At 40.4% G+C, this 104,401-nt stretch overlaps 4 protein-coding genes across 6 annotated transcripts; 2 read left to right on the plus strand and 2 right to left on the minus strand.

Moving 5' to 3' along the window:
* Positions 1–17,219: 17,219 nt before the first annotated feature.
* LOC125489899 lies at positions 17,220–17,960 on the plus strand. Its single transcript, XM_048627470.1, has one exon. It carries the CDS (start codon positions 17,220–17,222, stop codon positions 17,958–17,960), a length of 741 nt encoding a protein of 246 aa, XP_048483427.1.
* Positions 17,961–34,870: 16,910 nt separating this feature from the next.
* LOC119692781 (neuroglobin-1) lies at positions 34,871–41,414 on the minus strand. Its single transcript, XM_048627374.1, has 4 exons — positions 40,879–41,414; positions 36,670–36,778; positions 35,962–36,084; positions 34,871–35,132 (listed from the first exon to the last, which is right to left on the minus strand). The coding sequence occupies exons 1-4, from the start codon at positions 41,040–41,042 to the stop codon at positions 34,875–34,877; spliced, it is 654 nt and encodes a 217-aa protein (XP_048483331.1). The 5' UTR covers positions 41,043–41,414; the 3' UTR covers positions 34,871–34,874.
* Positions 37,928–40,208, plus strand: LOC119692796 (UPF0692 protein CG33108). Of its 2 annotated transcripts, none has more exons than XM_038114367.2 (2): positions 37,928–38,673; positions 39,440–40,208. In XM_038114367.2, the coding sequence occupies exons 1-2, from the start codon at positions 38,150–38,152 to the stop codon at positions 39,741–39,743; spliced, it is 828 nt and encodes a 275-aa protein (XP_037970295.2). In that variant the 5' UTR covers positions 37,928–38,149; the 3' UTR covers positions 39,744–40,208. The 2 variants fall into 2 exon arrangements, with proteins under 2 accessions (XP_037970295.2, XP_048483330.1); XM_048627373.1 differs by lacking the exon at positions 39,440–40,208 and adding an exon at positions 38,828–39,428.
* A 1,868-nt stretch (positions 41,415–43,282) lies between the features above and the next one.
* LOC105385168 (neuroglobin) lies at positions 43,283–91,577 on the minus strand. Of its 2 annotated transcripts, none has more exons than XM_048627234.1 (4): positions 91,434–91,577; positions 65,097–65,484; positions 48,084–48,315; positions 43,283–46,547 (listed from the first exon to the last, which is right to left on the minus strand). In XM_048627234.1, exons 2-4 carry the CDS (start codon positions 65,270–65,272, stop codon positions 46,392–46,394), a joined length of 564 nt encoding a protein of 187 aa, XP_048483191.1. In that variant the 5' UTR covers positions 65,273–65,484; positions 91,434–91,577; the 3' UTR covers positions 43,283–46,391. The 2 variants fall into 2 exon arrangements, with proteins under 2 accessions (XP_048483191.1, XP_048483190.1); XM_048627233.1 differs by having other exon boundaries at positions 91,363–91,570.
* Between the last annotated feature and the right edge of the window lie 12,824 nt (positions 91,578–104,401).

Below are 104,401 nucleotides of genomic sequence, written 5' to 3' on the forward strand. Positions count from 1 at the left end.
CAGCTGGTGGATCTTGCCAATCACTCTGGCCACAGCATCTTCCGCCCTTGGTATAGCCTCCTCGAAGGAGGCCCCGTTAGCAACTACCAGTGTGTCGTCAGCGTAACACACTGTGCTAACACCATCTGGAAGCTCAACTCGCAGGACCGCATCGTATGCCAAGTTCCACAGAAGAGGGCCCAACACCGACCCCTGTGGAACTCCGCAACTGACATCCCTCCGCGAAAACATACCCTCTCTGCCCGGGTACTTGATATACCTGTTCGACAGGTATGACCCGACTATTCGCTGCAGGTAGAAAGGCAATTGGTGGTACACAAGAGCCTCCCTAATGGTTCCCCAAGGGATGGAGTTGAACGCATTAACTATGTCTAGGCTAATAGCCAGCGCAACTGCCCCTTGGTTCACAGCCTGCTCCGACAGTGAGCGAACGCGAAGTATCGCATCCACTGTCGATCGCGCAATCCGGAAGCCGTACTGACTATCCGAAAGGTCGGGACCATCCCGTCTCAGGTGTGCCTGGATGCGATCGGCATTTTTAATATTTTCCGATAATTAACATATACATTATCAGTGAATAATTGTTTTCTGGCAATTATATGCAGTAATAGTACAACTGCACCTACCTGCTGGCATAGTACCTACCTATCAGATTATTTACATTGACAACTGTCACTATGGTCACCACACAAGAACTTTTGGAGCAGCAAAGAGACATGGAGAGAATGATTGGTACCAGGATGGATGAGTTTGAGAGGAAGCTGCAGTCCTCCAACACACCTTTGAAGCCAGAGCTGGAAGACCTATCCAGGGACTTCATCATTTTCAAGGACTCGGTAATGCCCATTCTTCGGCTGATGCATGAGCAGATAGCTGGCCTGGCAAGACACGTCGATGAAATGGATAGCCAGAGTCGTCACAATGCTCTCCTGTTCACCGGCATCAAGGAGGAGAAAGAGGAGGACCCTGCAGCACTGGTATCACACACCATAGTCTCCAAGCTAGGCCTGACTGAATTTAACCGTTCTGCGATCTCCCAGTGTGTCAGAATTGGTGGTGTTCTGGATCCTCTGAAGCCTAGGCCGATACTGGTGAGGTTTTCCAATCCATCGCTCAGGTCGCAAGTTTGGGATACCAAGAAGCATCTGAAGGCCAGTCCCATCGTCATTCGCGAATTTCTGACGCGGACGCGGCAGTACATATTCATTCGGGCCCGTAAGCATTTCGGGATCAGAGCCTGCTGGACGAGAAACGGAGCAATATTTGTGCAACTTCCAGACAGTAGTCGAGTGAAGATTGTGTCTGAGCTGGAGTTAAACGAGCTGTGCAGCAAGCACCCGGCAGTGGCGCCCGCCGCCCCGGCCAACAAGCCGCCCGGCTCCAAGCCCGCCCCAAAGCCCGCTTCATCCAGAGTTGTGACTCCAACACAGTCATCGGCCCCCAAATCATCGGCAGCGCAGCCCGCGCCCACTACCAGGAGTAAGGCCGCCGCCGCTCAGAAGGATAAGCGTTGATTCCAATAGCGTGCGCCTCCTTTTCATTTTCTGCACCATAATTCTTCGTATTGAAGGTATTTTAATATATTGTGTAGATTGTGCGGACCGTTCTCGAATGTTTTAACTTTTTTTATTAGAGTTTTTATGTTTTTCAACTTGTCAAGCTTTTTTTTTCCGTATGTCAAATGTCAAACCAACCACAGTGAATTGAAACGTCAAACCAAATGTACTTTTTAATCTGTGAATACTTTTTGCGTTCAGAAACTTTTATATAATATGTTTATCGTAATTCAATGTTACAAATTATCGTTATTCTGAGCGTCTAGTCTGTATTTAATTTCCTTTTTTGTTTGTTTTTTTTTTGCCTTTTTGCCAGCAGGATCGTGCAGGTAGTTTTTATCTGTGCTTTTTGATAAGTTTTTTTTGTTTGTTAGTGTATCGTTATATAAACTTTTATTGTATTATTTTATTTATATAATATTGTTATAGATATTTTATTTATTTATAAATTGCAATCATATTATTTTATACATGCCTAACGATGGGTCTGATGACGATTCATTCGTTTCAGCTAATTCATCTGTTTCTTTTCTAAGCGCTGATAGTGATGGGCTATGTCTTAGTGACATCATAAACAATGAATTTTCCCCTATTGCCAAAAATTTTAATGTCTGCCATATTAATGCTCAAAGCATTCCCAAACACTACAATGAGCTCCTTAGCACTTTTGAATCAGGTATGGTGGACGCAATTTTAGTATCAGAGAGCTGGTTAGTACCCACTCTGTCTTCTCATGCGTATTGCCTCCCTGGTTATGTCCTGGTTCGCAACGACCGCGTGGGTAGATCGGGTGGTGGGGTGGCCATATACTTGAAGAGCGATATTCCTTTCTCCGTAATTGCCCAGTCCCCGACTTCCAGTAACGCTCCTGCGGAATATCTTTTCCTTGAGCTTAATCTTGGTGTCAAGGTTCTACTTGGAGTATGTTATTGCCCTCCAGGTAATGATTACTTCCTTTCGATTGAAACCGTCCTTGAAAATGTTATCTCTAACTATTCTCATCATATAATCATGGGTGATTTTAATACTGATTTACTTGTGCCTGATTCTCGAACCCGCAAATTACTTTCAGTTGTCGAATCAGTTAACCTCAGATTTCTGCCGTTGTCGGCCACTCATCACTCTTCCACGACCGACACTCTAATCGACCTTATTCTTACTTCAGATGACTCTTTAGTAGCTCGCCACGGACAACATCTTGCTCCAGGTTTTTCCAAACATGATTTAATTTTCTGTTCGTATCGTTTACGAATTCCTAAGGCAAAGCCCGTGGTGCTACTTCAACGAAACTTCTCGAAGTTGGATGCTGAGAGGCTTAGATCCGACGCCACGCAAATCCAATGGAGTGACATGCAGGACTTGCCCGATATCAATGACAAGGTTGCGTTTCTCTGCAGTAATGTCATAAAACTATTTGATACGCATGCTCCTGTACGTCCTGTTAAGCTGAAACATCGACCTACCCCTTGGATCAATGAAACCATCCGGAAGTTCATGGTTAGGAGAGATAGAGCTTTTCGCAGGTACAAGATATCGCGCACTGAGGAAAACTGGTCAGCTTGCAAGGTTGCCAGGAATCGGTGTAATCAGATGTGTAGGAACGCCAAACGCCGATATATCGCAGAGCAACTCGAATTATCTTCACCTGCAGGTACCTGGAAATTCCTCAGGTCTCTGGGCGTGGGCAAGCCTCCTAAACTAGATAACCAAATTCCTTTCGATATTAACACTCTCAATAATCACTTTGCATCTTCGCTAACTCTTGACTCTCACACCAAAAATTTAACTTTAAATCTTATTCATAATATGCCCACACCAGACATAGATTCCTTTATTTTCGCACCGGCATCACCTGAAGAGATCAGAAAAATTATATTGTCTATTAAATCTAAGGCGGTTGGTCATGACAACATAGGGCGCATTATGGTGACCAATCTTCTTGACATCCTTCTCCCTGCTATCACCCACATCATAAACCATTCTCTTGACTCCGGCAATTTTCCCGATTTATGGCGTAAAGCCTACGTTATCCCTCTCCCCAAAATTTCCAATCCTTCATCTCTCAACCATTACCGTCCCATCTCAATTTTACCCTTCCTTTCCAAAGTCCTCGAGTCGATTGTTCACCGACAACTCACTGCGTTTCTCTGCAATGGTGGTTTACTTAATCCGTACCAGTCTGGTTTTCGTGCGGGGCATAGCACCACTACTGCATTGCTAAAAGTCACAGAAGACATAAGGTCTGGTATGGAGAATCGGATGATTACCGTGCTGGTCCTTATTGACTTCAGCAATGCCTTCAACGCCGTGGATCATGACCTTCTGCTAGCCGTCCTAGTAAAATCTCAGATCTCTCCCGCCGCTGTTAGCTGGTTCTCCTCTTATCTTCGGGGTCGCCAGCAAGCGATTCGTAGCTGCTCGGTATTATCCGACTGGTCCGATTTGTCTGCTGGCGTTCCTCAAGGCGGTATTCTCTCTCCATTACTTTTTTCTATCTTTATTGATTTAGTATCTTCAAGTCTTCTTTGTTCCTACCATCTATATGCCGACGATTTGCAACTCTACTGTCAAGTGAAACCTGAAGACCTTGTGTCTGCCATTAATCAACTAAATGGGGACCTTAACAGTATCCTTGACTGGTCCAACCGTTTCGGTATTTTGGTAAACCCTGTGAAATGCCAGGCAATCATTGTCGGCAGCTCTCAACTTATCTCTAACCATGACCTTAATTCAGCCCCTCTGGTGTTCGACGGATGCAACATACCTTTTTCATCAACAGTCAAAGACCTCGGAGTGACCATTGACGAAAATTTAAGTTGGGTGCCACAGGTCAACAGCGTGTCTCGTCGGATTTTTGCTTCTCTGCATTCTCTTCTTCCACTTAAAAACTTTCTTCCTTTCCAGACCAAACGTTCATTGGCAATGTCTCTGCTCTTGCCCATTTTAGATTACGCTGACGTGTGTTACTTGGACCTGACTGAAGCACTTCTTAATAAGCTGGAACGTTTGCAGAACACCTGCATACGTTTCATTTTCGGTCTCCGTAAATACGATCATGTGTCAGGTTACCGCGCCAAACTAAAATGGCTCCCTATTCGGGATAGACGGAATTTACGAATTCTTTGTCTTCTCTTTTCGATCCTTCATGAACCACATTCTCCTTCTTACTTAAAATCAATGTTTAACTTTCTTTCCGATACCCATAACAGGCACCTCCGCTCTTCTCATAACCTTTTACTATCTTTACCCTTACATCGGTCTGGTTTCATGCTTAATTCTTTCTCCGTCACGGCAGTCCGTCTGTGGAATGATCTCCCTGAGTCAATCAGGAAAGCCCCTTCTCGACCGCTCTTCAAGTCTATGGTTCGTGCTCACTACCTCAGAAAGTTGGGACAGATTAATTAGGCAGTTTTTCTTGTACCCCCTGTTTTTATATATTTAATATATATATGTATATTTATATGTATATATTTATATTTATATATATATTTTGTATAGGTAGTATTTTAGTATTACTAGGTATAGGGTCATATATATTTATTTACTTAGTTTTAGGGTTAGGTATTATTTTTATTTAGGCACTTCACAATCATACTGATCTTTTTTTTTCCGTTTTTGCACACCCGTACTTTTTATCTCTGTACCTCCTGCGGGTTGACTGGCAGAAAATGCTCTTAGCATTAAGTCCACCCTTTGTACTTTTATTAGTAATATTTGTGCAATAAAGAGTTAAATAATAATAATAATAATCGGCGATGACTCGCTCAAAGAGCTTGCCAGCCTCGTCCAGCAGACAGATGGGTCGGTACGCAGAGGGAGAGTCTGCGGGCCTGCCTTCCTTCTTCAGGAGCACCAGCGTGGCCTCCTTCCAGTCGGTGGGGAACTCGCCGTCACTCAGGCAGCGGTTCAGCAGACTGATGAACTGTCTGAATAAACCAGCCCTGAGCGCCAGCACCCACACACGTCCTGGTATGCCATCGGGGCCGGGAGCGGTGTTCCGCGCTCCGAGACGCCTGACTGCTCGTTCCAGCTCCGGATCCTTCACTCCTAACTCGTCAGACCACGTGGTCGGGTCTAACGGGAGAGGGTCTTGTTGACCTTCCTGGGCCCTGGGAAACAGTGTGCTGACCACTGTCTCTACCAGAGAGGGTTCCAGGGTTTCGGTCAACGGAGGGACCCACGGACGCAGCCTGCCCAGTACTGATTTGTACGGTCGGCCCCATGGATCCCTGTTGAGACCCTCCAGGAGCTCCTTCCAGGACCGAGCCTTCGCGTCTGCAATCGCGAAACGAAGCGCGTTTTTGGCCTCCCGATAGGCGTCATAGGCGGCACTCTTTTCGGCCTCCGTTGCCTGGCGTCTTCTCCGTGCTCGGGTGTACTGGCGTCGACTGCGGAGACAAACCGCGTGCAGCTGCGCAATTTCCTCTGACCACCAGTACGCCCCTCTGCGTGTGGGTGGCTTGGCCCGGGGCATCGACGCGTCACAGATGGACGTCATCGTTTCCCGGAACCAATTGGCCTCCTCTTCTACGCTGACGCCTTCGGCCGGTCTTCCCGCCCATGACGCTACCGTTGCAGCAGCAACTAGGCTATCCCGGTCCAGCAATTTTAATGCCCAGCGGCGTTGTGCAGTGTCCGTGCGGATGGTATGGCCAGCTGGCCGGAGGTTCACCTCAAACACGACGTGTCGATGATCCGACAGGGTTACCATCTCCTCAGCCACCCTCCATCCAGACACAAGACGTGCAGCAGGAGGAGTTGCCCATGAAAGATCCACGATCGACTCCCCCTGCCACCGCACGCACGTGGGCACGGACCCCCGGTTTAAGAGCCGTAGGTCAAGCCCAGCAGCCCATTCCAGCACTGAGTCTCCCTTAGCGTCGTCTGCCTCCCCGCCCCAGGCCCTCGAGTGGGCGTTGAAATCGCCCAGGACAAACACGGGGCGAGGCAGGCATCTGCGGACGCACAGCGCGACCGCATCCAGGTGAGACTCATACTCTGCACGGGGACTGTTGGGGGACAGGTAGCAGCCCACTACCGCCATAGGGCCCAGCTGAACCGCCACGAAGCGCAAGCCCCGCTCGAGGAGAGTGCACGGGGGGTCACCCGATCCACCGCACCAATAAACGGCGACGAATCCCCCGGTATCGCCGAACCAACGGGGATGGTTTGGCACTCGGTAGGGATCCGACGCGACTGCCATGGTAACCGAACGCTCCGCCAGAGTATGTAGGAACAAGTCCTGTGACTCTCGGCAGTGGTTCAGGTTGCCCTGCAACAGGTTTATGGCTGCGAATGGGAAACCTTCATTGCCTCCCTCGGGCCCGTGTTGCCCGTTGGAACCGGCAAGCTGGCTGGGACCGGTTCATCGGCTCGGGGATTGGCAGGCAAGGCCTGCGGCTTCTTCTTTCGGCCCTTAGGTGGAGTACACCTCTTACTGCCCAGTCGGTGATCTGATGGCCTTCCGAGATCGGCACAAAGGGGGCATTTCGGCCTTTCCGCCCTGCACTGGTTTGCGCGGTGACCAGGCTCCCCACAGGTGTAGCACCTGTCGCTTCTATCAACAGAGTTGGGGCACTGGCGGCGGACGTGGCCAGTCTCGAGGCAGCGGTAGCACTGCATTGGTCTGGCCGCCAGGACCTCAACTCTCGCCGATGCCCACCCCACGCGGATGCGCTTCGCTGCTGCCAGCTTGCGCACCGCAGAGAGCGGACACCGGACCCACGCCGAATTCAAACCCGACCGTGCTTGTCGGATCTCGCCCACCTTGATGTCGGCAGCCTGGCACTCTCCCGCAATCGCAATCGCCGCGGCCAACTGAACAGGTGAGATTGCCTCATCCAGATCCATGACGCGCACCTCACCCGTCTTAAAAGGGCGCGCGATATGAACCGGCATGTCGGCTAGGGCCTCCCTCATTTTCGCGGCAAGATCGTCCGCATGCTTCGAGCATTCTGCGCCAGAAACCTCTAGGACGAGGCCCCCAGTCACGGCTCGCTTCATGCGGACGGTGCTAATGCCGCAGTCACTCAGGCGCACACGCTCCTTCGCTGCTGCCATGACAGCAGCGTATGTGACGTCTGCGCCCTCCCGAATTGTGACGGCAATAGCTGCCGATGAGGGAGGCTTCGCCGGAACCACCTTCTTCGTCTGTGCCGGCCGCTGCGATGCAGTGACCGCTGCTTTCGGCTTCTGGGCTTTCCTGTTCACTACGGTGGCCCAGGTGCTTCCTCCCGCTGCCGGAGTAGCAGAGGAGGGCACTGGTTGTGTACGAGCCACCGGAGCTGGGGTCTCCACAACCCCCTTCTTCCTCTTCTTCTTCCTTTTTTTGGCCTTGGGCCTGGGCTGTGTCCCTGGGACTGCCCCCACTGCTGGCCTATTGTGCCCGGCTGACGGTGTCGAGCCGACACGAGGTGAAGCCTTAGGAGCGGGAGCGATGGACGCAACTGCCGCCAGTTTCTTGTCCATCAAGCCCCCAATGCGCTCCATCAGGCGCCGCTCCCATTCTCCCGAAGGTTCGGGGGAAGGCCTGGTAGGCGATACCGGCGCCGCGACATGGTCCGGAGTCTGCCGGAGTATTGCCACCTCCTTGGCCAGGTCTTCCAGCCTCGAACTGAGGGAGGCTACCTGAGAGCGCAGCTCTGCGTTCTCCCGCTCCAGCCTCTCCTCGTTCCGGCCCGACACCGTGCGTTGCACCAGCTCTGTGGTGGCGGCCTGCACCTGTCTCGCGGCAAGGCGAAGACTGTGGACGAAGGTGCCCTTCAAATTTCTCGACCTGTCGGCAACCCCTTCGACAGTGGACAGCTGAGCTGTAATAAAAGCATTCAGATCAGCTGTCGGTCGTCCCTGCATTTCTGCCAACAGGTCATCCACCTTTGGTAGTGAGGCCTTCGCCCTGGTGTTGGAGGGGGTGAGAGATTGTCCAAGAATCTCATCGTCCTCCCCACTTCCATCCCTAACCGAGCGCCTTAGCACTCGGCGTTTTGAACCCGGCGGGCTGTTATTGGCTCCCGGGTTCCCCCTTTTCCTGGGCCGTTTAGACACGACGTCCGATGATGTCATTGAGATAAATGACACCACCGACGACGTGTCCGACCCGACACTGTCTCTGCGCTGAGACGTGCGCTCAAATGGGCGCGCAAATTCATTGTCACAAATTGACACACTATTACAAATTGACACATTATCACAACTTTTTTTTCCTAAATCACAAAGGTGCAAATTGCCCCCCCCAGAATACGAGGGGCAGCCCGAGCCAATTGGCTCGGGGAGGGATTCTCCAGTTACGGGACCCTCCTGGGGTACAATATCATCTATTTTTTGTACCTCCATGATTTAGGACTCCTCCACCTTGGTGTTTGGTCCGCGAGAGTTAAACTCAACCTCGGCTCACTGCGACTAGTACGAGCGTAGTAGTAGCAGAGAGCCGAGGCTCCCTATCCGCCACCTGGGACGCGCCACGTAGGGGTTCACCTCCCCTCCCACTTAGACAACTAAGCAGGTCCGTGGAACCTAACCTAACCTAACCTAACCTAACCTAACCTAACCTAACCTAACCTAACCTAACCTAACCTAACCTAACCTAACCTAACAAGAAACAAGATCTTGTACCCCAGCGTCCAAATCTGCCCCGCCCAGCTGCTGTCACTGCAAAGGGAATGCCGGAGGGGACGCCGCGCATCCAGCGTACTGGGACATTTGTCCAGAACGTCAACACTGGGACAGAATAGCCCGTCAATCAGTCCAATACTGCTGAAACAGTTTCTGTTGTGATCTCCCAGACACCTCAGTACACCGACTACCCAACTGGGACTCACGACCACCTCACCAGGAAAGCGGAAACCCGACTAAAGATCATTCAGATCAATACAGGCCGTTGTCGGGCCGCTCTCCATGAGGTGCTCCAAGTAGCCATAGAAGGTGGCTAACCTTACGTTGGATCCACAGGCCGAGTAGACACAAAATACCGCTGTGTACAGAAAATGGCCCCCTCTTTTTCCTTAGTAGAAGATCACACCATGGTGACGGAAAACATTGTCACCATGGTGTTAGAGCAAGGTCCAGTTAAGCTAGGCTTAGTGTCGGTGTACCTCGAAGGAGATAAGAGCCTCAACCCGTATCTCTCAACTGTCCAGAGTTGTATGAGTCGCATTAACACTAAGACTGTCATCTTAGGAGGGGACATCAACGCTAAGAGCCGGTGGTGGGGGTGTGAGCATGAGGAACCCAGAGTGACCACATTTTCAGAGTTTGCGGCACAGCAGGATCTCCACGTGCTTAACGAGGAAACAGAGCCGACATTTTACATCTGGCGAGGGGATAACTTGTACACCAGTAGAGTGGATGTTACCCTCGCAACCTCGGCTCTGTGTGAGCACGACCCGACACGAGCTGACAGAGGTACTTCAAGGCATTAGTCCTAAAAAAGCACCTGGAGAGGACGGCCTCACAGCGGACATAGGGCGGCTATCACTGTAGGGCGGCTATCGGAGCTAATGACAACATCTTCTTGGCTCTGATAAATACCTGCCTCAGACTAGGATACTTTCCCAAATACTGGAAGGCTGCGGTAGTAAAAATCCTGCGGAAACCATGTAAGGAAGACTATTCGCAGCCTAAATCACACAGGCCAATATTATTGGCCGTATTGGGAAAGATCTTAGAAAAAATGTTCGCCAAGAGGCTTCTCTGGCAGCTCGGTTCGGAAGGTAAGCTAAGTCCACGGCAGTATGGCTTCATGCCGCAGACTAGCACAGAGGACGCCCTGTATGACGCCGTTAACCTCATAAGGGCGCATGTCGAGAACAAGCAAATTGTCGCGGTAGTGTCTTTAGACATCGAGGGCGCTTTTGACAATGCTTGGTGGCCAGGGATAAAAGATCAGCTCCTGGCCAAAGGATGCGACTCGTCTCTCTACACACTGCTTTGCAGCTACCTAAATGATAGGGTGGTTAAGGTCAAATATGCTGGTGCAGCGGTGGAGAGACCTACCAATAAGGGTTGCATCCAAGGCTCGACATGCGGTCCTCTGTTGTGGAATATCCAGCTTCCAGATTGTTCCAGCGCTCCGACTCACTTTCAGCTCACGTACAGGCATTTGCCGATGACATTTTGATCATCGCTGCGGCAAATGGTACTGGTGAGCTGGAACGAATTACAAACGAGGCGCTGGAAGCCGTGTCTGAGTGGGGAAAGAGGGCCAAGATGAAGTTCGCTGCTCATAAGACCCAGGCTATGGTCGTCACTAGGCGACTGAAGTACGACCTCCCACAACTGAGACTAAACGGAGTCGAAATCAGTCTGTCGGGGGAAGTAACTGTCCTGGGTCTCACAATAGACAGGAATAAGGTTCCTGTCTATTGTGTGGTTATTTCTTGAGCCATCTTAATAAAGTTTGCGGCAAGGCCATGGCTCGGTTCCAGGTGGTATCTAGAGCGGCGAGAGCAACGTGGGGCTTAAATGCCAATATCCTCCGGCTGCTCTACATTGCCATCATTGAACCAACTGTTCTGTATGCGGCATGTGTCTGGGCTCCTATTGCGCGGTGTCGATACGAACTCACGGACTGTACTCGACAGAGTCACCAGGGCCTTTGCCATTAGAATTTCAAAGGCCCACCGCACCACGTGACTTACATCTGCCGTCCTGTTGGCCAGGGTTTTTCCTCTGGACTTGAGAGCAGAAGAAGTGTATAAGCTCTACGAAGTCAAAAGAGGAAAACCCTTCATCGGCCTTCCAGGCCGACAACCTAGGAGTGGGTCGTCTCTGTATTTTTCGATAACGAGTGTCGTCTCGTGTTTCTGTGTCGAAAACCTGTTTCCAAAGCAGTGTCGTGTAGCACTGGTTTGATGACTGGCTAGCTTTGTTCGTCTATTTTTTCTTTATATGGCTGGCGCCAAGCGGGCGCAGAGCGCGGGTAAACACAAAACCAAAGTGGTCACTGTGGTGTGAATTTTATTTTTAATAACTGACATAAAAGAGGTGTTGTAATTTTACCTACTATACTATTAGATAATAAATATTTACACCCTGTATACATAAATATAGGTAACTCAATACAATGATAAGTGTTGAGCAAATTAAAGTAGGCGAGTCCAAGTCCAATAAAAACACAGTCCAGATAGTTCTACATTGCTCAAATAACTCGACAATGCTTTGACAATGATAACACGTTGATCAAAACCAATGTTAATAACACTTTTCCCCGCAGTATCTAATTTTGTTTGCTGCCGCAGAAAAAAAGCAAAACCGCCATTACAGAGAGTGGCTTCGTTCACCCATCTTGTCGCTGCGTTCAGTTGCGTGACGTCACTTCCGTCTCCGCTCGCCGTAGATTGCGTTCCGAAATCGATAAATGCTGCCAGCCGAAATCTCGGAACAATGACAGCCGTGCTTTTTGGTAGGAATAAAATATTTTTGCCAACATAAGACAGTAGGTGATATTCCCTCTTAGCGTAGATAACACTAACTAATTAATCATAATGTTCAATTCTGAATTATAATAATATGCAGATTTATGCATTCGCGCAATACGCACCAAACATTTTTTATGTAATGACGCTTGACAACAAACAATCATAAGTAAAAAACCTCAAAATTCATTCACCCACATAAACACAAAACATATAAATTATTATTATTCCAAAACGCAGCTCAAGTGCAACTAATCCTTAACTATTTAACAATAAATATCATTTCCGGCTTCCGCATCCTCACGCGCATCACGAAATAATATGCAATTTTTTCTCTAGCAAAAGCCTTATTTTGTCATTGCATTACCGTCTTTATTGCATTAACATAAAGTTCAAGAGAATTTGAAATATATAAGTTTGTTTGTGTGCGTTCAAGCACAACGCGACTAGGATAACCATTTAGAAATTTGGAAAGTCCTGGCAAAAAGCCGGACATTTGAATGAACCATTATTAGTTAGGTACGGTAACGCTAAGTTTGATTATTTTGAAACTAATTTTGTTTCGAAGATACAATTTTAGGTTTGTAGTTTGTTTGCTATATAATATTTATTTTATTGTTTGACCGTATACGATGATTTCTAAAGAAGATTTTGAATCTGTCTAAGTTTTTAGATGAATGAGAAGACGATAAAATTTTTAGACTTATAATAATATATAATATGTGGGGACATCTCACACACGGCCATCCGACCCCAAGCTAGGCAGAACCTGTGTTATGGGTGTCGGACAGCTGATATATCTACACAAATACATAGATAGATAAATACTAAATATAAATATCAACACCCAAGACCCGAGTACAAATATCTGTCTTTAAACAAATATCTGCCCCAGCCGGGAATCGAACCCGGGACCTTCGGCATAGCAGTCAGGGCCACTAACCACTACGCCATTCGACCGTCTTGTTTGATATTTAAGCCAAAAAATCCATAGTAAAAAAATCTAGGAATCCGAATAAATCTGGACGAATGGTAACCCTACACGCGACGCGAGATGAGACACGAGGCGGGTTGTTTAATAACATGGCATTAACATCTTTATTGTGATTAAGGTAAAGGTCAAATTCATATGATGATATGAATATTTTCGAAAGGCCGAAAGGTACTTCGTCTTGAAAATGAAGTTTGATTTTAATGTTATGAGCATAAAGTTCATATTAGGATACGAAATGTAGGGCATTATCTCGTGAACGTGACCAGGTGCCAGTGTCGTCGTCGTGCCAGATTTTTGCAATTCAATATCCGTCTTTATCTTTATAGAGATAAAGTTTATATTTGAATGATGCGTTACACCGGTGTTCCGGCACTGGTTATTGTTTCATGCAATTTCCATCTTTATTGATACGCGATAAAGTTCATATTTATTTTCTATGATTGCGAACAAGTTCCAGTGTCGTCGTCTGAACCATATTGTAGTGTTAGACTGTTTAGTGCTTTAAACCGTCTCTTTAAACCGCTTGTTACCGTCGCGCGTCGCGTCGCCAGTACCAGCCGTCTCGCGTCGCGCCGTCTCATGGCGCACCGTCTCTTACTTGGCACGGGTTTAATGACGAGACTTCTTTTACCGGAATCCGAAAACGGTGCATCCGTTCCAGGCAGTGAAACGGTATTTTGAAACGGTGCGTCTTTGGAACGCTCACTCCTACGACAACCCGAACTAAGAGAGAGCACCTTCTCACTGCCACACCCAGCCCGAAGGGCTATTTTACCCTTCGAAACAATCGCCAGTGAGGAGGAGCTCTCAAAAATCGAGAACAATTGGCCGATGGTTTATACAGACGGCAGTAAGATCGAGGGTAAAGTGGGAGGTGCGGTGACTCTGTGGAGAAATGGCAACGAGTGTAAAACAAACGCCTTCAGACAGGAAAATTACAACTCGGTGTTCCAGGCCGAACTGGTGGCAATTTCAAGGGCACTGAATCTTATCGCCAGGGAGCCCCATGTGAAAAGAGGCAATATACTCAACGACTCTAGATCTGCACTGGAGTTGCTGAGGGACCCATCATCGACCCATCCCCTGGCCTACGAAATTAGAAAAAAGATAGAAGACCTAAAAGGGGGTGGGGGTGATGTTGCATTTTATTGGGTCAAAGCTCACATTGGGATCCCTGGCAATGAAAGGGCTGATGAGCTGGCCAAGAGAGCAGCATTAACTCGAAAAGACTCGGCGGCGTACAGTTCGTTTCCCCTCTCTCATGCAAAATATGCAATTAGATGGGAGACGACGAAGCAATGGCAGGAGAGGTACGCAACCTCCTCCACTGGCCGAGTCACCTTCTTGTTCTTCCCAAATGTCACGTCAGCCTACAAAATCCTTGGTTCCTTCACAATGTGCAACACCAAGGCGCAGCTCTGGACTGGACACGGTGGCTTTCGAGCGTACCTCCACAGGTTCAAACTCTCCGAGAGCCCATCCTGCTCTTGTGACGATGAGACTCCGGAGACCATAGAACACCTGTTGGAGGAATGCCCTAGGTTTGGAGCTGCTAGGTTTGACTGAAAAAGATTCTGAGTTACATAATCTGCCTCCGACCCTAATGAGGTAAGGGAGGAATGCCTGGAAATGATTGTTGTTGAGACAATAGAGCTAAACACCTAGTGGAGTTATCTAACTCGTCTACCGTTAGTTCACCGACTATGTGATTTGATTTTATTTTCGACCGACAGTTGTGTGCAAAACGCAAAATGTATGCAGTTATGCGTTGCATTCGAACGAAAGATGAGTAAAGGTGAAAAGGAAATTCCTCAGGCTGAGTGTGACTCACCAATACTGTTTTTTCTAACTTTAATTCCGGTAATTCGTTGTTATCAATATTTATTGTGACGTTCTCCTGTGACGGGTTAAAGTTGTTATCACGTAAGTACTCTGGGCCGCTCCACCACATGTCCGCCGCCTGCAGCTCGTCCAGCGCGAGCCCGCGGGACAGCATGTCAGCTGGGTTCTGTTTACCGGCCATGTGAAACCATTGCGAATCGCCCGTTAATTCATTGATTTCCACTACTCTGTTCTGCACAAATGTCTTATGTAAACTTGGTGACATTCGAAGCCACCCAAGCACTATAGTCGAATCAGTCCAGAAATGCACTTTATTAAAACTTAATCTGAGTGACTCAGTGATTTTTGCGTATAATCGTGCACCTAGTAACACCCCGCATAGTTCTAAACGAGGAATGCTAACCGGTTTTACGGGTGCTACTTTGCTTTTCGCACACAACAATCGCACTGTTACAGGTAAGATATCTGTGTAGGTACGCACATAAGCACACGCCGCATAAGCAGCCTGTGACGCGTCAGAGAAAATATGTAAATCTGTGTGTAAACAATTATCGCCTTTAATGTGACGAGGTATACGATTGTTTCTAAATATTTTAGTTTATCAACAAATTATGCCATTTTATTAAAATGTTCGTAGGTAACGGATCGTCCCAGCCGACCTTCAAAAGCCATAAAGATTGCATTAAAATTTTAGCTATTATGACAGTAGGGCCCAGCAAACCTAGCGGGTCAAAAATTTGTGAAATTGTAGACAAAATTGTGCGTTTAGTAACGGGAGTTATGTCCTTAACTTGTCTTGTCGAGTAATTTAATTCATCGGAATTGTTAAACCACCCCATACCTAAAGTTTTCGTTTGACAATTATCACGGACAATTCCACGGAAGCCTTTTGGCAGAGAACTGGAGTTGTTTTGTGCCGAATATGACTATAAATACACCGATAGACTGCTATTACCGCCGGACTCGTACACATACGTTAGCGACGCTCACAACACTACATCGTGGCTCGATCATTGTCTGGCTACTGAGCGCACGCACGGAGCGATACGGAGAATTGACATAGACTATAGTGTCTCATGGACAGATCACCGCTCATTACATCTTGAACTAGATATTGATACATTAACATCTCACAACGAAAACCAGCCGAAATGCAACCAATATGCGTGGAAGCCTCGGTCAATGCTCCAAATTAATCATTACTCAGAAATTGTCGAAACCAATTTACATCACTATCTCACACAAATAATTGACGTTTCAAATATGAATGAAAACTCAATCGACAATCTTTGTAGCAACATAATAACAACAATGCAACAGGCTTCTATTCAAGCATTTACAAAAAATACATCTGCAAGCTCGAGGAGGCGAAGAATACCAGGCTGGAATAAACACGTCGCCGATTGTTATGCCGCCTCTAAGCGAGCGTTAAGTCTATGGCACGAATCTGGCCGGCCGGTTAGTGGGGATATCGCGGAGAATCGCAAACAAAAACGCAAAATGTTTAAAAACTCGCTTAAGGACTGTCAAAAAAGAAAAGATCAAATACTCATGGATAAATTAGCGAATGACATGGCATGTAAAAACTGTTCGAGCTTTTGGAATCGCACCAATAGCTTAATCAAGGCCAAGAACGTACTTCCTTCTCACATTAACGGGATTACGGACGATAAAAACATTGCAGAAGATTTTAGTGCCATGTTTACACAGCCCCCACCACCTACCTCACAAAACATGTCAACACATCCACAATCGAACCACTCGATACCTAATGATAAAGACCGTACAGCTATAACCAGTAACACCTTGTGTAAAATAATAAAAGAGATGGCCAGAGGAAAATCACCGGGGCTTGACGGTCTTTCTATTGAGCACATACAAAACAGCGGCATCTATACAATGCAAGCACTTACACTATTATATAGCTCCATATTAACCACCTCTCACATTCCTAAGATACTTGCACAAACAGTGGTTACACCAATCCTCAAAAGTGCAAAGAAGGATAAATCGAGCTCCGGCAATTATCGACCTATAGCACTGGCCTCCATCATCGCTCGACTACTAGAAAAGGTATTGCACTCTATGGCTGAGGTATACTTAACTTCCGAGCCAAATCAAATGGGGTTCAAACACAGTCACTCTACTGTAACGTGTGTGTATACGCTAAAACAGATAGCCAGCTACTACAAAAAACGAAAAACCTCAATCTACGCCTGCTTTTTAGATCTTAGCAAGGCTTTCGATCGTGTAGCACATGAACAGCTATGGAATAAAATTGAAAATCGAGGCGCTCCTACCGCCATTGTAAAGGTGCTAAGCGCCTGGTATAAAGCACAGAGAAACGTTGTGCGATGGAATGGTGTACTGTCGGAGCCAGTGGGATTGAGCTGCGGCGTGAGACAGGGTGGTAGCATGTCCCCGGTCCTGTTCAACCTGTACATGGACGATCTGAACAAGCAGCTCACACAGACCCAAGTCGGATGCTCCATGCACGGGACCATGGTAAACAATATCTGTTACGCGGACGACATGGTCCTGCTGGCCCCCTCCATCTCCGCGATGCGCGAGCTTCTGTCGGTGTGTGAGAAGTATGCAGACGATCACAATATGCAGTACAACGCGGACAAATCGGAGTATATGATCTTCCAGTCAGAGAACACACCTACAACTGATCTCCCATTAATACTGAAAGGAGAAACATTACGGCGGGCTGAAGAAGTGAAATATCTAGGCCACATTATTAATTCTAGACTTTCAGATGATGCCGACATTGAACGCCAACGAAGAGCCGTGACGGTGCGTGCTAACATGCTGGCGCGGCGCTTCCAGCGCTGCAGCGGGGAGGTGAAGCGCCAGCTGTTCCTCACGTACTGCACCAGCGTGTACACGGTGGAGCTGTGGAGCTCGCACACGGTGGAGGCGATGCGGCGCATGCGCATGCAGTACAACCACGCGTGGCGCGCGCTGTTCCGCCTGCCGTACCACTGCAGCGCCAGCGGCATGTTCTCTGCGGGGCGCGCGCCGGGCTGGGCCGCGCTGCTGCGCCGGCGCTCTGCGTCCACGCGCGCCGTCATCTTCGCGTCCGACAACCCCATACTGTGCGCGGTCCGCCAGTGGCCGGAGAGCCCACTACACGATACATGGAGGAAATAATCATGTGTCATTCCTTTGATAGTTTGTGTCCGAGTGCTTGTTTTTATTTAAATTTTATTTTTATTGTATTATTATTATTAATCTTTAGTGTGTGAATTATTTGTAATATTATTTTTTGTGATGTGCATTTTTATTGGACCTACGGTCTGGAAATAAAGATAATTTATTATTTATTTATTTATTATCACCGAGCAATACATCTTTAGACGAAAATATAAAAAGATAAAGATAAAAATTCTTTATTCGGTGTCTAGCACCACTCACCAAAAAAAATAATAATAACATAAGTACACAAAAAATAAAAAACAAAAAACGAAATTAAAAGTAAAACAAACAAACAAAAGAACATTAAGAATAATTAAAAATATATATATATATATAATGGTGTGAGTTGTCCAGCACCGAAAAGGCCCGCGCCTCAGCTTACACCGCTACAGATGAGATGGCATCCACCCACCTGACGCGGCACTGATTTTCAGTCGCGTCCTAGAGTGACTGTAATTTGACCTACTGTTATAAAAATATACTGTATATAGGTATACGGTTATACATAAATTTTATACTTAAATACCAATACTGGATAATATAATAACAATCATAAAAACATACACATAATATATAATGCAAGCATGTATACAATAATTTGGTTCTAATGCAGAATAAACAAATAAAAATACTAAGTGAGGGTAAATGTGCCTTCGGCGTTTCAGCGGGCGAGCAACACCGGTCACACCGGTCGCCTCGCTTGTTTCAGCGCTCAGAACAGCCCGTGCCGTCGGCTGAACACTACGGTGAAACAGTTTTACAAACACAATAGATACAGTGTGAGTGAAAAAGGAACACAATTAGCACCACACAAGATCCATTTTTCAATAGCGGATAATATTGAGAAATAAAAAAAGGTAAGACAAAGGTTACACAACACATTTAACAAATAACTAATTTACTTTTAATAATATAAACGAAATAACTATTTAATTGTATTAGAGCATCATTCATTAGGCCTAAGTACATATACGTAAAAAATAATATTTGTTTCAGGTTAACGTTTCGTCAGAACAAAAGTGTATTCCTGATGATATTATGTAAAGGAAGATAAACGCATAGACTTGCGGGCTGATCCCGTGGGATTGAGTGGGAAACTAGCACCCTCCACGTGTCGTGACGAGAATGCCAGTAAGTAAATCACACATACTTATATTGTAAATAAATGTATATAAATATTATGTAACGCACTAACGTAAGCAAATAATAAATAGGTACATTTTTTTTTTAAGTACGCTACTGCTAAATGGCCAGGCTCACCAACACGATCTCTGTTTTAAAAGGAGCATTCGCTTTAACTTTGACCTAAATGATGCAACTGATATATTTTGAGAATTTTGAATGTCTGAATTGAAAATTCATTTTCTTAAATGAAAGCAGCCGATTTTAATACATTTGAAACCCCGTTACATATTTGTAACAGCTGTTCCTTATCATCATGTCCTGTTTCTAAGTCGTCGACAAAAAAAATCGTCATTGATGACTCGTGAGATGACGTCATCCGTGCATTCCGCCGCGAGCTGTTTAAGACAACGCATACTAAGCCATGGGGCTGAGCCCGTGCCATACGAAACTGATACGAAATTTGACCAGGGGAGTGGAATTCTGGGTTTACTAGTGGAATGTCTTCTGGAATTTGCAAGTTATGATTGATGCCTATCGATGGCGACTGCGCGGTAATACGGGATAAAACTAGGCAATTAAAGCGTGGGAGATATGAACTAGTTTTAGATCGTACTTGAACCTCGCATGATTGTCTGGACTGGGTGACGGAATTACCTACATCTGTGACGTGAACAGTGGACTGTACCAATGGAATGCCGAGTTGTTTACATACAGCTTCTGAGATAAAGCATTGTTGACTGCCGTTATCTAAAAGAGCTCTGATTGTGTGATATTTATTATTACAATCTGCGATTTCTATTAATGCCGTCGACAATAACACTTGATCTGTGTTATTATTGACGTTATAATTATAACGTGTGCGTTGTGTGAGATGCGGATTGCAATGGCTGTGAGCCTGCCGTAGCCGCCTCGGGCTGCGGTTGCACTTGCGAAGTGAGAACTGCTAAAGATATTAATGCACCAGAGTCTACACATTCGTTATGAATTAATGAGTTGTGTTTTTTATTACATTGTTTGCACGGCCCGAACCAGCAGTCGACTACCGCGTGACCGGCGCGCAGACAATTGTGACAAATGTTTTTATCTTCTATGTATTTTACCCTATCTGCTATCGATAAATTAAGAAACGATTCGCAAGAGTAAAGCGGGTGATTTGCGTTGCACATAATGCATGAATAACGTTTAGAGCGAGATGAATTTAATGGCTGTTTAGAGTTATTCTTTTGAGTGACAACATAACTGTGTGATTTTTGTACATTGGGCGTAACTTTTTTAGGGTTATTGTCATTTTGTGTGCTTTTATTTTGAGACAAGTTAAATGTTAATCGTTTCCAGTACATCGGCCCGGTCTTTAAGAAATTTCATTAAATCAGCAAGCGACCATTAAATATCAGAATCACCTTCAGAGTTAATTATAGTGCCTTTATAAAGTTCCCACTCCTGTTCAGTTGCAGAATCTAGTTTTGAGACAAATATATATATTATGAGGGTACTCCAAGAGTCCGTAGGTTCGCCTAAAGTTTTTAGAGCGCGCATATTTCTCAAAACGTTATCTATTAATTTGCGTATATGGGGTGCGGATTCTTTATGCAATGATTGCGTTGAAAACAGAGCCTTTACGTGATTGTGGACTAGCAAACGATTATTATTGTATCTATTTTGCAGTAACTCCCAAGCTGTTACGTAATTATCAGAAGAGAATTCGAGCGATTTTATTACTTGAAGCGCGTTACCTGTTTAAGATGAACGTAGGTAATGAAATTTTTGCACGTTATCAATATCAATACTATTGTGAATTAACGACAATAATAGATGTCACGGAACTCAAGCCATTGATCATACGATCCGTCAAAGGAAGGCAATGAGATAGTAGGTAATTTTATCATGCTTCTAGAAGTATTGTTCTGACCATTTGGTTTCAATGATTCTTTTAAAATACACTTGCACTTAGCTACTATAGCATAGTATTGGTTCTCAAAGGTTCCCCGTTCAATTAATTTATGATAATGAATTTCTGACACTAACAATTCTAATTCATCTTGAATAGCATTAAATTGATCAAGCAACGGATGTGACTTATTTAACCGCTCTTGTAATTCTGCTTTTTGTAACTCTGATAATATTTCCTCATCTACAGATTGCACGTGTCTTGAAAATAATGTGAATTTTATTTACCCTTAACAACCCCTCTTTTTTTTATTAAATCCCTAATAATATCTTCCGCATTATCACTCCCTACTGAATCATCACTATTTTTAGGCATTTTGGTGGATTGCGAAAGAAACAAGGCAAGTACTCACAGTTGTTCTAGAAGGTTCGACACGTGGCGCGCGGTCGGCGCTCGGACAGCCGTAGCGGTCGCGCGTATGTACATAGGTAATCACTGGAATTTGCACATAAACACTGTATTAGCACAAATCGTAGAATGGTTGAGGAGGGAAGGAAGGGTTTACTGGCCTTACCGTGATGCTGAGCTGGTTCTGCGATGAATCCGGTTCGAAGGACCAATATGTTGCGGCTACTGATTTGGATCCTAGGCTAGCTATCAGCGGGCAGGGAACTCTACAAAGAATTTTGGTATTTGTTTAATTTTGAATTTTAGTTTATTATAATTTTCAAAAATACAGAGGTACAATAATTGGCAATGTGTGAAGTCGAGGTAGATGAGAGAGTGACGGTGCTGGTAGGAGGGTGGCGGCCGCCGGCCCTCGCGCATCCCTTCCATGGTGTTTGGTGCGTCGACAATTCTGAATAATAAATAAAGCTTCTATCTATAGCATGCCAATTCCAATTTGTTCACTCTTTTTCTTAAAATTTTATAACTTTCATAATCTAATGGATTCCCGTATTTTTTCCAACGCTTGTGATACTTTTAATACTTTCCTTAGTGATTTACTATGCCACACTGGAAAGCACGCATCACGCGGCCGGGGATAAATTGCACATTCAGATTATTAAGTATTTTATAAAACTCAGTTATACATTCCTCCAAGTTAAGTGAAGCAAATGTTGAATGCCAATTAATTATACTAACTTCATTGTTAATTTCTATATATTTGCCTGATTTGAAACTACGCACATAGGAACTTACACATATAGGCTTGTTGAAGGGGTGGGATATATTTTAATTTTAGATCGATAGAAAGGGCTTTATCATGAGTAATATGGGTCATCAATGTCATCATTCCATGAGACGTTACAATCCACACTGCATAATGTTAGATCAAGTATATTGTTATTTTTGTTATGGATAGTGTTGCACTGTTTCAAGTTATTCAAAGAAATAAATTCTGACAGAAGATTAACACTGGCCACGTCTTTGTAGGCTTCTTCAATGTCTGTAGTAGTTTCCAATACGTCAAATCAATTGTTTAGCTCCAGCTGAAGCCATTCGGACCCCGCTGTGGTCTGGCGCAGAGTTGGTCAGAGCGTGGACTTTATCAGTCGCTGTCTCGCTGTTCTTCAGCTTTAGGTCGATATTCAGAGGTCCTGTGAGTATATGGTGACTACTGCGGGTCCACCTTCTTTGGGGCTTATTTTAGAAGAAAGACTTCATCAAGGCAAGCCCCTGTATTTCTACTAAGTTCCAGCCTCAACCCTCTGTCATTTCTTGTATTTATGTTCACTTAAAGTAGAGTAAATTTTGTTTTAAGAGTTATTCTTGTTTTATTTTGGACTCTTATTGTATCTAATAAAGTAGTATGTATGTACAGCTTTACCATGTATTTATTAGTTCCTTAAGTACCTAATTAGTTGCTTTTTTATAGTATCATCTCTCTTAAATTTAGAACATCCGTTAAAATATGCCATAGCAAAATGACGTACTTATGAAATTTGAAAAAAATAGAAGCAGTTATTATATTTTTGGTTATATTTTGCTATCAGTAGGTATATTAAATTATTTAAGTGTAAACCATATAAAATATTTTAATATAATTGTATAACAAATAAAAAAGTTTATTTATACGCCCATTATTTCTATAAATAATATTATGATAAAAACCGGCCAAGAGAGTGTCGGACACGCACATGAAAGGGTTCCGTAACCATAAGTGGAGACGACCGCTTGACGCAAAAAAAATCTATATGTTACTGTAAAAGCCCGAACAACGGTAAATCCTAGGATTTACCAGTAAATCTTAGGATTTACCAACATGAGTTGGTAAATGTAAGGATTTGTGAAAATGGGTAATTTTTTTCGGGCTTTTACCATTAGAATTTGGTAAATGCTAGGTTTTACCACTGACACCTAGTAAAAGTTGGTTTTGGGAATAAAACAAAGATTAAGTATTACCTATTCATTTATTTCAATCAAAAACTTAAATTATTTTCTTTCAGAATTTATATTATTTTTTATGAATAGTCATTTTAAAACCTTTAAATCAACATAATTATTTTAACAATGTGTACTTAATAATCATTTTTTCACGTATTATTATTGTTGACGTCGAGTAAAGTAGATTGCAATAATAAATATTTCATCAGTTCGGTTAGTTATAAGTTATCATCATCATCACGACTCATTACGTCCCCACTGCTGGGTCACGGGTCTCCTTCCAATGAAGGAAGGGTTTCGATCTAGTCCACCACGCTGGCCTAGTGCGGGCTGGTGGACCCCAACACCAGCAAGCTTGTGCTGAGCGAGTTGTCGGGTAAGTGGGCAACCCGACTGTCAGACGTTTTCAAGCCGCCCGAAGGCCTCTGACTAGGCTTAACGACTGCTGCCGAAGCAGCAACCGGGACCCACGGCTTAACGTTCCGTCCGAAGCACGAAAGCTACCAGAAAAGAACCATTTGAAATCGGTCACCCATCCAATGGCTGACCATGCTGGTTGTTACTAAACCTCAGTGATCAGTTACGATCACTGAAGCCCGCTCGACTACGGACGCTTTGTTCGACTACTGAGGTTATAAGTTATAACCTGGCTTTTTCAACATTTACCGTGCCTTAATGTAAATCCTAAGATTTACCAAGTGAATAGTGGTAAAAGTGCGAATCGCAAAATCTTTCGGGCTTTTACCATTAAGAGTTGGTAAATCTTAGGTTTTACGCGTAAATCTTAGGATTTACCGTTGTTCGGGCTTTTACAGTAACATATACATTACCATTTAGTTAGGGCAACTGCACGTCATAAGTTGGTCGCATTGTATAAAAATAACTATGTACCTATGTTACAGAGTCCGCTATAGTTTTAGTTGAATGTACTTACTTGGAGGTATACAGCACATTTTTTCAGAATTATTGTTATAGTATTTAACCCGCCAGTGGTGACGTGAATTTGACTTAGGTACATCGTTGGTGACGCCGGTCTCACGCACCGGGATTTTCAAACTTATTTTTTTTACTTAATTAACTACACATGCTACTTAAAATTAGTTTAATTTTAAAGATAAGTATTTGTTTGACAATAAAACAAAGCATTATCATAAATCACGGCTCGTTTATTAGTCCTTTTACCATGGTACTTAGAACACTTAATATTTACATAATTTTTCACCTATCATCTTAAAAATTAAAAAAATACAACAATGATGTAATTTTTTATAACTAAGTCTACCTTTTATTGTTTTATAACACTACGAGCTTCATAAGAAAAAACAAAAATTTATATACTTCTACCAAAAAAATAATAATAATAATACACTACAAGTCATTGTTTCTCCACAGCCAAACAGTCTCTGCAAGACGGCACTTACATGGTCGTAACACATATTGTATATTTCTTACATTTTGTGACAAATATATTATTTTTTTCTGTTATTTTCGCTATCCACATTCATAACATTGACAATTTTTTGAAGGTCCAGCTATCTCCGTCGTCATTTTCAAGGACATGCTGAAACTAGCTGATATTACTGTAAAAACTTATTGAAATCTATTAAGTACTTATATTTGTATAAATACCTACAACTATCTATTAAAAATAGTTCAATCATGAAATTTACAATCACAAAACAAAAATACAGTCAAGAAAAATAATTTTTTTTTAGAAAAATTTCAAAAAACATCTTTAAATTTGACTTACATAGTCGGTGACCCCGGTCTCACGCACCGGGTTGGCGCCAAAACTCCGAAACCTGCGCAGGAGTCACCGTCGCGGGGTGGACTGACGATGGGGGATGGGAAATGAGGCAGCTACCCGAAATCACAACAAAAATCGATGGCTAGTGAGAAAGTTATTCGACTTTTTCGAACCACCCGGTCTCACAGACATATACGTCACCACTGGCGGGTTAAAAAGTTAAGGGGGTGGACGCTCTAATTTCAACTTTGTATTAATATATCTCGAGGCTGGGGGATTTGATTCACATGGTTTCAAGGCAATTTTTGTTGTATTTAAAAATACCTTTTTAATGATACCCCACACGATGGGGTAAATCGAATTTTAATTTTTCGTATCAACTTTTCGCTGTATGGGAGTGGAGGTAAAAAACTTATGCTCCTGCGACCGTAACGGTTACGGTTACGATTTTAAACTAGTTGACTTACGGAACCCTAAAAATGGGATAGCAATACAATAATTTCCGTCAAGTCAGATATTATGTATACAATGTGTTGTTTTTCGAACCCGACAAACTTTAAGGGTGTATTCTACGAGTGATTTTATCGAGAAAACACCCCCATATGTGGGGTCAAATCTCAATATTCTAGAAATGCCGGCCATTTTAAGGTTTTAGATACTTAGTTTTCATAAAAAACATATCTCGAGATTAAAAAGCCTTACGGGCATGAAATAAAATGATTTTATCCGCAAAATGTCATCTCTATCCAATAAAATTATGCACATTTGCTAAAAAGTTACATAAAATAAGTTACAAGCACCTAGTCTAAATAGCCCCCTTTTGATGGTATTTTTATATATTCATAAAAAAGTATTTGAAATAAGCTAAACAATGATACCAAAACCGTATCACTACGTCGAGGCAGTCGAAAATTATTGAAAGTTCAAAACACACACGGAGCGCCGCAGCTCAGGTATGCAATCCATTGAGGGAAAGAGTTCATGAGCTCCGTTAGCTGTGTTTTGAACTTCAATAATTCTTGACTGCCTCGACGTACGTACGAATACGGTTATGGTATCATTGTTTAGCTTATTTCAAATACTTTTAAATAAATACATAAAAATACCATCAAAGGGGGCTATTTTCAAAGTTATTCAAGTAAATGTAAATTTATGCTGTTAATGTTTTTGTCAAAAAAACTAGATTAACATGTTGTATAACAGCATAATGTTTTTTTGCTCTCCTGAAAAGTAGGGTCTGATACGCTCCTATGGCATGAAGCCTGTCATTCTTGCATTCATTTCGTTCATTTCATTAATTTAATTCTTTCATTCATTTAGTTTTTTGTAACTCCTTGGTAAAGGTTAATATAACGTAAAGCTGAAAAACATAGCAGATGATTTGCTCGCAACGAATGGGCTTAATGAACACGCAAATGCTGCTATAGTTACAACGCGACGCGCTCTCGCGATCTTAGATCGCAAAATTGGACAGCGTCTGGCCGCGGCCGTTGCCACAACGCTACTGGCAAAACGAAATCGATAGGCTATTTTTAGCACTCGCGCTTTGGCCCTCGCCTCGTGGCTAGCCTGGTGGGGCGCGGCGTGGCTGACGTGGCGCGATAATCGCGCAGGCGAGATTCGTGCTTTGTAGCGTCTCGCTGTCTCAACGGTGCAACGTCGTGTGACTCGCGTGAGAGCGAGATGGAGCGAGACGCTGCGAAGTTGTAACTAGCGCTCCGCTGTCTAACCGGAATGTCATTCAGCAGTAGCGATTTGGCAACGGCCACGGTTGAACGCTATGCTACTTGATATAGTGCTCATTTAGGTTTAGTTTAAAATTTAAAATAAGTGGAAAGTGGAAAAACAGTTTTTATTTACGTAACTACGTATTTCGTGATTTAACTTTGAAAGGATAATACCTAGAGGACAATTTGTGTTTACTGTGTGTTTGCGTTAGTGGATGGACATATTTATTTGCGTATTTCATGGTTAAACTTTAAAAGGATATTACTTTGTGTTTTGTGTAAAGAAAGTTAGACAATAATTCATAAAAATGGCGAAAAACAGTGAGTTATGGAACTTTTTTGAAAAGTCTAATGCTGGTAATAAAGTAGCGACTTGTAATTATTGTCGCCGGGAGCTGTCATATAAAACAACAACCACGAATCTCAAGTGTCATTTAAAACAAAAACACATATCAGCATACCATAACTTACTAAAGTCTGGTAAAAGTCTGGAATCGACTGCTGCGCTTCCAACGGTGAGTCAACCTGTACCTGGTTCGCGTGATGTTGAAATTGTTACTGGTGGGGGACAAGCACGTGGTGATACTGCTGCTGTGGGTTCTGTTGGAGGTGGGTCTGGGACACTAAAACAGTTAGGACGGAATAACAATGTCAATCTTATTGAGCCGCCTACCAAAGTCCAAAGAATTATGCATGCACCAATAAAAATTGAGCCTGACGAGAAAAAAAAGATTGATTTATGTCTTTTAAAAATGATTGTTTACGATTTTCAACCATTCTCAATTGTTGAAGACGAGGGTTTTCGTACTTACACTCATGCGTTGAATCCCAATTATGAAATTCCTGATCGAAAAACTTTGTCAACCAATCTTCTTACAAAGGAATATCAAAAAAGACTTGAACAATTAAAGTCCTGCGTTGAATCTTACGCAACATCGGTGTGCATCACGGTAGATTGTTGGACATCTCGCACCATGGACAGTTACATGGGAATAACCGCGCATTTTATTGTAGATGACAAAATAAAGTCGATATTAATTCAGTGTGCCGAATTCGAAGGAGACGATAGACTAAACACCGAAATAAAATCTACGCTACTGGGGTGGAATATCTACAATAAAGTAAATTTTTTCGTCTCTGATAACGCCTCCAACATGGAGAGTGCTGCCAGATACTTTGAAGCAGAAGGATGGACTCATTTTGGGTGCTTAGCTCATAAGTTGAACCTAGTCGTTCAAGACGCCCTTAATGAAATAAAAGACGTATTGCTGAAAGTTCAAAAAATTGTAAACCACTTCAGAGAAAGCACAATTGCAAAAGAAAAGTTGATAGAATATCAACTGAAACAGCAAAATATTGAGCAGCCTAAAACTGTAATAAAATCTGTGCCAACAAGGTGGAACTCGGTTTATTTAATGCTGCAGAGATTTATATACTTAAAGGAAGCCATAAGAGGAACAGTACCAAAATTAGATGCGGTTCTTCCAATTTTACCAAACGAGGAATGGCAATGCATTCAACAGATTTGTGTGGTTTTAAAACCGTTTTATGAAGCAACAGTAGAAATGAGCGCGGAGAATTATTTGGGGGCAAGTAAAGCTATTATTTTGACCTCTAGCCTCACGAGCATTTGCCACAACTATTGCCAAATTCCAGACTTATTACCTCCTGTAATGGCACTGGCCAAAAAGCTCGAAAGCGGAATGACCAAAAGACTTGGTAATATAGAGAAAAACGAAAAAATTGCTTTGAGCGCACTACTTGATCCGCGATTCAAATTAAAAGCGTTCAAACAAGAAGAGAACAAAAATAACATTAAAAAATGTCTATTAGAGAAAATGGTTGACTTAATTAGCATCGAACCAGAGTCTCATCCGTCGCAAAACTCCGAACCGATACCATCCACGCCCGCGGCGTCAAATGCTCCAGCTCCTCTAGAAGTCAATACCGAAGTAATGCCCAGCTTTAGTCTATGGAATGACTTCGATTTGGAAGTGAACGTTGACGATACTCCAAAAACCAATGACGAAAAAGCTTCGGAAGAGTTCGAGAGATATTTATCAGAATGCTTAATAAAAAGAACACAATGCCCTTTTAAGTGGTGGCGGGAGCACAAATATATATACCCGACATTATTTAAATTATTCCGCCAGCATTGTAACATAATGGTAACATCCGCTCCCTGTGAACGTATGTTTTCGAAATCGGGGTATGTGATTAGTGACCGAAGAACCCGATTGTCCACAACAAAAGTGGCACAGATGATGTTTTTAAATGTAAATAAAATATAAAAATATGTCTAAATGTAGAAAGAGAGAGATTATAGTGTAAATAGCTGTAAATAATATAAAAATGTACCTATACAAACAATGAATTTTTAAATTCGCCTATACTTAAACCTTAAACCGTTCATAAATTATAATAGCTATTTCTTAGGCATAAAAGTAATCAATGTTTGTTTTTTACACTAATGACAAGCCAGTAACATGAATATAATATTATAAATTCTACTTAGGTATTTATCTCTTAGTTTTACATTTGCAATGTAGGTACCTATTAAAATTATTTATTTAGGTTACCCATACAATTTCATTTCTAAGGTAGATTAAGTAGGTAGGTAGTGTTGGCAGACTATCAGTCATATCCACCAGTTGTATAGTGTGATGGTTTATTTAGAAACAAAGGTAATTCACTTACAAATAGTTACAGATATTAAACAGTTTACCTTTTGTATTCATAACCATAACTTTATATCTATTATACTATAAGCATAACTCTTGTGCATTTCATGTTAACGTGTGTATAGTGTATACCTAAGTTTAAGTTAAGTTTTGTTAAAAAAGGTATGTTACATTACAAGCCATAATTTGTAGATATTTATGTGTTATATTGTTACTTTAATTTTTCGCTTCTAAACTTCAGTTTTTTTTAACATTTTCTTCAGTGTGTTATTGTAAGTCGTACTACCTATATTAATTACAATACTGTACGTGCTACTATTGTATAATAATGACTACTTAAATCTTTTCAATGTATCAGTTAAGTACATAATATTCATGATTTTTGTCACTGCCTGTACAATGTATTTTTTGATATTTTGTATTTTTTAACCGACTTCAAAAAAAGGAGGAGGTTCTCAATTTGTCGGGATATTTGTTGTTGTTTTTTTATGTATGTTCACCAATTCTCTCGCCGCCGTTTATGAACCGATTTTGAAAAATTCTTTTTTTGTTGTATTGGGTTGAGATCCCAGGTGGTCCCATTTTTTTTTCAGAATTTTTGTCATACCTTATAGAGTACCGTATCAATTACGAACCTTATCGTAGGCATATAGGTACATAGTAATAATATTAATTTTAGTTTAAATACTCCAATAACCAATGTAATTGTAGTTTCTTTCTCGCTGGCGAAGCGCTAATTTCTTATTACTTGAGCGTACTTGTTTTTAACATGTTAGACATAATAATAAAATTAATTTCAGTCTAATCTTCATTGCATAAGTTGCAAATAAGTTAATACTTTTTAGATTCGTCATTTGTAGGTACATTATAATAATATTCATTTTTGTTTAATTTCCATTGTAAAAGTTGCAAACAAGTTTATTATTTCTTGTCAATGTAAAATAAATATGTGTTCGTGTATAGATATTCATATAAAATTTCATTATAATCATTATAAATTCAACTTAATTATTGTTATACATATGGTTCGCTTTTTCTTTTGGCCCGCAACATGTTGGCAACACCAACATTAATTGTATTTCAGTTTCCTGTTGCTCTCTCTTCTTCCTTCATCTTGGTGTAAATATGTGTGTGTTCAGTAAATTAAACAGTTTTTATTAATATTAAAAATCGTGTTTGAAGTCATCCTCTACTACTCAGGACCGAACTCAATCCAGCTATCAGTCTACATCTATCGTTTCCAACAGGTAGTAGCACTAACATAAGTTAACATTATTACATTATTTGTGGACAGAGCTGTTTACTAAAATTCACCGCTACCTAGGTACATACCTACTGTAGGTGCGAAACCGGTTCGCTCCCTAAGTCCCTACTCTCCGCAAAAAATGTGCCACGCACTATACAGGGTGTTTGTTCTACTTACTACTAATGAGTAGGTACGGTGATATACATTAAATTTTATTACAACCTAATGCCTTTTATACCGTAGAAAATAAATTATTTATTTATTTATTTAAACTGGAACACCAGCAGCTTATACAATAATGGTTTTGTGGTTGTCATTGTCAGTAAATAAAATGTGTATATAAATAAGTATAGGTACTCATATTGGAAACACTCACGTTGGAATAAGAACAATGCACTTAGGTTCCACATCTAGAATCTAGATGTGCAGGTTTCCTCACGATGTTTTCCATCACCGTAAGAGCACGTGGTACTATTGTACTTAAACTCCTTAAGAGGAGAGTATACCTTCGCGATTCTTGCGAAATAGGTATTTAGGAAAACATTTGCTATCGCTTGTGCTCTCATTCCCTGGGCACGGGTGCGATAGAGATGCACTGCAGCACGTGCCTGACATTAGGTATTTTTCTTGATGAAAATCTGGTTTCGGGAGAAAACGTTTTACACTAACTAAATACCTATCAACCAATCTCTTTGATTTTGATGTCAATCGCTTCAGCATAATATATTCTAGGTCTATAGGATTCGCTTTAAAAAAAATACATTGTTATTGTTCAAAAAAACGGCTAAGTTTTGATCACAAAAGTTGCAAATTCCTCATTAGGCAATACAGCAATACTTTATCTATTTATCAAATAGGTACCCAATCAAATACGAAGAAACAAAATGCTGATGTTTCTTATAGTTAAGTAAATAATAGTTGTAGGTAATTAGTGAACAGGTTTTTTTATTATCACATTGTTAAATAGCTATAAGGAAATTTTGATGAATCACATTATTATTTAAATTTAAACTATGAAAAATATTATAAATTATACGAATACAAGATAAATAAAATTTATACAAAGTAGTTCTGCTTAATAATTATATATAATGAATGTCACAGTACATTAAGTAATAAGTAACATAGACTTTCCTACGGAGTGTTCTGATTGTTGTAAATGTACTTGTAAGAATGTTGATCATATGGTTATCATTGATAAGTTGTATAGCGACATAACACTTTGTATGAGCAGGGCGGCTAGTAAGTGTTACACATTTAAATCTGTGAGAAAGAAAAAGCCGGTGGCTGGATGGAATAAGCATGTTAGCTCGGCTCATCGCGAGGCCCGGTGTAAGTTTCAGCTGTGGGCATGGTGTGGGAAACCTAAAGCCGGCCAAGTAGGGTAACGTAACGTACCTAGGGACATTTTCGACTACCCCAACTTTGAATGAAGCTATCGCAGCGTACAACGAAGATATTAATGTGAAATTTTCTTTATTCGGTAGGATATATAATCTATTATCACTAGTATTTGTGCTAAAGCTTTAGTGTGGCCAGATTTTATTAAATTAAGATAAAAGTAAAAATGCTTGTTTTGACCCAAGGTACGTTACACGTTTGTACCTTGGGACACTGTTTCCTATAGCTTTGTACTATGGAAAATGCAAACTTCTAAATAACGCCTTATATCTCTGTTCTTATTGATTTACTGCATCTCTCTTCTGTCTAGTTTCACTCTGGCACTAATAAGAACAGAGATATAAGGCGTTATTTAGATGTTTGCATTTTCCATAGTACAAAGCCATAGGAAACAGTGTCCCAAGGTACAAATTTAATCGTGTCCCAAGGTACAAAAAAGCAATATTTAACCAAAATTTAAATATATTTATTTTTAATTAATAGGAATCTTTCAGATAATTGCCATGTCATAAAATTAAATAACTGAAAAGTTATACGTGACATCCATGTCTTTATTTTGAGCATGCCTCAATGAGATAAAGCAACACAAAAAACTATACAAAAGCTACTTTTGACTCCAAAAAACTTCATATTGTCTTCACCACACACTCGATGCTGGTATGATCACGAGACTCACTAGTTTTGCCAAGCGAGTAAAATACTATGCCTAGGGTAGAATTTTAATGTGTTTATTTAGCCGGTTTTTAAAATACAATCAATGTCCCGAGGTACAAGCGTCCCAAGGTACGTTACGTTACCCTATATAAAGAAATGTATGACAGTCGTAAAGTTTTTAAATCGCGTCTTAAATGGTGTCAAGATAACGAACAGAAAATAAAAATGGATATTCTAGCGAAACACCATTTTAACCATGATTTTCGTAACTTTTGGAAGTCCACCAACAGGTTAAATTGTAAGCCGGGTCTCCCGGTGAGTGTCGAGGGTATAAATGATCATAAATGTATAGCTGACATGTTCAAAGATCATTTTGCAGTAAAATCACCATTGGGACCATCGCAGGATAGCGACACTGGACCTGGTGGTCGGGGGATTACAACTAGATTTACAGCTAAAGAGGTTTGCATGGCAATAAAGTCTATGTCTAGGGGTAAATCCCCCGGCCACGACGGTCTTAGCATCGAGCACCTTCAACACGCCGGCCCACATCTACCTAGAACCTTGGCTATGCTATATAATTTATGTATAGCACATTCATACTTGCCCGCCGAAATGTTGAAGACCGTGGTGGTCCCAACTCCCAATTGTGAAAAATAAAACGGGTGATAAGTGCGACAAAAATAACTACAGGCCGATCTCACTGGCCACTATTGTAGCTAAAGTGCTTGACAGTTTGCTCAATTCAGAACTAGATAAGTACCTAAACATCCATGACAACCAGTTTGGTTTTAAACAGGGGCTTTCTACCGAATCAGCGATTCTATGTTTAAAGCAAACTGTCAAGTACTATACAAGCAGACGAACACCCATTTACGCGTGTTTCCTCGATTTATCGAAGGCGTTTGACCTCGTTAGCTACGATATATTGTGGCAAAAGTTGTCGGAGGCTGAGATGCCACCAGAATTAAATAATATCTTTAAATGCTGGTATCATAGTCAGATAAACGTAGTACGATGGTCGAACGCCTTATCCGAGCCGTACAGGTTGGAGTGCGGGGTGAGGCAGGGGGGGTTGACCTCTCCGAAGCTCTTCAACCTGTACGTTAATGCGCTGATAAAGGAGCTCAGTGAAACCAGAGTAGGCTGCCATATTGATAATGTTTGTATCAATAATATAAGTTACGCAGACGATATGGTCCTGCTGAGTGCATCGGTCTGTGGTATAACCAAACTATTAGGCATTTGTGAGCGATACGCATCCAGCCACGGCTTAAAATATAATGTGTCTAAAAGTGAATGCATGGTGTTTCGGGTTGGTAGTAAGGCTCCATCGTGTGTACCACCCATAAAACTAAATGGCTCACCACTTAAAATTGTGGAGCAATTTAAATACCTGGGTCATGTGATAACCGCCGACCTGAAAGACAATGCAGACATTGAACGGGAGCGCAGGGCGTTGTCAGTACGAGCTAACATGATAGCCCGCAGATTCGCTCGTTGCTCAGCAGAAGTGAAGATCACTCTTTTTAGAGCTTACTGTTCTTCCTTCTATACGAGCAGTCTGTGGGTGAATCACACACAAAGAGCCTACAACGCCCTGCGCGTCAAATACAATAATGCGTTCAGGGTGCTGATGGGGCTGCCCCGGTTCTGCAGCGCCTCGGGCATGTTCGCCGCCGCGAGGGTGGACTGCTTCCACGCGACCATGCGCAAGCGCTGCACGTCGCTGGTGCGCAGGGTGCGGGCCAGCGCCAACACCATCCTCGCATTATTTGCAAACCGGTTTGATCTCCAGTACATGAACCATTGTTGCATGATTCATGTTTTGGAGGTTAAGCCGGGAATGTAAATTTTACATACTTAGTTAAGTACTTTATGTTGCGTGTTTTGTTTATTAGTTCCTATTTTTATACTAACAATAGATGTCTAAGTCGTGTGATTGTTCTTGTACATGTATTACTAACACTTTGATCCATGTTGGTTGAAAAATAAATAAATTATTATTATGTTTAGGGTAGGGTGTTGGTCGCAGGGTCGGTAGTGACGGCGGCCGGGTCACTACTGGCGGCCGGGTCACCACCGGCGGCCGGGTCACTACTGGCGGCCGGGTCACCACCGGCGGCCGGGTCACCAGCGGCGTCGGTAAACCCGCGCACGAGCGTGGCCACCACGTGGCGGATGGCGGCGGTGTAGATGTCGCGCACATTGTCGCTGTAGCGGTCACCGAGCGTGGCGCGCGCCGCCGCCAGGAACGGCGCTTCCACGCGCTGCCAACAAACATTAACTACTGTTACTACCTATAAGATCTGATATAGTTGCGCCACCAAAACTGAACATTCTCATCAGAAGTAACTTGTATGGACCTGACAGGTGTTTAAAAATCGTCGAGTGCAGTTATCTTTAGGTAATATAAGATAGATGGCATTACAGTTATTATTAGGCTGATGAGACTTTGCTTGACTTTATAGTAGGAGAGCCCACGACCAAAACCATGTCTCATAGCAATACGGCAAAAACCCTATAAAATCGTTAGATTTTATGATTCTGAACCCGACTAGGTGTGTATACTTAGTGCGTTTCATCGGTTATTATATATGCCGTTATGTTGGCAGCAATGGTTTTTAATGTTGCCACAAAATAGAAAGAAATTGTAATTTTATGTTTATTTATGTATAGAAATAATATATTTCTATAGCCTTTTTACTTTTTACCCACTGTCTCAATATTATGAGCAGGGTAATTGGATATTGGATAATATTCCTTTAAAAAATAAATTGAAGCTGCCTGACATTGAAAAATTGTTAGATTTAAGTATAAAGTAGCTAAGTTGGCAACATTATAGGCTTGACAGACAGGTCTGCCAACACTGCCAACATTACGGCATATCTAATATTCTATGAAACGCACTCTAGTAACGTATTAGACAAAGATGCACCAGCAGAAAATATATTTACAAATCTGACCAGTCAGTTACTTTCAGCTCTCATTCACGAATTAAATGTAGTTAATAGGCCAAGATCCACTTCGGTCGCTGAGCCAGCAAAATAAAAGTAAATTTATGATTGAGGATAGAGTGTGGTAGCGACGAGACGGTACCCAGAAGTAGTGTGCCTTGAACCCGGGGATGCGCGTGTGCGAGGCGCCGACGGCGCGCACGCTCGCGTCGAACACCTCCGCGTCGCCGAGTGAGCGCAGGCCCGCGTCCAGCGTGTGCATCACCTGCGGAACCACAACAACAGAGTTACTGGAGTTATAAGTAGGTATACTGTATACCGGAGCCTGACGGACAGCATCGCTGATCCCACCACGTAATACGTACCAGTACCACGAAACGCAGGATTTACGGTGAACGTCGTGGAAAGCGATATAGTTAATAATACCGTTTTCATCGGTGGATCCGGTATAGACCACCGAGAAACGAGAAGCTAAATGCTATACAAAGTAACCTTATGTCCAATTTACTTAGTATGTAACTTATGCGTGTAGGGTGGCAGTGGTTAGGCCGGATGCAGGCAGAGATGACCCACTAACAGACTGCGGCGGCGCGGCGGTGCGATGTATGGTCAGCTGCATTAGCAGCTAACCCCCTTATTCATAAAAAAGTTACTGAACGGATTAACTATTGAACTGTTCTGTCCCTCTCTGACAGAGAACAATTTGTGTATACTTACTCTTTTGTACATACTTTGTCAAACTAGCTACATAGTTAACAAACCGTCACTGTTTGGATGAATGAATGGGCAGTTCGTGAATTTGACAAGGTACAAAAGTGTATAGCTACTTATGCGCTAACGCTGATTGTACCTTGGTGGCGTGCTCGGCGAGCTCGGCGGAGTGCTGGCGCAGCTCGTGGGTCTTCAGCGTCTCGAAGCGCTCGAACAAGCCGATCAGCTCCTCGTTCTCCTCGAACAATCTGCAAGCAAATTTAAATTTAGCATAACTAGTACTAACGTGCACGATGGGTTCCGTACCATTTATCGATTATATTATTAGGTATCTTTAACAATATTCCAGCACACAATCATCATAACTTTGTTTTTCGATTCATTGAATCTTGATTGCAATAAATATTTTGATTTTGATTTTGATTTCATAGTAGGTACTTACCTACCTAGTTAGGTATTTGCTTCGACCATTTACGGTATTTGTATGAAAAACAAAGTTTGGTAATAGTAGGTCCTGTATAGGTCCATTACGACCCATTACGTCCCCACTGCTGGGGCACGGGTCTCGGGCCTAGTCCACCACGCTGGCCAAGTGCGGGTTGGTGGACCCCAACACAAGCAAGCTTGTGCTGAGAGAGTTGTCGGGTGAGTGGGCAACCCGACTGTCAGATGTTTTCAAGCCGCCCGAAGGCCTCTGACTAGGCTTAACGACTGCTGCTGCCGAAGCAGCAACCGGGACCCACGGCTTAACGTGCCGTCCGAAGCACGGAAGCGTCCAGAAAAGCACCACTTGAAAATTGGTCACCCATCCAATGGCTGACCGTGTCAGTTGTTGCTTAACCTCAGCGATCAGTTACGATCACTGAGGCCCGCTCCACTACGGACGCTTGCCGTGTGTACTTAATAAATATTATTTCCCTCAATCTGTAAGTACGTAGTATTTTGATTGTACTAGTTACTTTCCATCGAACTCAAACCCATGTAACTAGGTAAATAAAGGAATATCCTATATACCTACCTAAATCATTTTTTAAATAAGTAGGTATATTATTTATCTACGTATACCTACCACTTATTTTACCTACTTTACTTCTACTACCAATGCAATGTAGATAAATACCTACTATTCATGGTATTTCTAAGGTTTCCATATTGGTCGCAATGTTGTAATTTTAGGCAAAGACAAAACTAATGTTGTCCTTTTTTACGTACGATAACACCAATAAGTTAAAAGAGACGACGATATATTTTTAAGTACCGATTTTTATGCCGGGTCCTCTTTTATCCTTCGTCATTGGTTTCCATACTGTCTCCGCTGACAGATGCTTTTGCTCTGGATGTTCTGTCAACTGTCAGTGTCAGTGTCAAATGTCATCGTTCATTCTGTCAGTGTCATCTGTCACTTCACCTGTTGATTTTTCGGGCTTACAGAACTTGCGAAATAAAGATAAATTCTTCTTTATTTACAATAAAACTTACTTATTGTGACAAACCTGAACCAAAATCTATTTATTATGATCCACTGTAAACATTGAAAATAGGATATCATAGTGCTAGTTTAGTTTAAGTGCGTTATAATGATTTATTGTTAGGTAAGTGGTTGGGTTCATTCGTTTACAATGTGTACGGTGCCACCGCCGCCGCCGCCGCCGCCCCCGCCGCCGCTGGTGCGCGAGCGGGCGTCCCCCGGGCACGGCAGCCCCGGGCGGGCGGCGTCCCCCGGGCAGGGCAGCCACGGGCGGGCGGCGGACGCGGTCCCGGACGGCGTGTGCGAGTGGGCGCGCGGCGAGCCGGAGCTGCGGCTGGCGTGCGCGCGGGCGCAGCTGTGCCCGCAGGCGGCGCCGCGCCGGGTGCGCTACTCGCGCGCGCCGGGCGTGCTGCAGCGCGGGCCCACGTGCGGGCTGGCGGCGCTGGCGATGCTTGCGCGCCTGCAGCTGTCGCCCGACGCGGCGCTGGCGGCAGCGCAGGCGCGGGGGTACTCGCGGCGCGGGGAGATGTTCAGCTGCCGCGACATGGCGGCGCTGGCGGCCGAGCTGCTCCCGGCGGCCGGCCTGCCGCACGCGCGCGTCCAGCTCGAGACCGCGCCGCTGTACAGCGAGGAGACCGTGGATAGGCTGCTCGCCGGAGCCATGATGTTGGTGCCGTATCCTTTTCAACACATAATTTGCACCTTATTGCAAAAGGTGCTATAACTTCTACAGCAAATAGTCGTAACTAAGAGAGATTTAATTGAACCATGTTATAGAATAATTATTTATGGAAGGAAATGAAATATTTTCCTTAATATAATTATTTAGGTATAATGCATCACTGCAACACACCCCATGTCCATCCAGCGGGCACCGCGCGCACTGGGCGCTGGTGTGCGGGGTGCTGGAGGTGGCTGCCCCGCGCCCGCACCGCCTGCACCCCACCAACGTGTACGCGGTGTGCCGGCAGGGCAAGGACCCCGGCCTCATGCTGTGCAGTCTGCGCGACCTGCACAAGAGCAACACTAATCTAACAGACTTTGTCCAGCGCACGGATGAGAACGGCCCACGCTATGTGCTGCCAGAAGGAGGAGTCACCGGACCAAATGGACTTACTGGGCAATATGTTGTTGTTGAACGACTTTAGTCATCTATATACATTGAAAAGAAAACTAAAACATGGTATAAATCCTGCCTGCCTAACTTAGATACAAAAACTTTTGTTGTCGATTGGTTTTACTGCTGTGAATTTAAATACATTGAGTTACAACAATGTTTACTTGAACATCAAATCAAGAAACAATGTTAATGCACTTACATTGTATATGTTATAAATATTATGTGCATCAATATCAAGTACCAAATTTTTTATTAAATCCATATTGTCAAACAGTGCACTTATGCTGGCCCAAGTCTGTAATATTCTTGAGCGGCGCGCAGATACGACTCGGACCACGACCACCGGCCGGCGCTGCTGGGCGGGCGGCGCGCGCACTGGGCGCTGCTGGTGGGCGTGGTGGCGCCGGCGGGGGGCGCGGGGGCGGGGGCGGGGGCGCACGTGCTGGCGCGGCACGGCAAGTCGCGCCACGTGGCGGCGTGGCGGCTGCGCGCGCTGGCCGACAGCAACGCCAACCTGGCGGCCGCGGGGCCGGCGCGGGGCGCGGAGGGCTGGGTGCTGCCGCCGGGCGGGCTGGCCGGGCCCGCCGGGCTCGCCGGACGGTACATCGTCGTCGAGGGAATCTAGTGCTGCTGCCACAACATTATGTGTGTACCAACTGTTCCCGAGAGCTGTTCACATTGAACAGTGGGATATGATCTCCAGACTCCTCGGAGGAACAACCAGGGTGTCAGTTCATAGGTACGCGAAAGAGTAAATAAAACCATACTCATATCAGAAATGAGTAGAGGGTAGGTTACCTAGACCCGAGTCCGCGTGGTTCTTTGTAATTACATCTGTGTATTATTATTATTATTACTTACTAGTAGGAATGTTGCTTTTTGTTAAGTTTAAGTGTTGTTATTTATAAAATTGGGATGTTGTCTATGATATTTATATTGGAATGTTATCGTTAGGTAAATCATATTATAAATAAAATGTATCTATAGAACGTTATTTATTTAGGTTTAATGACAAGATATTTTTTTTACTGGGATTGATATTATTATATTTGAATTTATAAATAAAATACTAATCATACCTAGCTACCTACTGGCTTGTCTTTATTATATACCTAGTATCTCCCTACAGATCTGTTCTCCTGGCTATGTGAACTCAAAAAAACACAAACGCACACGTCAGTCTGTGGCTATGAACAAAGACTGAATGGGTAGGAAGGTAGGTAGTCAATAGAACCTCATCAACCACACTGCTGGACATAAAATGCCTTCCTATAGAAAGCATAGATACTCTGTATATTTGTATAGATACTCCTACGAGCGCCGTAATACAGTGTTTTCGGCTTCCCACATCCAACAGGACTGTAGTCGGCTCTGAAGGGCCAGCTGAAGGGCTGCAGCATTTACATTGGCACTAAATATGTACCTAGTAGAAAATTATAAAATAACTTACCCTCTATGTATGATGAATCCCTAATTAATTAGTTTTTTTTTCAGATACCAGCTACCTAAATAGAAACTATTTTTTTGGATCAATGTAGCTGGCTCACGATGATTACTTAACAAATTTGTTGACGCATAAAATTGGCCGAGCGCAATCAGGGAAACATTACTTGCTGCGCCAATGCAAGACCGGCGATCTTCGACAAGTTTGTTGCAGGCGTTTTCATGCAACTCTGCGACAGGGTAGTGAGTTCCCAGTAGATAGTGCCTGGGCGACTGAATTGGAGGGTATCGGATTGAAGAAGCAGTGCGGTACAAACTTGATGAAGAGGTGCACTCCGGTGGGCTCCATGGCTCGCGCGATGCCCTTCCAGCTGGCCAGCATGAGGTACACCTGGCGCGGGGTGAGCGGCACCCCGGGGGCGGTGGGGGGCGCGGGGGGCGGGGGCGGCGGGCGCGCCAGGCGGGACAGCTCGCACCCCATGCTGCTCCTGCTGCTCTACACACTGCACATGCCACGACCAGCCGACCACACTGGCAGACAGGTACGTGAGCGAAAATATGATTTCTCTAAACTTAGTTGTATCGGAAATTCAGTGAGAAACTTTGGCATTGAAAATGTATTTTAAAGTATCGTTTTCTTTAGTCCGCGTCACAATTCCGTGTGGTATATTTTAGATTAATATTATTTATGATAGAAATAGCGAACTAATAGCCGTAATTTATTAATAACGTCTGGTATTTTTCCTCTCGCGCTGGATCGATATTGGTAAATCTATTTCGAACGAGGCGGTTCGTTGCGCGCGATCTCTTCTATAAAGTTTCGATAACTAAAATAAAAGTGCTATGATAATGCAGTGGCTAGTGATGGGCCGTGGCTGGACTATGTAAGTTCGCGCCAAAAATCAACACTATGTAAAAATTACTTACCACCTAATGTAGTTAGGGCTCCTGCACACGATGCCGCCGCCGCGCCGACGCTGCGCATTCACACTGTAGATACGAGTCGCGCGAAGCCCGCCACCGCGCCGCCGCCGCGCTGCCACCGCGCGCGTTCCCCTATCTCCCTGTCGTTGCATTCATTCCATTACCGGCCGCATAAGAACGTGCTTGCCGCGGCCGGTAATGGAATGAATGCAACGACAGGATGAGAGGGCAACGCGCGCGGTGGCGGCGCGGCGGCGGCGCGGCGGCGGCGCGGTGGCGGGCTTCGCGCGACTCGTATCTACAGTGTGAATGCGCGGCGTCGGCGCGGCGACGGCGCGGCGGCGGCATCGTGTGCAGGAGCCCTTATAGCATCGATTCATCGATCAATCTGCATACGTCCGAGGTCCGCACCTAGGTCCTAATCCATAAATAGAAACTAATAATATGAATGCGAGGAAACACGGCGGCGGTGGAGGCAAGTGTGGTGTCATTTCACCGTCGACTACTACCTCCGTAGTGTATTATTTGTGTCGATATGGTTAGGCTGCTAAAAGTTAAATATAAGCTAGATACACTGCCGGGCAATGAAAAAGTTCCACTCACAAAATGCCGACAGCAAACGAACCCAATTTTTTCAAAGATTTAATTTCAAATTTAAACAAAATATTACCGATTTTAGTTGTTAATATCCTGATGCTCTGTTAATTGTACTCCAATGTTGCAGAAGACGGCATTAAGCTAGCCTTTTCCGCTTAGAGGTAATTTGGTGCTTTTCTCAGTGGAACCTTTTCATTGCCCGTGAGTGTATACTTAGTATATAATTAATCCCGGATCCGAAAGCCGTCTGAGACTAAGCTATTCAAGAAGCAATAGATAAAACTACATAATACTTATAGCGAAACAGGATGCATCTTGTTATTATGTCTCTAGATATTGTTTTAATAATTTGAAATAGGATAATTATTATGCTTAAGTAGGTACAAATTCTCTTTCCACCACATATTGTGTTTCTTTATTGCATATACTTACTTAATTATTTCTTCTTACCTTCGTCTGCGAAATATCCGTGCCCCTTTAGCATCTTATTAAAATTATAAATTTTGTCCGACATTTTCTTTGAAATATTTTGGGCAAACATAAACAGGAAGTTTATAAATTAGTTTGGTAACTCAATTTCAACTTTCAGTTCTATTGACCTTCTAAATTATTCACCTGAAACGAAATTCTCATAGCCTTAATTTATTAAATATTTTATTACCGTTAACCTACCTCTGAAGTTATCTAATACATTTATTATAAATGTGCTATCTTAAGTGAAAAGATGACAACTAGAATATTTTTTTCATTTTGTATAAAGTTATAGATAGGAATAACTTATACTTAATACAGAAGTATAATAAACAGTAAAAGATAAAAAGATGAAAATAATATTGGAATATCGCGTTGTATCCCCTCACTAGCCGCGCTAGAGGCGTTATGTAGTTATTATGACGAAGTTCGATTGTATGATAATTTATGTGTCCTTTTACGAATTATGGCACTCGCACGTCAGCCTTCCCCGCGACGTCGCTAATATATATTTATTTATTCTATTTTGGTTCATAAATGTATGTGCCATAAGGAGCTCTGCGGCTTGAGGAACAGTCATTCAAGATGTTATCGTGGTGAAAATATGTGATCTGAGTTCGATAGCGACCTGCTTCCGGAACACAATTAGCCTCACATTGCTGAAGTGAGGGAATGTTCTGCTGGGGCGCTATTACAGCCTAGCCTATGCTATGGTACAAAAACAATCTATTTACAATTTTAAATAATCTTTATTCGAAACAAAAATAACACTTTACACCAATCTTATCAAGTATATTAGCTAATTAATTATTTATTATGCTATTTTACACACATCCATCAGCTTCTATTTAATTAATTTTAAGTACACGTATGAATTAAAAATAGGTTTCAGGTAGGTACATGATACATACTTATATTTTGAAATCGCCTTTAAAAGAGTGCTCCCATATTTTTTTCATACAAAATAAAAGTTTTAATTGAAGGTTTTCTAATTCCATTTTAGTTTACATCAAACTTCTTTCGTCTACCTTATAAACAGTAGTAAGATAAATCAATCAGATGTTAGTACTTATAGGCAAATATCTCACTTTCTACTCAATTCATGGTGTGGACTGTGGAGTGAGTACGTATCTCGGTGTGTAAATTTAAAAAGAGGTTACTTCTAGCGTTAATGTATTTGGGAGTAGTCTGTAAATAACCGCGAATGTGAATCATCGGCACTTCGATGAGGAATGTTTTTGAAATACGAAGTAAAAAAATATACGCTTGAAACTTTTAAATTTTATTGTATAAAAACCACAGATGGCATAATACAAATAAGTACTTGAACTAACTATATTTGATTGATTCGGAAATCCCAAACCCCCGTGTGGTTCGGAAGCACTCTCTAGTAGTCTAGTGTCAGCACAGTTTTTTTTTTCGAAAATTATAAGATTGAGAACACTGGGTTATTATAACATGGTATAAGGTACAACTAAGTAGGGTACGTAGGATTCTACATACTATCAAAGTATCTCGTACACTCCACAATCATCTACCGACAACAATCAATTCAACTTGTGGCTGATGATAATGATGAAAAATTGTTAAAAAAAAGTTTCAGTAAAAGACCTATATAAATAGTAGGTACCTATAATATTGCACGGATATAAAAGTACTTACTTACTAATAAGTTTTGGTTCAGCTTAGTCAGTGATAGTCGACTACGTTGTACGAACACCTTCGAAATACATTCCACAAAAATATGTCTAGTAATATATATTATCTGTTTACAGTAACACTAGTGACTGGTATGAAAACACAATAAAATCTTTATTAGTTTTATAAACACTCTAGAAACTCAACAAAAACGGTTTTAGAACTTGCATAGGTACAAATGAAAATTTAGGAAGACGCAAGAAACTTCTTAACTAAACCTTATGACTTAAATTTAAATAAATAAAACAATCAGTAGTGAATACTATAATAAACAACGACATTAATAATGGGACCAGCCCGAGATAAACTTCACAATCAAAATTACCAACACTCAATACAAAAAAATACGAATTTGCGCTTTATTAACGTACCTATGAATATTTTAAAATTATGATTGAGAAGTACTACTATATTTTTCATCACGTATAAACACCTAGTTTGCATAATTATATTGGATACTCAGACAGTCAGGAGATGTGACAATGTGAGTTAGGCTGAGTGAGACACCCGCCCGACATACACACACTGAGACTTGCACACCGGCACGCGAGCAAGCTGCACGCCTGCACACTGACCTACACACCTGCACGCCTGCACACTCGCACGTGTAAGCCTACACGGGTCACGTCTGCCATCATAATCAATACAAAAACAATATGCAGCAAAATAAAATATGTTAAAAATCTGCTAATACTTTACATAGAGTAAGCGTCCCCGAGGGCCCATCGGGGACGCCCCCATAAAGTTAGAAATGTGTGAGAGCCTGCCGCTGTACCCATTGACATTGTGCATGTTATACAAATTTGTGCGAGATTGTGTAAATTTGTGCGAGATAGTAGGTATAACTTTTTGTAACATTGTGCCATTTGAAACACTGTTTTTTGGTTTCATGTTTTTTTCCGTACTAAATTATAACGAATTATCTGCCTCAGCGACATACTATTTTCGGTATTAGATTACCCTGTTCCAACAGTGAGGAGAAGTCATGGTCTGTCGGTGAGTCGGCAGCCCTGCACCTACTCAGGGTGGACGGGAGTCGCTCGGAATGCGAGTTCTGTGTCGGCGGGGATTATCCGCGCGAGGGTCGTCGCTTCAACTTCAGTTCAGTATACTGTAGTAGGTAGGCATTTGTGCCGGAGTATAAAAGGGTTTTCTAATTTACTTGCGATAGCTCCATGAATATAAATTATAGGTTGCGCTTTACGCTACAGACTCCGCGATGAAATATGACTAAATACTCGTAACGTTACCCCATAAAGTAGGTTACAACAGCACGGTTAAAAAACTAATGTTGTATTGTTAAATGCGATTATACAATGTGAATTAGATAATATTGCACGTTTACCGGCGTTGTTTCATTTCTAGACTTGGAAAAATATTCTGAATCACCTGAGATGTAAAATCAAGCTCACGCAACCGGCAAACAATTTACAGAATGATTGAATTGTTGACTTGGAGCCGCTGCAGGCGACAGGCGGCGCTTGAGCGAGCCCGTGCCGGAGCAGCGGGGGCGCGGGGGACGCGGGGGTCGGGGGGTCGAGGGGGCCTCACAGGTAGGGACAGCTCTACGAGTAGCAAGAGTGAGGGAGGTGCGCTGACGGCCGCACCCCGGACAACAACGTAGGTACCACAATATTACACAATGACTAACTAAGTTATCCCTTAAAACTAAAATACCACGTATAGGTACCTATCAAGCGACAATTAAGTATAATTTTATAGTACACCTCAAAACTTTAAATCTCAGAATTTTGATAATTTAACTAACGTCGCGTAATAAATTATTGACATACTCAAACAGAACATCAAGTTTCGAACACGGAACATTTGTGTCGGCACGAAATACAGTTTTACAAAATAAGTAAGTCGTACTCGCTAAACATTCATAATAATTCTTACTCAAGTACTTATTTTACATAATACGTAATATGTAAATACATTATAAAAGTCTATTCTTTCACTTTTCAAATTAATTGGTTGTTGAATTGACACGAGCTTCACAGCGCGAGAGCTTGCGCGAAGCTCTCAGTGGAGCCGTGTGACGTCATCACACGCCAGCACGCGTCATACGGTGGACGTGCTGGCGGCTCCTGCCTGGATCCCGCGAGACGCCACGGCTCGCCCGCGTGACGTCACGGCTCTACGTGGCGGCGGCGGCGGGCGGCGCCTGCTCGTAGCCCTCCACCAGCGTCTGCAGGATGAACTTGATGGTGATCTTGTAGATGCTCTCCACGTTGGGCGTGTAGCGGTCGCCGAGCGTCGCCTCCACCGCCGCCAGGAACGGAGCCTCGATTTTCTGAAACCACAACAATGACCCGTTAATACACTACAATAACTACACTTTGATTGCACCAAAAACTAAAATATACAAAAACCTATACCTAAATAAAACAGTACAAAGGGCAGGCATAGCAATCTCTACCAGACAACCTTGTTAAGGTAGGTCGCTACATCTCGACAATATGGATATTATCCGTGTATATTGTACCATAAGCTTCTACAACAAAATGTAGAGAGTAAGATAATCCGACTCCGACAAGTAGGTGCCTGGTATTAGAGAGCGAGCAACGACGCAGCGGCGGGATTCTCTTTATGCTCCACAGAACGCATGTACTCAGGCGCTCGCAGGCAAATATATTCACGGAACAAAACAAAGGCTTCTCTTTACAGTCGCTACGTTAAAAATACAAGTAGTAGTGCAACAATGTTTTAGAGTGGAACAGAAATAACGTGCAACTCGCTACGGGCAGCTGTAGCCTGTAAAGTATCATGTGGGTCAGAGTGAGAAGTCAGTCAGTTAGTTTCGCGTGTGGCCGTAGTAACTACCAAGTTGTAACTTCGAGATGTCAGCAAAATGTATTTGATCTTTGTCAAAAATTTATATTACTGGTACTACAATAATAGTGATCTTTTTTTTGAGTCGCGCAGCATTTGGTATACAGATTTCATAAAACCCTGCCTCAGAACTATCTAGTCTTGTAGTACCTACTTATAACTACCATGACCTGCATTATTATTAAATAAGAAATATAATATAATATAGGTACATTCACTGATTAATTTCCTTCATCAAGATCAACCACTGGCAAACTGATGACATATTGTAGCTACATTTACACCTACATTGGGTAGATGAGACACGTTTGTAGCAATAGATAACTCAGGGCGGCTACAGTGCGGCTCGGGCAATGCTCGCTGGAGCGGCGACGAGCTGTCATTAGCATTCAGTCGCCGGCGGAGAGCCATTCACGCCGAATGAGGAATCGGAAACGAGGCGCAAAAGCGAATGGGATTCAAGTACCGAGGTGCCATCAGTCTGTCTGTCGAGTGGGGTCTACGAGTATTCATATAGGTGCTTACTAGATATATATATCTGCTAACTACTTATGGATTTTTATGGATACTAAGGTTGGTTTTAGCTGCAGTATCTCGCTAAGTAGCTTTTAATGTTTATGTAGAGGCTTTTAAAAGCTTTCGTGCTTTTAAAATATTATGAGGTCTTCATTTATTTTTAGTTCTACAGACTACAGATGATGCCTAGATTACCTAGTGCTATCTGAATTTTACGTAAACAGGCAGTTTTACATCAATTACAGTGGGATCTTTGTAAAGCTGTTACATTTTAGTTTACATACCTTCCACCTTATAGCGGTTGGATAAGAAATTAGTATAATAATAATGTAGATAGCGTGTTGTATGTACCTAGCACTCCTTGGGATGTCTACCAATTAACAAGTGCGTTATAGATATTATGATCACACACTGTAGGTTTTATTCACTGAGCAGAACTCCAGGTAAAATAATGATTCTAACAAAGTGTTTCGGCACTCACCCAGAAGTATTCGACCTTGAAGCCGGGGATGCGGCGGTGGCTGGCGCCGACCTGGTGGATGAAGTGGAAGAAGGAGTCGAGGTCGTCCAGCGTCTTGATGCCCTCGTCCAGCGTGCTCATGACACTGTGGGCGTGCTCCGCCAGCTCGGCACTGGCGGCCTGCGCCTCCCGCGTGCGGCACTGGCGGAACTTCGCGAACATGTCCAGCAGCTCCCCGTTCTCCTCGAACAGTCTGCGAAGGAGACACGGGCCAGGTCAATTCGTTATATTATTAAGCCTTACCTTAAGGTGGGTACTGACCAACGTTACGAACTGTAATGTAACATTCCCAGCGAGCATGTTACGCAACGCTGCTGTGTTCTAAAATTGGCTCGTTGTTCGCTGGTTTCCCCGTAACACTACGTACCTACTGACTGCACGAATTACTGGCTGTGTAACATGTTAAATGGGTTCCCTACGCAATTTCGAAACCCTATGTCTAGACAGTCGTCACCTTTAAAGATGGGTAAAGTACCTACTTTAATGTTATGAGCGCGAAAGTTTATATGTTTAAACTTTTTCAAATAAAAACTTCTGAACGGGGATTCTTAGAGAATTATTTTAAACCAAAGTTTGCAGGAAATTTCTAGTAGGTATTACAAATCAACAGGGAAATCGATTGTTCTTAGCTACAAAGGTATCTAAAGAGGCTGTAAAGTTATATTTACCGCTGTAAATTACACGATAAATAAATGTAACTGGGGCGGGTGTTGCAAATAAACTGAATGTGCGAAGGTAGCAATCGATGGGAATAATAACACGGTCCGCATTCTCCGTCGTATAAACATGGCGTCGCTCTGCAGGCTCGTGATAAAAATGCCTTTCGGCCCGATTCAGAATTTTTCGACGAAATCATATTTTCATTGTATTTAAGTTTATCCTTTGACAAAATTATATTTAGTCCGTATTTTAGAAAATAGATTAGAAATAGCAGACACGACCGTATTTTTCCATTTTTAAATTAAATAACTCACTTAGATAAACTGCTTTAATGTTTAGGGCCAGCGACCGTCAGTCCTTCTATTAGGTACTGTTCATTATAATTATTATGTTCAAAACATGCCTACTGGGTAAATTGTCTACTAATAAATGTGATTTTCCGGATTTTCCTCATAAACACGCAGGTGTCGCCCCGCAGGCCCCACAAGCCTGAATCCGGGCGGAGGGCATAATTTTCTTAATATAAGTAGATACTTTATCACAAGCTGAATATTTTCAATTTGGAGCTTTTTAGGGAACTTTTTGTCGTAAAATAAATTGAATGTCTAAATTTTTATGCTGTTCTTTCTTCAAAGATTTTTTTATTTAGTAACATTGAATTGTAGGTAAGTACTCGTACATTACATTGAAACTCAATGGAATAAATCGTAGCTTTTGTATAGATATACTGTGATAGTTTGCTTAATCGGTTGGTCGGATAATGGCCGTAAACGATAATCCTCAGTTATGGGCAAAATTACCACATGCTTTTTTATTACAATTATTAACTTAAATTTTATTAATGTTTTTGCAAATAGGTATAATAGATTATTTTAAAACTTTTTGTAGGTACGTTAAACTAGGTAGGTATTTTAGTTAAAAAAATGCGATGACGTATGGAAAACAAAATTGAATGATTCTGGAAGTTAATAAACAGAAAAAGTTAACAATGTTACGTTAGTAGGTGAGGATCTGAGGATATAGCAGTAGTGAGTAGTACAGTATCTGAGCCACCTCGAGCCACGGCAAGGGTATTGCAGCAATCTAGATAAGTACAGTTTCAATTTATTTACCACCCCCCCTGTACCCCCACCCCGCGGGCGCAGGGGGGAGGTATAAACACTAGTTCTTGCCGCGGAGCAATTACGCCTTCAAGTGTTCAGTGAGATGGAAACTTAGGTTCGCTCCAAGTTTAAGGAAACTTTCCTAGTTACGGTTATTATTAGTTCGGGCGTGTCTGCTTTCTGCTATCTTTTAACATGGTACGCATAATGTAATGTTAAGCTTATATTTTTAGTTCTCATCATCACCATAATACCTATGCTGTATAGTGCTGTTGAGCCCGTCAGTGAGGGCAACTAACTGGAAGCGCAGCTGTCAAGAGGATCTAATGCATGGCTATTGGTGTCGCCAGGGGAAGGACCCAGCCCAGACTCTGTCTCCGCTATCACACTCAATGAAAGTCACTAATTGGAACGGATACACGAATTTGTGTATCTTACACACATTCTATCACATTGAAGCACTTGTCTTTGTATTGACGAACCATTCATGGAAAAATCCACTGTTGGTTAACCGTTTCAGATTCATTCAGATATGTCTGATGCCATGTACTTTGATATATCCTTGTCCCCCGTTGAAGCTGCAACTAGGTACAGATATGTATCGGGTTCGTTTCATGAGTACTTATTTGTATTTGCTCGGTGGATATTGCTCGGCCCGGAGCTCGTTGAGAACTAATATGTGTCGGGAAGTTATAGAAATTGAATCGTATGATATTGACATTCATATCGAGTAAACAAGGCAAGGACCTGGAACAATACCGGGCACCAGGGATCCTAAACCCACAGGCAACATACGTAGTTTCCAACTATGATATATTGTTATGTAGTTTGTCAACGATGAAGCAGAGATGCTGATGGTTGAATTTATACATAATACTTAGATTCACCTAAACAACTACCTGCATACTTAGTAACTATCATTGATTTATATTTAAATATAATTGATTTGTTTATGGTTGAATTCAAAGAGATTAAATTAGTAGTATCTATTTCTGTTCGGCAGTCCGCATCGATCGCCGCTGGTTCCTCTGAAGCCACTCGCCTATTCTGGTGCAACACCTACTGTTATACTTAGAAAAGAACGGGTTAAGTACGGGCTAATATATTTAGGGCGGATTCGGCCAACGTCGAGTAACTTTTTACTCACGAGTAAAGTACCAGTTACTCGCGAGTAAGCAGATTTTGCATTCTACCAAACCTAAAACCAAGATAACTAGCTTATCCCAAGAATAAAATGTTATACCGCCAAAATTGACCGTGTAACGAGCTTATCCGAGAGTAATTTTGTAATGGCGGCAGCACATCAGCTGATTAGAAAACCGTCATAATATAAACAAAACATAAACAAAAGTACGTTAAAAGGCAAAGTCTCAGAATAACAACAGCGAATAAAATATTAAAACATAAACAATTTCATACTTTTATAATCCATTCAAACTAAGTTGGCATGTCATTTCTATTGCATGCTTTGAAACGCAGCTATTTTTATTTTAGTTGCATTACAGTTTCGTTCCTCGTTCATTCAATTTAATCATGGTATAACTTGGTAGAATGCAAATGTACTTATCCTAGATATTTACTCGCGTATAATTTTAATTCCGGTATAGTTATTCTCGTGTAACGTGATGTTTGGACGAATTCACCCTTAGGAATATTATTTTGTGTTGAGTGCTGTTGCGTACTAGTGGCCAATAGATGGCGTAACCAGTATTTAAAATTGACATTAATTTTATATCATGTACCTACACTCTGGTCCGTCGGTGGAAATAGAAAGGTAGAAACATACACCACCTGGCGGCGTTAAAGTTCAAATACATTATGAACCCAGCACTTTGTCCAATACATTTTCAATTGTAGTACCTACTTATGTACAATACTTACTTACTTACTCCGCTGGCTCAGCGACCCGAAGTGGATCTTGGCCTCCGACATTAAAGTGCGCCAATCTTCTCTATTCTGTGCCAATTCTGACCAGTCGGACACTTGAAGCTCTATCAGGTCTTTGGCGACTTCGTCCTTCCAGCGGTATCTCGGCCGCCCCACCGGGCGACGCCCAGAAGGTTGACCAAGATATGCTTTTCTTACGGCTCGATCCTCTCCCATCCTCTCCACAGTCCACATGTCCTTGCCAGCGGAGTCGGGAAGATTTTATTTCTCCGATGATGTTGGGCTCGGACACTATATTTTCAATCTCCCGATTGTACCTCTGCCTCCATTCCCCATCTTATCCTATTGTCGGCCCCAGAATCTTCCGCAATATCTTCCGTTCCGCCACTAGAAGCTTATTTTCCTCCTTTAAAGTTAGCGTCCAAGTTTCGCACCCATACATTAAAATCGGCCTGATGACAGTTTTGTAGATCCGGATTTTAGTGCTTCTGCTTAACAACTTGGACACTAACACCTTGTGAAGGGCTGCGGTACATCTTAGGGCGTTAACTATACGGATGTCGATTTCATCCTCCCTCCGGTTTGTGTCTGTAATTGTGCACCCGAGATATTTGAACTTGTCGACACCCCTGTAAGTTATACCATTCACGTGAAGGTCTTTTCGCTTTGTTGAGCGGTGTTTATATCGTTTCATGTGAAGGTATTCGGTTTTCTCGTGGCTCATTCTGAGACCCACACCTTTCCCCTCTTCCTCCAGTTTCTCCGTCATTTTGACCACTTCTCGTTCACTTTGCCCAAGGATCGCAAGGTCATCGGCATACCCTACAATTTTGTGCTTTCCGTTCAACTCTACTCCCCCATAAATCAGTAGCACTTTTCGGATGATGTGTTCGAGAGCTAGATTGAACAGAACAGGCGAAAGGGCGTCACCCTGCTTGAGTCCGGTCACGACTTCAAACTCGTCCGTTAGCCCCCCTCCAGCTCTAACCCGCATTCTACATGTTCCCGTAGCTATCTTAATCATTCTTACTAGCTTCTTCGGTACTTGGTAAGATGTTAGTATGTGGTAGAGGGTCTCTCGGTCGATACTATCATAGGCTTTGGCGAAGTCAACAAAGAGACAGTGGACACTTTGGGCGTATTCCCATCGTTTTTCCATAATTTGTTTCAGGAGAAACATTTGGTCCACTGTGCTGCGGTTTCTGCGGAAGCCACATTGATAGTCACCGAGTATTTGCTCTGCATATGGTTCTAGGCGGGCGAGGATAATATACGAGAGCACTTTATATGCCGTATGTACAATATGTATAGTAATCGGTCTAAGGAATATGTAGTGCCTAAAAGATTCGACTTTAACTAAAGTTGTTATGCGAAATAAAACCAGGGCTACACATAATTTTAGATCTTAACTTGAGTACCTAAATATTGTTAGTACCTATCATGGTCAGATACAGATCTGTTGTGTTAACATGAGATAAGTACCTACCTAAAAAAATTGACGATAACTTGGGAGATTAAAATAAAAATTTATTAAAAATGTACCTTAATGACTAAATTATGACGCCGGTAAACTAAGAGGCGCCGTGTTCCAGGTTCTGTTTGAATAGGCCGGTCAATATTAGCAGCAGAGGCGCGTAAAGTAAACTTTGTGTATTTACAAAGGTTTCAGCCACTGGTTATTATAACTATAACTGAATTATAATCAATTCTCACCTAACTAAATAACACGATTTTACTACTAGAATAGGAAAATAGGAATGAACATAAGTACCTAATATAAAACTTGCAAGTGCAGACACAAATACTCGTACCCCGGCAGACAAGAACATAGTAAATAGTACTTCTTCTTCTTCTTTGGGTACCATCTCCTATCGGAGGTCGGCAATCATCTGGCTTATTCTTTCCTTCGAGACTGCTGCTCGGAACAAGGATGTGGTGTCGGTGTTGTACCAGTCTTTCAGATTTTGGACCCATGATGTTCTTTTTCGACCGGGTCTTCGACGGCCTTGAATTTTCCTTTGTAGGAGAAGTTGCAATAAACCGTATTTACTGTTGCGCATAATATGTCCCAGGTACTGCAACTTTCTCCTTTTTACGGTTTTAAGCACTTCGGTCCCTTTTTTCATTCTCTGCAATACCGTTTCGTTTTTTATTTTGTCCCTCCATGATATCTTCAATATTCTTCTATAAACCCACATTTCGAATGCTTCTAACCGTTTACACACGTTTAATTAGGTAAGTAAAGGCTTGAAGTTGCGGGACGGAGGCGGTGTCTGTCGCTCCACACACACCCTGTGAACACAGCCGGGACGGTGGGGAATCAACACCCCAAGTGTAGTGTCATGTATATTGTGTACATTGAATACAATGTTGTACTTTGTCATGATTTATTTATTTATTAACATTTAATGAATTAATTGGGAGTTTCTGAATGTCTACAAACAACGTACAAAGGTATACGTGGTGTAAACGTGTTGATAGCGACGCAATCAGCTGCCTCGTAGCGTAGAGACCCGCCTCATACAGCCAAGCCGCGGTCAGGGGCGCGTCCTAAACAGACAAAACCTCGCTGCGATGTATGCACACAAAGGGGGGCAAACACTATAGTTGACAGCCCTTGATCTTTACTTTCAGGAACTTATAGTGTCCTGTAGCGGACCCGCTCTCTACCAGTCCTGTCTCTCCAAGAGAGGAACTTTAGTTAAAATAAATATTACCCTATTTGCCTTATTCTAAAAGAGGCTGTCTATGTTTCATAGTATAACATGTTTGATAAAATAAAATATACAAGTATGTGCCCGGTGTCGTCATCTGCCCGCGCCGGGACCGTCGCCAATTTGTCTCATCCGCTTTTTAACTTTTTCAATTTGGTTGGTAATGATGTCGATAATAAATTGAAGACTTTCTTTTATATCCCTTGTAGGTAGGTGCCCTTGAACTTCTAAAGTGAGCTAAAGTGATAGAATAATAAATGTAACTTACCTAAATATTTTACTCTCCTATTTTAACGTTGTGGGCATGTTTAACAAATCAGCTCCACCAAGTTTCTTTTGTAAAGGTCCCGCAAGAACTCCCCCCCCCGCTTCCCGCTCCCCTCGCCCCCTCCCCCGCCCTCCTCCGGGAGGTAATCCGATCAAGATCAAAGCACTCAATAAATTTTATTTCATTTTACAAAAGAATTTTTATGATCAAGTAAGCGTGCGGCGGCGGCGGCCGGGCCGGGGTCGGCCGGGCTCTCTGTTTATTCTGTTGTCGGATTTTCTCGCTAATTCCAGCTGAACTTTATGAAGCCAATTAGTAATTATGCTCTTTGATGGAGATAAAAAGTTGTTTAATGATTCATGTTGGGTAAGAACTTCTCGGTAGGTGAGTGATTGGGTCATTACAACCCAGAGATAACAGGGTAAACCTATAAGCTACAGTATAAAGTGAATATTTGAATAATGGCTCTTTACTGAAAACCAATATTATGGTAATGTATACCGTTCACTGAGAAAGAAGCCCATTTCGTGGCCCATTGTGAAAGTATTTTTATTTAAATTCTGTGTAGGTGTAGGCCTCCTTCTTTCAAAATGAATGTTTATGGCAATTGCCTAACGGATATACTATTGCTGAAGTTTAATAATAGGTTTTAGTAAAGTGTGCTACGTCCGTTCGGCCTCACGGGATTACTCCAATTATGTCGGGATTACAATACACACGAAACCGCGTCCCACCGCGCCGAGCCTCAGATTACCGTCTTCATGTTTATACTTTATAATTTATAGTAGTGCGGGCAGGGGTTAAAGGTAAAGCTTTAACAACTTTCATAATTGCGTTTCCACTGTGAATGTAATAAATATATAGTGCTGATAATTACCACGATAATGGACGCAGGTGAGACATACTCATAGAAAGATTTCGCATAAATTATGCAATCGTCATTATTTTACGTCCACCATTACATAATATTCCAATAACCTTTGTGAACTATCAGCCATTGAAATGGAACTTCAATTTTGTAACAGGAAATGCAATTAAAAGTTAGCGTGAAATGTGCCGTTGGTCTCGGTGTTAAGGTTTAAATTAGTGACGGCTCGGTGACGCGTCGCGCTGGTGGTTTGACTGACACGGCTCGGTACATGACTGACGGCCGCGTGCGGTGTGAGTGGGCGAGTCCATTGTGAGTGGGCGAGTCCATTGTGAGTGGGCGAGTCCATTATGGAATGAAAGCTTTCAGGCCGCTGGCGTTGGCGGGCGGTGCAAGCCTACTCGTATTCACATTTTTGCGTTTCTACACTAGTTTGTAATGGATCTGTCAACGGATATTGGAATAAAAGAATGATGCACTTCGTGATTGTTTTGTATTTAAAAAAAACATTGATCATACCTATTTAATAGCCATAGGCTACAATATTTTGAAAACGGAGAATGTATTATCTGATTTGTATTACCAATGAATAAAAATAACATAGTTTAATCTCAAAACAAAGATCACTGGCGAAAGCTTGAATGTAAATAAAACAGGAAGCTACAAATGACTGCTACGTCGCGTCGTAGCGGCGTGATCGTAGCGTGCTACGCGCTACGCCGTAGCTTCGTAGCATTGTAATTTATTATTGCAGAAACTAAATAAATAACAGTTTATGCTGCGATATTTACATAGTACCTACATTTTGTCATAGATATTTTACGAATGTTGTGTACACCTTTAATAGGCTTCTACAACGAAATTATAATTTTATAAACTGATTAATTATTGTTAGTTGTCGGTGCTGGTGTTCCAGTTTAAATAAATAAATAAATAAAGTACGTGTAAAGTACAGTAGAATGATGGCTGACAGAAGCAACTGTCCGTGACGTCACTAGGCTGGACAAAAGATATCATTGAGATTATTTTTGCATTTTTTTATTACAAGTTTTGTCTGTTCGTTATTCTATCGTACTTTACAGTTATTGTGATATTAATTTGCAATCTACAGAGAGGGTGCATGCTCATGGTAAATAACGTATCAATCCTAATCTTTCCCTCAGAATTTAAATATGCTAATTATGTAAACGGCAGTTCACAGTGTACTTTTTAAATTAAAAAACTAAAACATAAAATAGAGGTTCATATACTTACCTATTTTTAAAGTTCACGAGACACACACGAAGAGGTCGTTACCAAGACATACATGTTATTAATCTACATTCATAGAACTATTATATTCCGTAACGTCCCACTCTATACAATGCAAGGGTCGGAGTAATGGCCGGATGAACTAACAGATTAGTACATACATGGGTATGCAAACCGAGCGAGCTGCGGGGGCGGGGGCGGGGGGCTGCTTTCAGTTGTACTCGTGTACTCACCGATCATTACCATAGAACCAGAGGAAATTGTATACAGGATATTGTTATTCATTAGGGTATCAAACTTTTATTATTCCACAGCCTTTCAACGTGCATTTATGGTAAATAATTCGAATTATTATTTTTATCATCAAGAAACCTGAAGTCCTAGTTAGTTACCTCTACAGTGTCGAAAATATTGAAGTACCTGTACAGCGCAAAATGTTATGAGAAACACAAATATTAATGTTATTTACTATTTACTCCAATAACGACAAAAGAAATCAACTCGACATTCTAATTTGATAAAACCGCGCAGACCGTAGCATAATGTCGCGGAAACGTCCGTTTTGGAGGCAATTTCCGTTTCCGTTACGCCATCTTGAATGATGTAAGGCTGAGTACGTCGTGTGTAGGCTGTGTGTAGCCGCACACATCGACTCTAGTTAACATTGACACGGACCGGGTGATCACATTGAATCAATTTGCTTTGTGACTCTGACTCCGATGGGATTATAGCGGCTTAGCCTGTTACTCACATGTTTCATCAGCCACGTGCTATATGTTATTAAGATTGTAATATAATTATAATCATCATCAATGTTGATTCTGCTGTATGCACCTATGATAATATGACTAAAATGAAATTACTTAACGAAGTCCACTTATCCGCTGTATAAAAGTACCTATACATAATAATATTTATAGATTTTATAGTATAGGGGGAAGTGTTGTATTAGAGAGGCAACTTACTAGTACCAATCATTATAATTTCTTTGTTTTTCATTACGATCACTGATTCTAACGGTTATTGCCTTTGCGTGTAAAACGCAGGCTCTACTCTATTGTAATGGGCTATTGTTTGCTTCCCTTGTTACACACGTGACTAGTGGTACAGCTGTTATATTTGAATTTCCATGTAATGTAGACAGCAAACAAAGCTACCTAGATAACTTCCATATTTTCCAAAATTATAAACTTAACATATTTAATACCAACTTCATTCACAAATTGAATATTGTAGTTTTCTTGAATATTATATCTGTATCTGTGCTATCTAACAGTAAGAACCACTTGGCAAATGCAAAAACACGAAACGAAATAAAAGTAGAAAAGTAACGAAACACAAAATGTCATGGCAAAAGTTTTATTCTCAATTTGTACAATATTCAGCTTTTATAGTTTACGAAATGTTGAATTTAATGGCCCACTAATTTTATAGAGGTTGGTGTTTTAGTAGCCATTCTAGTTTGAAATAGTTTAGGGCGAGTCGGTCGGGCGGTAGAATGGTTCCTTTCTGTTAATAATATAGTAATGTATAGCTTTAGACTAGTCTAGACTCTAGAGTCATGCGTCTTGATGTAGACTGATGGAGTCATTTTTATACCTAATAATGTAAGAAAGAAAGAAAGATAAAACTTTATTTGACACTGACAGCAATCATACTTAATTATACATTATAATAATATGTACGTAATGTACTTTAATTGTTTTTGGTCTGGAAAGTCTGTTGTGATTGAAATTATGGGTAAAATAAACTTCAATTTATAAAAGTCATTGATTAGTAGAATTTGACTCAGGTTAACGTCTCCTAGCCTTGGGTCAGAGGTGCTATAAATTTTAACCTTTGGTTATAAATAGTTAAAATTAACCGTCGCTGCTCGTTTTAGTAATAAACCTAAAGAAATGAACGAGATTACTTACATAATTATGATTATAAATCCCTTTTAAAGAAATCTGGTTTGTATTAAATTTTGCAGTCAAAAATATCAGTATTTTAGGAACGATGACATGTGACGATGACTATAGACTACTGAAAGATACTACTTCGTGTATCAAGTAGATAACATACACACGTTTAACATAGTACATAACATAACTTTAGTATTAATTGTGCTGACTAGCATTGGAACTAACATCATTATAACATCGACCTACAGACTGATCCACACACGCTATAGATCCAAACTACTGGATGTGTTGAGCTAAAGGGCACAGAATAAGGCTTTCATAACTGAAACTTTCGGAAAAAGCTGGTATTTACAGGTATAGACCAAGTATGTATGTAAGTATGAAAATAGGTATTTGTATAAGTTTATTGTTTATTTCCACGAGCATTTACAAACACAGCTTTTGGGCTTTCCTTATCTGCCGGCCTTCAAAGCTCACTACGTGCTAGTACTGTGTGGTCTACGTGTGTGTGTGTGTGTGTGTGTGTTGTGTAGTCGCCGGAGCCGGAAGTGGGTCAAAATCTGTCGCGCGCCGCTTCCGGCACGCTCCGGGCGAGCAAATGTTGTGTTATTTTCACCAAAACAGGATTACTCGTAGCTCGTATACGTACGACCGGCAACGGCAATCCGCTTACAGTAAATATCAAATTTATCGACACTCGCCGTAGCTACACAAACTTGATTGAAATGAACACTCAATTTTGTTGCTTGTTGTTTGTAGCTTGTGTGGTTTTGCCTATATACTATATCTCATGTAACAGGTAGTAAGTGGAAGTGTGTTCACTGGAGCGTGCCGCTCGCTCTTTTGATGGTTCCCGCAACTTCTGAGGGAAGGTTCTGTTTTCATTATCTTTGAATAACTAATAATATACCTACAGGTAGCGTTGATATACATAAGAATCTCGGCCCAACGGCAATTTCAAATATTTATACTCATATGAGGAGTCCAGAAATGTGGAATTCTCGCATGCAGAATATTCACCGTCGAGATTAACTTCCGCCGCCGCCGCCGCCGCCGCCGCCCCGACTAGTCCCCGTATATCTAGCCGGGCTCCGCCAATTTTATGTTCCTACGATTCCGTATGGAACTACCTATAAAAGCTCCTGCTGTAGAAGATCTTAGTGTGTGCTGCAATATTATATGCTCTACTTATCTCACATAGTGGCATTACTAATTTATATCAGCTTTCGCTGCCTTGTTTGGTCTTCACTCACACTTAAGTATCATACAACTATCAATAACCTAGCTACCCCACTCAAATTTACTAAGTAACTAATCTTACATACATAGATAGAGTAGATAGATAAGACATATAAACCTACATATTCTACGTATGTGCCTGCATCATAATAAATCACGGCTAAATAGTGTCGACGGGTCTGCGAGTGTCGACCCTCCCCCGGGCATCAATCATATCAGATGTGCTGATCCGGATCCGACACGGCCGGGTTGCCTCACTGCCACGCACCCACTACGTCGCGCTACGGCCTGCTACGACCCGCTACGACGCTGCTACGACGCGGATCCGTGTAGTATGCGAGCGTAGCCACTAGCCACCAGCTATAACACAAACAATAACGAAAATATGTCAATAAAATACTCTTTTTTTTGGAAAATATAGAATATAGCGTAAAGATAAAATCAGAAATATCTGCGACGGTAATAAATAACCGGCCGGAGGTGGCGAGGTGTAGTGCCGGTGCCGGTCAAGTGGGACGCCCTCCGCGCGGACTAAGATCGCAGATAACGTCGCTCGATGGTACGGGGGGTATTCGGCGTAGTTTTTTCAGGATAGCTTGCAATCTTTTTGTAACAAGATTAAGATCTTCATTTTTAGATTTGGTTGGTGAGATTTACTTTTATATCATTAAGTAGATTATGTGATCTTTTCATATATTGTAAACATAAGTATGTAGGTATATAAATTTGTGCTATGATGGCACATGAATTAGCTTTAACGTGAATGTATAGCATATGAAGTGATAAAGCCTGCAGTGAGCGTCGGCCCCGACGACGTCGGCGTCGTGGACAGACTGCGGCCGTGCAGCGCGGGTCACTGGCCACCGGGCGCGGCGGCGGGGCTGGGCACTTCTGTCACTGGAGACATCCGACAACAGTACAAATAGAGATGTAGGTAGTCATTAAAATACCGTCACAAGTTGTACCAATGTTAACTTATATGTATTTCCTTCATAGAAAGATAACAGATACAGGTTTTTTCATATTGCTATCCGATCCGGCGTGGTAATCTAGATTAAAAGATTACCGCTGAGAAGATTATATCCCAAAGATTGTGTGTTTAAAACCATGTATTCGAATGATGAAATCGGATGCTACCGATGTTTCCAAGCACCTAATTATTTGCTCTAGGATTACAAACATTTTTGCTTACATCACTGTATTGGCACAGATTTTATGTATGGAGCATCTTCTTTTAACTCCTTAATATCAATGAGAGCTATTGTCAGCAACTAAAGTAAACTAGTAGTAAGTACCAGCACAAGTAGTGCAGGCAGCTGGAGCTGAGTCCGTAATGTCTGAAGTACACAGATCCAGTTCTGTTTACTGTTCAAGTGAATGTATCGACGTGGCATCGGGACTCGCCATTGTGGCAACTCTCAGCAGTTGAAGGTACGAGTGGGGCCTGGAGGGCGCTCTAGCTTAAGAAAAACTAAGGTTCGATGCACTGCTGTACAGCCCACAACTCTATATACTGTGTTGTAATAAATGAATCAATTGCAAAACAGCTCTCGTACGTTCGTAGTTGTAAAGCTGGAGCGCCCGGCTCCGGTGAGCGCTTTGTTTGCTCGTTATCTGCTCCCGAATCTCGTCTCCTGATAACAATAACCTCTGCTTCTGTTAAACTTCGATCAGCAAACAGTTGAGTTTAAATTAAAAGCAACTTTAATACCGCCTGTTGAAGTTGTTTTTAGCTCGTTCTGAGGCGAGCCGTTCGCTGTATAAATAGAAGGAAATGAACAGATTGTAATTAGCTGCGTACACAATGGCGGACAGTTTAATTCGTCTGCAGCAAATAGTGGCGTAAGTTTTTTTTCTCTTTTTCAATGAGGCACAGTATTACTCAATCTTTATGTGCCGCCATAGGTTCCCTGTAGTTGTACCTATAGTTAGTGACGTTCTAAGAACAAGCGTAGATATTTTAATATATGCATTGGAATACCGGCGCGGCGCTCGGCCCCGTGGCTCGTATCGCCATCACATCGCAGTGGGCCGCCTGCGTCAAGGCCTTCTATTGTTTCGTTTCGCTTTTCCCGCCGACATTCTCAACCTAGGTCAAGAGCACAAGTTACTTTTCTTTTTTAAATTCCAAATTCAGAATATATTTTTGCATATATCATAAAAATATGTATTTTACCTTCCCCAATGCTGCTGCCATGTGACCAGTCAAAGTACTTGTAAGATTCCATCTGAATAGAATGTACCGAACGTGCTGAAACACCAAAGTTGCATAAATTACGAGAACTTTTTATGATGAATATACTCGCAGTAATAATGAGGGCATTCGCCTCTATCATACTACGGAAACTTTGAAGGTTTAAAATAAATATACCTATATTTTTTTCTATTGGCAACATACTGAATTTAAGTACTTATTCACATTGATTTGTCTATTATTTTCTACAGGCAGGAGTGGATTGTGTCAGTGGGCCCTCACACACAGTAGACCGTCGTGCACGGGAGGTTTAGTCACCGGGAGGTACCAGGGCTGCAGGCGAGGGTGGAGGTATTCAGCTTCAAACAGCCGGAATCCTTTTGTGCATTTTGTCTGACGGCGCAGAAAATGTCTGCATTTCCCTCAACATTTTCCAGAGTGTTTTATTCAAATGGCAGATTTTCTGCTATTACAGTCTGAGAGGCTGTCAGGATGGCCGCTCGGGGCAAGGAACTTCGCTTGGATTTACAAAGTTGTGAAGATGGCTCGTAGATTTACATCAGATGCAGATTATAATCTCAGAACCCGTGACCAAACCATTAGTGTGTCCGTTGTTCAGCCGCTGGTTTCGGATTTTATTCGATTCTTTTTACACCAAAACATTACTCGTGCAGAAAACTGTATGGAGTAGTTCATGTTCCGCTCATTGAGCCACGACCCGGCACTTGACCCACACTTAGCACCAGCAGCGGGATCACGCCTCTATTGTGTACGAGATAAAGGCCGGTATGGCGTGCAGCGCGAACAAGGGCGCTATCGCACATAAACAGGAGTTCAACTCCTGTATCGTTAAAGGAAATATTTGAACGATGTTGAGGTTAAATTGCTCAAATGAAAACGAATAACTCGGTACGCTTTCAATGTTATTATAGCTTTCACGGGGAAACCGTTTATTATTTTTGTGTCATGAAAAGCTTTTGATTTCAGTAAGTTCGTGCGTAACATAAATTATTACACACAAAATTCGAAAACAAAACTTTCTTGTTTAAATAAATAACGTACCTACTCTCAACTCAACCTGTTAGAAGTATTTAGATCGGTATAATGGAGGTCGCTGACGCTTACTTGATTATGATGAGACTATCCGCCCTCATCCTGTATCACTCTGAGTAGTCAGCGACTGACGCTAATTTGACTGGACAATCCTTTCACTACGTCGGCAGACCCTAGCCTTACTTTTGTATTTCTCACCGACACGGCGCTATAAGGAGAAGAGGTTGTTTGGTTTATTGAATGCTTATTGCAGAAACTAAAAGTAACAGTTATAGTTTATTTATACATTTTGGTTTGTGTTTAGTTACTGTTACGTATATAATATTCCGTTGATAATAAGTGAAAACTTGTAACTGGCTTTAAGCTATATAAGTAATTATGTATACTTTTAGTGTTGTTCTATTCACTTTTGCTGTAAGTTTTCCTTGATACATAATATGTAATTAATTATAACTATGTATAATAAGCAATATCAGCGTTGAGCTACAGTCTGTTGGTTTCACAACTGAGAACGCCAAGTTAAGAACCCTTTATAATTATTGTTTCACATGCAGCGCTCTTACGAATAGAATTTAAGTTCATGCTTAGCTTGATTTCCCAAAATGAGAATCTTGGCAATAGTGGGAGTGAGTAGTGCAGTGCAAGTATCTCGCGACAACAAGTCGACAACTGTAGCAGTTGAATATTGTTGCCGCCAACTTCAAACAGACAGCAGTCGCCGAGTGGAAACAGGTTTACCATACTATTACAGAACTATAGAGTTGCTGAATTCTGCTTCACGTATATTACATTCACATACATTATTGAAACTGAAAACTACTAAAAAATAAAACTTGTTGATTAATGATTTAAGTATTCCTGGAAATATTAGTATATATATAATTAATAACAACACACATTGATTGAATTGGCGGTGGTAACCTTATGCTTTATGCTAAGTCCGACTAGAATCTAATCATATACACCTGAGTTTGCGTTGTTCTATGAGTCTAAAATATAATTTTATAGAGTGTCAGACTCTTATTTCATCCCACAGGATAACTTTGATGCCGTGCAGCCTTTGTTGAACAGGCTCAACACTTACATACATTGGAATGTTTGAAATAATTGGAAACAATGATAACGTAACAGTTGGGTACATCGCGTGAGAGAAAAATACGATAACAATGTAAGTAGGTAGGTACTTGAGTTTAAGTAAGAGATTGTGTGTTAGATATAAAAAAAGTATAGTGCTTCCTACGAATTAATTATTTCAACAATTCAAGTTTTAGTTACCAATTCATTGTGTTAATAGTTTTGGCTGGTGGAAATTGCTTCTTGGCAATAAGTCGGCCATTGTGCGCAAATTGAAAACCTTTTGTTAAAAATCGATTATTGTGTGCTACCTATATTTGTTTTTGTTAATAATGTTTTACTTTTATTAATGTTCACATTTTGGACCAAAGTTCTATTCCTATCCCCTCCGTGTCTGTTATATTGTATTTCATACAAACTACAGGCTAAGTTAAAATACTTCGATGTTTCTGAATAACCAGAAATTAGTGTAAGGAGATAACAAAGATTCCGTTCTATGGGGAGCTCTTCGCGGGATGGGAGAGGTGATGGAGCAAGAGAACTTAGTAAAGGGGAAGATTGTGAGAGATAAAGAAATGACAATAAGACACATAGGTACAGAGCAGGAGATTGGAGATGGAGAGAGAGGGGAATTCCATCACATCCCGGAGATGACTGGGGAGGGAGAAGGTAATATAGTGGTAGAGCGAAGAAGAGTGAGTGAGAAGAAAGATACAGACATGTAGAGTCGCCGTGCCGTCGGGACCGTCGGGTACTCACTTGATGAACATGCAGATGCCGGTGTTCTCCATGGCGCGCGCGATGCCCTTCCAGCTGGCCAGCATGGAGTACTTCTGCCGCGCCGTGAGGGGCAGGCGCGGGTCGCAGGGGGGCGGGGCCGCCGCCTCCACGGGCGCCGCCGCCGACGCCGCCAGCTTGCCCAGCTGACAACCCATTGTGCACTCAGTGCCCTGCACCGCACATGCCACTCTCGCGCCGCACTGTCGCCGCCACACTACCGGCGCGCGCGCGGCCGCCGGGCCCGTGCTCTGCACATGTCACTCACACACACACACTGACACACACCGACACTCCGACACACACACTGACGCCGCTCGCTATCGCGCAGCCTCCATCGCTATCTTAATCTCGCGGTGACGTTTATTACCTGAAAAGAAAAAGAGTAACATTTAATCGCCTCTGAATTTAATAGAAACAAATGATTCGCAAAATATATTTTGCGGGGAAAATACACGGATTTAATAAAGCAATTTTCTTTAAGGTAGGGTAAGTAAATAAATTGTTGTTTTGTGTTCTTGCTTGAAGGTAACTTGAGTTGTTTTTGTTGGGAACAACGACTATCCTAAAGTTTAAATTAAATCACACAGAAAAAACTTCATTGTGTAAAAGAGTTTCACGAGTAACCTATTTCTTTCTTTTCTAACTGAAGCGTTTGAGCACAAGGTCTTAAAGTTGCCCTAACTTCTTGTATTCCTTTCTCTTGTGAATCGGATAAAGACGCTTGAAAACAATTTGAAAACAATAATGGAAGTGATGATGATGGCAATGCTTTCCGAATGTAGCCTTGGTATGATAACTATTCATATAGTGCCACTTTCATAGAATTGCATACAAAATCACAAATAAAATAGCAGTTACCGAAGTGATGATGATAAAATTTAATTTTACCATCTTATTCTCTCTCTACCTTACTCTCACGTACCTGCATTCTAGAATTGTATCTTTTACGATGGTAGCGTAAACTAAGAGCGCATAATACACGCATGCACTTTAACTAATTTCATAAGCACTTAACTACTAAGTATAGGGGTTATAAACTTCTACATAATCTACATACGTCGACAGAATCAACTATGGATCTCTTAGGTAGTCGTAACTACTTAGGTATTGTTACCTAGTTGCATGATGTAAGTATAGTTATTTCTTAATATAGCAACATTACTTATTCTGTTTACACCATCATAATGTGGAACGAATTACTGCTCTAACAGAGCGTAAAATTACCTGAAAATACTGAAAGCCATGAAAAACAGCAACATTGTGTGGGACTGAGACGAATTGAATGACGTCTACGTTGTGTCGAAGTTGCTACAGTGTGCTTCAGTGGACTCGGTGGCGGCGCGGGACAATATGATACACGAGGTACAATACTCGGCGAGGACAGACGTCATGAATTATGAATTACTATTGAATACATTGGAAAATTTCAGTTTACCATTCGTATGGTAAACGAAATGCATTGCAAACTGAACTAAGGAAAATACAATGTAGTATAGGACCATAGAGGTAGAGTTTGCGTAATAGTCGTAAACTTACAAATATGACGAGGTAGAGTTCCAGTGAAGTAGCTTTACCGCTTAGTAGTGCTATAGGCATTTTATTCCGTAATTCCCTGGGTTCATATTTTGTCTACTTTCTGTACTGTACACAAACTCTGTGCATGTTTATGTGTGTGTGCGCCTGTTACCGGCAGACAGCGGCGGCAGCGGTGTAAAAGCCGATATCCCAAATAGCCCGCAATCAAGTTTTACAAACAGAACTGACTATTTCATTTGTTTGTGTTTTTTTATTCATGAATGTTTTTTTATACATAGAGACATAGTAAAATGTGCATGTAAAATAAACTTGAATGTGCTATTGGGAATTTATATTTTCATTTTATTTGTATCTATATATTAGATATCTGTCAACCATAATGTGTGTGTGTTTTTTTTATATCTGTCAACCATAATAAAGGCTCTTCCTAGTTAGGGGTCAGATGGATGTGTGTGAGATGTCCCAGCGTTGTATTACTCTACATAAATATGTGGATCTATTCTATACGTACATATCTGAGTTTTTGTGGACACTAAACAGTAAACAGGGCCGTTAAGTTTCAGTGAATAGTTGAACAAACTCATACGCGACGCGACATAACACCAACTTTTAAACCGGTTGGAAGTTAGTTCCAACATGGCGGCCGCGGCGCGCGTGACCAACTTGGGACGGAATCAATTTAGCCCCCGCCGGGTACCCGCGGCAAACAAACGAATTTACATACACACTGACGAGAAAACCTGAATATGAAATGAAAACATAATAGGTGGAGGCAGACTCCGCAGGTAAATGTCTCTGAATAATAAGTGATGGCAGAATATGAAACCGTCATGGTCCTTCGGGTAAAATAATCAGTTAAATAGTCGTTCTACAAAACGGCTAGCACTTACACAAAACGTCTAGACGTTTATAATATTACACCGTCCGCTCCCTAACAGCAGAATAAAAGATGAGCCATAAGTACATAAATAATTTTATTTTTCTAGTAAGGGTTTTATCTACTTGCTTTGCAAAGTTTATTTATCCACTCTAATCATAAATCTTTTATAGGGGCTGCAGAAATATGAAAATAGAAAGGTAACGTTATCAGTTCGTAACTGGGTTGGTCGGTTGAGTGAATCTGATATTTCAGGATTAATAAAAGTGTCCAGCATTTAACCTGGATATTATTATCGTCCCGGTGAAGCTGCAGATTTCCCCCGGGACCCCGGGCCGCGCGCGGTAGTGCCGGCCGCCGCCGCCGCGCGGCAGCACTGTGCTATCTAATGATTGTTCCGGGAATTTCGTAAGCTCCTTCTCGTTTAACGACCTAAATGAGTTCCAAAATCCTGTGGTTTTTAGATTATGAATTATTACATTAGATTAAATTAAACTGAACCCGACTACGTTTAGCTACTATTATTCCATTGAAAGCTCTTGGTCGCACTACATAAACATAACCTTAATTGTCTTGACAACGTTTTAAAAATGACGATTTGTCTTGATAAGGTACCTATACATAAACTTATTAACTCCATAAGTAGGTACTTCACTACCTATATCGCTTTCATGAACTGAGCGATTGATAGTAGGTATATTGCTATTCTAACACGTTAATGTGATATTTATGTCTTGTTAATAGTCAATCATCGTTATCTACCTGAAAGCTTCGCGTCATACTGCCTGTCTAGTGGTAGTTCAAAGTGTGAACAGATTAATTGTGTTGTTATACCTTTATGCTATAGATATAATAGGAAGGCCTACTAATAGCTCAAGAAGGGGGAACGGCTGAATAATAACTTGATCATAAATACAAATATTGGCCTAATTCGACATAACTGAGTGGACATTGGCTTGTATAGTTATAGTTGTGGGCCATATGAAAGGGAACATAATAATAATAGGTTAACTGGGCTATATTAAAAGCTACAAAGGTGGAAAGGAGAAAATAATCACATCCAGTGAGGAGGTGATACAATCTTTTACACAACGCCACCTTCGCCTTAACTGTATATATCAACATAGAAATAAGATCACAAGTTATTTTGAATTCAGAAAACACACAAAACACTAATAAACGAAATCAAGTTACAAAGCTCCCGGGAAGTGGGCCTCCGCATTCACATTATTCACATTTCACACTTTCCTCACACATATTATATTAAGTGAGGAAATCTCGAGTGTTCACGAGCTTACCGTTTCCTTTCATCTGCCCGAGCCGGAGATCCCCCTGTAGTGAAGCACCCTGTGTGTGTGCAGTGAGCGGGAACATACAGGATGTGGCAAGTAAGAGGAAGACAAGAGCAAATTAAATTTGAGCTTGCTTTTTGAATTTGTTATAAGGCGAGTGATTTAAAAAATAACTTATATGTTATGTAAGTAACTTGTATGAAGCTGTTATCAACTTAATGAAAACGAAATTAACTTACGAATATTATAATATTAATTAAGTAAGTAATTTAGTGAGATACTAGCGTCGTGTTGAGAAAAGCGTGGCGCGGAGGACAATATGAGCTCGTCGTATTTGATAAGTAGTAAATTTAATTTATATAGGAGTATATAAATGAAGACATCAATTTAATTTAACAAGCATTATACAAATTAGCTTGTTCAAAGCTGCTCGGCAGAAACCTTTTGAAAGCTTGCTTCTGAAGTCCAGCTATAAGTCTGCAGGCTGAGTAATGGTTCAATTACCCCGTATCAAGATGAAAACAAGTTTGCGCTCTGCTGGCCGCATTTAAATGAGTTTACTGAAAAATAGGAAACCATCCTGTACGATGAACGAGCTAGCGTAGAGACCACTATTTTCTCCTCGGATTGACTGTATAATGACAAACAGAAGCACTTTAATATGGTGAAAGGATTAACTTGTCAAATTAGCATCAGTCGCTGACTTCTCAGGATGCGCCGGATGAACATAATATGTATAATTTACAGTTTATACGTCTCTCAGGAATGCTGAGCTGTTAATTAAACTACTAGAAGCTTTCGTGTACATCTGCAAAGCTTGAAATGATTAAAAGACATCACACGTAACACCTCTAGTAGATGAGTAAAGAATCATGATTCATAGATATACCTCTACCTATAGGTCCATAACTCGCGTGGATATTTAATGTTAGGGAGTAAAGGGGAATAAATTTGAATGATGTCGTTTTGGAAACATACGTCCATGTGCCATGATATTAGCAAACATCGCTCACAAAGATTGACGTCTTGCACCTGACTGACTGCATCCACACAAACATCCGTCGGTTTAATTAAACTGTGTACCTGCAGCGCTGGGGTTCCTTAATTATGCTGAATAATAATGAAGTATACTTACATATTTATAATAGCTTATGATGAATATGACTATGAATGAGTTACTTTGATATTCATAAAAATATATTATTTTTCGTAAGAAAGTTATCAATATTGTGTCATATTCGATTGGTACGGTCATAGAACAACGCGGACTCGGTCGTACCCTACGGTGGTCGACATGAAGGCAAGCGGGTCACTCTCACTTTCGGAGCGCTGTTGAGCTAACCACTACTCTATCAATATACCTACATAGAGTGACCCCCCAGACCAATGTCTTTGGCTGGAGTATGAGAAATGCAAAGGACAGAGTTTTGCCATAGAATAACGAATACTACTACTGTACTTATTATTCTATGGTTTGCGCTCCCTCCGATCATTTCAGATCATCAGAATTTCCTGACACTCTCACACTCATTTTATATTGAATCACTGCAATAACTTAATTAACAGAATGTCCACATATTCGATGGCCTAGCTACTGACAGGTGAAAAATTAATTAAATTGGATGCCAGTTTTTCCCGCCGCCGCCGTAGAGCCGAAGTTGAAAGGCCGGAGGGAATTTTCGATTATAATCACTTTATAATGTTAATAAAGTACATAAAATTGGAATTAATATGGCAATAATAATAAGGTTTATTTCGTTACTGAAAATATAATGCAGTAGCTAACGTACTTTGTGAAAAGGCATGCAGAGTAGATTTGCCCATGCAAAGTAGAGTAAGGGAATTTTTCATTGTGTTGTTAAAACTTGCTATTATTTTCAACTATATCGTTCTACCTCTACAAGTTAATGTTTACTTATAAATTATCGATTCTACCTATTGTTCTGATGTTTTTCATTGAATTGTGTCATAGTTCCTATCAGTTCTAGATTAGCCTACTCGAATGTAGATAACGTTTTGTTTATAACATGATCTTGCTACGAGTATGTTTCACAAATATATTATCATTGGTTTTCGACTTGTCTCGGAGCTTAGCGAGATCCATCCTCGACATGTGTCGAGCACACAGCGAGCAGTAGCGGCTGCGGTCATCTGTGTCGGAATGTCGCCTCTAACCACAACCTGCACCTGAGGCTTGCAGTCAAATATAGCACCTACAATGCACGGAATAACGACAAATATGAAATTTGTACGTTTAGCGTAGCCCGACTGTACCTACCACGTGTGGTCTAGTGGTTATCTTGTACAATATCTGTGTTATCTTAACTTTCGCTGACATATTACATTGTAACTGTTAGTAATATTATAGATAACCAATACCACGATAAAGATATTATACGTACTGAGTAAGCAAACTATAGGTTTTTTCAGAATTTCTTCAGTAGTCGAGGACATTGAGAACTGTGTTAAATTGCGCCTTAAGGTCAATCCCTCATTCACTTCCTCGGTGTAGGATAGTGCAGATACCTGTATGCACGAGCTCCCTGCAGCCGCCGCCACCGCCGCCGTCGCGCTCGCGACGATCAATAATAATCCACTCGCTCCACCGGACTTACACCGATACTACTCTATTAGTATACGATTAGTAATCGATTACTGTTATTAGGTAAGTAGGTACTTGCTACATGTAACGGCGCTGTTGCTACATTATTGGCCGAAGCGATAATAGTAGGCTATTTTTCAATTAGTTAATACACCCAGCGACAAAGCTTATAAGCATAGTGCGTATATTTTCCATTGTAATTTAATTTTCTAGATGAAAAGGCGGACCTAATTTAATTTTTCTTCCTTAGGTAAAATGAAAATGCAAGGTCATTGTTCTGCCCACTAGGTATTTGTCTTCAATAGTTTGCGAGTTAATTCAGAACATTTGTTCTCGGAGTAGAAGTAATCAGCGTCGCAGCGGTCCGCAATCAATAAGGAGTGAGTCGAGTGGAGTGTGGACTCAGTGGGTGGACTTAGTGCTAAATGAGGTTTGCTCGCGCCGTGTGTGCGTAGTGAGCGCCGCTCATTTGTACACGGAAATGTAATCTACTCTAATTGGCGGGCTTTAGCGAGGGCGAGGCGTCGGAAGAACAAATTAGCCTTTTTGTTGTGTTTGCAGGTCTGACTTCATTGTTTCATGTGTGGTTCTGATATTCTATGCCTATACATTGATTGGCCATTGTGAGTCTATGTATAGAAAATACCTGTAGTGTATAATGTAGAGTTATTTATGAATATTTACTGAACTTTGCTGCAATAAAATATGGATTTACGATATATGCTGCACAGCCCGATCTTCGGATGCCCATATTATTATGTTATTATGTAATTATAATATTTTACAAAGCGCCAGGAATATGCAGGTGCAAGCATTAAACTTACAAAATGTTTAAAAGTGAGTACGAGTAAGTATTCTGTTCTTACAAAAATACAGACACAAAAAATCTTATCGGATTAATGCTGCAAAGCCAGGGTTAACAGATAAGTTTTAATTTCCTTCCAGTTAACCCCTCGTCTTAATGCTCTGATTCGTGCAAATAATGATAGCGCCGCCGATACCGCCACCTCGGCCCGGTAGTGTCTTATCTACGGAACATAATCCTTGACCCGAGAGCTTCACGGCAGCTTTCCCCCAATTTGTCCAGTCCGGTGCCCGATGACGTCATCACGTCACACGGGCCGACGATCAGTGACGTCATCACGTTACGCCTCGTAAAACAATTCACCACTCAGGATACAACGCTCTACGATATACTGTCTTCACATCGTCTTAATATCTTTACGATGACGTTGCTTATTAAACTTATTATTGAAGTTCAATTTTAAAAAACAAGTAACATAGACTATAGTAAACAGAGCTATAGCTAGTAAAAACAGTAGGTATGCAGGTATAATATTTAGTTTACAGGGATCACCCGAGCATCATCCCAATATTAGCTTAGTCCAGCATAATTTCAGGATAAATATCGCATAGCCTGAATACACAATGGACTATATGCAGTTTCTCGCTCTCGCAACTCGAAGGAAGACATTGAAAAGCTGAAACAGTCCAAGCAGTTGACGACCTCTGGTCTTACCATTGATGAGCCCCATAAACGCAAGCCCAGAGTTGTTATCATCGGAGTTCCAGTGAAGATGCAGGACTCAGACGTCTTCAAATACCTGTACCACCAAAACCTCGCCGACAAACTCCAGGACACTACACTTGAGTCTTTCCTGAGCAGCATCAAATTGAGCCACAAATCTGGTAAAAAAGACGCCAAGACCTGCAATTTTATTTTGGAAGTTCCAGCTCTCATACGGAACGTACTCATAGGGCAAAGTAGAGTTTTTCTTAATTGGTCGTCATGTCCCGTAAAGGATTTCACCATCGTGACCAGATGCTACAAGTGCCAGCAGTATGGCCACGCGGCCAAGTCGTGCCGGGAGACGGTCGCTACGTGCGGCCACTGCGGGGAGAGAGGCCACGTGTTGAAAGAATGCACCAAAATAACTGAGCCTCCAAAATGTGCAACCTGCCTCCACTTCAAAAAGCCGTGCGATCATAAGACTGGTGATGTCGATTGCCCAGCAAAGGTTATAGCCCAAAAAAGGTATATTGACTCAATTAATTATGAAGGCGCCTAAGAGCGCCACTAATTAAGTATCTTTATTTTGAACTCCAATATTATGTGTAATAACTTAAATAATGAGCTGGATAATTTCTCTGTATCCGAGTCTAGGACATGTGATGTAGAAATCTGCAAACGATATTTGTCCTCTTATAAGAATCCTTTTACTATACTAACGCAAAATATACGCAGCATCTCAAAAAACTTTGATAGTTTCAGCATTATGTACCAGGTTCTTAATACTAACTGTGACATCATAATTTTTACCGAATGTTGGCTTACTAATCATAATGAGTTTTTACCACAGATTCCAGGATATAATATTCACAATAGTAAAACACATTATTTTCAAAATGACGGTGTTGTAGTATATACCAAAAACACTTTGTGTGTTACCGTTGAGGAACCTGATATGGAGGACTGTAACCGACTTCTTGTCAAAATTGGATCTGAGTATGCAATACTCGCAATATATAGGCCTCCCTCGTTTAAAAATACAGACAATTTTACTACATCGCTTGACAGCACGCTAAAAACACTATCATCATTTAAAACGGTGATTCTAACAGGAGACATAAATATAAACATCCTTCCAGAAAAATGCACTGATGCTGGTCAGATGTATCTGAATCTGTGCTGTTTTCACGGCCTACTTCCCGCGCACGTGCTCCCTACACATGATAGCGGCTCTTGCTTAGACCACATCATGCTAAAATCAAACCGTCCGGCTCTTGCACTAGTTGCAAATTCTACAATAACAGACCACAGAACTGTCCTACTAACCTTAAATCGCACTTTACCTAAACAAATTCGCACGCATACAATTTCCAAACTGAATCTAAACAAACTTGAGGAAGACTTATGCAATATTGATCTTGACCCAGTTTATAAAAATGATGATGCGGACACCTGCATGTCGTACTTAATAAATAACATCCAACAAGCGATTTTAAAAAATACCTCGCACATCAAGTTGAGCAATAAAAACTGCAACATCAAACCCTGGATCACTCCGGGGCTTTTACGATGCATGAGGCATAGGGATAGACTTCATATGAAGGCTAAATCTAACCCAGATAACGCTGTCTTACAACTATCATACAAAAGGTACCGAAATTTTTGTAATAAAATACTTAAAAAAGTTAAAATCGAGTACGAAAAAAGTGAATTAGAAAAGGCGGGAAACAACAGCAAAAAAATCTGGAAGCACATTAAAAGTTTCACTTATTTGTCAAAACAACATGAATCTCCCTCAGCTCTATTACACCCCCAAGCTCCCCATGTAGTATCGGCAAACAATGTAAACAACTTCTTTGCCAATATAGGAAAAAGACTAGCAGAAAAAATTGAAAAACTAACACCTGGTTCTAATACTTTCCCTACTGACAACGCCCCACTAAACTCATTTGTGTTAATAAATACTGATATGGAAGAGGTAGAAAAAATTATCATGAGTTTAAAAGACGATTGCGCAGTTGGTTGGGATAATATATCTAATAAAATCTTAAAGAAATTCAAACATATATTAATACCACCACTGACATATATTTTCCAACTATGTCTTTCCTGTGGAGTTTTTCCTAAATGTTTAAAAAAAGCAGTGGTTGTGCCCATTTATAAATCTGGCGATAAAACAGAGGTGACGAATTACCGACCCATTTCCCTTTTACCAGCTGTGTCTAAAATATTAGAAAAAATCATAAACAACAGATTAATGCAATTTCTAAACAAAAACTCTTTTTTATCTAGAACACAATTTGGTTTTTGGCCTAAGTTATCAGCGGCCGATGCTGTCCATGAGTTAACTGACTACTTAGCTCAAAATCTGGATAAAGGTAATCAGACAATAGGGATATTCTTAGATCTTTCCAAAGCCTTCGATACAGTATCTATCCCGATTTTATTACATAAACTCGAAATGTTAGGTATAAGAGGTACCCAGCTGAAACTATTTGAAAATTATCTGACCGAGCGCACTCAGTGCGTGAAGATAGGCAATGTCGTCAGCTCTGATCAGGAAAATACCGGTTTTGGAGTTCCTAAAGGAAGTATTCTGGGCCCTACTTTATTTCTAATATATATAAACGATCTTTGCAACCTTAAACTAGAAAACGGCATTATTCTGTCGTACGCTGATGACACTGCTCTACTTTTTTCTGCTAAACGATTATGCACAAAGAGGTTTCAATATTGTTAACCGCTGGCTTCAGCATCACCTACTTACACTTAATGCCGAGAAAACAAACTTTATTGAATTTTCAAAACAAAAACCCAAATCACAATTAAAAATTCCAAACGTATACGCTCACTATTGTAAATCCCTGGGCTATCCCTGCACCTGTCCTACAATTACTAACACAAACAAAACTAAATATCTGGGTATTATCATCGACGAAACTCTATCATTCAAGCAACATATAGAAGCTCTAAGCAGCAGAGTTCGTAAATTAATATTTGTATTTAAAAAGCTTCGTTTTATATCAGATTCCAAAATTATCAGACAAGTCTACTTTGCGCTGTGCCAATCAGTATTAACATACTGTATCACTTCGTGGGGTGGCTCGGCTAAAACCTTATTATTGAGGATCGAAAGAGCTCAAAGAGCAGTTCTTAAAGTCTCAACATTTCGCCCTTTCCGTTATCCGACGAAACTTCTATATGAATCATGCAAAGTACTAACAGTCCGCCAGTTATTTATTTCAAGTACAGTTTTAAAACAGCACACGGCACTTCCCTACAGCCCAGAATTAACAAACAAAAGGAGAGTAGATAAAGTTTGCACAATAAAAACAACCAAACATGCGTTAACATCTAGGTTTTACTTATTCTTGGGACCAATCCTTTACAATAGGTTAAATGCTAAATTGGTCCTTTACCCGTTAACTTACACCAAGTGTAAGAACGTTCTCCAGAAATCTCTACAAGAGATGTCCTACGAAGATACAGAGAACTTATTAACTATTGTCAAGTGAGAATTGTTACCGTTTAATTTAACTTATTATTATTACTGTATAACTAAACAATACTTTTAACTTATATAATTACCTACACCTAACATAAATAGCCTTGTTTATAATAAATCTAACATAAAACATTTAGAAAGTAAGATTACTTAATATTTTCTGTTCTAAGATTATTTAATTTAGATTCTAACATTGTTTAATTTAGAGCTTTTCCATCTGAAATACAGGAAAAACTCTGTTATTTCCTAGTTCAGATCAGCATTTTAAACTACCTTTAGCATTAAGAGTTGACCTATTATTGTAAATCACATTTAGCATTAAGTATTTTCTGAATAAATATTCTATTCTATTCTATTCTATAGTTTGGTTGCGGTGACCTACCCGGCGGTGATTTACATAATGATTCATCGCGCCCGGACGCCGCCGCCGCCCGGGTCTCGAGGTGCATCGAGGCATTGTAGAGGCAGATTCAGGAGCAACGGTCTTGTTTCTTGGTTATTCTGGTAGTACCTATCGGAATTTACAAGTACCTAAATGTAAAATAGTCATTCTACACATGCACGGTCAAGACGAGGAAAGCAAATTATACAGTTTATCAAAAAGATCCTAAATTTCAACAACGGTTAATCTGTAAAATATATAAATTCTATTGTTATTCAATTATTCGATACGCCCCTAGGCCACAGTTGAGGGGATAACTAACTAAAAAACAGTTTGCTGTTAATTATTCACGTAACAAAAGCTACAAATTCCCGAAACCTGATTCGGTTCAGTGAACAAGTGAGTGTAGCTTATATCAGGATGATCGCGCGCCGCCGCCGCCGCCGCCGCCGCCCGCCCTGCAAGCCGTGGTGGGCGGGCGCTTTTCACCAACCCGTGTGTGTGTCGCCTGTGTGTCGCATGTGAGCCGTGTGTGTGCCGTGTGAAGCGCCTACATTCACTCATATTGTTCCTGTTCCGACGATGCCTTGCCTTTGTCAGCCCAGGCAGGTAACTACGTACTTTGAATATCAGCCTTTTAGCCTGAATGCGCAATATTGTATTGTAAAGGCTTTCGACAGCCATTCAATAACTCATTGTGAAATCGTGATTGAATACCTAACGTTTTTTTGGTTTCTATCCAATTCTCGCCTCGATGAAAAATTGCGTAGGTACCATACGTGACATATCTGTAACGTTGAACTATCAATCACAAGTGCTTCTCTCGCAAGCAAGAATAAAAACAAAATAAGAAGGAAGCAAGTATATTTTACTGGAATATCGTAACTTGAGGCAAGCGACGGCCGACGCTCGTATATCAAGTGGGAGTTATTTGGGTTCCATCAGGTTTTATATATTTTCCCTGTTTGTTGACTCGCGGCTTAGCCGGTGTCAGGTGCGGGGGAGGGCTGCTGCTGATTGCTGTATTTTCTATATTTTTTATGATATAGGTACCTATATGACTTTGTAGTTAAATATAAGTTTGTAATTCAATGCTTTTTATTTTAATTCTTACAAGGTTTATTAGACCTTAGTAGTAACATACCCTACCTATGTAATCAAAACATGCTAATACAAGACTGTATCAAAAATAAAACATAATATTAACATAACCTCCACAAATTCCATTAGAAATTCACTAACCACACAGCCGTAACGAACCGGAAATCGATATGGAATAGTAAATACATTAGTGAAATGAGGGCACTCGCCCCCACATAATGAATACTGGAGTGCCGACGAGCCCCGCACCTGTCCTGCGCCGGATTCCGGCAACTCATGCATCACACACGCGGTAGTCTTTGAGATTCATCATCATCAGCCATCACTCATCAGGACACCTGGAGTCAGTGAGATCGTCTAATACTGGAGGCAGACATTTGTTTTTTTACTGCACAATCCATGATCGTCATACAATCACAACAAAAGTGTTTTGTACTCGTATTTATTATGCCTATACATAATTAGTATTATGGGCGAACTTGTTTATCTTTCACTAAAGCTTCTACGACCTCAAAATCGCCTCAGTACAACGACGCTCTCCGGAATACTCGTGTCGGAGGTATTTCGAGTTGAGCCGACTATTGTCAAAGGGTTGGCCTTTTCATCGCTGGACGTTGATTGTTTTGGTTGCCCTTTCAGCAAACACAACTCCGTACTTTGTATGTATATTTTGATTGAATTGCTGTTTGAAGATCAATCGACCCTAATGAAAAATTCATAATTGCTACATTTTGTGTGATTGTGTTCAGTTTAGAACTGTTTCTTTGGCAGTAAGTTGTTTGATATGTCGAACAGTGGCCACAACGTCTTATTTATAACTCGGAAAACATGTTAACTTGTAGAATATAATTGTTGCATTTAGTCCTAGATTGTACCTACATTACTTATTTAAATAATTAAAAAGTATACATAAACAGGTAGAATAATACCTGTTCCTTAAGTACTATCTACAACATAACCTAAATACTGTTTGCCCTATGTTTGTGTTCTATCTGGGCGAAGCCTTTGCCTATGTAAATAATTATGTAGCCTGTATATTAGTCTGAGCTGGCACCTGCTAAGAGGAGTAAAGCTCCGGTGGATACAACACACAATTCGCATTGTTCAGTGAGTCCATGAATAATATCTCGTGAAGAACGCGTTTTATCTCCGTTCGCACTTAATTCAAATATTATTCATGAGCGTTTGTTATAAACGTGTAGAGAGGAGCTACAGGCCGGCGTGTTTATGAAGAAACATCCAGTGCTTCAGTTGCGGAGCGTTATTGTGTGACGTCATCGTGTATTATTAGGGACTCTGTGGAGTTAATCTAGTATAAGGGTGCCTTTTCACCAGAGATGTGCAGCTATAATTATATGTTTAATATAATGCCTTATGCTGTGCTGCGATGATTTGAAAAGAATCCGTTCCCATTAGTGCTATCATTATATATATTGTAGATCAATGAATATGATGGGTGGATATCAAACGCTTCCATAGCAACGTAGCAATAGCACATACCAATTTGTCATTACTGAAGGGTGGAGCAGATAGTGCAAGAAAATCTGTGTCAATTTTTTACATTATTTGAACATGATTTGAAGTGAAGTATTTGCTATCAATATCGCGAGAGCCGCGAGTGACTGGTTCATCTCCGCCGATTGTTGCTAATCTCTGTGATTGGCCTCTTTGTGGAGTCGGCAGTCTCGGGAAATTCAATCATCATTAATAATAATGGACGTTATTACGACAACAGTAAGTACCAGATTTCCTTTGATGTTCACAGTCAGCTTCCTTTAATCTTAAATGTAATTTACATAAAATATTAAGTTTATTTTATTACCTGTTTTCACATTACTCACTGATTAAATTTAACTGGTTCAAAGGGCTCATAGAAATTGAAACGAACAGTCAGTAGGTATTTACTAGGTAGGACTGTACATCTTGAGATCACACTTTATAGATCACAGATATAGATCACACAGATATACATCTTGAGAATTTAAAATATAATGTAAAACAATGAGATAATTCCTCATCACGTTGTTTCTCGAAAGCAATGAACTCCGCCCAATGTTTACAATAAATAATAACTCTGCTGAAATTCAATTAAATACAGTAAACAATATGTTGAATGTTTACATCACACTTCTACCATAAATTGGTGAGATGTATTCAGCGGCTGGCAGAGTTCACTTGGCGCGGGAGTGTTGAGGCTCTCGTATATCTGGAGGGTCTACACGTGTGAGGTCATAATGATTACAAATTAGTGTCATTTATAGTCGCGGTGGCGAAATGGATAAGACTAACTCTCCAGACATTCTCTTCGGGAGTTACCGTGACACGCATCCTGGGAAACCTATACCTATTATGTATGTAGAATGATTTGTAGTATAAGGTATAGGTGCTGATGCTCTGCTACAATAGTGGAGTGGTATCAGCAATGGAGGCTCTTGTTATGAGGGTCCCGGATTCAGGACGGGGCAGATATTAACTCTCAGGACTTGAAAGTTAAATGTTTGTGTTAAGCAACCTCTTCAACCTATGCCGTGTTTTATTTGTGTTGAATTATGCGCCCGCTCACTGCCCTTCCTGATACCCTTGCCCTTTTCCACCGTCACGAACATTCAAACTTATTTAACTATAAAATTTCATTATTAGTAGCGAGGCCGAGCATCGCCCGTACCCGACGTAAGAGGGTACACGGACATAGAGAATCAGCTCGAAATATTATAACGATGGAAATCTTTGTCAGTTTCACTTTATGAACTCCCGTGTTTTTTTTGTTTCCAATTAAAAACGAGGATCCTTTGTGACGTGAAAAATGTTAATAGCTCGAGGGAAATGTGTCCACCGGCCGCTCCGAGCGACGTGGAAATGTTCTCTTTTTAATATTTTAAATTCATATTATATAATCGGACATCCATAAATATTATAATTTTTTTCCCGGCTCGCTGACTTCACGCTAGCATTGCTAAACATTAATAAATTCAAATTCCTTCTGAAAACACATTTGTGGACGTCATGTTTAAAAACCATGCCTGACACGTTTGTTTAGGCTCCATACATACATAAATACATTAGGATTGCAGACAAATAACGCATGAATATTAATGTTCAGGTTATGAAAGTGACCTTTTCCAGTCGTGATTGTCGCATTACCTGTGTTTGTGTCGGTCTCCGGGGCCTGGTTATGACATTAAGACGATTACCGTAATGTGCGGCCATTACTGGTGCCTACCGCGGCATCGGGCTCGCTTCAACTAACTAATAGCAGCGTTTGTATGTAATAGCCCCGTCTCCGCGTCCTGTAATGTCGCTCGGACGGAGGAAGGTTGCCGAGCTAGGTACTTATTGTAGTTTCCATTTACATGATTAAAGAAGGGACATCAAAATAATAAGTTGATGGAATGTACTTAGTATAATCGCTACTTATTTACCCGAGAAAAGTTTATGTAACTTGTAAATGTCGTTATAAAGATGGAAATGTAGAACTTAATTTTACCGTGAAAATTATTCTAGTCAGCAAAATGGCCGGCTCAACTGATAGTCTAAATTCAAGTAAAATTTACGTCGCGCGAATTTACATGACAGCGGCATTTACATAATTTGACACTTTAAAGCAAAGCACATTTCTCATTTTTCATTCCATTTAAAAGGGATTTAGTCGCCGACAAATTTAATTTATTTAGAAACGTTGTAGATACAGGAATTTTGCTGGTTCAGGACTTTTTAAAGTAAATAAAAACGGGCGACGAAACGTGAAAGTACGCGACCTCGCGTGCACTTGGACCTGACTTGTTACTGGGTACACTTATTATACTCTACTTATGTATACGTACATTATGAATTGCTATACTCCTATACTCGTCTGCCGAATGCACCCGGACCGGTGGGCCAAGATAGCGACCGAGTGGGTGCCGGGCGACGGGCGCCGGCGGAGAGGCAGGCCGAGAAGGAGGTGGCGGGACGACCTCGTCAAATATTTGCCGGATTGGGAGGTAGCCGCATTGGATCGGGAGAAGTGGAAAATTAAAGGGGAGGTCTTTGCCCAGCAGTGGGAAAACACATAGACTATTAAAAAAAAAAAAAAAAAAATACTCCTATAAAGCTGAGGGGCTGTGGAGGTAATATTCTAAAGATCTATTGACCTGATTTTGAAATATTTTCCCCAATAGCTTTCTTTTCTTTAGTGAGATTCATAAAACTGCTTCCAGTTCAATCTTCGCAGCTTGTGTTAATTTATAAAGTTGTTTTGTTTATCGTCACAACATCAGATAGCAACAGGTTCTGTCCTAGTAGAATGTTCCTTTACGTGTTTATCAAGACGCCACGATGAAACCATTTCACAGACATTTGGTTCGCCGCTGCCGCTGCAGGAAAACGATCCGTGAAAAGAATTTTCACTGCAATCTGACTTGCTTCTATAAAATCGCAGCACCTGAAAAGGTGAATTTAAAATGATTGCTTCGTTTCGCTCCCGACGATGCTGCTTCCATGTTGCTTCTTTTTGCTTCATCAATAAGGATTCTTTTTCAGAATAAAAACCATGATTTATCAAAGTTTTTTTACATTCAAAGTTGCCTTAACCAGACTTCAATTAATTAGCGAAGTACACGATAAAAAGAGCCCTGAGTCTCTAAACTGTGGAAAGTGGATAGTAAAGGCTTGTTTACCGATTGCATAATATGAATTAGTAACATAATCTGACAGTATTAGATCTATTAGAATACCCTCGGTCGCTTAGGAAATGGTCCATTTACATAGGATAGCATATTTACTCCTCACTCTACTATCTAATGCCATTGAATAACTAAACTACGTTTAAATTTACATAACGAAGTGTATTAAGTACGGTATAAATTATTTGAATCTTAATAACATTATTAAATTCATGAGTCTAGCTGACAGATAATTTTACGAATTCCATTCTAAGCTACAAGAGTAGTATACCACCCGCTTTTCAGTAAGTTTTTGGTCGTTACCCGTGCATAGGCGTCGAAGAATAAACAACTGTTCAAAGTTTAATAAGGGATAGTTTCATTGTTATTTGTTTTCAGCCACATCAGCAGTTGCCGCCCCTCGCTCGTATACTGCGGGACATCAAAAAGCCTTCGACGCTCATTAAATATGAGATGTGGTTTTCTTAGATTTAATATGAGACTGTCGAAATATCTTCTGTACTACTGTATATATATCTTGGCTTCAGCTGCTGAGTGTGGCGCAGCTTGTTGTGGCTAATTAAAATAAACTCGATGCTGAGGTTGGAAAAGTCAGACGCATGATATTGATGTAATAAATTTGTCGTTTCGTCGTACGTTTGCGATACTTTAAAGTACCTACACGGATCGTAAGACGCGCACGACAGGACTTTTTGTTTTTTGCGTTGTAGCCTCTAAGTGATCGCCATGGAAAGGAAAACTTTTGTCACGTTTTATCATGCGCGTTTCACCCCCCGTGGCAAGAAGGTTGGCGCTCGTTGCTGACGCCATCATGAAAGTCAAGTGAAAAATATTTTTAATTAAATGAAGGCGGGCGTTAAAACGTCCAGTTCAACTGAAAGCTTTCAAAATGGATCGCTTATTTCATCTGCAGGTGGAGATGAATTCAATTACTCGTGAATTAATTATACAATCAAATTCATCGTGGGTCCCGTTGACGCCAGAGCCGAGCGTGAGCAGACTTTTAGTCAAATTATTTCTTAGACTACTTTTATTAGGTTTTCCCAGTTTAATAACGATATTTTTTTTAATTTCGCACTAAACAATTGTTACGATAGCAGTCGTAAAAGTGATAGAATAAAAATATGTAAGAGGTTTTGTTCAGCGCTAAAATTGGTTGTCGTTCGTAGAAACTTAGGTCATTTAGGTCACAGTGGTAGATAGGTAATAATTTGAAACCTATAAATGTGTTATTCTCCCTCCGCGCACCGCGGCGGTGGCGGCGGCGGCGGTGGCGGCGGCGGCGGCGGCGGTGGCGGCGGCGGCGGCGGCGGCGGCGGGTGAATGTTCATTTAAATGAACCGCAACTGAAATCGTATTAATTAATTTGGTGAATTCATATTTGTATTGTTTAGTGCTTCATTTCAAAATGAGTAATTTCGTATTATAGCGCTTCTGTGCTATGCATTTATTTATAGTAGGTAAGTACTTACCTAGTTAATTAAGTAAAAATAAGTTTTTTAAATCCAGAGACAGCCATGTCTTGTCTTTATTTAAATCTTCGTATCTTAGAAATTATGGAAAATCTTAGTATTTCTGGATATGTTACATAAGTAAGTACATACATAATTATACGAGATAATTATAAATGACATTATGAACTCGCTAGATTCACATAAGAGAAAACTGAAACTATTTTGTGTCGCGTTTCAGAGACTAAACATTAACATAACATAAAACCTTTGTCTGGTCTCAATAATGTAATAAAGCGACCGTGGAGACCTCTAGAAAAAGTAACAATTGAATAAGGAAATGCCTTTTAGCAGCTCACAGTATCATCCACTATTCTAAGAACAGCCTGAAGAACATACGACTGTCGAGTATGTACATACTCATTTGAGCATCGAGCCACATATCTACTTATTCCGTACATTATTATTTACGGTTGACAGGAAAGTGAACGGTAAAGTAAAGTTGACATAATAGTGAACCTTTTTTATCCATCGGATGATGGGATGTGTATAAAAGTGGTACAATATAATATTGTGTGTATATTCCGTGCGGGGGAGCGGGAGGCCACTTACTGCGATAACTTTTCCGAGAAGAAATATGAGAGAGTTTTATTATAGCCATAAAATACATGGCTGGGATAAACCAACGTAAAGTAGAATTAGTAATGGGCAGGTACTGGTAGGTATCGACTATCATCATTATTTTATGTACTTATAATTGAACAGGTAAAGTGTCTGAAATGGTGAAGAACAATATAAAATCGTAGCTAGAGTATAATGACCTTTTTTGTGTTTTTTTTTTTTTAAAGATTTTATTATCACTCCACAGACTTTATGTCCGTGCCTTTTTTTTATTTATTTATTTATTTATTTATTTTCTATGGATAAACAACAGTAATAGACTATAAGTAACTTAAATTTAACATAACAACTATTTTAAGCCTATCACCTTAAAAGTTTATCACTAAGGGCCACTTGCAGAAACATTTAAATCTAGATTTAGTGTCAAATCTCGATTTAAGAAACGTCAGTCCATATAAAATTTGACACTAAATCGAGATTTAACACTAAATCTAGATTTAATATGTTTCTGCAAGTGGCCCTAAAACATTTATTTATATTAAAAAGATGTGATACTTAATCTAGAGCTAAAAACAAAATGCTATACCAGTCAAAATCAAACCTATTTTTTGAGAGATCAATATATTGTGAGAGTTTGGTTGTTTTTTATCTTCATCTTTTAACTACTCACTACTCAATGTGGAAGCTTATAATATATATATATTTTATCTTTTATATATATATATACCTATATATTATTAATATTTATTTTTTTTTGCACTCCTGGAGGAAAATCTACACAGACACCTGGGAAGGGGACCCAGGTAGTGTCGGCCTTTAACCGACTAATTTTAAGTGGTTGTACTTGTTGTAGTACTTTGTGATAAGCACTATAGTAGGTATTGTGTGCATCATAATGGTTTAATGTAGGTAATTTTCATGTAATGTGTTTATTGTGAGTGGGTATAATTTAAACGATATTTTTCACATTATGTACTGTTTACTTTCTGATTCTAGATAATTTAGTATATTACGTAAATAGTTATTACGAACTTTATCAAATGTAAACTGTTTAAAACCTTCACAAGCGGTCGCTAACTCGTGGCGCGTGACTCCTCTACTTCAGCTATTTACATTTCTATTCATTTCTACATGTACCCCTGTGTACATTGTACACGTATGTACAGTACTATGTAAAGTCTGCTAAAAGCAATGAAAACAAAGTTTCCAAAACTTTACACAAATAAAGTTTTTCATCAGGCGTGATCTTAGCTCGTGACTTTCATTCGCTCGGTAATTCATGACTGTGGCATTGGCTACAATTATAGAAGAAAACATAACGTTTTTTACAGCTTTTGGCAAACGAGATCACACGTCGTCGTAAACTGTCTGTCCAGCGTGACGTGCTGGAGCCCCACACACACACAGATACACACACACACACACACACACACACACACACATAGTGAAATATTGCTCTTCTTCAGGTCGTTAGTAGTTTCACCTCGCCCCGACAGCTGCCGGTTCCAGGGAAATGGATACACGATTACACGTTTATGTTTAGAATTTCACTATCCGTATACCTCGAGAGTTTGTTTTATTAAATACGCTCTAATTTATTCATAAGAACAAAAGTTAAATCTCAAGGTATGAAATAATTAATGAGTAAAAGAAGTGAACAGCACCCAGCCTTCTGCGTTTCCATATATTTTCGACACACGTCATATTAGTTAAAAGTTATGATTATGTGTGTTACTTTTGAATTCATAATTATTATAAAACTACCCATACAGGTATGCTCCAGCTAAATGTACGTGTTAATTGCGCTATTGTCAATATCTGTTCGTTCGAGTTTCATCTCCATTGAAGCCGCCTAAAGAGTGTTTATTATGTAATTTACACAATCATTTAACGCGGTTTCCCTGTCTCATCCTCATCACTGAACATCCAGCTGCTTTGCTGACAGAAAGACAGAGCTATGTGGGTTACCGCCCCCGCCCCCGCCCCCGCGCCCCGCCCGCCCTCGCATCGCCACAGAGGACATAACTTCACATGACGGATGGCCGCTCGTGAAATTTATTGTATTTTTTTTTATTTGTGAAAACCATTAGTGCAGGGAGAGATATAAAACGTGTTATGAATTCGTTTTTTATTATTATAACGTTACATAATAATTATTAAATATTCAAGAGACCTAAGCTAAAGTTTTTAATAACCAAGAAAAATATATTAATGAACAGAACAATTCATAAACTAGAAGTTCTAAACTCAATTAAACATTTGCTCATTACTTTTAAGCAGCGAGCGGAAGCAATTTGGATATTAAAACAACGCTAGGTTACAATAGGTACCTTTGTAACACCAAGTCACCTTTAGCTTCTTTATTTATTTAAATATTTTCAGACATCCAACAATAAAAAATGACGCGTTAAAAAAACCGGACCAGTGTGAGTCTGGCTCGTGCATGCAGGGTTCCGTACTATTATTTTATAGTCAGTGCTTGCCTTTACATAAAACTATAGTGATATAAAAATTAATATCTATGAAATAATTAATAATCTTGGTTATGTATTTAGGTAAATATCACATTTAAATAATAATATGTTTGTTTCAAATAAGTACATTGTATTCATGCGGTTACTTATAATGTTAGTTAAATATTTGAATGACGATTTGTAATACCTTCTAACGGGATTACGTTATTTACGTTATGGGACACCCTATATTTCATATATTTTAAATTGTGGAATGGAAAGGATTTCAGCGTGGATAAGAAGATCGCAGGTTGCAACTTGCAGTCCGTGTTGCTAACCACTGCGCCACCGGGTTGCGCGCTAATTATACAAGTTGCCGATGCCATGTAAATAAACTGAAACAAGTTGTAATGTTAAACAACTAGTGAATCTTGTTGGCTCATTAAACGAGCGAGATGAAAGCTCATGTTTATAGAACATTATTATTCCTTCATACTCTGCCACATCGTGAAACAAAAATAAACAGGGTGTTAAAAAGGTCCTGAGTCGATAACTCAGGGTGTCATTCTGTACAACTTATGTTCCACCTACGAAAATTCATGGAAAAAATCGTTGCTTCTTTATAGAAACTACGATGGTCACTTTTTTATGGTTAGTAAATATTACTACGAATTTTCAAAAGTCGTATGTAAAAAGTTGTTTAGATGAGTCCATCACCACTAAGTGATATCCTGGCTGACTATGTCCTTTTTTGTCACCCTGTAGATAAAGCAGACTGCGAAGCTACATAACTGGGTACTCTCAAGTTAAAACTTGTGGGTTTCTCCGCAGCATTAATTAAATAGAATCCGTCATCTTTATGTAAACTCAGAGGCTTCCAGTGGATTACTGGAGATAACGAGGAGTCTTAGAGAACCGCGCCGGGTCGCAGGGACTACTAGATAAGTAAACATAATTGGACGGACCGTGGACTCACAACTAAACCTAATAATGCTGAATTATACAAAGAACATTTATTTTATATTGGGTTAGAGTTTACAACTTACAGACAAAAGCCCATGCTTAACTTGTTGCCATGACTCCTACCTGGACATTACTATTTAGATTGCGTGATTTTTTAATTTATATTGCGTTTGCATCTCTAGACCCATCTGATGCTCCACAAAGTGTAGAAGCGTCGGAAGCCAGCAGTGAGTGCGACAAGGTTCCAACAGCCGCACCGGCCGCGGCCGCGTGCTCACACGGCTCAGTGGACTCTGTCGCATTATACCTTTACAAGGGTAAATAGCATGAACGTGTGATAATACACAACCCTTTTAAGTGATTGAAAGTTACGTAAACTATATTATTTTGCTATTCATTAAAATGCCTCAATAAACATTCTTATGATCAGCTAGAGATAGTTTAGCTATTTAGTACATAGCTTATTAATATAATACCTGTTAAAAAGGTGGGAATTTCCATAACGTTTTTCTGTATTAGTTACAGCAGCTTTGTAGAGAAGGTATTCTAAATTAACCGCGATTAACTGGGTCCGCTGATATAGCAGTAAATAATTTACATGTAGGTATAACCACTAACTTACTTACATAAGACCGGTAAAAGGGTGTAAATTCAGCCTACCCCACTCGCCAAAACAAATAGAAAAAACCAGCCAAGTGCGAGTCGGGTTCGCGCACAAAGGGTTCCGTAGCAGCAAAATTACAGCATGCATCACCTCTATTTTTTTTAGAATTTTATACCCCGTAGTTATAAAAATAGAGGGGGGGGGACATACTTTTTACGACTTTGAGAGCTGATATCTCAAAAACCGTTCACTTTAAGAAAAATGTTTTTTAGAAAACTTTATATCATTTTAAAAGACCTTTCCATTGATACCCCACACGGGTATGTACATCGAAAAAAAAAATTTCATCCCTCAGTTACATGTATGGGGGGCCCCACCCCCAATTCTTTTTTTTACTATTTAGTGTCATATTTTTGTAGCGGTTCATACAACACATATTCCCATCAAATTTCATCACTGTAGTACTTATAGTTTCCGAGTAAATCGGCTGTGACAGACGGACAGACGGACAGACGGACAGACGGACATGACGAAACTATAAGGGTTCCGTTTTTGCCATTTTGGCTACGGAACCCTAAAAACGCACTGGATAACCTATGCACTTAGTGAACGGGCCTGGCTCTAGACCCACGTGATGCTGCGTGCGTCACAATGTGAGTAGTGGATGAATGGTATTGTTGAAAGCGCAGCGTAGGCGGTAGTACTCATAATGTAGGCAGGATACAACACTCAATCGCCGCTACACAACACAGTAAACATCTTTCTCTAAACAAATGTCATGCCGTACCGCCTACACGCATTTTCTAATGCTTCTTATTTTCAGTAGACGTTATTCAGGAGTATGCAGATTTTGTAGAGCGATAGTGAATTAATCGTACATCACCACTTAAGCATTGAAGCCTGATTAGTGAAGAAGCATGCAGAGCACCGAAAAATTTACTTTCGCTTTTGAATAGCTTAGTTGCCCTGAATGCCAGAGGGTCATTCCAAGATCCCATTAGTGGTACTTTTTTAATAATAAAAAATTGTACTGGCCCCATGGCTGAATTTTGACCACGTTATGACCTGTGTCCCAGCTCTAGCGATGAACCCATTTCACAGTAGTACATTATGAACAGTGCCCTGTGGTAAACAGAACAAGGGGCACTCTCTGTTTCATCACTCTCATAATCTAATACGACGGATGAGATATTCCCCGGCATTCTGTAAAAGCATTCGGAGAGAAACTTGCACCTCTATTTCAGTATTGTTACGAAAATAAGAGAAAAGAGTTAAGTGTTATTTCTAATTTTGTAATGGAAACGGCTAACTGTATTATTTCATTTTTAAATATTATTCGAACAGCAAACATCTGACGTAAACAGGAAAATATTCAGTAGCAATTAATTTTAAATTCCTCCTAAAAAATATGCCCTATATTATTTTCCTGTTTGAAAGAAGATTAATGGGTTTCGTGTATACCTACACAGGTGTATAGATATAGCATCGCGATGAGAACAGATAATACGGTTATTAATCATTGAAAAAGTCTACCATTACTTCCTTTAAATGAGACGGCAGTGCAAGTGAAGTAGCTAGAGCTAGTGATGATCGTAATATTATTACTATAAAAGGGTTTTTGTTACATGTCTTGTGTAAAAATTACAATTACTTATACAATTTTAAGGGGAAATAAAGACGTATTTCTTTTGCATACTTATATCCTGATTCAAATTACCTTTTAAAGTAAATATTCTTTTATAGCATTTTTTTTACTTCTTCTCTACAATATCCGATTAGCTTTTTATTCCATTTGTTTTCTATAGATTACATAAGTATAATTATTTAACTACCTATATGATTTAGTACATACCTACTTATAGCTAATTTGGAAAATTTGACTGATTTTACACTTCACCTCAAGGCTCTAACATAATAATTATATAGTCATTTAATGGCTTAAATTCCACCACATCATGGGTATAATTTAGACCTTTTAATATAGTTTTATTATTTATTAATACACATTATAATGTAGTTGAATAGGCTATAATTCTGTCTTTCACCCTGGATTTCACATTTTAGATAAGCAGAACTTAAGAACCTACCTAGGTATAAACTTCTGCGTTCAGGTATATTACAAAAAATGATAAACTGTCCCTCAGCACCGCAAGTGCAACTCGGCTGGATCAGCCACCGCCTGCGCCCGTGCTCCCGCCAGCGACACTTCCAACCCCATTTGACCTAATTCTGTTTATTTCTTTTATCGCCCGATATAAAGCTGGGCTAATAATATTAGAGCTGTAACAGATTTTATTGTCACTACATGCTCCAGCGGGACGGCCGGGAGCGTGTGCGGTTTAACGAGCGGCCGCGGGGTTACTACTGTCACTACAGTGACTACCGTCACTATCGTCATTACCGTCACTACCATCACTACTCTTACCACTAGTTCTGTAAACTACGTCCCACGGGAGGGGGAAACTACCTGTTCAGGTATTCAGTGATTTGCCGATATCAACATTCGGCGGATACCGAGAGCTCTGTGGCTAATTGTCTACCGTAATAGGTTTGCTGTAGGTAAACTAACAATTCGATAGAACTAAGAAAAAATATGTATAAGTATGTATCTTTTAAAAACCTCGTAAAACAAAAAACTTAAGTATGTATACAAAAAATTCACAACACACACATGATCCTCTACTTACAGCGTCGAGCCTTAAAAAATGATGTCGGCGGCGGCTTTAACAACGGGTGTGATATACAAACGTGCACTTACGTCGCGTCCTCGGACAATATCACTACACTTCACTGCACTGCACTGTCACTGGCCGGGCCGTGGAGGCGCGGGGCGCGGGGCGCGGGGGCGGGTGGAGCGGTCGCCGCGGCGGCTGGAGGCACACTGGCGGGCTCCGCGGCACAGAGCACGCGAGGGAATCGCAGATGAGACTCATCATTCACTTGACGGTTTCATTAGCCTTGAACGGCCTTGTGTATGGGCGGGCCGTATCTGTCAAACCACCGATAGCAAATGATTTGCTTAGCGTGGGACGCCCTCCACTCTTCTTAACCGGCGATCTTTCAGTCAGGGAGCCGCTGGTGGCATGAGGAAAGTCCTAGAGTTTAGGATCAATGTTGGCTGATGATGACCTTCCCATCATGATTGTCTTGAAGGACGACTCAATGGTGTAGTGGTCAGTAAACTACAGGCTCTGACTAGATTTTTGGTATCGGTTCCTAATCTTCTATTACAGGTTAAAGTTATGATTGAAAAGAATGGGAGAGATCGATAGAAACATAATAAACTCAAAAAAATACAAAAGTAAATATGCGTGTGATTTTAAATACCACTAGTAGGTATCTTTATCGACGATATAAATTTCAAATTAGTCCAGCTGAGCACAACTATACCTCTAAAAGCACTAATTAGTGGTTTTATTATTGTTTTCAGTTGTATTGTTTCACGTGTACAATAATTATGTACCATTACTAGTGACAGTGACCCATTCAATAATAAACTCTGTTTATAATGTGCTCTTTGTTGCATAGCAGACTAATTAATATTGATAAGAATAATTAATTTACGCAATTTAAACCAATAACTTATGTTTAAAATAGTCGTTGTTATCATTATCAGTGTGTGAGAATCTTTTACGTTCATCAAAGTTACCTATATGAATGTCATATCTACTAAAATTTTCTTCGAAATAATCTCTGGAAAGGCTTTCACACGCTATCCTTTTCATTTCCACGCGCTTTTCCGCTCTGTCCCTGTCGCACTCACACATACAAAGGGTCTACGTGGGAAACAGAGCCATGGTGAAGGTATAATCCTACGAAATATAAATAGCCCGTTGTTTACGCCGGTGCAAGGTAGCTCAGGCCGTATTCAAGTTGGGAGCTTAGCGCTACACTGGCCAGTTTCAAGGATTCTTCGCTGCAATTATCTGCTGTTCTTAGTGTTTGTATCTCTCTCGTGATACTAATAAGCGGTATGCGTGTACTCTCATAGTAAATATATTCTATGAAACTTACAAACTATTTATCTAGGCAGGTTAAACTATAAATAGGTCAATAATTTATGGCTGGTCGCAGCTGATAGGTCAGATGAAGTTAGCGTAAATTGAGTTATATACAGAATTTGAGCGAGACGCTTTATTTAATATCGGGTACGATCATCGACCTGCGATATAAGTGAGGTCGTATAGCTCTAGTTCGCTACCAAATCATGTTACACACCTATACCTATATTATATACCTACTTGGCTTCAGGTAATATTTAACCTCTCACCTTGAAAATAAATTGCCGTATTCCCGCTCTTCTCAGCACTCTGTGAAATTTCAGCCATTTCGAGCGGATTTGTAGAAAGTTTGATAAACCTAATGGCCGTGACTTTGTTTAACAAGATAAGGTTTTAACACTTTATTAAATCTAAAGGTAAAAGCATGGTAAAGGTTTAGAAATCATACACAATAGTAACAATTTAAAATACAAGTACAAAGGGCTGTCTTTTCGCTAAAAGCTCTTCCAGACAACCATTAATTTGTTGGATAGAAATGGCTAGTCCCACTGCTAGGCAAAGGTCTCCTTATGCACTGATCAGTCTCCTTCTTGTGCGTCTTTTGTGTGGACAACACTAGATAATTATTGTGTTATACGACATTAATTATGACCTTTTAAACCGTGCCAAAGTGAGAATATTCTTGGTCAATGGTGATGCATCTGAAGTTGGATGAACTTGCTACAAGAGTGTATAATTTCAAAAAACATACCGCTCCAAGTCATTTTTCGGATATACCAGTAGAGAGGAGTGATTTGTAATGAGTCACAGACGAATGACTAAGACAGAGGTAGAGAATAGAAAGAAAGAAAGAAAAACGAATAGTCATTGATAACTCGGAGTCACTGGCCGGGCGCGGGATGGAGAGTCTTGACCCTCGGATATTTTCAGCCGCTGAATTGTCGCATAATTTAATAGAACCTTCTCAAGCGCGAAAATTACGAACACCGAAGTGCCTTTCCAAGAATTTCAGCAGTATTTTCAATAAAGTTACAGAAAAATGCACATCTCGTAAACTGATATGAATAATGCTTCAAGGCTTACATGAAAATATTTTGTACTCACTTTAATAGAACATGTCTGCGTAGGTACTTTTTAGATCACATAATATATTCGTACAATAAGTAAATTAAATTATTTTTGTCGATTTAAAAATAATAATAAGACAAGCTTAAATTTAAGCTTTCAGTATGCTTAAAATTTCAGTTTCTATATCAATGAAATACTCGTTCCGCATTCCCGAGGCTATTACGTACAGTTAATCTCCGCCATGTTTCAATTAGACTCATTAATGTTTACTTCATTGATTTATTAGTAATAGATACGATAATTTTATTCATATCATTCGTCGCAGGCGGCGCGCCGTGAAAAATATAATTTATAGAGTTATTTGTCGACGAGGCGCGTGCGGCCGCGCTCCACTCCACTTCACACTCTCTGCAGTATTCCATTGGATAAAGTATACAATTTATGTCTATTGAAACTTTAAATATACTACGGCTTAGTGGTAGCTCTCAGCCATGTGCCGTGTTGTGGAGCGGAACTCGGAATCTTTCATTATACCTGTGTATATTACACAAAGAAAAAAAAAACTTTTTACGCAAATTCATTACGCATGCTCTCGTCTCTCATATTAACTCCGATCGTAGATCAAAGAATAAGAGGTACCTATGTTCTTGTACACAAATAAATACATGGGAAGAATCTATCAGCATTGTGTAGCAGAGGCCTAATGAAAAATAACACAACACACTGAAAATACTGTGTTGAGATAGCGTTTGTAAGTAGGTAGGTATACTTACATTCATTTTAAATCTGCTACTATCTGTTAAATTTTTAAGTACCTGTAATTTGTAAATTAATTCATTATTGTGTAGGGAACTTGCAACAGATGATGAGAAGCTTCGGGAGCCAATATCTCTAACAGGTTGCCCCCAGCCCGCGCCGCCGCCGCCAGACAACCAGGTTCAATACACGAGAGTGAATGTAAACACTCGCGGCTCATATTATATTCTCATGTGAGATGAAACTGCACTAGACAATGCTAGCTCATTTCAGCACAAAACAAAACAACTAAATAGTTATTCTTTGGAAAACAGAAGCTGAAAAGAATTTTCTTTACGCTTACATTTACCAAGGATCACGTAAAACGAAAAATACACCTGAAAATAGAAATATTTACTCCTAGGAAAAATATTGTACATCTCAGATAAAACAGACAGATATAAACATCAGCTATGTTAGTCGTTTCGCTACAGAGATGAAGATAAAAAGCAAGCACATTTACTTAGAAAATTAAAACTTTGCATCTCCAAAGGAACTTTTCCGTTGTGTGATGAAATGAAACTCGAAAGCCGCATTCAAAATGTATTTAAAGAGCCCTGGAGCAAGCACCCTCTAGAGGGGCTCAATTAGGAGTTAAACACATGGAATTGTGTGTATATGGCCTTATATTCTGATATACAGGGTGTTGCAAAAAGGGTACACTAAGCCGAAACCTACATGTGCAGCATGGTATATCTAAGCCTGAAACTGAAATCAGAATTTGAAAATTCGGAAAAAAAAAAACATTTTTCATAGAAACTTTGTTGGTCACGTGACTTTTTTACTATGGAAAATATTTTTTTTTTGGCTTAGTATACCAATTTTGCAACACCCTGTATAGCGGCGCGGCCGCGGCTCAAGAAATGCTGCTGAATGTCGGGAATGCTCGTTCACAAACTTCTTTTGAGCAATAGTAAATTATTTATGTTAAACGTGCGTTTTATTTCTGTATATTCAGTTTAAAATAAAGACTGCGGCCCTTAAAATATTTCTCGTAGTAAAATAAAATCATGCTATTTAAGAATTAGAAGGTAAAACCGTAACCCTAGTAAGTACAAATCACAGACAATATCGCGTTGATAACATCGGCGCTGAATAAAGCAAATTTTGCATTTACGTTCGTATAAAATTTGATACTTGTTACGGCGGGAACTGCTGAAACGAAGCAAAAGTGCCTTCTGATCCATAAAAACCCTCTTAAAAGGGAGTCAATTAAATTCGGTCCGCGGGGTTTATTCTTGATCATTTCACGTTCAGAGAGCAGCCTACCTGTGTGTATGATGTGTGCAGATGTGTAAGTAGGTACCTACATGATTTTTATATCAAAGAGTGCGTGCTGGTACAATAATATGCTTATTTAATTAGAAGGTACCATTTGGCTATATTTTGAATGTAATTACTTTCTTTATCGTGCAAGGCACAGAATCGCGTAGGCTTCCGGAATAAGCTGAAGTTTTTTATGAGAGCATATATTATTACGTAGTCAGGCGCCCTATAGGCCCTGGAAGGTTCATAAGGCGGAACAATTTTGAAAAGTTCAGTAAGTAAGGATTTAAAAATGATACGAAAGAGCAATTTCCGTCCTACAAGGATATTAGAGACTGCTAATGATGATCCTCCGCATAAGCCTGATTCATACTACGCGTGGAAAAGTGTCTCATCCAAATTATTTTACTTTAAAGAAGCTGTACCGTCTACACATCACCCACTGAGAACATGGTATCTACTTAAATAATTTTGTTTGTATTCCGCGAGTTAACTAGTTAGACAATGAAAATTCACGCATTTTAAGAAAATGTATCCGCTATCCCTGCTAGCCTTCAAAGCGCTCTAATGAAGCTAAACAGTGGCGTAAGCGTTCAAAGCCGAGCTAGCGGAGCGAGAGCCGCGGGGCTTGTTGTGGTTGAGGCGACAGTCGACACCCGCGGAGGCATAGCTTCTCGACTACATAAGCCACATTCACAGTCATTTGTCTCAAATAGAAGTCCTTTTTGCACAATGTTAAAAGTGGTAATATACACAATGTAGGTATTACCACTCACACAGGAGACTTTACGCGAGTCTAAATGTATGTAGAACGAAAGGAACCGTATCAGTTTGTTGATTTGTGTACGAGTTATCCCGCCCAGGGACGTCGCCTTGTCTCTACTTGTCTCAAGGATCTCGCGGGTTTATTTTTACCTTCCACGTATAAAGGAAAACTCCGGGCGACTGAAATTAATGAGAATTTCTAAGAATATTTCCACGGTAATGTTTGTTATCAAGCAGGCGGATTTTATTCATATAAAATAAGAATGAGCCAAATGGAATGCTCGCATTATCCACATTTAATTTATTTATTACGGCAGCTGAGCTGGTACAAATGGTTCTCGTACAATAATAATTTAAGTACAGTATATATCGAGACTGATATCACTAATATTATACGAATGAGCGATATCACGAAACAACTTAGTATTACTGAAAAAGTGGATGAAAAAATATGAAATAATGACAATTTAACGACTAACGACGACAATAATTTAAAGACTCTACCATATTTGATAGATACAAAAATTGGTTCAAACAACAACTTGCTTGTCGAGTGATGATGTTCACATGCCGGAAATGAATGGATGAAATGTTTAGACTTATCACAGCGCAGTCAGTTTACATCTCCATACATAAATAAATAGTGTTCGGTTCATGTGTCGGTGTTACATCATTACAGTAAAGTTCATCGACCGGCAGACTCTTATTCATACATTACCTGATGGTAGATATCTTTACTATGATTTTGAATGGTTGATTTTAATCGCCTTGGTGTTATAATGTTATGAGTTAGTACTTTATTGAAACTAAATAAATATAATTTTAAGGTGCATGAAAAGAGCCTCATCGAGTCATAAGTGTTCCTTATGTACAGTACAAGTATTAAACGGCGGCGGCGGAGGAGCGAGCCCTGGGCAGCAAAAAACTAACGAAAATTCTTTCGCCAGATATTCGCCAGAGTGATAGTCTAGTCTGTCAGCGAAACGCGAAATAATGATTAATAGAATAGAATAGAATAGAATATTGCTTTATTAAACACCACATAAATCAGACATACAAAAAAAAAACATACTTATAGACTAGAACTAATGTACAATAGGCGGCCTTATCGCTGAGGGCGATCTCTTACAGGCAACCTTATATATGGCGGAAACAAAGTGACAATTTAGAGGGCGGTGTACCAACAATAACAAAATAATAATATACCTAACTAACTATGTACCTACTTATAATTAAATTAATAATAATAAAAAAAATAAAAAAAAACGACTTCAAAAAACCACTAAAATGTAAGAAATAATTTAAGGTTTACACCAATTCTACTCGTATGTGATAGTACAAATATACCTAAGCAGGAACTGTTCTTTTTTGAGTTTGGTGCGGTGACAAAGTAATCTGAAGAAATATGGCATCAACTTCAAAAAGAACAGTTCCTGCTTAGGTATATTTGTACTGTCACATACGAGTAGAATTTGTGTAAACCTTAAATTATTTCTTACATTTTAGTGGTTTTTTGAAGTCGGTTTTTTATTTTTTTAATTAGGTATTATTTTATTTTATAGTTTTTAGTTTATTTGCAACAATTTTCAATCAAAAGTAAGGTGCAAATGATAACAAAAAGTCCTACTAATCAATACGAATCACCGAAATATACCGTTGAGGAGTTCCCCTGACTGCCTTCCGTTTCCATCATCAGATCAGCTCAAGGTCACCATCATATTTTTTTGTTATATGAACTATATTTACGTTCTTAATTTCATTAGAATCGGTTTATATGTGCCCATAATGGAAATTCATACCCTGTTTTTACCCCTTTAACCACCCTTGGGGGTGAGATAAAATTCTGAAAAAAATGGGACCACCTGGGAGCTCAACCCAATACAACAAAAAAAGAATTTTCAAAATCGGTTCATAAACGGCGGAGTAATCGGTGAACATACCTACATAAAAAATAAAAAAAAAAGATCCCGACAAATTGAACACGTCCTGTTTTTGAAGTCGGTTAAAAACGAATTCTATTCTAAAAACGGTTATGTTTTGGTGCATTTGGCTGGTAGTTTTTCAGTGAATTGTTCATTACGCAGTGTACATTGCAGCTTAGGTGATGGACGTCGGCGTGTGATAATGTGTTGATGTGTAGACTGGCGCGGCCCAGTCGGACCGGCATCCGGCTCACTGACAGACATAATGTGTTGTGAAACCAACGAAATGTTTACATGTCTTCGAATTGCACTGCTGACCTATAGGTACTATATTTAGAACACAATGCTTAGAGATGTTCATAATATTTTTACTGGATTATCAACGATCTTGTGAAAATATACTAACGTAAATGTTGTAGGTAGTTATGCAGAACTTATGTTATAGAATAGAAGGATATAAGGAAATTAAATTAATCGTTTTGATTTTAGATTTTAATATTATTACATTTTCACACTAATAAATCACGATAATCATAATAGTTTTACCTGCTAAGCGTAGTAATGATAATAATACTGATAGTGAAGACTCGCGAATAGCTATTGTGTCTATTCGGATCTAATCAAAGCACTCGGGTGACTAATTCGATCAGCCCAAGTACGCATAACCGCTGATAACTATTATGTTTGGCAGTAATTGTTAATACTGTATTCATTAGGCAAATTACCCATTTGTACATAGACCTGTTGCCTTCAGAGTTCTATCTATTTATAAACTTCTTATGTATATTACCTGGGATTACTCTTCTCGATTTTTTTCTCCATTTAAATTTTGTTAGTCACGTCACTTTTTACTACGAAGATTATTTTAATGCCGAATCCAAAAGTCGTTGAAAAAAAGTTACTTAGATTGACCTACTGAGTCCCCCCTTGTATATTAACTTTAGGTGTGTTTATTTTTACTGTTACAATACATTTTCCAACAAAGTACGTAACTGTAACAACGTACTAAGTTACAAACGACATTAATAACCCCGGCGGTGTGTGCAGCGGCCACCAACATCTCCGAAACAGCCTGCTGACGACGACGACGCAAACTCGACAGAAGTTATAACTTATATCACTCCGCATACACGAGCAACTCAATTAGCAAACAGCAATGTACGTTATTACGTTTCTGCTAATTCTAATGTTGCCGAAACTTAAGCACTTTACGCAGATCACATTTGTTTGTATGGTTCGGTCGTTGCACATAATGTATTATTATACAAACAGATATAAGACCGTAACGTGCAGTCTGGAGCAAAGAAAGCTGACTTTTCTCAGGTAGCATGGCCATTCTGAGAGGGGCAGGTTCCTTTACGACTGTAAATACAGAACGGGAAATTTGACAACTTTTGCTAAAAGAATGAAGAGTTTTGCAATCCCCCTTCAGGTAAAAGATAAAGAATCTATTTCTGAAACTGAAAATAATAATTCAAGCTGTTTGCCCTATAGAGGAAGCAATTTTAAAGTTAATCTTTAATTTTCACATTTTAATTACGGAATGTTAAATTATGTATTCGGGAGTAAATTTAAGAAGTATAATGATTATAAGTTGAGGCTGCGGTGCGGTAGCTTCGATCCTGAAAGCCCGGAATTGGTTGGGGGAAGTAATTGCATTGGTTACAAAAATAACTTTTTAATGAAATCTCCTTCATTGCTTAGCTTTTCAATATTTATTCTATGGTTGACGTGTTGAAGGTGATATTAGCTGGTATTTTATTTAAATTCGATTCATGGTTATTTTATACACCATTAAGTACTTCTAAGTGATGAATAAAATTCTGTTTCTTTACGTATCATGAAGTAAATTAATTTCAGAGCATGTTTACAGATAAATAAAACATGTTAAATTCATAATATTGTTATTATCCAGTAAAGAAGTTCTCTTCATTCATGAATAAATATCAGAATCGACCCCTTTGCCTCCGAAAATAGAAGTCTGTGGCTTGTTAATGCATCCTCAACAAACAGGCAGCCCCACTACTGTACTGCCGCAGCGCAAAATAACACCGATGAAACAGGGTACAACATGTACATAGTAGGTACCTAATGTGCTTATGTAGATATATTATGTACCCTACATTCGTATTAAGAACCAGAAAGAGAAAAAAGGAAAAATCATCAAATAATACTAAAACGTAGGGATGACGATTTAACATGTAAAATAAAGATTTTCAACAGTACGAGGCTCAAAGTTTTACTTACCCGGGGCCCATAAAACCCGTTCGTCTTCAAACGAAAATGTACCTAGCCGCATTATGGTAAAGTGGATTTTTCCTAAATGTAATGATAGTATTAAGGGTAAAAGAAAAAGAAAATTAGCTTTGTAGGTCGTTTGGTCCCTAATGGGCTGTGGTTTTTGTTCCGTAGTAATCTTCTGCTTCCTTTATAAATACCTGCTGAAATCGTTTCTTGTCCGCACAAAAGGCTTAATTACGTGAAAATTGCAGGTTTTGTCTCTATAATGTTGGTTTTTACGCAAACTGAAGTGAAACAATAGCTGTATTGTTACTGATTCATTGATTTGTCCGTCTTATGTTTGGATGAGCAGTCTGTGGGTAAATGGACCTATTTGCAGCTTTTCTTAAATAAAATAACTTTTCATTAAAATCAAAACCGAACAATGCCGAGTTCAGTGATTTTTCTGCATACACTTTTAAGTAAGTACCTATGTCACATAAATTTCCCGGTTATTGCATCTATACGTAGACAGACTAGATTTCAGCTAGTGCTCTGTAATATTTATACGGTGAGAGCTCAGATCAACTACAAATAGATTCGCAATCGCCGTGTGCACTATTCTCTTTCTCACTCAAACCATAGATGTTGCCGACAAAAAAATTAAACCTAAATATGGGGAAATTTAACTTATCATAATAACAAAAACAAAACTTGAGTATATCGTCGGTTGATAGGAAAAACACACTAAAGACAAAAGTTTTGCTGGGAAATAATTTTGATGCTGTTGCGTCTCAATGTTTCTCAATGTTTGTATTACCCAGATAACATTTATCTGAATATTGAAAAATCAGCCTTAGTGAGTTTTTCCTGTCAACCGACGATATAAGAAAAAAAACTTTACTCATACTTATTTGATTTCAATATAATTATTTAATATACACAAACTGAGTGGATTGTATGATTCATTGTCTTTGTCCAATCGAAACAATCCTCTTCAAAATGTGCCAAACACAATTTTTGTATGTTTCCTTGGTTCCCAATTTGTGCGACCGGTAATGTCTATCCATTTTCTTGATATATTTTTTTTCTGTCGGAAACCTATGAAGCAGAGATAAATGGATGAGCATGAGCATTATAATCGTGGGCCAAATATGTGATGGGGTTTTTTTTAAAGGAAACACGTATTTCGTATCAATACAATAAACTTTATATTATACAGAAGAAATCACACATAGAAGAAAAAACCGGCCAAGTGCGAGTCGGGCTCGCGCACAAAGGGTTCCGTAGCAGCAAATATAATATATCATCGCGGATTTTTAATACTGTAGTATATTTTTTGATCTATCTTATAAGGTTCAGCCATCGTTTTCAGTGTAAGCACAATAACTTAACCAAAATTACAGTTAAATCAACCTATCTCAAAAACTATAAGAGATACTTTGATCAAACCAAAAATCGTTGAAAGAGTTAATTAGCATGCATCACCTCTATTTTTTTTAGAATTTTATACCCCGTAGTTATAAAAATAGAGGGGGGGGGACATACTTTTTACGACTTTGAGAGCTGATATCTCAAAAACCGTTCACTTTAAGAAAAATGTTTTTTAGAAAACTTTATATCATTTTAAAAGACCTTTCCATTGATACCCCACACGGGTATGTACATCGAAAAAAAAAATTTCATCCCTCAGTTACATGTATGGGGGGCCCCACCCCCAATTCTTTTTTTTACTATTTAGTGTCATATTTTTGTAGCGGTTCATACAACACATATTCCCATCAAATTTCATCACTGTAGTACTTATAGTTTCCGAGTAAATCGGCTGTGACAGACGGACAGACGTACAGACGGACATGACGAAACTATAAGGGTTCCGTTTTTGCCATTTTGGCTACGGAACCCTAAAAAACGAAACGAACGTTTCCTCACAATGAGAGGCACCTCATTTGAAAGAGGAGAATGACTTCTACAAAATACAATCTTCACAAAAACCGAATTCGTGCGCCCCATTTGTAAACCTAACCCGAGTCCGTTACAATTTCTAGTGTTTTCTTTGCATACTATAATATTTGTGGGTAAAATAAATTTTCAATAACTTGCAACACCATGTGATTTGTTATGATATGGTACCTCGTAATTTTTACTTAAAACTGATACTAAAAGACCTTACAGTATTAAAATTAGTATCGTTTTATATTAAAATCGAGCCAATAGATAGTACTATGATGAATGTAAGCTTGTTAAACTTGATAGTATCTACTTACATGTGAAAATATATCTCATCCATCATTCCATCGTGTTTTCGTTCAATATGCTCTATACAACCGAACAAAATCCACCCACCCATGTCACACACTCGTTAAGTGATGATAATAGTCTAATAAACTTAATAAACACCCACAAATCACTAGCAAATCAAAAATAAATAGCATTTAGAAAATTTTGTTGTAACTGTCAGCCTTTGTTTGGCACAGATTTTTCATTTGTTTCATTGTTTGGCACAGAGAACTGACGTAAACAGGCGCCTCAGCAAAAAGGACAAAAAACATTTACAGCTTAACGTTTCTTTCTTACGCTTAATGTAGCTAAGCGTCTCTTTTTCGCAATGTCAGAACTGTCACGATTATACCCCTGTGGGTGAGAGATGCCAGCTCATGTGTAAACGTCACCAAGTTGCATTTATGGACGACGTCGGGTCTTGTTACAATTGCGTGCACGCATAATACCATTCCCACTTGCACAGTAAATACCCATTTTCCTCCTTACTTCTTTATCTCAATCACAAGTGACAATAACCGCACCTCGACCTAGCATATCAGACTGCATCTATAAGTAACAGACAGTAACAATAGTGATGAGACAGGGAGATAAGCCAATGTTCTCACGTTTGGGAACACTGCACTAATAATGACCGACTCATGTAGTTGTAGGTGCTCTTAGCAGCGTTGAGGTTCTTATTTTTGGTTTTTGTATGATGATACTCTCGAAGGTTGGAAATATCAAGAACGGATGGATAAAATAGTAACCTAGATGGATTTAACACTTCGTCTACACTTCACCACTGCGGCCGCGACGCACGGAACACCGCAAACATTGATGAAGCGTGTTTCTTAGACTGCAGTATAGAGTATGGGACTTTACAGAACAGGTTTTATTCTATGTATAATCGTTTCTGGATGTTGATAGGTATTATTTTCTGTAAAGTTAAAGGTAAATTGACCTAAAAAGGTACGAGAACCTTTGCAGGTGATATCCATTACCTCATATTTTCCCTTTAAAAATTAACTAAAAAGGAGCATTATTTTAAATTGTAATTGGTACTTTCGGCGTTTTAATTTTATCGTATACCTACTAAATCGTTTATATGTAGAGTCTCAAATATAAAATGTTCAGTACATTATACATTATATCAATAATATTTTTTGGCAGCATTTTTCTTGTCTTTTGTCCTATGCCAGATAGTAGAGATGGGATCAACGAACTGTTAATGACTCATTGTATGTTATTCATGTGTAGTGTAAGTACCTATATAAATATATATAACCTCGTTAAAATAATAGTGTTTAAGCTAAAACTACACTTAAATACCTACTATTAAAAAATCAGGCATTATGTTATCTATTGCGCATTATCTATACAATTGCAATTCCTCTAATCTCAGATTTTACATAAATTAGCAAAATAAT

This window comes from Plutella xylostella, chromosome 18 (assembly GCF_932276165.1).
Source record: "Plutella xylostella chromosome 18, ilPluXylo3.1, whole genome shotgun sequence".
Classification (NCBI taxonomy): Eukaryota; Metazoa; Arthropoda; class Insecta; order Lepidoptera; family Plutellidae; genus Plutella; species Plutella xylostella.

Excerpts from the sequence above, each read along its gene's own strand:
- LOC105385168 (XM_048627234.1), bottom strand. The coding sequence starts at position 65,272 with ATGGGTTGTCAGCTGGGCAAGCTGGCGGCGTCGGCGGCGGCGCCCGTG. Across the intron at positions 48,316-65,096 it reads GGCATCTGCATGTTCATCAA|ACTGTTCGAGGAGAACGGGG; the intron begins GTGAGTACCCGA and ends TCTCCTTCGCAG. Across the intron at positions 46,548-48,083 it reads TCAAGGTCGAATACTTCTGG|AAAATCGAGGCTCCGTTCCT; the intron begins GTGAGTGCCGAA and ends TTGTGGTTTCAG.
- LOC125489899 (XM_048627470.1), top strand. The coding sequence starts at position 17,220 with ATGTCCCCGGTCCTGTTCAACCTGTACATGGACGATCTGAACAAGCAG.
- LOC119692796 (XM_048627373.1), top strand. The coding sequence starts at position 38,150 with ATGTGTACGGTGCCACCGCCGCCGCCGCCGCCGCCCCCGCCGCCGCTG. Across the intron at positions 38,674-38,827 it reads GGAGCCATGATGTTGGTGCC|GTATAATGCATCACTGCAAC; the intron begins GTATCCTTTTCA and ends ATAATTATTTAG.
- LOC119692781 (XM_048627374.1), bottom strand. The coding sequence starts at position 41,042 with ATGGGGTGCGAGCTGTCCCGCCTGGCGCGCCCGCCGCCCCCGCCCCCC. Across the intron at positions 36,779-40,878 it reads GGAGTGCACCTCTTCATCAA|ATTGTTCGAGGAGAACGAGG; the intron begins GTTTGTACCGCA and ends ATTTGCTTGCAG. Across the intron at positions 35,133-35,961 it reads TCAAGGCACACTACTTCTGG|CGCGTGGAAGCGCCGTTCCT; the intron begins GTACCGTCTCGT and ends GTTTGTTGGCAG.